At 38.2% G+C, this 144179-nt stretch overlaps 1 long non-coding RNA gene across 1 annotated transcript; it reads left to right on the top strand.

The window, feature by feature from the left end:
• The first annotated feature begins 74008 nt into the window (after positions 1–74008).
• Positions 74009–74727, top strand: LOC149201112 (uncharacterized). The gene is made up of 2 exons (XR_016253857.1): positions 74009–74395; positions 74500–74727. It is a non-coding gene; the product is annotated as an uncharacterized LOC149201112 (long non-coding RNA).
• The last annotated feature ends 69452 nt before the right edge of the window (positions 74728–144179 follow it).

Raw genomic sequence — 144179 nt, 5'->3', positions numbered from 1 at the left:
TCTGGAGAGAAGACCATGTTGTGGCATCAAAGGCTTGGACATATTGGAGAGAAGGGCCTTCGAATACTTCATGGTAAAGGTATGGTAGAAGGTATGAATGATAGCTCTCTGGATTTCGATTTCTGTGAAAATTGTGTGTATGGGAAGCAGAATCGAGTGAGTTTCCCCTCTGGTGGTAAGAGGACGAAACAGATATTAGAGCTTGTGCACAGTGATGTGTTTGGACCTGTGAAGGTTCCATCACTGGGTAAGTCTGTGTACTATGTATCATTCATAGATGACTTCTCAAGGAATACATGGATATATTTCCTTAAGAAGAAATCTGAAGTCTTTGACAGGTTTAAAGAATTTAAGGCTCTGGTGGAAAATCAGACAGAGAAGAAGATAAAGGTGCTGAGGACAGATAATGGTGGAGAATTTTGCAGCAAGGAATTTGAAGAATTTTGTAATAAGTGTGGTATAGCACGGCAGAAGACTACTCCATATACACCTCAGCAAAATGGAGTCACAGAAAGAATGAACAAGACGTTGATGGAAAGGGCAAGAAGCATGCTCAGTGGTGCCGGGTTAGGACATGAATTCTGGGTAGAGGCGGTGGATACTGCACGTTACCTGATCAACAGATCATCCTCATCAGCGTTGGAGGATAAGACTCCACAAGAAGTATGGACTGGTAAGAAACCCTCTCTTTCACATCTGAGGGTATTTGGATGTGATGCATATGTACATGTTCCAAAGGAGAAATGAACCAAGTTGGATAGTAAATCTGAAAAGTGCATCTTTATTGGGTATAAGGATGGTTTAAAGGGTTATAAGCTTTGGAACCCAGTCACACGGAAGGTTGTGTACAGCCGAGATGTGGTGTTCAGAGAGGTAAAAGATGTTATTCAATCTGAAGTCCAACCAAAGGAACCTGAGAAGATAGAGTTTGAGCCAAAGGAGGAAGAATCAGACTCTGCAGCAGAGGAGGAATCAGAAGATGAAGAGCCACAAACTCCGGTTGTGAGAAGACCAGGTCGAGAAAGAAGGCAGCCAGAAAGGTATAGTCCATCTGCTTTCAGTTCAAATTTTGCTTTGTCTGTTACAGATGATGATCCCAGAACTGTGAAGGAAGCAGTGGATTCAGAGGATGGAAAACTCTGGAAAGAGGCCATGGTTGATGAAATGGCATATTTGCACAAAAATGAGGCTTGGGATCTGGTAGAGTTGCCGGCTGGAAGGAAACCCATTGGCAGCAAATGGGTGTTCAAGAAGAAGACTAATGCAGAAGGAAAGGTGGAGAAATACAAAGCTCGGTTGGTAGCAAAAGGTTATTCCCAGGTGCCGGGAATTGATTTTGGTGATATTTTTTCTCCTGTTGCCAAGGTCGCTTCTATTAGATTACTTTTATTTGTTGCTGCTGCTTTTGATTTTGAGGTAGAACAGATGGATGTGAAGACAACATTTCTTCACGGGGATTTGGAAGAGGAAATCTACATGAGGCAACCTGAAGGCTTTGCAGTGAAGGGTAAGAAAGAACTGGTATGCAAGTTAAAGAAGTCTCTGTATGGGTTAAAACAGTCACCAAGGATGTGGTATCAGAAATTTGATACATTTATACGGGGACTTAGCTTCACCAGAAGCAAAGCAGATCATTGTGTGTATTTTAAATTAATTGGTGACCGTGTTATTTATCTGGTCTTGTATGTGGATGATATGTTGCTGGTTGGAAATGACAAAGAAATTATCCAGGATTTGAAGACCCAATTGTCCTCCAAATTTGACATGAAAGATCTTGGTGCTGCAAACTATATTTTGGGCATGGAAATTAAAAGAGATCGGGCAAAGAGGAAGCTCTGGTTAAACCAGAGGAAGTATGTCGAGACAATACTGCAGAGGTTTAATATGAAGGATAGTAAACCGGTGAAGGTTCCTATTCCTGTAGGTGTGAGGTTATCTGCTGAACAGTGTCCCAAGACACAAGAAGAGGAAGAGGACATGTCCCGTGTTCCATATGCAAGTGCAGTCGGTAGCCTGATGTATGCAATGGTCTGTACTAGACCAGACATTGCACATGCAGTGGGAGTATTGAGCAGGTTTATGTCAAAACCTGGGAAGGAGCACTGGACAGCAGTGAAGCGGGTTTTCAGGTATTTGCGTGGCACTAGTGATTATGGTTTGTGCTACCAAGGAAGACCAGGATTGGACAGAGTGTTGGATATTCATGGTTTTGTTGATGCAGACTGGGCTGGAGATCTGGATCAGAGAAGATATACAAGTGGGTATGTGTTTAACCTATTTGGAGGTGCAGTCAGTTGGATGAGTAAGAAACAATCTGTAGTGGCACTATCAACTACAGAGGCAGAATACATGGCAGCCACTCATGCAAGCAAGGAAGCAGTTTGGTTGCAAAGATTGTGTTCAAGTATGGGGTTAGTACAGGGAGCTATAAGAATAGATTGTGACAGCCAAAGTGCAATTTTCTTGGCAAAGAACCCTGCTTATCATTCAAAGACAAAGCACATTGATGTTCAGTATCACTTTGTGAGGGATATGATAGAAGACAAAAAGGTGTTGCTGGTAAAGGTGGACACTTTGAAGAATACTGCAGATGCGTTGACAAAATCTGTGAGCTCTGAGAAGTTCTCTTGGTGTAGAGAAACAATGGGTGTTTCAGGGCTGGAAAAATGACTAAGCTCCCCTGTGGCCCCCTGTGGAAAGAAAACAACAAGTGGGAGATTGTTGGGTTGTGTGGAAAGAAAACAACAAGTGGGAGATTGTTGGGCGAACCTACCTATGGTTTTGTGCATGATTTTGGCACATGGTATTGGACGCGATGGTTTTTCGGTCCATGGTATTGGATTCTTCGGCATGTATAAATATGTATTGTAACATTGAAAGGAACATAATGAAAAATCAAGTTGGTAGTCCCGGTTTTGGGATCCAGGGAAAAATCTCTGTGCATATGTGTTTTATGGGTTATGCTCTCGCATTGTTTATTTTCTTTGTTTAAGAATTCGTATGCAGGTAATTTCTGTACAGGGTTAAAACCTACAAAAGTAAAGAAGGATAAGCCTCAACTTTGGGATCTAACAAAAGAAAAGGAATGAACCAATTACATTACAAGAACATTTACCTCTAAAACTCCAGTATGTTAATCAAATATCCCTCCCCCCTCCCCACCCGATGTTAAAAAGATTCTTTGATAATGATAATAGATTTTGGAAGGATGTCATATAATAAAACAACACAAAAATGGAAGGAATGATATTTTGTACCAACAATACCATACCCCATAATTTTCATGTTTGCTAGGACCTACTACTTCTTCCTTGCTTGGTGGAAACTTGACAACATGGTTGTAGATGTAAAAATAATGGAAATAAAAAAGTTCCTCCTTCAAGAACAATTCTTATAACAACTAAAGAATAAATTACAACAAAGAATGAACTTCAAATACACACACATATAATAGAGTAACCTAATAACAACCAATATATATTCAAAATATTACAAAACTATACAGAGAAGTCAAAATCAATTGATCATAAATTCCATGGAAAATTTTAGGGGCTAATCTTCGCCCAGTGGGCTAATTTTCCATGATTTTTCCAAAAAAATATTCGCCAATTTCCAATTTTTATAAAAGACGATTCGCCCAAATTTTAGAATATAAAATTATTTTACCTAAAAAATCGCCAACATTATATAGAGACTATATATAAATCATTAAAAATTTGAATAATTTTACAAATATATCAATTAACATTTTATAATTTGTATATTAGGATTAGTGAGATTCGCCAATGTTTTTAAACTTCAATAAAATTTTCCATCCTTAAAATTTTCCTTGATAAATTCCACAAAAAAATCGTACTTAGTTAACAAAAGATTTAGAAAGCAAGGATTAAATACTTCATTGATTCACAAATGGAGTATCAGGAATACTATTTATGGGTAAACCATTTTCTCCCAACCATAGGCTATTCCTCTATGGAATGTCATTCCCATGCTAGGCTATAAGACCACCAAGGTGAAGGAAAATACTGTTGCAAAACTCTTAGGTTAGTCTCTCCATCCTAAAAGGTAATAAAAGATCGACCAAGAAACCAATTGTTGAGTTCTTTAATTAGACCAACATTCACCCTCACACAAAACAACAAGGATATTACCTTTTCTACTCAACAGTTCCTCAAAATTTATTCACTCTAGTGTCATTTAGTTTGTGCATTAGAATTTCTCTTAGCTCTTGGGAAATTCCAAGATCAACTTTCTTCATGGATTCTAGGAGTGTCTCTCTACTCAATTTAGTTTATATTATTGCGCATCAAACCCTTCCTCTTTCTCCATGTGGCCGCTTCTTCCTTCTCCTATTCTTTAATATCTCTCTTGGCTTCCTTTTATTGGCTATTTAGTACCATATAATGGAAATTACCTTTCTCCGAGTCAAGACCCCCTTTTCTCTTCTCTAAATATTATATAAATAACCTCCTCTCTTCCAATTCCAAATTTTCCCTATTAGCATGAATGAAAGGTGGCAAGGGAATCTTAATTCAACTTCTCTTAGTTCCAATGATGTGAGGGACAAATTCCTTGAATGTAGGAGGTGATTTCCTACATCTATGAGATGGTTAGGTGCGCTTATTCTATCTCAAATTAGACTATAGGTTAGGTTCAAATCAATAATTTAAAATATATGAATGGTTATATTAATAACAAGTGGGTTAGACACTTAGGTATAAGGGACATAGCTAAAGAGGCATTCAGTAATTATGTTAGATCCCCTTATCTTTCTTATCTAGTAGAATCATAACCCCATCATTCTTTTGATCCCAATTAGCCTTAGAAATTTTCTTATTCATTTCCAAATAATCATGTTTTAAATTTACAAAATTGCCATGGTAAATCTACCTAATTGTACTGCGCAAACATAATAATGATTACAACATATATAAATTCAAATTTAGGATCTCCAAAGTGTCAAAATCAAGACATTACATCCCTTCTCCCTCGGAATAACACCATCCTTAGTGTTCTCTTCTCTTTAGAAATACTGCATGTCTTAATTCTTCAATTCTACTTGTAAAGTCATCATTTTCATTGTCTTGGTACACTTCCAAACTTGTAATATTCCAACATATGCCTACAACAATCCTCAAAGTAAACATGCATATAATCACCATTTCTACGCATGAAATATTTCATTTACATAAATTAAAATCTATGAATTCCAAATTCACAACTAAAGCATACATATTCATAACACAAGATAAAATGTGTAATTCTCCCAATACTTAATTGTATGTATATGTATATACTCTATATCGTTGCCATGTATAAGACTCAACTCACTATTTTCTTAATTGTATGTATATGTATATACTCTAGCTTGCTTGTAACATGAAACTCTCATAATAGATTCATTCAAGTTGCCTCTTGCCTGCAATCACTCAATATCTATGTTCAAGCATCCCTTTCTCCACTAAATAGTCCCTTGGGTGATCTATCATTTTTGAAGTCTCTCTTACACAAAAGAATGTAGACTTATAGAGTCTTAATGCTGGGGTGTACCACTATCTTGCTATAATAAGTATAGCTTAGGGTGATTATAGCAATTCATAAGGTTCTACTACAATCAAAATAGAATTGCTCCCATGTTTTCTAGCTTATATTACTCGTCACCCATCCTTACTAGATAGGTCCATCATCTCACTTGTATCATATATCAAATATTCCATTAAGGTATTCATAAGAAGACACAAAATGAGCTTAGAATTATAGCACATTACTAATTAAATTGTTGGATTCACACTTATACTAAGATGGGGTGGGGGGGCGGGGGGGGGTGAATCAATATAAGACAATTTTTAGTTATTTAAATAATCCAGAATCATAATAAAATATTATTATAAGCAACTCACGAAATACAAGATATATGTGGAAAATGTTTTGGGAAAATTTTTTAGATAATAATTATTTGTAGGCACCACCCTATAGGAGATATTGATCTCCTTAGTGTCAATAATTTGTAGGCACCAACTTATAGGAGATACTAATCCCTTCTGTTGCTTTGTATTCACCAACCTACAATAGACATTGAATCACCTCTATTGATTTGTAGGAAGCAACCTACAAGAGAGACAAATCCCATTTGTTGTTTTGTATGCACCAACCTACATGACACATCCTTCCTCTTTGTTACTTTGTAGGCGCCAACCTACAAGAGACACCAATTCTTTGTTATCTATATCTACTCAACAATTCATTCTGCAATTCTCCACTTTACTTCTCTAGATTCTGCTATATTTTATCTCTTTGTAAATTCACTTTCTATTGTGTTAGGTGCTTCCTTCAACCCATATACTCTATAATATGTTATATTAGTGTAACAATTTTAAGATTTAGCACTTACAAACATTCAAATTTGCACTTTACTAACATTTCCCATTCATTGAATTATGATAACTAGGCACTTCCTTCCGTACCAAATTATGAACTTACACACTCACATAATACTACAATATAACTGGTTGCTTCCTTCAATCCACTCTTCAAATTTGACACTCACAGTTCCAAGCACTTATATTACCTATAGTATTCAATCGTAGCAACACTACATTTCTTAGGCTAAACTCATACTCCACATATAGCTCTGCGCTATGCTTGAGCGCTTACAACACCAACGTGGCACCTTTATCATGCTTTGATAAATATATATGCTCCCTTCAACCCAACTTTCAAAGATTAGTTGATATTTTCCTTAACACTATAAATATGCCTATATAACATGTCCAAACATTATTATATCGCTAAATGTATTGGTATGATAACGCTGATACAAGAAAAAACTCTAGTATGGTGGGATTTCAGTTTAAAAACTTAAATTAATGCCAAATCCTGGTCAATGAGGGAAGAACCTCAATTTTTGCCTTTTTTATATTGAAATATCATAAAATAGCCTAAATTTATTAACATTGAAAATTGTTGCAAAACTAATACTTTTGAGTACAAAAGATGGCAATTATGTTTGTATGATGTTGGCAATACTTATGTCAGTTGACAGAGCTCAGATACCAATATATTAAGATATCAACAAATTTCACTATGTGAGATTTATTAATTCTCCCAATGGTTGATATGTTAAGGACTTGAGTCCCTAATAACTAAAAAACGTTCTTCTGCAATGAAGAACTCAATACTAAAAATTGAGCCAATTATCCATAGTAGTTCGCCGTTCTTTCGACGAAGTTTCATTACTATAATAACAAAAAGGAGGTCTCACTAAATGTTTTTCCTAATACATTTTGTACTATCAAATTTTGTATAATCGTAGCATAAACGCTTGTTGGAGTTTCAACGCCATTAATCATCAGTTCATATTGTCACAATACCTGTGGAAGGACGGTTTCTTGGCATCATAAGATCAACGAAAGTTGGCTTCGGTCAATTGAAGATGGGAGATATCCTTTGACAAATTTTCCATACCTGCAACACTTTTTGTTCGATGACTGAAGGGTTGCATGTCGTCGTAAGTCTGTTGAGCATCGACGTCGGAAGATTGACAGAATATATATGTTCAGTATGTTTCATCAATTTTTTTGACATACTTGTAGTTATTAAAAAAAATTAAGAGCTCATCCTAAGCTCCTTTAGGACTATAACTTTCATTGTTAAATTAAGAGTGTCCTTATTTGTCTTGTACTCTCATTTACCCTCATTCTTCCTTTCTATTATTTATCCAACATACACTTAAATCTTAATATACCCTTGAAATGAACCACATGAATACCCAAATGGTTATTGTTAAAAGAATCAATAATTGCTTGAGCCTTGCAATTTGCTTACAATACATAGAGAGGGTGGGGCTCATCCCTAGCTCCTAATGCACCAAGAGATATTAACAAGCTTTGTTTTGTTTAGATGAAAGTAGTAAGGGGATTGATTGTAATGGGTTTAATCAATGGTCCATATAACTTTTCTTTTGCACCAACCTATAACATTGAGGCTTATTATTGCTTAATGGGCTATGTGAAACCAATAACTTAGGTGTGCCTTTTGTTATGACCAGATAGACCATGATGTTTGAAAATTCATATGAAATAACAATTCAAAGTTTCCAAACCACAATGAGAACGTGGGTGCCTTACAAATACAAATAAAGCATTAAACATGTCATCATATGTGATGCACAGTCTAACAATAAAAGAGCTACAACATGCCATTTCATGCAATTTACAATCCAACAATGAAGGAACTACAACATGTCATCTTATGTCATGCACATTACAACAATTAAAGAGCTACAAAATAAAGTCCCAAAGAAGCCAAATAGAAAAATCAAACTGAACTTACCTCTCCTAATGTGGCATCTTTCTTTCGACGTTGAAAAAACTTAATTGTTGAACATAACACTATTTACACAATAATTAATTCAATGTCACATTCCTTTGCAATTTAATATTCATATTGATACACATGAATATATATGTTTAAGATTTGAATATTTATGTGTTTTTGGTTACCTGTTTTTTGGTCTATCTTTATACTGGTTCTAGTTCGGTTTTGATCAATTCCTAGTTTAGGGGGTCTATTGGTTCCGTCAATGTTTCAATTCTGATAACATTGATGCCATATATATGTCTCATTGCCTACATTATCATTATGTTCAACCTTGATAGAATGCAACCATGCTACATATTTCAACTCATTGATTGGACTTGGAGGAGATATTGAAAAATATCAACTAGGTTATGCTAGAAAATTGTTTAAAAAATTAAAAATTAGATGAATAGATCATGAGGTTGGTGTTCTATATTGTTTTCTATTTAGTATCTTCAACATATTAATCAATCTCATTTTCAAATGTAATATAATTTTATTATCCTTTAGTTGGACAGGTATCATGAGAGCTAGATAAGCCATCTAATTCTAATATCCTATCTTTTGTATTCTTCTTGTTGACATATTTCTCACATCTGTAGTTTTCTAAGCTAGGTCATCTATAGTATCCTTGCACCTTCTTATGCATTTGTAGATAGACTTGGCATGGGATATTATCTTGAAAATTGTAACATTATTAGTTCCAGTTCCCGAATAGCTAGGCATTAGAATGTAAACCATAGAATAGAAGCATTCCACTGCATTGTTTTTAAATAATAGTAATGATTTTTATTCTTGACTAATCCTTTATTTATCATTGCTTTGTTGCATGGAGATGATGCGGATTGGGGTATCCTTTTCATAACTCCAATACTTGAGGCTCTATGCCTTCCTTTTCCTAATGGGTTTCTAGATCAAATAGGGATTTAATTTGATTTGAGTTAGAGTTGACCTTAACCACTTCTTGACTTTATGGTTGATTTTTTGCTTATCATAGGACTAAACTATTTTTTATCACTATATATGGAGTCCACTACTCTGTCAGAGGTTCTTTCAAACAACCCCTTTTAAAGTGTCCATATTCATGGCACATAATGCATTTGAAAGGAATATTTTTCATTATGTGGATCTTGATGAAACATTCATCCATCCAATGGGAGTAGAAAGGCCTCTAGAAGACATTTGTCCAATGCCACTTCTATGTAAATGTGTATGTAAGAATATTAAAATTACTTTTGGTTTTGTTGCTTCAATGAACTTTACCAAGCTACCAACTATGGATTTCAAATTGTATTTGTCCTAGAATATCAAAGGAAGGAGGGGGAAGTAGATCTGGATAGGTATATATGTGATTTCTTTTGTTGGTTTGAAATCTAAGGACCGATGATTCAAAGACATTCCTTTCACACCCATGAAATATGGCCTAAACCGAAAGATAATACCTATCTTTTACACATTTAAACAAAAAACATAGTAAGTCTTCTGCAAGCAAATAATGAGGTTTTTTAAACTTCTGGAATCCATTGCTCCAAAGAGATGGGGTCTGGACATAAAACATTGAACTCACCTATGAGCTTGCATTGGTCAGGATTCTTGAGTAAAATGTCCAATATTGGTTTGAAGTCCTTTTACTTCACAAATCAACATGTAGAAGAATGGCCCAGTGTTGCTTGGCTACACATTCTGATGGATCTGCCACTCTGTAACCCTTAGGCACTATAGACATGGAATACTTGTTGTTTTTATTGGATTTTTTGCTCTATGACCCTTTGGTGATTATGTTTGTCATGGATATGTTAACTTTTAAATATGATTTCAGCACTTCCATGAAGTTTTAATTTCAAATTGAATGATAAATCTTTAAACTATTAGCCATGTATTAATTTTAACCTACTCAAAATGCTAATACTTATTGAGAAAAATCATAGGGTGTTGGGAGAACCTACCTTATCCTAGGTGGTTGTATGTTTTCTAAATACATGATCGATTACCTGATTGCCACTCTAAATATGACGTGGATAATACAAAAAGTTCACATATTTTCCTCTAAAGCCCTATTTTAACATTCAATAGAGACAAAACCTTTATCTAGTCCTATTGAATGAAAACCTTATTTTTTGTATTTTGTGTAGCAGTTTCACTTAAGTCCATTGTAAGCCAAGCAAAATATTTCTTGGATTTTAATTCATGTCAATATCTTACTATAAATTCCTAACTAAACAATTAGTATTTTTGTGCATTTTGTAATTTGGCTCTATGTAATGAACTAGAATTAAGAAAATTATTTTTTAATAACTCACATTTAATGTGATAGTTTCTCAAGTTTATGGAACCATTTGAGTTTTTCTGGAGTTTTCTGGAACCATTGGTGCTAAAACTTTGTATAAGAAATGCAATGAAGTGTTAGATTTAACAGGTGAAGAGTAGATCAATTTAGATAGAGACATTTCATGGGGTTGACTTGCAAAAATATCCAAGTTCACAACTAAAATATGGAAGAATTAGCAAAATGAAATAGGCCAATTGATGATGGGATTGACCTATTTTGATCAGTTTGTACTAGTTTGGTACAAAACTAGTACACTAGTCTGGGTTACTCCTTGGCCTTAAAAAAGATTATTAGTTTGATTGGTTCTGATTCAAACTAGGCTGGTTTTTAAAACCATGAAATGTATTCTCTTGAATATATGTCACATTCCAAGTACAAAGAAATGTAAGATGTGAGATAAATACATAATAACATGACGGCAAATAATGCCGAGAAATTATAATTTTCATTATTAAAAAAGGTAAACAATAATTATGTAAATTCTCGCCTTATTGAAATTTCACATATTGTAGTATAACCTTATTCATCATCTCTTCATTCAAGAATTAGTGCATTGATAGTAGGAACTTTGAAGTCAACTGACAACTATCAAGCTATCAACTAACTACCATTCAATTGAACCCCTTTATAATAAAATATTAGGGTATAAATAACATAAATATAGTGAAAATGAATCATTTCACATCTCATCTATTGAAATCTAAAATACACTAATGTACACGTGTTGAGGAGATAAAGAGATAGAGAGAAAGGGAACAACAATTTGTTATGAATGTTGATCCTCCACTCATAATTCTTTGTTGAGTGTCAATCCACAACACTTTGATGTGCACCTCATTATCACATGTGCAACTCTTTTAGTAATGCTTGAACTTAAGACTCATATACTTTTTTAATGCGTGCTTGGACTTATGAACATTTGGCATGTGCTTGTGCTTACTTTCTTCATCATGCACCTTTCTTACTAAGTTTCAAACTCTTTGTTTGGGAGGGTTGTTACTGATTTATGTAGGATTGGATATATGCTTTTAAAGTTTGGATAACATGCATAAGATTCTCTAAAAGCACTAAAGCCAAATTGTTGAAATTGTGCAAGCATTGTCAATCCCATTGAAATTTGTAACCTTATTTGTGCTTACTTTTCGATACTTAATCACAATTTTGAATTGTTAGAAATTTATTATACACTTCATGTGGCATGTATTCTTGGTCTTTGTGTTATATAAAGTGGAGAGGTTCATCATCACACAAAATACTCAAAATATCTTGAATATAAAGGAATCCACGTGGACAATATATAAATAGTATATAAGTAATTGATAGTAGAAAATACGATGATGAGAGTATAGTTGGGGTCCCATTATATGCCCAAGTGGGAGTGCTCATTCATAAAGAGTCATGTCCTTTAGGACATGTCCTATCATAATTATTAATTATATTAATTATTGTTGAACAATGGATGAGTAGGATCATTGTTATCATTGTTATCCATCAACCATGCATCTATGTGGAAAGTGTCATCATTACATGGAGAAGCATCGCTAGGTTGGACATTTGGCATAACAGTAACCTCATTTGAAAAGGCTTAGAAATCCAACTAGGAGAGAGGATGGAGTAGAGGAGGAAGGGTCCCAAGCATATTGTACCACAACTATAGATGAAGTACTTGAAGTAGTGCATATAGGTGGAAAAGTTGTTGGAAAGATGAAGATGGCTCATAAGTCTCAAGTATTTAGAATTGGCTTAACCTAGATGAAATTGCCACATTTTGTATTGGCTAGCATTGCAATGAATTCGTTCAATGTTGGGGGATTTTCCCAACTTTTACATAATTTTAGATTCATCACAAAATTCAAAAGCAATAAATTTGAGCCTATTATTTCTGTCTTTAATAACCCATTTGTTTAGTTAAAATTCCTCCTTTTTATTGGTGTGTGCAATGTGATAAATACATAGAGAACAAGGAGAACATCCCCATGTATACCAATGTTAATTACAAGGGCGCCACATCATAAATTGGGAGACTTGAGTCATCATCGATATTTAAATTCCCACCTTTATGTTAATCATCCATTCAGAGAAGGTGCTCGTGCTTCATCATATGTCTAGTTTCCCCATAATTTGCAATCCATTCCTTTGAATAATTTGAATACCATGAAGTAGAGTCCATAGCTAAATGTCCAGTACTAGAGGTATGACACTTGTCTTAAAAGAGGTCCTCCGTGTATTTTTTTTGCTTAGAAATATATTCAATATTTTGAAAACAAGGGAGGCGATTTTTGAAGGAATGCCCCTACTTATGGCAATAAGAGCATGATGTCCTCTTTTTCTTGAAGGATTTGTGAGTTTCCTTTCTAGATTCATGCATACAGGAGGACGAGATAATCATAAAATGGGCTTGATCACAGGGGGTAGGTCTCCCAAATTTTGCAAGTTGACTTGATGCTAGATAAGGTTTGAGAACATAAAGAGGCATAAGTAGGTGCCTTGGTAGTGCAAGCAATGCTGTAAGAAATGATAGCAAAAATTTTGAGTGTAGCAGGAATATTATTTAGAACAATACTTATGTATTTTGAATTGGATTTTTTTGTGACGTTGGATGTGATAATGCCATCTTTTAGGTTGGTTCTTGAACCTTGTCGTATACTCTTGAACTTTAACAAAGTTATCCATCTTGAGATTAGAGATCTCCATTTCTATTATATTTACTCAAATAATGTTAATTTCTCCACTAAGGTGTGAAAAGGTGGTGAAAAGTATCCCAACCCTACATTGCACCATCACTTTTCTTGGGGTGATGAACAAGGTTTGGCTTCACATGGGGAGCAATCAATCCATAGCCTTCATCACCCTCTTCATCAAGAGTAGGAAGGGATTCTTCCAAATACATCCATCAACATCGCAGTGAAGAAGGGTTGTCATTTGATTGGCCCAAATATAGTAGTTGGCCCCTTTAATACAAGGAAGAAGCCATTTTACATCTATAAATGCACGAGATACAGGCAAAATGTTGAATAAGTTGGAGTATTTTGGTTTAAAAGAGAGAAAGAGGAGGGTGTTGATTGGGAAAAGGGAACAAAGTTTCCAAAATTCCCTCCTAATTACATTGAAAGGACCAAAAGTTGCCAAAGGAGGAATATCAAATTCTAGTGTGAAATTAGGAGGACAGTGGATGTAAACTACTTATGTATCGTTGAATTAGTTTCATGGGAATTAACTATTAAATACATTATTATACTATCTTATCACATTTCAATATTACCTCAGTGATGAGCCTCATCATTAGGTAATTATATGGGCCTTAATTCACCTCCTAGCTTAGTCAAACCAACTATTCTCACAACTTATTGCATACTTTTGATTATATTTTGTTTATGAGATGATTTAGAGTTGCATATTTTGCTTTGTGGTCTAATGTGCATTTAACGTAGGATTAAAGGATAAAAGAAAGGAATTTTGGCAAAGACCTTGGTCAAAAAATGAATGGGACAAGGGAGAGGAATTATAGGATGGAAATCCTCCTCATTTACTACCCCTCCATTTGAATATTCCTCCTTCAGCTCGGAGTGCAAACAACCAAATCATGAGGACTAGAAGGCAACCGAGCAAGTGAAAGTCAAAGCACCAGTTTATCTCGAGAGTGGGAGACGAGCCTCCCTAATTTTAAGGAAGTCATTGGAGACTTCAAACGTATAAGTAGAGAGGCCTAGGACCTCAGTAAGATTCAGACTTTTGATTGTAAAACTTTACTCTATTTTTGAGCTGCAAGACTTGTGACAATTTTATATGTAATCCATTGTTTTGATAATAAGAATGAGTTTTTTTTTGAGCCAGCACTGAGTTAACTCAGAGGGCTAAAGTTGTTGGGTTAGGGTCCAACCCTAGCAGCTAAGGCTCCTCTTTATTGTACATGTATGCTAGCATAGCTTCATGGTTTAATCATTCATTTGCTTAAGTAGCTTCATTTCCATTATAGTAGTGTAGCATAGATTGGTTATGTTTCAGTTTTCTTCCATTTGCGCCTTCTTTTAATTCGCAAGTTAGCAAGGAGAAAAAGGTCCCCATAAGGTTTTCAGTAGGTGTCTCAGCCTTACCTCCTCCCTCTAGGACCATGACTTGAGGAAGAGACCCTTAAACAACCCCAAAAACATAGATTTCTAGTTCTCGCATGAGCTTTGGAGTTTGTCGTCTTGATTCAGTACTTGGTTCATTTCATCGTTATCTTTTTGTAATAAGATCTCACTCATATTCTCATTTCCTTTAGCACTTTCTTCATGCATAATATATACAGAATTCAATAAATCACGTCTTAATCAGATTATACCCGTAGATCTCCTTACCGTCCGATCCATAACAAACCTGACCAATCGCTGTTAACTGCGTGTCGCATATTCATTTCAACGTTTGACTTTAGGCACTCCAAATTTCCACCGTCGATCTATTTTGCTTGATCCAACAGCTATCTTGTCACCCACTCGCCAACTATCTTTACCGATCTCCACTATTGATCAATCCCACACGATCCAACGGCTATCGCGCGAATTCTTGCACGACCGATATCCGATCTAGAGCATGAGAGAAAAGTGGTTTTCTCGTGCTACGTGTCACTCACTTAGGCTAATCGCACAAAATTTAGGAATTCCACTTACAAATTTGAGGGCGCGCGAGAAACTACTTACCACCTATGAAGACCACTCCATCATTTCACACGTTTTTTTCCTGTTGTCGCCACATGACTTAATGTGATCCATCCATATATTCACTTAATCCCCTACGATAATATCTCCACCATTCATCTCCTGTTAATCCTGTTCATCCATCAATTCACTTAAACTCCGAGATAAGATCTTTGTCGCTTAATCCTGTTCAACCATCTATTAACTCAATCTCCTGCCATAAGATCTACGCCACTCATCTTACATTAATCTTGTTCATCCATCTATTCATGTAATATACTATGATAAGGTTTGTGTCTCTCATCTTCCCATGCGCTGCTGCTTCATTACGTCTTCCTTTCGCTAATTTCAATCTTCGATTGCTTTTCCGCTTGACTCCTTCCCAAACTATAATCTACGTATTATTTAAATGCTGCCACTCCATAGACCTTCTAGCCATCCTCAACCACCTTCCATCCGCCTGTCATGTCTACAAGAACATGTAAATTGCATGCTTGATTTTACCAAAAAAAATAAAAAATGAGAAAATAGATTTAGTTCAGTTTCCTTGCTTACACATTACTTTTGTTTGATGCTTTTTACTTCTATAACTTAGATAACAACATTAGGATAGTTTTGATTTAGCAATTATTCTTAGCATAGCTGTTTAAATGGTTAATTAGGATATGGCGTGATTTAGCATTACATGTTTTTTTCTTCATTACTACAGTAGAGTAGCTCTCTTAGAATAGATTTTCTCTTCTTCCATCAAAGAATCAAGCTTCTTCTGACCCTATAGAAGTCTAGCTTGGAACCCCTAGGGTCTATCGCCAGATGAACAGTAACAACAGGCAGGACCTTCACTTCTACTTGTGCATATAGCACTGTCACCTCCAAGTTTGTATGAACCTCGGGTTGATAAGTAAAGCTGGTAACCCAGGAGTTGTAGCATCCTTGCTGCAATACTGGCGCTCATCACTTTTTGGCACCATTGTCGGGGAGGTGTCTGAGTAGAATGTGAGTACTGCTTTCTTTTCTTTTATTTCTAGTCTCCAATTTTCTGCCATTAGTTTATTTCTACAAAAGCAATCTAGTAGCTTCCTTTCTTTCAGTTGTCATTATCTGCTTTCCTTTCCATTCTGCAAGTAGAATTTCAATTCAGCAAGTAGTTTCTTTCTGTCAGTATTTTTTATTCAATCAGCATTTTCATTTCTGCAAATTACTTTCTTGCTAAAAAAATCTTCCAAAAACCAACCCAAAAACATTTCCTTTCATGCCTTGTAGGATTAGGGACAATTTAGGAAAATTCTTGCCAAATACCGCAATTGCATCCAACAGCCAACCTTCTCTCTTCTTCGGTGGCTGTGAATTGGAGGAACCCTTAGTTGAGCAACCTGACATATTTGAAGAACCTATATGGGAAGAAGAAGAAGAGGAACCCATTCCTACTGAACCATTGGTTGAAAACCGAAATGACAGAGGAATTAGAGAGAGAATTGAGGGTGTCTTCCCCATCAGGGAACCAATGGGGACACTAAGATGAAGAATATAAGCCCCTTTGCTCTACCTCATTTCCATGGCCTGACCACAGAGGACCCTGACACTTTCCTATTTGATTTTGCGGTTATATGCCGAACCTATGACTATACAGATGATGAGAAAAAGTTAAAATTGTTTCCATCTACCCTCAAGGATGTAGCATTGCGCTGGTTCATGGGTTTACCTGGAGATAACATCAAAACCTGGGCTCAGATGCAGCAAGCTTTTAACAACAAACATAGGGACTATTGTAGGTCAAAGGATACTAAAGAAGATATTTTCAGGATGACCATGGGCCAGGATGAATCCTTAGAAGACTATGAAGAAAGATTCCAGCTCAATTACAAAAGGGCCAGGTGCACACTTGACCCCGAGTCACTAAAGCTGGTCTTACTCAGAGGAGTAAGGAAATATCTTTTGGATACCTTACATTTGTTTGCAGGAGGGGATATCTACCAATTACCCTATGAGGATATCAAGACTGTCTTTAGAAACCATTCCAAGGTAACCAGGAAAAAGGGTAGGGGTAGTCAACCTATGGCCAGTACATCATCTTCCAACTCATCCATCAAGGGTGAAATTGGAAATATGCTGGAAGAATTCAAAAGTGAGATGCTACAAACCCTTGCTTGCAATTGGATACCATTAACATCAAAAGGAAGCAAGAGGAAGCAAAGAGAGCCTTGACCATCTTTTGTGATAGATGCACCAGGAGGCATCCTAGGACCGAATGTCCATTGAATTGCATTGAGATTTGCTCGGTCTATGAAACCACTCCACAGACAAGTGAACTTCTTTACCCGAACCCAAAGTTGTATATCAAGGAGCTGAAGGGGTCACTAAGCAGCTTTGTTACATCAACCAAAGGAGATCTCCTGGGCCTAGACCATACCAACAGGGTATGCAAGGGTCATCCCATGCATATTACAACCCCAACCAAACCACATCTATAACTTCTTGGGGACCCCCTGCTTATCCTTCCTAGTCTACACCCCCTCCTTGGTCCTATGCATCTCAGTATCATTCCCAGCCAGCCAGCCAATCATTTTAACCTTATGTTCTGCCACAACCTCAGTGGAATACCCAACAACAGGGGTGGAGGCCCCAATACAACAATGCTCTAGCTCTATTGCCTCCACCACCTACCCAACCACAACTCCTACACTCTGCTCCACCCAAGCAACCCCAGATGCCTACCCAACCAAATCCAAACCCGAAAAATAGGTAAGCTCAACAAGCATACAGTGGAGAGACATCATACCCATCTTATACTGTAGAAATCCAGGAGATCAACCTAAGATCTAGGAGAATTCTCTTGGATAACCAACCTCCCTCTCCACATAGGGAGATTGAGGAAGAAAGAGAGGAAAACAACTTTAAAGTAAATCCACCCTTTCTTGAGAGATTAGCCCAACCACTCTAGCCTACCCCAGAAGAAACTAAACCTCTGGGAGAATTGAAATATCTATGTGTAAAGATCCCCCTTCTCCAAGAAATAAAAGATGTTCCCATTTGCAATAAGTTGATTAAGGAGAAATGCTTCAATCATCCAAGAAGAAGAAAAAGGGATGCCCCTACCATTAATGTCATTGAGCAGTTGTCCGACTTAATGCTGGGGTAGTTAATATGTCCGAAATATTTGGACCCTGGAAGCCCTGTAGTAGATGTGCACATCAATGGAACCATTGTCCCACACACTTTGATTGACTTGGGGGCTGCCATTAATGTGATGACCAAGGACACTATGCTCAAGCTCAACCTCCAAGGGTAATTAAGGAAGACCACAACGATTCTGCAACTTGCAGACCATTCCACAGTCAACCCTGAGGGAATTGTGGAGGATGTGATGGTCTCCATTGAATCCTGGGAGTACCCTACAGATTTTCTAGTTCTCCATACTAAGGCTAAGCTTACTGGTTACCCTCTCATCCTTGGGAGGCCATGGTTGGCCACATCCGATGCTTACATTAGCTACAAAGCTGGGAATATGACCATCAATAATGGGCATATGTCCAAATAGTTAGTCCTATACCCTCTTGCTCAACCTTCTCTAGAGCATGATTTAACTCTATGGTTGGAGGAGGAGGAAGAAGATGAGGTTTATTCCACCCAACTTTATGCTTTGGAAGCAACCATAGGAGGAGGACAACAAGATGAGGATGACTTAATTGAAAACCTACTCCAAAGTCCAACTCCTAGTTCGTTACCATTAGAAAAAGAAGTAAGGGAAACCCAAAAAAATCATCCAATTGACTTATGCTTGACCAATTCCAACGCACTCCAAGTCAAAACCATAGAATTCGGCCCAAAGAAAACTTTGAAAATTAATCCATCTCTTTTTGCTCTCAAAGAGGAAAAGTTATGCAACATGTTGAGAGAAAACCTAGAAGCCTTCGCTTGGAGTTACAAGGAAATGAAGGGAATACACCCCTCAGTGTGCACTCACCACATATACATCAAAGAACGTTGCAAGCCGGTCCGACAACCACAAAGGATGATGAATCAAGATCTTAAAGATATAGTCAAATAAGAAATGCAAAAACCTATAGATGTAGGATTCATTTACCCTATCTCCGACAGTGAGTGGGTCTCCCCTTTAGTGTTAGTTCCCAAGAAAAATGGTAAGTGGAGGATTTGAGTCGATTATAGGGAGTTGAACAAAGCCACAAAGAAGGTTCATTTTCCCCTGTTAGAGTCGGTCTGGTCAGTCCTCCATCAGAGATCAAAACTCTTTATGCATTTCATTTTTAGGAGTCCCGCTCCATTTACCCAGCTGCATTCCACTAGGAGCATGCCATAATCTGACGGAAAAGGTCATGCTAGTCATTTCCCCTCATGTCTGGCTCCTGCTGGCTTAGGTCTTTTGTCAATGATCACTAAAGTCCATGACAGTCAAGGTCTGGTCCTTTAATGGAAAAAAGTCATTTTTGATAATTAGGTCTAGGGATTAATCAATTTGGTCTTCAACCATGTCCAATAAAGCCATGCAGGCCAGAGTGGGGCCCTTACAAAGTTATGATTCAGAGAGTTTCATCGTCATGTGGACAAATTTCGACTGTTCTTCAAAACTCTGTTTTGAAGAAAAAGTCAAACAGTGTGTCATTTGTGATAAATTTTTCAAGAGGTCACCAATTGATTTCTTCATATGCAGTCATGGTTTCCGTGGCCAAATGCCTTGTCATGCAACCCCTACAAAAAGTGCCGAAAATTTCATCATTCTAGCTAAAAATTCAAAGGGAAGAAAGAAATTCAGTGTTGCTTTAAGTCAGTGAAAAGTGTCAAAAGGAAACATTAGCAAAGTGGGTTTTTGAAGAAGCAAAAATTTAACCCATGACTTCAAAGTCTTTATATAAGAATTTCCACAAGGAAACAAGGTCATTGTGCAAATCAAGGTTATTGAGAAACATAGAAAAGTGTTTGAGAGTGCAAAGCACGTGTTTGGAGGGAGTTGGAGTCGGTTTCAGGAGCGCGGTGCACACACAGAGGGGCGCGGCACACATAGGGAGCGCGACGCACATAGGGAGTGCGGCGCACAGAGCACGACCCCGCAGTGTAAAATTACAACGGGTGCAACGCATATACCGAGCACGGCGCACTAGGTTTAGTGTGCGGCGCACACCCACAGAGGCCCGAAATCGTGCCAAATTGCCTCAAGTTGCCTTTGAAACCCCTCAAATCGATAGGTAGGCTCTAAATCTCGATGGCTCATGTATTTTTGTGAAGGTTATGGTGGTTCATGGCTAGTTATAGTGGAAACTAAAATTCATAAAACCAACCACTAGAAAACACCAAAGCCATTGTTGCTAGGGTTGCAAAATTGTGGTGTTGATGCCAAGGCTCCTCTTTCACCTCTCATCTTTTCCCTCCTCTCCATTTTTCCCTTCCCCCCTATCTCATTTTTCCCTATTACCCCTACCCTAAAATATTACCAAACTCCATTCCCTATCCCCTCCTCTTATTTGTCAACATAACACCCCAAAACCCTACCTTATTAAAACCCTACCTTATCAAAACCCCAAAATCCCTACCTTATCAAATCCCCAAACCCCCCTACATATCCCTAAACAAAACTTCTCCCCATAACCCCTATTCCCATCATATTATTCCCCTCCTAATACTCCCTTTTTTCATTGTTCCCCTTGGTGGCAGATATCACAACAACACCTAGTTTCACACCATCATCAAAGGGCAGCCCAAGTACAGTACACACAACAGTCATGGCATCTGAGCATTCATCAGAGTATGAGATGGAGACACAAAGTGATTCATCCTCGAAAGAACAGGCTCCCAGGAGACATCACAAGAGTGGCAAACATGTTAGGGATGAGCCAACCACCCTCACTGAATTGCAGGCCTGCCCTCTTGCCATGTCATGCTTCCAGCATCTATCATGTTTTGAATTTTGTCAAAGAGTGGCTAATGTTCGAGTTCATCATGAGTTGGCCCGTCTTTTTGTGCTTCACCTACATGGAGATCACTCTATCTTGGTCGGGGTCACCTTCACACTGACACCCGAAACTGTCTCATTAGCAACCGGTATACCGAATGTTGGAGAACCATGGCACAAGAAACAGAAAGTTGATCGGCAGCATTATGAGCCTTACATTAAGGCCAGTTGCTTACATTAAGGCCAGTTGCTTGAGGCAGCTCATAAGAGTCTTTCCATTTAGATATTTGAAAGATGAATATGCTCCACTCATGAAGTTGATCATGAAGTACTTCAGCTGTGAGGGGAGGTTCTCTCGTCTATATGCCTATCACATCAGGTTGCTCATGCACTTTACTAGGGTACGGATGATGAACATCCCATTTTTCATTTGCAGGAACATAGAGAGGATGAACACCTTCATGCAGCACAAGACCCCTCAACAGCAACTTAACAGTGTTTATCACTTTGCTCTTATTAAGATTTTGGTGGTTCATCAGCTGGGATTGCAAGGCAGTACTTGGGATGATTTCATCTCCCGTGACCTCTTCAGCACTTCACAGGTATTATCAGAGGTTAAGCTTGAGGGTGAACCTTCTCGTCGGTATGAGCGCCATGAGACTGCTAGTGTGTCGATTTTCATCACATATCAGAGGGGTGCTAGACATTTTTTTGTAGCAGCAAAGCGAGTGTTATCTCCACCCAGGGTGGAAGGGGCCTCGCTTCCAACATCAGCACTACAGGTACAGGACAGAGGTAAGGAGCCAATGCATGATGAGGGGCCTTCAAGTGAGCCATCAGGTGAATGAGAGACCAAATTCGTTCTCCTTCATGATGATGATACAGATATAGAACCAACAAGTGCACAGCTCAAAGAGATCATCCAGGAGCAACAATCAGAGATCGAAGCCTTATCCCTTGACTTGGAGAGGGCTAAGTGGAACATGAAATATCTAGAGCAGAGGAACAAACAACTTGAGGATCAGCAAGCGATCATGGAGCTACAAAACATTTGTGAGCATCGCCAAGCTACACAAAGGAGAAGAGTTGAGCTCACATCATTGGAGCAAGAGATTAATGAGGATCAGGAGGCCAACCTCGAGAGAGTTAACATGCACTTAGAGAGGCTACTAGACAAGGCTGACAAGGACCATGCATTTCTGAGACACATGGCTTTCCACTACATGGCGCGAAACAAAGTGTGCAAGGCCCGAATCAGGAATTTGAAGGCGAAATTGAGGAAGGCAATCAAGAACCAAAAGAGGCAAAGGGAGCTCGATCGACTTCAGATATTGGCCGAAGCCTCTTTGGCCCAGCATAACACTTGATAAGGAAGCTCGAGCCCAAATTTCAAGAAATTTTGGGCAATTTTGGTCACATGGCAAATTTTTTGTCACAACACAGGTTTTTTCTCCCTGTGCGCCGCGCCACTGGCGCGATGCTTAGGATTGGGAGCTCCAAATCACAAATGGCTTGCATTTTTGGATTCAGCATGAAAAATCATGCATGTTGGTGCATGGATAAGAAATTTAGGCATGATTTGAGTCCCCAGGAGGTCAAAAACACTAAAAAAATGACCTCTCTGCCCCTATTTTGACACACAGGAAGCAGTCTTGGGAGAATGAAGTTTTGGAGGGGCAAATGAGCACCAAATTCAGAAATTCCACTTGGGTTGGAAAGTAGATAGGCCAGGATTTCCAACAAGCACACTTGGGCACATTTTGGACTCCTACAGGTGCCTCAAAACAGCCTCCAAAGTGGCACGACGCATATAGAGAAAAAGGCCAAAATCGCGCCCGCTTCGCGAAATTTCGATTCGCGACTTTCTCCAAGTGGGCCCGCTCATTTACACTATATTTTTCTCAGCAACTAAGGCAATGTTTAAAAATAATTTTCACTAAAGGTGGGCTCCTATCCAAGTGGCAAAGGAAGGCGAGCAGTCACCCAAGCCATTTGTCATTTTTGTAACACTGCACCTGTAACTAATGGTTGGCTTTCCACTTCCACTTTGTAATGATTCAAAAAACTCCCCAAATCTTGGTCGTTCTATTTCCTCACGGCATAGTCTATTTATTGTATGCAAACCATTTGCAAAGGGTTGATTGGCTTGTAATTTCTAGGAGGTTGTGGGAGAGAAACTCAGTTCTTCATTGTATATTTTGACAGAGGATTAATGAAAGGCAGCAACTCTGTTTCATGAGATTCATGTGGTTGTGAGTGTAGCAAATGTGTCTCTTATGTTTCATATGCATTTCGTAATGTTTCACAGTTCATTTCATATTCATTTCCAGTGAAATTTTCTAAGTTAAATAAGGTAGAACTCATTTTTATTGCTCTGCATGTGGGAAAATTTCATGTCCAGTGTTCTTCTTCTGTTGAAAAGGATTCATGTACTTATGCCCTTTTCACCCTCCTAAGAAATTCCTCCATTCCACGTTATTTCAAACTAAATTGCTAGACTTTCCGCCTGTCTTGCCTCACGAAGTAATATGTGCCTTTGTATTAAATTCTCTGCTCATTGTTGTCCGTTGGTCCCATACCATCCCAGAAACTCAGTCATTCATAAAAAATTGCTTCTTGTATCCATATTTACTTACTAGCCTAAGATCAATATTTCACTGTTAGTCATCTTAGACCATTTCATTTACTTATTCACTAAGCGTGACTCGAAGAGAGCCCTCTCCTGTTCTGGTAGGGCTAGCTACCAGACTGAGCGTGGTTTGTGGTTACCCTGAATTTTGCCTTCCTTCAGCCTAAGGCAGATTTAGGTGCTAACATCCCCTACCCTTCATTGACCAAGTGCTAGATGGCCTGGCAGGGAAGAAGTTTTTTCTTTCCTAGATGGATTCAGTGGGTACAAAAAAATCCAAATCTGCCTAGAAGACCAGGATAAGACCACATTCACTTGTCCTTGGGGTACTTTTGCCTATTGGGTCCTTCCTTCTGGCCTATGCAATGCTCCTGCCACTTTCCAGAGAGTAGTCTTGAGTATTTTTGTTGAATTAGTACATGATGCGGTGGTAATTTATATGGATGATTTTACACCTTATGGTTGTAATTTTCAAGAAGCCCTGACTAACTTAGGCAAAGTATTGCACAAATACACTGAAATGAACATGTCTCTAAGTCCAGAAAAATGTGAATTCTTAATGACTTAAGGGACTGTGCTAGGCCATTCAATATCTCAGCAAGGAATGCTGGTGGACTCGAACAAAATAGAAATCATCCAAAGGGTCCCACCTCCACAAAAGCAAAGGGATTTCAGGAGTTTCTTGGGGTTAGCTTGATACTACCGAAGGTTCATAAAGGACTTCATCAAGTTAGCCTCTCCCTTATTTGGGTTTTTGGCCAAAGATTCTGAGTTTATATGGTCAAAAAGCTGTTAAGAGGCCTTAGACATTTTAAAGGGTAAGTTAACCATTGCACCAATTCTTCAAGGCCCAAACTGGGCCCTTCCTTTTCATATTCATGATGATGCCTCACACAAAGCCATAGGAGCAACCTTAGGTCAAGTAGAGGAGAAATTTCTCTATGCAATCTATTTTATCAGTAAGAACCTGTCAAAGGCTGAGCTAAATTATACTATGACCGAAAAGGAACTCATGGTTGTTGTGCATTCAATAAACAAATTTAGGCATTACATTACAGGCTACCAAACATTTGTGCATATTGACCATGTTGCAATCAAATATTTAATGAACAAACCAGATGTGAATGCTAGAATTATAAGATGGTTACTTTTATTACAGCAATTTGATCTAACTATTGTTGATAAGCCTAATAAGGAAAATGTTGTTGCAGAATTTATATCTAGGATGAATCTGCCTACAGGTGAAGAAGGAATGGTGGATGACCAGTTACCAGACGAGAATTTGTTTGCTATTTCAGTTCTCTCCCCATGGTTTGCTGATATAGAAAACTATTTGGTATCAACACAGTTCCCACCAAACTTTCCCTCCAAAGAAAAGAGCAAGATAGTCAGGAAAAGTGCCCCCTTCACCTAGATTGGGGGCAATCTTTTCAAACTTGGCCCATATCAAATCTTGAGAAGGTGTGTAAGGGAAGAGGAAGTTTTTGACATCCTTCTGACCTGTCATGATGGGCCTTGTGGAGGTCACTTTGCAGTAAAGAGGACAACATTCAAAGTGTTACAAGCAGGCTATTATTGGCCCACTCTTCATCAAGATGTGAAGAAGTACATTAGTCAGTGTGATCGGTGCTAGAGGATGGGAAAGCCTACTCCAAGAGATGAAATGCCCCTACAACCTCAAGTGACTTTCGATCCATTTGACAAGTGGGGCATGGACTTCATTGGGCCTATCAACCCTCCTTCAAAGCAAAAACAATACATTATTGTGTGCACTGATTATTTGACTAAGTGGGTTGAAACCAAGGTGATTAAGGAAACAACAGAAGAGAAGGTGGCTGAGTTCCTAAGGGAGAATGTATTCTACAAATTTGGGTACCCTAGAGAGCTAGTCACAGACCAAGGCAGCCATTTTACCTCCAACATGATTGAAGAACTGCTCAGCCATCACAAAATCAAGCATAGGACCTCCACTCCTTATCATCCACAAGCTAATGGGCAAGTGGAGGTGACCAACAGGGCACTGGAGAGCATCTTAACCAAGGTAGTAAGCAGCAGCAGGAAGGATTGGGCAGAGAGACTAGTTGAGGCCACCTGGGCCTATAATACAACATGGAAGACCACCACTAGATTTACACCCTATGAGATGGTCTATGGGAAAAAGGCTTTGTTGTCCATTGAGTTTGAATATAACACATTGAGGATGGCAGCACAACTAGATTTGGATCTCAGTCATGCACAAAAAGAAAGATTGTTCCATTTGAATGGCTTGGATGAATTCAGAATGCAGGCCCTCCTACATACAGAGATAGTTCAGCTTCAGAGGAAGATCTGGCATGATAGACATATTAAGGAGAAGCAATTTCAAGAGGGCGATTGGGCATTGTTATATGATTCTAGGTATAAAGACTTCAAGGGAAAGCTAAGGACAATATGGCTCTTATGTGGTGGAAAGATGCCATGATAATGGTTCAATGCAAATCAAAACTATAGATGAAGAAGCCATTCCATTGCTTGTTAATGGACACCAATTGAAAATGTACAAGAGGCCTTTATCAAAACAAGAGTTCATTGACAATATCAATAAGACAGTGATGATGGTGGAGCAAGTTCCAGCTTCTTCCTCATTAGGTCATTGAAAAAAGAAAAAAAGAAAAAGGAGAAAAAAAGAATAAGGACTCACGTGAAAACCTCCATGAGGCGCCTGAGTCCCATCTTTGGGTTGAAAACCTCATAAGGCAACCCAATGATGAAAAAAATGAAAAAAAAGAAGAGAATAAGAAGATCCCTGGGTGAAAACCTTCCTTGAGGCACCTAGGCAAATCATCTAGGGTGAAAACCTCTCTGAGGCAGCGTAGGTGTTTTTCAAAACAAACAAAAAAAGAGAAAAAGACATAATTGTTATTTGCAGGTGGGCGAGAAAGACAATCAAGGAGAAAAGAGAGGATCTAAAGGGAACCCTGCCTCACATATATTCATCTCATCCACTCCTTACCATGCATCTCTCCATCAATGCCATTGTTTTTTCACTTCATTGGTTCTATTTAGGCGAAGGCTGTGTTTTCTACAGGATCCCCTGTATTCCTATAGGATCCCCCGAAATCCTACAAGGAGCAATCTAAGGGTGAATGGTAGGTTGGTTAGGTCCTGTAGCAGCCTATCCCACAGAATATCAATCATTAGCTACATGTCTTCACTAGGATGATCCAAGAGCTCTAGACAACAGACAGCAAAGGAGGAAGAAGAATGACCATGCAACAAATAAACAACGCAGCACCTCTGATCTTCGACAACTGCAGCATGGCATCGAGACCACAGGTAAGTATCCCACTCACTCACTCATATGCATCATTTGATCAAAAGTTGTAAGGGTTACGAGGTAGTTGGTTTATAAGTGAAAAGGTGGCCAGTTAACTTGGCCACCTTCGACAAAGCAGACAGTCAGGTGGCAAAAAGGAAATTCTTTTTAAAATCAAAAGAGAATGCAAGAGTCTGAAAACAATGATTTATTTTTGATGGCATTCAAATCCGATGTAAGGTGGGGCCCCGACCCATATTAAAGTTTGAGCGATAGCACAAGATTTAAGTGTGGGTTTGAGAGGCAGATAAAGTGCTCTGTGGGGGAGCAACGAGCATGAGTTATAACTCAGGCTCAACCCCCGTAGTTTACCATGACGTCAAGGTGTTTGACTAATATCTACGGCTTGAGATTACTACGGGGGGGTTCAAGCCTGATGAACATCCCGTACACTCCCTACCCCCGCAACAAGCCACCCCAATCCCTCCACTCCATCTCATCTCCTCCACGTCATCTGCCACCCTCATTCATTACCATCCACCTCATTCACCATACCTCGTCACTTCATCTACCATTCCATAGATACAATTCTGTTTATTGCTACCACTTTAGGATGCTTGAAGAATTAAGATTTGGGGTAGAAACACCAGTTCACCAAAGACTCAAAATACCCTATTTCTTAATGCAACCACTCATAGACTCCAGTGACCAAGTAAAGGAAGGGAATTCCCAACAATTGGCTCACCATGGGTTGATCAGGATCCTCATTAAGGATGCCCTCCAAAACCTTCGGATCCCTATAACATGGTCAGTCTTCAAAGACTTACCAGTAGAGGATGACATCAAAACCCTCACCTATGATGTTAGTCCTTCTGTCAGTGAGGAGGAGGCAAAACAAAAAGAAGAAGATACAGAGCTAGATGGGGATGAGATGGATGAAGAAGAAACTAATACAGAGGAACATGATGAAGGAGAAGAGAAGGAGGATGATGTTGAAACAAAGGAGGAAACGAAGGAAGAAACTGATGGAGATGAGAAAGAACAACAAGAGGAAGAAGATAAGAAAAACAAAGAGCTAAGTGGCTTAAGGGACAGAGAAGCAATAATGAGAGATCAACTTGAGAGGGAAAATGCATGGCTGAGAGGACAGCTGCAGGAAAGGGAAAACCAACTAGCATGTATGGCTAGCCTCTCCTTGGAGGCCATCCAGTGTAGGATGTCAGCTAAATCCTATGCTCTTTACCTCAGAGAACAATGGTTGCAATTTCAGATTAAAACACTAGCACAAAGGGGCACCATGCCATTTCAGGACTACAGGAAGTTTATTGATCTTTGTGATCAAATTACACTAGAGGATAGGGCCAAAATGGATGAGTTTTACTTGCACAACATGGCCCTCACAAACATGAATGTTTGGGATCCTAATGCCAAGCTAGGACATCTGCAATTAATGACTTTGGCATCATGGATGAACCATGAGGAGTCAAGGGCTGCAGAGATGAAAAGAATATTGGTTAGAGAGTATAATGACCTCTTTTCATCAGAGTTGAAGAATCAAATCCCAAGGCCCTAATCGACACCCATAATCTAATTTCAAATGATCCTCAGCTGGCACCTAGATATCTTGCTGCCCAGGAGCAAGCAATTTCACATTTTGAGGATATGTTTAGGCTGCTAGAAGATGATAATATACATGCCTACTTTAGGAGATGGAACACACTACCACACAACTTGAAGATCAGAGAATATCACTCCCCTCAAAGGTTGAGAGAGGCACTAAACAAGACACCTATGTATAAGCAATCAATGCAAAGGTTGAAGGTCAATTGGATAGGCCTAAAACTCAGTCCACCACTACTCCTGGGGATGCTAGAAGGGAGAAAAGAAGAAGAGGGAAAGAGGAAGTGGGAAGAAGTAGAAAGGAAAGCAAGCTTCTATGAACAAGAAGAAGGGACCACAATAGAGGCATGGGATGTCAGAGAGGCTACCAGAGCCATGAAGGACATGGACATTGAATAAGTTTCTCAGAGGATGAGCAACACTTTCAGTAGGAGTTGATGATGAGCCTCATCATTGGGTAATTATATGGGCCTTAATTCACCTCCTAGCTTCGTCAAACCAGCTATTCTCACAAATTATTGCATGCTTTTGATTATATTTTGTTTATAAGATGAGTTAGAGTTGGATATTTTGCTTTGTGGTATAATGTGCATTTAACGCGGGATTAAAGGATAAAAGGAAGGAATTTTGGCAAAGACCTTGGTCAAAACTTGAATGGGACAAAGGAGAGGAATTATAGGAGGGAAATCCTCCTCATTTACTACCCCTCCATTCGAATATTCCTCCATCAGCTCGAAGTGCAAACAACCAAATCATGAGGACTAGAAGGTAGTCGAGCAAGTGAAAGTCAAAGCACCAGTTTATCTCGAGAGTGGGAGTCGAGCCTCCCTAATTTTAAGGAAGCTGTTGGAGACTTCAGACATATAAGTAGAGAGGCCTAGGACCTCAGTAGGATTCAAACTTTTGATTGTAAAACTTTACTCTATTTTCAAGCTGCAAGACTTGTGACAGTTTTTGATGTAATCCATTGTTTTCATAATAAGAATGAGTTTTGTTTTGAGCCAGCACTAAGTTAACTGAAAGGGCTGAAGCTGTTGGGTTAGGGCCCAACCCTAGCAGCTAAGTCTCCTCTTTATTGTACATGTATGCTAGCGTAGATTCATGGTTTAATCATTCATTTTCTTAAGTAGATGCATTTTCATTACAACAGTGTAGCGTTGATTGGTTATGTTTTAGTTTGCTTCCATTTGCACCTTCTTTCAATTAGCAGGTTAGCAAGGAGAAAAAGATCCCCATAAGGTTGTAAGCAGGTGTCTTAGCCTCACCTCCTCCCTCTGGGACCATGACTTGACAAAGAGACCCTTCAACAACCCCAAAAACATAGATTTCTAGTTCTCGCATGAGCTTTGGAGTTTGTTGTCTTGATTCAGTACTTGGTTCATTTCATCGTTATCTTTCTGTAATAAGATCTCACTCATATTCTCATTTCCTTCAGCACTTTCTTCATGCATAATATATGCGGAAGCCAATAAATCACGTCTTAATCAGATTATACCCGTAGATCTCCTTACCATTCGATCCATAACAAACCTGACCAATCACCGTTAACCGTGTGTTGCATATTCATTTCAACATTTGACTTTAGGCGCTCCAAATCTCCACCGTCAATTTGTTTTTCTTGATTAAATGACTATTGTGTCACTTGCTCGCCAACTAGCTTGGCCGATCTCCACCATTGATCAACCCTGCACGATCCAACGGATATCACACAATCTCACGAGAATTCTTGCACGGTCGATATCCGATCGAGAGCAGGTGAGAAAAGTGGTTTTCTCGTGATACATGTCACTCAGTTAGGCTAATTGCGCAAAATTTAGGAATTCCACTTACAGCTTTGAGGGCGCATGAGAAACTGCTTACCACCTACGAAGACTGCTCCATCATTCCGCACATTTTTTCCTTCTGTTGCCACGTGACTTAATGTGATCCATCCATCTATTCACTTAATCTCCGCGATAAAATCTCTGCCGCTCATCTTTCGTTAATCTTATTCATTGATCAATCCATCCATATATTCACTTAATCCCATACGATAAGATCTCCGCCATTCATCTCCTGTTAATCTTGTTCGTCCATCGATTCACTTAAACTCTGCGATAAGATCTTTGCCGCTCATCTTCCATTAATCCTATTCAACCATCTATTAACTCAATCTCCTACGATAAGATCTTCGCCGCTCATCTTTCGTTAATCTTGTTCGTCCATCTATTCACATAATCTCCTGCGATAAGGTCTCTGTTGCTCATCTTCCTATGCACTGCTGCTTCATTACATTTTCTTTTCGTTGATTTCAATCTTCGATTGCTTTTCCGCTTGACTCCTTCCCGAACTCTGTTCTGTGTATTATTTAAATGTTGCCACTCCATAGACCTTCTAGCCATCCTCAACCACCTTCCATCCGCCTGTCACGTCTACAAGAACACGTAAATTGCATGCTTGATTTTACCAAAAAAACCAAAAACGCGAACATAGATCTAGTTTAGTTTCCTTGCTTACACATTACTTTTGTTTGATGCTCTTTACTTCTGTAACTTAGATAACAACATTAGGATAGTGTTGATTTAGAAATTCTGCTTAGCATAGCTGTTTAAATGGTTAATTAGGATATGGTGTGATTTAGCATTACATGTTGTTTTCTTCATTACTGCATTAGAGTAGCTCTCTTAGAATAGATTTTCTCTTCTTCCATCAAAGAATCAAGCTTCTTCTGACCCTATAGAAGTCTGGCTTGGAACCCCTAGGCTCTCTCGCCAGATGAATAGTGACAACAGGAAAGACCTTCACTTCTACTTGTGCATATAGCACTGTCACCTCCAAGTTTGTATGAACCCTGGGTTGATAATTAAAGCCGGTAGCCCAGGAGTTGCAGCATCCTTGCTGCAATACTGACGCTTATCACTGAGATTGCCAAATTTAAGTATATTGTTGTGCTAGTTAAAATACTAAACTTGTGAGATGCTCTTTTCGAACCCTAAGGGTAATTTTACCCTAAGGGATATTTCAAAATCCCAAATTTGATTAAGTACATAGGTTAATTTATTAAGAAGTTAAAACTTTTCAACATAAATCTTGCATACAAAAGGAAACAGACCTAAAACTCTAGGGGTAAAGCTCTTTCTGCATTATGAAGTGATGTCCCATCATGTGACATCTTGCAACAACATTTGACATCATCTACTCCTATTTTTTTACCTTTTTCACACTTGCACAAAAATTTGAAGACTTTGACAAGCATAATCAAGTTTAGCGTGTTGGGATAATAATAAAAATCAGCAAACAAATGTGTATTTAATGTTTAAGGTTTATGACATGAGACCAAATTTAAATAAATAAATAAATGTATGGTAGATTTTGTGTGATAAAGTTACACATAGGCATGCAAGGTATGACCTAAAATAGGACATGAATATTCATAAGGGATATAAATAGTCATATTGTTATATCTAGTTGTACCCCTTTGGGGAATTTGAATCACTACATTTAATGTGGATTTCTATTTTTTCTTCCTGCAACTCTATCTCTAAATTTTACATGGTATGGGAGCAATATTGTATCTGATGTTTGTAACAATGAAGCCTAGCAATGTAGTGACTATTTGTTCGCTTGAAGATGTTAAAGAACATGCTTGAGGACTATGTTGAAAAACAATATAGAGGAGGCAAGTGGATCAACCTATGATGAAGGGAGGTTAAAAAGAGAAACTAAATCTATTTTTTCAATAATTTTTAATAGGACCTCAAAATAATTTATTTTTATCCAATTTTTAATTCATCAAAGTGCAACTTTATAAGCCATGGAAGTGGAGTTTCATAGAATTCAAAGAAATAAGCAATAACACCCAACAAGCCATGATGGAGGGCATTACATACCCTTGTTCAGATGCCCATACCCATGATAGAAAAGATTATATAAAAGAAAATTAATTCTACTGGAATAACAATATGATTAAAGGAACACCAACAATACCTAGAACAATTTGAATGTTGTGGATGTTCAAATAGGGAAAGAAGATATATGTTACAATCATCTTGCCCATGAAAACACAGACATTAAGTCATGTAGAAAATAGAAAAATTCAATCATCAGAGGTTGTCATTTACATATTGAGATATCTTGTAAATTTTTAAGGGTAGTGATCAACAAGTGAATAATGAGTGATTTTTACTGGTCTTGTATATTCGAAGAAAACTGCATGTATTTACAAGTGTTTCAGAGTCACCTAAAGAGATATAAAACTTAGAAGGCCATGCCACAATCCCTTAAAAGGTGATGAAATTATGTGAAGCACCAACATTAAGTCGCCTTGTAGAATACATTTTCACTTTGGCATAGGCATGCAACCAAGCAGGAATAATAGAAGATTTGATAGAAAACTTTGTTCTATGACATCGATAGTGAGTATTGAAAACATGAAAACCATGGTGCAAACAAAAATATGGTGTGATCACACAACTAAGGAATCAAAATAAATAAGTTTACATGGTGAATTGACAGGTTGGATATTAATAATACAATGTTATCAAAATAAAATCCATGAACTAAGATGATAACTTGATAAAATCAAAATCTAGGATCAGGTAAAGATTTCTTGAAATTAGATATAAAGGGCATGTAAAATATTGGTCACAACATTATTCCCATTCTTCATCAACATGATTGAAAATGCACTGATAAAGAATTTTTTATATGCCATAAAAAAGGAACAACTAAAAAAATAAGAAAAATATATGTTTGAAGTTTGTTGTTGGGCTTAGCTAGTCAAATGCCACATATTATAGGTGCTAGGTATTTTAATTTGTAAGATGAAGGGGATAATGTTAAAACAGTGGGGTGAAGCTACCACTTTAGATTTGGTATTCTTCCATAATAAGAGATACATGCAAAGAAGCAACATCTAGTCAATCGTATTAGACATGATCCTAACCTAATCATATTATTGTTGGGCATTAGAAATATATTTTCACACCTCTTCAAACAATTCACTGATTTAATTATATATTGTCAAAATAATGAGATGGGGAGAAACAATGAAAGTGAGTGAAAGAAACTATGTAACTTTCTCTACTTGTCGATGGGACGAAAACAAACTAAAATATAAGTGGATTCACATGCTAATACCAAAAGAAAATAAGAGAACATAACTTTGATTTCATTGTACATTAAATAGTTTCTAAATGGAGCACATATATCTATTTCAACAATAGAAGGAACTAGGAAAATATGGGAGAGAGAAAGGTATGAAAATCAGTTTCATATAAACAAAGTGGGCTTGGTCTAGGATTTTCATAGTTAATTTTTCCTCGACATGTTTAATTTAAAATTCCAACAACATCACTACAGAAGTGAAAATGAGGGGATACTTCAATGCAAAGGTCCAAACCATAATCTAGGTAAAGCATTTGAGATTTTTAGAGAACCGGATTAAGAGAAACAACATGAGGATCCACATACTTGCGGAGAGTCGGTGCCATCTTATTTGTAATAGTTTCTGTAATGATCGTAGAATACCTTGGACTAGACCTTAAAATTATTCCGAACCTGTCTAAATCATAACGAGCTACACCAATGTGCATCATCTCCATAACACAACATGCAAGTCCAAATGCATCCTTTCCTCGCCCAATTCACAAGGGCATTGAGCTTCGATATCACGTACTCTACTAGCTCTGAAATCCTTATGGGAGAAGGGTTGTATGGAGTCAACACAAACATTGAGGATGAAATTGCCACTTCGACCATAGTCAGTGTCAATTTTAGAAAATATTTACAAGATTACACGGGTTATAATATATTTTTCTCTAAAGAAATTTATACATAGGCATTGGATATGAATTCAAGGGATATTTAGACTCAGAGAGACTAAAATCCTTGAAAGAATTTAATTATGAGGAAAATATTTGTGCCTATGTATGTATGCGTGTGTTTTAGTTCGTGTGGGTATTTGTGGTGATGTTATGGAAACATGCTGAAGAATGCTCACATGTGCATTTGAGAAGTATCTATATAACATTTTTATGGTGATGAACCTACAGAGGAGGAGAAATTATCAATATGGGTAACATATATTCCGATATATAAATGGTGAGACGAAATAAATTTTTTCAGAGGCTAGGGAAGGAGATAGATGTGGCAATGTGTTTCACCGAAGTCCAATTATTGTCAATATTGCGACAAACATGAAAATCTCCATAAGAATGAAAAATTAGAGATAGTTCATCATAATACTGAAGAACACGAGTAGATTAAAAAATAAATAAATGACAATATTCTTGTAATTTTCAACAGTATGACCGATTTTAGTCGTACTATCGAACTATTTCGTCAAAATTTATTCCTATATGTAGTAGTGATTGAGTTTGGGCACTATACCATATATTGGTGAAATTTGGTCGTTGAAAAGTCATTATGGCAATATGCTGAGGGCAGTTAGCCCTGAGGCACTAAACGTAAGCACCCATGGCTAAGTCCTATGAATAGAGGCTTTTCGAGTATTAGAATATCGACACATTTTTGAATCTTTGTAATGTGCCTATATGCCAAAGGCACTTAGAATTTAGGTTATTTTCCTTATTGCCTTGTGATTAGGGGTTGTGACCAAGATATGTGTGTGTGTGTGTGTGTGCAAACTCCAATATGTTGAGGACTTTAGGCTTCAATGCTACACTCAAGCACCTCCTTAACTAGGGGCATGACTATGGGCTACTTACACTAGGATATGGGTGAATCTATAAAACAAGCCCTTTATAGAAGTCTCAATATGCTAAAATTCCATTAGATGGATCATTTATTTTCAATATATTTTTTTCTCATGTTATTAGATGGAGTGACTTTGGAAAAACTTGATTTTTTTTTTATATATGTTTCCACGTTAAAATAATTTATTTATTTTTTTATTTTTTTAATGTTTCCACGTTAAAATAAATTTTGAATTTCTTCAATTATTTTCGTTATATTTAAACCTCTGATATCTTTCGTGTCTCAAGCCCCTTTTCATAATTTAGGCCTCTTCCTCACACCATTGATTTTCCTCTAATTTTCTTTGTCATCTATCCTCATATTATTAGTCCTTGCTTCAGCTACATAATACTTATATTGCCTTTGCCACCATTTTTGAGCCTCAAACCTCGATATACTTTGTTCAGGCACTTATTATTGGCCCAAAGATCACACTAAGAGGAGGGGGGTTAATTTGTGTGAGAGAAATTTTATCAATTCATAACTTTTTATAATCAATCAATCAATCATGTAGCCTGGAATCATAACCATAATCATCAGAAAGAGTAATGGATCATAAAACTACCATCACATCAATAACACATCATCACATCACAATAGACACAATATTTTTACGTGGAAACCCATACGGGAGGAACCAAAAATCCTTCATCTTCTTTATCTTCAATCCATTACATAAATTTGAAAGCTACGACCTGCTACAGGGAACTACCCCCAAGAAATGCAAGTTGCCACTTACGACATGCTACAACTTGATGGAGGCATCAACCTTAAAAGAATGCAAGCAATTTCTCACTGTAGGCTACAATTTATTGAGGCTCCAACCTTGATGATGAGCAGGCTCCAACCTGATTGAGGCTCTAACCTTGAAAATGAATAGGCTCCAACCTGCTCTAGGATCCAACCTGATTGAGGCTTCGAACTTAATGGAGGCACCGACCTCCTTCTTCAACTTCCTTTTGGAACTCTATTTCATATCATTTTCAAACTAGATCCATTGTCATCATATATCACTAAATCATAAGTAATGTCACAATCTGCAACCTATAATATTTGTCACTGCATATTCCACGATCACTGCCAGAACCTACAACCAATTACCTTGCAATAACCTGTCACCATTGTTACGGTAACCATTGTAACCTACAACCATTTTAATTGCAACCAATGTCATAAATATTTCCTCAAACACTCATATAAACAACTTTCACTAGCTGTCATCTTGCTACCATACTCTTCTTCTATCAATTTGGTCACTCAATCCCCTTCTTAGAACCTGTTTTCACAATGCATCCAAAACCACTACACCCTCCTCATAGCCCCTCAAAACACACAAAATAGATTCTAATCATCGAATAAGTGTCAAAAGGGAATCACACACCTTTGGTTAGATTATCTACAAGCCTCTAATTACCCAAATTCTTCCAGAACTCAATTTGGATAAATAATGGCCTCAAAAACCCAAAGTAACCATATAAAAACTCTATATTAAATTAAATGTGCTATAGTTTGCCCCTTTCCATGCGTGCTAGACAGAATCCCCAATTTTGGTGCTAGTGCTACAACTTGTACACTGTCGATGTGTTATCCATGCAACAAAATAACAAACATATTTTAAAAATAAAATTTGAATTGAATTGTCACCTTGTAGTGGTCAAACCTGTGACCTTGGGTGTATATTGCACACACCTAACCAATTCATTTGCCTTGGTGTCACTTGTAATGTTATGTTTTTCCAATCATTTTTTTATGAGAGCACTACCTCTGAACTATGCGAGACTGTTACCGCTTCAATTTTTTCCCACAAGTTCCATGTCAATTCATATGGCAACTTTCTATGAAAACTATCCTCTATGGCTCATTGTGATTAGGTCAACATCTCCCAGACATATATGAGAATAAACATAGCCGTTGTGGATTTTCTGGAAACCTTCTACTCAAACAACCCTCCATGGCTCATTGTAACAGGGTCAACATTTCCCGAATATATTAGTGTGGATCAAGACCGTGTCATTGTGGCCAATGTTACGAGTATAGGTTCTGGCAACGAAATATAGTCATCACCTGCAACCCGACCTTCACTAGACTTTGAACTTTCAACCTCGTGGAACCATAACCATGACTAATAACCAAAACAAACTCCTTCACAATGAAACTATCAGACTCTTCTGTAGAATTGATCTTTGTGTGTTCTAGTTCAAATTTCTGTGTGTCTTCTTGAGAGATGGATGAACCCCCATATTTATACTAACTGATTGGTCTCAAGGGTTGGGTTAAGTCGACCATGGGCTATGTCATTTTAGGATTACAAGCCGAAAGTTTACCTATTGTAAAATGTACAACGCCAACCATGTGACCCTTCTCAATTTTACATATGAATAAGAATTGGACCAACATTAACACCTTTTGATTTTGGCCCCATATGGCCATGTGATTACCCCATGTGACCTGGGGTTCACTGGTCATCCGCATTATGACATTGTCATGAAAAATGGTAGCCCATGAGGGGTGTCATGTGTCACCTCTTTTTTGCACTTTCCACTAATCAAAGTGCAGCAAATCTCCCTTCCATGTGGCATCCCAAGGTGGCACATCTCACTATGATGACCTCATTCGCTGATGTGTCTTGTTGATTGTGCAAAAGTGCCAAGTGTCATTCATCCAATAGGTCCACATCATCATCAAATGAGATGTTGCCATGTGTCATCATTGGGTTTGGCCAATAAAGTTGGTTAAACATTGTGTATCTTTAATATTTCCCATCCATTAAGGTGTTATGGATGTCATTGATTAGCTCGAGAGTTGCACACCACTTAATGCCATTAAAAGTGTGCAAGTTTGCATGTCTAAGGTCATGGATTTCTCTTTCAACATTCGATCCACCTTGAACATGTGCATTTTTTAACACATTTGATATTTGGGGTTTTTCCCTAAAGCTTTTGTCCCTTAATTGATATTGAAACTTCAATTGGCGATAACTTCTCATTCATGAGGAGTTTTATGAGTAGGATGTGCCGTTGGAAAGTTATCGATGAGACCTACACAACAACCATACTATTTGTGTGATATTTTGAACATAATAACTTCATCAAAAACTTCAAACTCCTTTTTGCTTGAATTGGTGCGAGTATACATGATCTTCAACTCTCATACTGCTTCTTAGGATTCATGAGTGATACAACTATTGTCTTGGACATTCCCTTTGAAATCAATGATATCTTGTTGTCATCAATGATAACATAATGTGCAACAATCTTCCCCATTGCCATTGATGGCAACACCACTAAAAATTGATGGTCATTTGATGTTAAACAGGCAACACAAGATCTTCCCTTGTAAAGATGCTCCATCTGTTAATACTTGCATTCTTTCCTTTATATCAATGTATATGCAAACTCTCCCCCTTTGACATTGATGGCGAAGGGTCGCGTATATCTATTGAAACTTCCATGTTGATGATCATGCATAAGTATTTGTTAAAGATACTATAACCTATTCTTGGATGATCTTGTGGACCTGAGTAAATCATGTTGTCTTCCTTCTGCTATGTTGTCATTATAATAGAGTCTCCTATTGAGACCATTCTTCCACTATTGCTCATAATTGTTCTTATACCCCCCCAAGACTATGCTTCCTCTTATGAACTTGATTTATGTCTCCTGCCGCTCATGATTGTTCTTCAAAAATATCCCCCTAAGACCATGCTTTCTTCATCTATAAGCACATGTCATCTCTACATTCTCTGGTTCCTGTTCCCAAGATATCATCATCAAGTCATGTAAGAGTTATTATCCAAGAGATCTGTAAATCAAACATACCTGCTACCAACCTCACTTATCATCATCATGTCATGCTAACCAATGTAAGAGTCATAGCCCACATACTTCCCTCATATATGTAATTTCTTCTTCAAATTTTGATTTAACAAATGTTGATCTTGAAGAAGCTTTCTCCAAGGGATTATATTTGAGGAGTTAGACCCGATCAAGGTCCTCTTTGACCTCTTTTCCATCAACAAATTTACCAACTTTACGGGAATTGTACTGAGTTCTCATTTTTTTAGAGGTCACAAAAAATCATGTGATTTTCAAAGTGTTGATGCAGAATCAACCTTTTTTTTTTAGCATATTTTTTACACTTTAAATGTTCTTATGTATTAAGTATGTACATTTTTTTTAAATGTTAGTGATTTTCATGCTAATTTTGAAAAGTGTTGATGCAACATTAACCCCCTTTTTTGGGCTTATTTTTGTGAATTTAAATTTTTGATATATTAAGTGTGGAATTTTTTTTAGTTTTTCTTTGCAATGTTTTTTATAATGAATTTTTGTTATATTTTTTTGCAAAGTCTAAAATAAATAATATAATTAATGTTTTGAAGTTCGGATTTTATATATATTTATGTATCCTTAATTAATACTTTAATACACATAAAATACTTGTCACTAAAAAATAATAATTTTAAATATTTGAAAAAAAATACACATTAAATGAATATAGATATAATTAAAAAGATACGAGACCTTTTCGCTAAAAATGACATGTTAAATAAATGATTTTTATGAAAAAATTGAAAAAAATAGTTGAAAAGTAACAAATTTTATGCAGTTTTTTATGAATTTTATGTCCAAAGTTAATAATGTTTTTTTCCCCTCCAAAAATAATGATTCACATAAAATTGTAAGTAAAATTGTCAAAAATAAAATAAAAGAGTTTAACAAAAAAAACAAAATTAAAAAAAAAAAGTTATTGTTAAAAAAACAATACAAGCGAAAATTTCTTAAAAAAAAAGAAAAAGAAATAAAAAAACATTTAAAACAAAAATGGAGAAAAAAATAAAATATTACTAAAAAATTAAAAATAACACTATAATTAAAAAAACAAAAACAAAAAACATACAATTAAAAAAAAGTTAATATTTTTTTTTACAAAAGTTAAAAAAATAACACACACACACACACACACACACACACACACACACACACATATATATATATTTCTTTAAAAAAAAAGGAAAAAGAAATAAAAAAACATTTAAAATAAAAATGGAGAAAAAAAAAATATATTACTAAAAATTTAAAAATAACACTATAATTAAAAAAAACAAAAACAAAAAACATACAATTAAAAAAAAGTTAATATATTTTTTTTGACAAAAGTTAAAAAAATAACATATATACATATATATAGATTTTTTTTTAAACACACACACACACATATATATATAGGGGTTTAAAATAAAAATAAAAATAAACATTTAAAAAATAAATAATAAAAAAACTCACAAGGGTGGTTGTGTCCTATGCTAGGGGGAGGAGACATGCCTCAGGGCTTGGCATTAGTGTAGTTTGATGCAAGAAGGAAGGCCCATTGCATTTGAAAGTAGTGAACTTAAATGAAAGAACTTACTTATACCCATCTATGAAAATTAATTATTTTCCCTACTACATGTAGTTAAGAAATGACGTTTATATTGAATAAGAATACACTTCAAAGTAAAAACAAATCCCAATAGTTTGAAGTGTTTCTTGGAACATAGAATATCATCAAAATATAAACAAAAACGAGTAACAAAGATGCTAGGTTATGAATTTGAAATTATCTACAAATGCAAAATATTGTGGTAGATGCACTCTCAAGGAAATAGGAAGACATGGAGGGTTTACTATGTGCTATTTCCATTCCATAATCTAACTAGGTGAAAGAAGCAAGGACATAACGAAAGCAATATGAGAAGATGTGCAAGATCATTCTACAACTTTAGGAGGACCCCGATATAGTAGAAATATTTATGTGGAAGAATGGTTTGTTGTGGTATCAAGGTTGTTTATACCTATGTAAGAATCTCAACTCAAACAGAAGGTCCTTTTGAAATTATACACTTCTATTATAGGAGGACATTCAAGCTTGTTTAAAATATACCATGGGATCAAGAAATAATATTGGGGAAGATGTTAAAGCACATGTGCAAAATTTATGGTTGAACGTGTGGTATGCCAACAAAATAAGGGAGAGATAATCAAGACCCTGAGGCTCCTACAACTATTAGCCATACCAAGCCTCATGTAGGTTCTAACCTTGTACAACTAATTGCTATAAATAGATTACTAATAAAACAAAACAAATTCAATGGAAAACATGCACATTAACACAAATATTTTACCTTGGAAACCCAAAACCAATAATAAAAAAAAACTAAATTCATTTTTCGATAAATATTCTTTTGTAAATTACAGTACCCCCCTACAAACACACACACACACACACACATCTTGTGTCATCCATAAACTACCAATACATTTACCATGGATTAGAATACAACCATGGTTACTTAACCTTGTGATGCCCTCGCTGCACCCGATGCAACGTATAATGTGTGAAGGTAGTTGTGCAAAGAATATAACACATGCTCAACATTATCCCACTTGGTTTTTTCTTTTCACATAGGGGGTTGCAAGAGTACATGATTGATAATCTAGGGCAGTAATGCCCATTGTTTCTCTACATCATGAGAACTTCTCAGTGCTCACATATTTTATTAATGAATTTGCAACATTCTTCAAAGTGCTCACCTTCACCAACAATGCCTTCTTTTCTTCAACCATATCTCACAAAGTGATACTAAACATCAACATGATTTGTCTTAGAATGATTGCATGAGATATCGTCATATATCCAAGTTCTATAGTTGAGAGTACCACTACATCCCATCTCTTGCTCATCCAACTGATTGCTCCTCTAAATAGGTTAAACACATACCCACTTGTAAGTTTTATATGATCCAAATCTCCAACCTAGTTTGCATCAACAAATCCATGCATGTCCAATACTATATCAAACCTTGGTCTTCCATGGTAACACAATCTATAGCTAGTGGTGCCACACAAATACCTGAAAACTCTATTTATTATTGTCCAATGCTCCTTTCCTAGTGTTGACATATACCTAATTAACCCTCCCACTACATGTGCAATGTCTTGTCTAGTACAAACCATTGCATGCATCAAATTTCCAATCACACTAACATATGGAACACGAGAAATTTCCTCTTCCTCTTCTCATGTCTTGGGACACCATTCTACATATAAATTTACACTTACTGGAATAGGGACCATTACACGTTTACATTTTTGAATATTAAACCTTTGTAAAATTGCCTCAACGCATTTCCTCCGATTTAACTAGAGTTGCTTGTTTGCTCAGTGTCTTTTAATTTCCATACCCAAAATGAAATTTGCAGCACCAAGATCCTTCTTATCAAATTTGGAGGATAACCGAGTTTTCATTTATTGGATTATTTACTTGTCATTTCCAATCAACAACATATCATCCACATACAACCAAATAAATAAGGTGATCACCAACTAATTTGAAATAAACACAGTGATCAAATTTTCTCCTTGTGAAGGCAAGTCCCAAAACATAAGTATCAATATTTTGATACCACATCCTTGGTGATTTCTTTAACCCATACAAGGACATTTTCAGACTGCATAAATCTTTTTTCCCTTTAACAACAAAACCTTCTAGCTACTTCACGTAGATTTCTTCTTCTAGGTCCTCATGTAGAAATGTTGTCTTCATATCCATATGTTTTACTTCAAAGTAAAAAGCAACAACAACAGATAAAATAAATCTAATATAAGTTAACTTGTCAATACGAGAAAAATTCTCACCAAAGTCAATTCCCTTTACTTAGGTATAACCTTCTGCTACTAACCGAGCTTTATATTTCTCCACTTTTCCTTCTACGTCAACTTCTTCTTAATATCCATTTGTTTCCAATGGGATTTATTCCAACCGAAAACTCCACTATATCCCAAGACTCATTTTTGTCTAAGACTACCATTTCTTCAACCATTGCCCTTTTCCAGGGTTTTCCATACTCTGAATCCACTGACTCCCTAACATTTCTAGGATCATCATCAATAATAAACAAGGAAAAATTTAAACAAAAATAAGGTGGAGTATACCTTTTTGATTGCCTTCTTCCCCAAAAAAATCTCCTCAACATCAGAGTAAATGGTTCTTATTCTCCTTATTCTTGTTATTCTACAGAATCTAATTCATCATCTTTCAATCCAAACTCTACATAAAATTTCATTCATTTGCATTTAGATGTTAAGCCATTTTGGCAAAGATAAATTCATGTAAGCCCTTGACTTCGAGCCATAATAAAAAAATAACTACAAAAATTACTCTAATAAGTTATCACATTTCCAAGAATCTATTGCTCATAGGTTTACAATTTCTAAGAATCTATTACTCGTAGGTTTACAATTTAGTCATTGTTTAAAAAGGACTTGAGAAATTAGGTGATGTAATGAATTTAAGAATATTTATCAAGCACATGCCAAAGATGATTAACCCCTTCCTAAAATGAATTGACTTTTACAACAAGTGTCACGGCTTGTTAAGATATTGAAGAGGGTTATTACCGAAAATCAAAGAAACTAGTAGCTGGAGCTACCCCATGCTTTGTGGTGATGTGGAGTACATTTGAGCCTAACATTGTTACCTCTTCATTTTCATTGACATATAGTAAGGATGAAATAATTTTAATTCATTTAGATATCAAAGCCTTATCTCTTACAATAAATGACATTGGATATGAAGATTGTATAGAAACTAGATGGAAATATTATCAATGTTTTCAAATGGAAAAACAACATGTTAAGGCTATACAAATGATGCATACTCTCACCTAGTTGAACCTATCAAGCATGGTGGTGATGGTCCTTTCAAAGAAAAATAATGGGCACATTTGAGGGAAAACTTTCCCTTAGGGTGTCAATTTTCACTTTGAATTGTTTGAGTAATCCCAAATCCACTTGAAATGTTAAGGGTCCTTGGTTGATTAAGTTTTGGCTCCAAAATCCATAGAATAAATCACAAATAAATGCACCATTGACTAAAGGAATTGTTGAATATAGTGAAGGAGAATGCGGGACACCGTATACAAAGAAATTTCCTTCATATATGAGACCAATGTTACCAAAACTAGAAAAACAGTGGGTTCAACTAGTTTCACGATTGTATTAATTTGGTTGAAGAATGGAACTAGGAATGCCTAGTTTCGTACCAAACTAATTGGTTTTGTATCCAAACTGATTAATTCTATACTAAACTAGCCATAACTTTTCAAACTAGTTGATTCCATATGGAATTATACAACGATAATGAGAACCACACAAATTAATTTAAAAAATAATAATAAAAGAGTGATTACACCAACCTAACTTTAGGTCCATACTAATGCCATTTAAAGAGGCCCTCACTCTCCATTTCACTCACACAGTTCATTTGAGCAACTTGAACTTATTTTTCAACTCTAAAGGCCATTTAGAGCCTCTTTGATGATATATTTTAGTTCAGATATGGAGTGCACTCGATACTATTTTGGTTTTATGCACCCTTGATTGCTACATACATGAGAAATTGTACATATTTGTGTGCAATGGTTTGGATTCAAATGGATGCACACACACACATACACACATTTCAAAATTTGATTTTTTTTTTTTTTTGGGTCAACTAGTTTTGTTTCCAATTTTGTTCGATTTTAGTTTATGGAGTTGATTGGCTTGATGATTGGCCTAATTTTGATAACATTACTCTATATGATAGTAGCTACATATGTGTATTTTCTTGTTGGACAATGTTGAGCATTTCCTTTTCCCTATTTAAACTCGAATTTACAAGGGGTAGCGATAGCCTTCGACTAAGCGTGATCTTGAAAGGGTAATTCACCCATGTTCCTCAAAGTCGTTGATGTTGGATCGGATTAGAGAAAACATACTTAATGGAAGAAGTGATAAAATCCTTGATAAATAAAGGAACACTATAAAATACGACAATGAAAAACTTGAATGTAGTAGATAAATGATTCATAATGATACTTACATATTCCAAATTTGATTTTGCCTTTCCTCTTGATGTTACAATGTGAAACTTTAGGTTTTTAAACATTGGAATATACTCCTCAACAATGTTGAAGTCACATATCTTGACATTTGAAAGTTCAATTTCGAGTACATTGACTTAAGTGGTATTGATAGTTCTAAAGAGTCTCTTAAAGACATTCCAAATTCCTTTTTCATCTTTGTTGCTCCTTCTATGATGAATATGATCTAGCTCAACATATAGAGTAATAAACCTAAAATATATATCCTCTTCTGATATGAATTGGAGTAGATTAGTAATTATGTGCTAATTCCCCATTCAGAAATAAATCCAAGATGAATATCATTTGCTTTTTCAAGTGCTTAAGGATTCAAAACTTTTGCATAATTAACAAATTCCCATGAGAGTTTCTTATGTAAATGTTATAAAAAGTTTAACATAAAAACATATGTTGAACAACAGCAATATAACAACAAAGAACATCAAAATATAACACACAACAAGCACATGATAAAGGATTTCACCCCTCCTGGGCTACGTCTCCTTGGTCTAGCTTCCAATGGCTTGGGCCTCTCTATTATGCTCAAATTACATCAAAAGTGTGTTTACAATGCTCAGATGCCTCTGAAACCTGTCTCAATGAGTTCAGAATACTCAAAAATGGCTATCTAGCCTCTTTTTGCATCCAATTTGGATAAGAACTGAAGAAGTTATGACTTCTCCCAGTTCCTCCACTAATTGTTCCACAAATTGCTCTAAAACTGACAAAAAACTACATTTCTACTCCAAAATTCGCTAAGGAAGCGAAAATTTCGTTGCACTGTGGGCCATATCCTGTCGGCCGTATCACAATCGGCTAAGCTACGGGCTCTTAACACTGCAAAATGTTGCGATGCAGGTTACGAACCTGACGGGATATTAAACCAGAAATTATAAAACTCCTACATCTGGAATCCTCCCGTTCATCGCAATCGACAATTCAACGGCGAAGGTTTTGCTACACGGAAACATTGTGATTGCGGACCCGCAGAGACTTTAAACTACAACATAAACATTCATCGTGTTCGGGGTCTATCGCCTTCAGAACTCACCCATGTCGGGGTTGATTCCTGTTGCTAATGCAATTGCGATATGGGATTGCATTACATCACAACTCCAACCTTGTCGGGAGCCGATTTGTAACCCGAACCTCCTACCGCTGTGATATGAGATACGCAAGGGCCAATGGCGGGCTTCCACTTGGCATCTCCTCATTCGTTGAAGACCTTGCCACATCACCCCACTTATGCCATGTAGGCAAGTCAAACTTGGACTTTGAATTGCTCTAACTTTTGCATACAAACTTGGAGTTGAGTGTCATTTGCACCATTGGATTTAGATTGACAAGCTCTTCAATATGAAGCTGAGTTTGACAAGATTCTGACACTTTGATTTTTGAGCATAATTCTAAGCACTTGATCACTCCTCCCCACTATAAGCCTTTTGGACCCCAAAAGGATCACTTTTAGTTATTTAACAGATGAGGGTATTGTTCCCTCACCTTCCCCACTTCAATCCATTTGGCCTTTGATGGATGTGTACCTTTGAGACCCCACCGAAGATAATCAATATTCCCCTTTTAGTTGTCCTTGTCCTTCTGCCAAGTATAGTGTCTTGTTGAATCACATCAAGGTGTCTTGTTGAAGCACATCAAGGAATTTTGGAGAAAAGTCTTCAATAGATGGAATTTAAACATTCTCTCCTTGATATTCAATCACAGGAGGTTCATATAATCTCAAATTTTCAACATTAACAACGAAATAGATTTTCATATATGAAGGAAAATCAAGCTTGAAAGCATTATTACCAATCTTTTCCAGAATTTTAAATGGACCATAACGAATTGGTTTCATCTTTTTAACTTCACCTTGAAGCCTTTCCTTGCTAATGTAAAGCAAAACTTCATCACCTACTTGAAATTGATGATTCACATGATGCTTATCATGCCTTGCCTTGTACTTGCCTTGACTCTTTTCTAGTTGTTCTTGAATTTTTTGGTGAATCAACTGAATTTGCTCAATGAATTTCTTCGCTCTGTCTAGTTCACTATGTCCATCTACAGCTACATCTTTATCAAAGATAAAATCCAAAGGCAATTTAGGAAAATAACCAAGACATGCCTCAAAAGGCGAAGTTAGAGTAGAAGAGTGTTTTACTTGGTTGTAAGCATGCTGAATATAATGCAATTGTTCATCCCACAACTTAGGATGTTTGTTGAAATATCCTCTTAGCAAATGAATCACTGTCTTGTTAACCACTTCAATTTGATCATCTGTTTGCGGATGAAAGGTTGTACTTTTCTTCAACTTGGTGTCCAACAAGTTCCATAAACTTGACCAAAAATTCCCAACAAATCGAGAATCACGACCACTTACAATAGAAGTAGGCAATCCAAAATGAACCTATACATTTTGAAAGAAAAGTTGAGTTGTTTTTTTAGCTGTAATTTGCTTTTAAAAGGCATTACTATGCACATCTTGGTGAACTTGTCCAGAACTACATACAAATAATCATGACCTTTCCTTGATAAAGGAAGACCTACTACAAAATCCATATAAACACTTTCCCATGGTCATGAATGATTTAGGTGGATATTGGTGGCCACCTGCCTATTTCACATGGACCCCCACCATAGTTTCTTTCATTTTTTCAGTTTTCTTAATTGTAGCACAATTTACTATTTTTGGCAGTTTTTCAGGTCATGAACTTCTGGAGCCATTTTCAGGCCCTAAACGACATTTTTTTGGCAATTTTCCTCTTAGTGATTTCTTTGAAATCACATATTTAGTTGTAGTCCTAAGGGAGATATTTCCAACGAGGTATCATGCACGTCAAACAAAGATAATATGACCAAGTTATGACCCCGAGAAGTTGGCTACCCAACTAACCCCAATGGGGCCCATAAACTCTTGGTGTTACATCTCCTCGGTTTAGGGTTTTCTCTTATTGTTCAATAATAAAAAGGCCCTTGAGCCTCATTGTAACTTAGTTCAGAGGCATGTAGCCACCACATTTCTTCTTAGAGATAAGCTACCATCGCCTGAGCTAGTCTCATTTTCATTATGTTTGTAAGCATATTTCATTATTTAATATTAATGAAAGATAGTGTTATTTTTGCTGCATCTCTGTATTTATGGTTATATCTGTAATTTTTTGTGTTCCTGTTTAAATTCGGATCAGTGAAGGCACTAGAAATGGTGTGTACAATCCTAGTTTCCTATTATTAGGCTTACTGACTACACACAATGAACAACCTCTGATAAAATGTGACACACTTTCAAGCATACAAGGCCAGTAAACATACCTATGAAGACTTGCCATTCTTTAACTTACACCGAAATGTCTAGCAATAAGAGAAGTGTGCGCTTCCCTTGTGACATTTACTCTGTCTCCATGTGGAACACAAATTTTTCCCAAATGATACAACAAATTATCATGTACATGGTAGTCTAATTCCTCAACTTGGTGGCCTTGGCTCAAGTTTAAATACACCTCTTGAAAGTCAGCATCTTGTGCGTATTGTTCAACATAACTTTCAGACAAAACAAAATTATTCTTAAGTAAAATGGCTACATTTACAACCGGTCTAGAAAGCATATCAACAAATCTATTATAAATGCATTTCTCGTACTTGATTACCAAGTGTAATTGTTGTAAAAATCCCATTCGTCAAAAGTTCCTTGATTGCTGCAATTTGGCTTGAGATTGTAGATATTGCAGAGGTTGATGATCGGTGTGAATAATGGTTTCTTTTCCCATCAAATAATGCTTCCATTTCTTCAAACTTTGTACCAATGAATAAAGCTCTTTATCATACATAGGATCATTAATAACAACGCCATTAAAAATTTCCAAATGAAATGAAATGGGCTTACCATGTTGTAAAGAATTGCACCCATGGCATAGTCACTTGCATCTGTTTGTATTTCAAATGGTTGTTTCAAATATGGCAATGCTAAAACTGGGGCTGAACTGATATTTTGTTTCAAAGCATCAAATGTTTTTTGTTGTTTTCCTCCCCACTAGAAGACAACCTTCACGCTGGTCAATGCATGTAGTGGAGCTGCTATGGAGGAGAAATTGGAAATGAACTTCCTCTAGTACTGCATTGCTCCTAAAAAACTCCTTACTTCTGTAACTGATTTGGGTATTGGCCAATTCACAATGACCGAAACTTTAGAGGGGTCAATCTTCAACTCACCTCCTCCAACTATGTGGCCCAAATACACTAAGGAAGTTTTCCCGAATTCACATTTAGACATCTTCAGAAATAATTGTTCTTTCCTCAAGACATCCAACACTTTCCTAACATGCTTGACATGCTCTTCTCATGATTTGTTGAATATCAAAATATCATCTAAATATACAATTACAAATTCATCAAGAAACGATCTTAAAACATCATTAATAACCCTCATGAATGTAGTTGGAGAATTGCAAAGACTGAAAGGCATAACCAGCCACTCAAACGATCCCTGTTTGGTTTTAAAAGTAGTCTTCCTAATCCGGGTCCGGGTGTGACAAAGTACCCTTCCAAGACCTTTTACTTTCGTGATGTGTTAAATTGCATTAAAAAAAAACATAAATGAATACATCTGCATGTTTTAAAGAAGAAGGAACATGACAATCGTCAGCAACATAAAACTCAAGACGTTGATAATGGAGTTCGTCTAGGAGGGACTACGTCTCCGGGCCACAGTGTCAAGATGGTGTAGGATGCTGCATTAAGTGTTGTCAATAATGATGATGTACATAGGTGGTGACGTCACTGTCATATAAGGAAAATTCCCTCACGCAGGAGTGGCTCTAGGAGATGTTTCGCTTCAGGAACTCTTAGTCAAAAGGACTCCTATCAGTATGACACAAACTCATGCATGATGATAATGAACATCCCGCCAACATGGCATAAAAGGTATTTCAATGCAATCATAAATGGAGACACATGAGTATCCCATCAACATAACAACAAATAGATCTCAAACAAAAACATGACGAATCATGACAAGAAGTACATCCCACAAATGATTCTGCATCACATCAAGCAGGAATCATGAAGCAAGTAAGAAAACAAGATCCCACATCAAACATCAAACAGGGATCTGTGCAGCACAATGCATCTCGAAAATAAGTACATGAACACACTGCATATACCTCACATCCTGGGGCCATCTAAAGAAAAGGATGTCAAACTGCTGAAGTTGGTCATACCATCAATCTCACAGCATCGAATCTCATGGAAATGGCTACTTGCACATGAATGCTAACACCTGCACTCCACTTAGAAAAGTGGCTGAAAAATGAAATGATCAAATGGGAAATCTGAACACACCATCAGATTTGTGGCGTTGAATAGTACAAAATCGATTGTCAAATTTCTGAATTATGAGAAAGTGAAAATCTGGGGCTTAAGGAATCTTTTAGATTCCCCCTAGATTCCTCAAAGATTCCCTCCTCCGGGTCCTCTGCAAATCGGCTGCTCAGATCAGGAAACTGACTACACCATCGGGTTCGTGTCATTGAGAGGTGTAGGATCAACATAAAGTTTGTCCAATTTGGACACTGCAAAAATTTCACCCTCTTGAGAATTTTGCCCAATCATGGTTCCACCTGCAATAAATTAATTAAAAAATTATAGTCTCGGTTTCCGTGCCCACTCCTGGTTCCTCCATGCCTGGGCACATTGATGAAATGAAGGTTTATATAAATTTTCGATGGAGATTTCCAAAGAAGTCGTTGGCGCGTTGGTAAGTTTAGGAATTCGTTGAGGAGGGGTCGGGGGGTCAAATCCCGCCCCTCTCGAATTAACCCACAAATAATCTTTTTTTTGTTTAAGTTTGGGGTGGTGGGTCTGTTGTTTTGGGCGGTCCGCCCCCATTTCCATGTTGTTTAAACATTGAATGGGCGCATGGTTTGTTGGTATATGTTTTAGTGGCCGCATTAAATGGGTGGTAGATGGTTTGGTTGCCACCACATGGGGCCGCCCAGTGGGCGCTGGCCCACGTGGGTTGGGCGGGTTCAATCCCTACCGGCCCTGCCTTAATACTTGCACACATGTTGTTTGGTTTGGGGGGTGTGGGTCGGGTCCACCGGAGGTGGCCCGCCCATCCCATATAACAATATGGTTTAATGTATAAGGGTAACATGAGTGGTTGGAGGGCTCGACGGGGTAATGGCCACCAAGCCACATTAAATTTAACTTTTGTTGTTAAGTGGTTAAGGGAGGGCCGATGGGGGTCATGGCCCATCGGCCTATAATTAAAATTTTGTTTTGTAATGTGATGTGGTTTGGGGTGGCGGGGGTGGTGGCCCACCACCTCACACACACACACACACACACACACACACACACACACACACATATATATAAACAACTAGTCATTTTTGAAAATTCGAAAAAATGACTGAAGGAGACAAATTAATCAGGCCACAAATTCGCCCGGAATCTAGCCCAGGTTGGCCAAAATCTGGTGGTCGGATTTGTCCAAATTGCCGCCTCCTTAAGCCTGCCCAGTCACCCAAGTCAACTTGAACTTTGACTGCTCCTAACTTTCGCATACGAACTTGGTTTGACGAACCATTCACACCTCTGTGATCAGGACAACGAGATCTATGCTCTGGTCCTAGTTCGAAATCATTTTGATCACTTTGATTTATGAGCTTCCATAAGCCCTCTTTGTCCTATGTGTATCCCTGGAGCCACCTGGATCAATCCTCCCCCCTGAAGAGCTTTTGGTCCTCCAAAAGCATGAAAAAAAATCTGGAACTTCTCTATACCTTCTCTGCATCACAAGTGTCCAGAAATGGTCTTGCTTCCGTCTCCTTCACCTTTGTTCTTCGGAGCCTTAAGCAATGAGTCGTCACTTGCAACCTCTACAACCTGTAATACCATTCTGCAAATTACATGTTTGACTTTCATGACCAACTAATGACCCAAGCATCCCATACTTGCCATGAGTTTATAACACATACTCGGTGGTCAAGTTTACATCAAGATGGACATAATACCCCAGCTATGAAAACAAGGCCAACATATCATTGTTGCTTCAACAAGTGATGGGAAACACATCATTACTACAACACATGATTTACAACAATAAGGCCAAACACTATTTTGCTTTGACAAGTGGTGGAAACACGACATCACTTTCATCGTTTATCATGCAACTCAAAATAAGACCAGACATCATTGTTTCTTAACAAGTGATGGAAACACATCATCACTTTTACATCTTAAAATGCAACAAATGATTTACAAAAGCACGACCATGACAAGATAACATATCTAGAAACCATTTTTCACTTATCAAGGTGAATGGATCATTCCCCTGTGGTGGTTTTGCTTGTCGAATAATTGCTTCACCTGGTTCATGCATCGACACTTTGTCTTTAAGGCGCTGCTCTGGATGGAGCCTCCAACAAGTGGCTCTTTGATGGCCACTTCTGTCGCAATGACTGCAATAGGTCTTCTTCCTCCATATTTGCTTAGCATGTTTCTTTACCTGTTGTTGAGAGGGTCTTTCATGCCTCCTCCTTTTGTGTGCTGCTATTCTTTTCCAACACTTAGAAAATATATGGTTATCTAATCCACAAAAGGTACATGTTTTTCGATGCCACGTTTTACGATCATCATTAAAAACATGATTATAATCGAAATGAACATTTGAATTTCGAGAGTGGTTATACCTTTCCTTTCTGTCTCTGGTGTAAGTATGGCGATGCGAGCTTACCTCAGCTCTTTCCCTGCAATGGGCATTGCCATGGAATGATTGGGATGTGTTCCCATCATTCTCTTTCCTTAACGATTTTGACAATGTCTTGAAAGAATCTGACACCTTCGAGCATTCTCCTTTGGTGTATCCCACACCTGCAAATTGAGGTCTCTGCACAACCTCCAATGGTTGAGTTATGCCTTGGTTATTAACACCAAGTTTTTCTTCCTCCTCATGCGTCGTCCTTGTAAGGAGCCTCATTTTTGTCTCTGTAATTGGGATCTCCAAATCTCCAACAGAAATCATACTATGTGAAGATGAAACCGAAAGGAAATCAACATCTTTTGCCTCCTCCGTTGATTTGGAAAGCACTGCTGAGGGCTTCTCATCATCTATTGTTGGTGGTTCACTAGTGGTCTTGGCACATTCCCCAACTTCCTTTCTGACATACCCAAGTCCTACCTAACAGGGTAATTCTTCTACTTTGATGTGGTTGACAATGCCTTGGCCATTAATGCCCAAGCCTTTTCCTTCATACCCCATTTTCTTCAACAATTTGGAGCCAAATCCTGTGGTATGATTTTCAAAAACAACGAAGTGATCATCAGGAAACATACATGAAGATGGAGAACTGCTTTTTACCTCACATGGGTCACATTGTAGCTTTTCCAAGGCCTCGTACTTAGCTCGCAGTTGAAGTAGCAAACTCTGTTTCTCCTCTTTCTCTTCATGTAGAATCATATTCAATCTAGTGTTATCTGTTTGAAGACTTTGGTTGTTGTGCTTCAGTTCTTTCAGGGCCTCTTCCGTGGCTTGCAATTGAAGCTGCAATCGCACCTTTTCCTTTCTCTCTTTTTGTAGAGCTTCATACATTATGGGAAATTTTTAGCATGGTCTCGTACATCGCTTTTTAATCCTCTGTGGCTGCATGTTCCATTGTTCACGCTTGCAATTCACATCCACTCAAAGACCGCTCCGATACCACTTGATCCGGGTCCGGGTGTGACAAAGGACCCTTCCAAGACCTTTTACTTCCTTGATGTGTTAAATTTCATTTAAAAAAACATAAATGAATACATCTACATGCTGTAAAGAATAAGGAACATGACAATCATCAACAACATAAAACTCAAGACGTTGATAACGAAGTTCGTCTAGGAGGGACTATGTCTCCGGGCCTCGGTGTCAAGATGGTGTAGGCTGTTGCATTAAGTGCTATCAATAATGACGATATACATAGGTGGTGACGTTGCTATCATACAAGGAAAATGCCCTCACGTAGGAGTGGCTCCAAGAGATCCGCTTCAGGAACTCTCAGTCAAAAGGACTCCTATCAATATGACACAAACTCATGCATGATGATAATGAACATCCCGCCAACATGGCATAAAAGGGATTTCAATGCAATCATACATGGAGACACATGAGTATCCCATCAACATAACAACAAAGGGATCTCAAACGAAAACACGATGAATCATGACAACAAGTACATCCCACAAATGATTCTGCATCACATCAAGCAGGAATCATGAAGCAAGTAAGAAAACAAGATCCCACATCAAACATCAAGCATGGATCTGTGCAGCACAATGCATCTCAAAAAGAAGTACATGAACACACTTGATATACCTCACATCCTGGGACCATCTAAAGAAAAGGATGTCAAACTGCTGAAGATGGTCGTACCATCAATCTCACGACGTTGAATCTCATGGAAATGGATGCTCGCACATGAACATTGACACCTGCACTCCACTTAGAAAAGTGGCCGAAAAATGAAATGATCAAATGGGAAATCTGAACACGTCATTAGATTTGTGGCGTTGAATAGTGCAAAATTGACTGTCAAATTTCTGAATTCTGAGAAAGTGAAAATCTGGGGCTTAAGGAATCTTTGAGATTCCCCCTAGATTCCTCAAAGATTCCCTCCTTTGGGTCCTCTGCAAATCTGCTGCCCATATCAAGAAATGATTGTGCCATCGATTTTGTGTCACTAAGAGGTGTAGGATTGACATAAAGTTTGTCCAATTTGGACACTGCAAAAATTTCACCCTCCTAAGAATTTCACCCAATCATGGTTCCACCTGCAATAAATTAATTAAAAATTAGAGTCTCGATTTCCGTGCCCACTCATGGTGCCTCCATGCCTAGGTGCAATGATGAAATGAAGGTTTATATAAATTTTCAGCGGAGATTTCCAAAGAAGCCGTTGGCGCGTTGGTAAGTTTAGGAATTTGTTGAGGAGGGGTTGGGAGGTCAAATCCCGCCCCTCCCGAATTAGCCCACGAATAATCTTTTTTTGTTTAAGTCTGGGGTAGCGGGTCCACTGTTTTGGGTGGTTCGCCCCCATTTATGTGTTGTTTAAACATTGAATGGGCGCATGGTTTGTTGGTATATGTTTTAGTGGGCACATTAAATGGGTGGTACATGGTTTGGTTGCCACCACATGGGGCCGTCGGGTGGGGGCCGACCCATGTGGGCCGGGCAGGTTCGATCCCCGTCGGCCTCGCCTTAATACTTGCACACATGTTGTTTGGTTTGGGGAGTGTGGGCCGGGTCCACCGGAGGTGGCCCGCCCACCCCATATAACAATATGGTTTAATGTATAAGGGTAACGAGAGTGGTTGGAGGGCTCGATGGGGTAATCACTGCCGAGCCACATTAATTTAACTTTTGTTGTTAAATGGTTGAGGGAGGGCCAGCGGGGGTCATGGCCCGTTGGCCTATAATTAAAATTTTGTTTTGTAATGTGATGTGGTTTGGGGTGGTGGGGGTGGTGGCTCGCCACCTCACACACACACACACAGATATATATATATATATATATATATATATATATATATATATATATATATATATATATATATATATATATATATATATATATATATATATATATATATATATATATATATGTTATTTAAAAACAATTAGCCATTTTTGAAAATTTGAAAAATGACCGAAGGAGACAAATTAATCAGGCCACAAATTCGCCCAGAATCTGGCCCAGGTTGGCCAGAATTCGGTGGCCAGATTTGTCCAAATTGTTGTCTCCTTAAGCCTGCCCAGTCACCCAAGTCAACTTGAACTTTGACTGCTCCTAACTTTCGCATACGGCCTCGTTTTGACGAACCGTTCACACCACCGTGAATAAGACGACGAGATCTACACTCTAGTCCTGGTTCGAAATCATTCTGATCACTTTGATTTTTGAGCTTCCATAAGCCCTCTTTGTCCTATGCATGTCCCTGGAGCCACCCGAATCACTTCCAAATGTCCTCCTCAGCTATTCTTACTTGATGGTATCCACTTCTCAAGTCTAATTTAGTGAAATACTTTACATTTTTCAACTGGTCTAGCAAATCATCTATTTTGGGCAATGGGTATCAATTCTTTATTGTAATCTTATTTAAAGCTCAATAATATACACACATGTGCTAGGTTCCATCTTTATTGCGTACCAATACAATTGATGAAACACATGGTGAAGTAGAGGGATGAACTACTCCTTTATCTAACAATTCCTAGACTTGTTTCTTAATTTCTAAGCTTTCCAGAATTGACATTCGATACAACCTATATTTGGGAGTGGACAGTTCTGATGTAGCTGAATTTCATGCTGAATTCCTCTTTTTGGTGGCAATCATTTTGGTTCTTGAAACATGTATCCATATCGATTGACCACATCAACCAATTCAACTTTCAGCTTCACATCACAACCTGCAAAGGATTCTTGCTCTGAGTCATTCTTCTGCTTGATCATAAGAAGCATGAGACTCTTGCTGGAATTGACCAATCACTTCATTTCACCTGTGCTTGCCAAAGACATACTAAGCTTTCTGTGATGGGCTCTCACAATGTACTCCACTCCATTTTTGAACAAATGATATTTGTTCTCAAATCTGTGGAAAATGACTTTTTTGTCATACAGTTACGATCTTCCCAATACAATCCTTGAGATATCCAATGGCACAACATCTAATTCAACTTCATCATTGAAATTGGCAGTGATTGCAAACCTGAAAACACATTTCCATGTGACCTACAAATTAGCATCCTTGGTTATCCAACCTAATGGATACGGTTTATGATGAGGCATAGTTTCTAGATTCATTTTCTTAACCAAATCCACAAAAATTAAGTTGGCCTGAGATCCACTGTCAAACAACATATCAATCTTTGTATGTTTGGAAATAACTCAGATATGGAACAACTCGATTCAGTTTTCCTCATTTGAAACGCTATGGGAATTATTTGTTGCGTTGGTGCTTGCCACAACTATCTCTTTGCTTGCTTTTGCCATGGATTTCCCTTTGGTGACTATGGTTGCGATCTTGGTTTCATCTCCTAAGTCAGAACCCAAGTCTTGTTGTGCAACAACGTTGGTCTTCTGTTTCCCTTTATTGTTAAATTTCTTCGGTCGTAATTCTGGATGAAGCTTCCAGCAATGAGCTTCATCATGTCCCTCCTTGGAACAATTCTTGCTCATGACTTCTCCTGTTATGAAACCAACTCAAGAAAAGATAGAAAAGATATATCAACGCCTTAGAATTCAGCCTCTTCGAGGGGGCAACCTCCTTTACATTACATAAATGAACAATATTTGGATGATACAAATGAAAAGACCTCCTTTCTATATATAGGAGTCTAAGGGGTCATAACATAATCAGAGCCGACATAACAATAATAATGTAAGGGCACAATAATAACAATAGTGGGCTTCTTTGGGGCACAATAGTAACAATATGGGCACTACATGGGTACATCAATACAATAAGTGGGTTATACTAATAACAATAAGGGGTTACACTAGTAGTATAGGGGCCTAACATGCCCCTCTCCTTCAAAAAGCGTTGTCCTCAATGCTTGAGTAGTTCTTGATGCTTCTGTACAAAATTCTTGTCCTCCCGTGTGGAATATTCAGCGGGTAAGTTCTTCCACTTGATGAGATACTCTGAAATTGATCGATTTCGTAGTTGTCGGGTTCTTGTTTCTGTGACTGCTCCAGGTTCCAATATGATTTTTCCTTCCTCTTCAATTTCTGGCAATATTGTTTGAATTGGGATCTTTTGCAACTTTTGAATAAGTGGCCATACTTCTTTGTCCTTCTTCCATTCATCCCTTGCTTCGTTTATCCAATCTGGTTGGATAATATAAATAGCACAAAACAATGCTTCCACATCCTCATCCTTGAAGAGTCTTCCCATTCGGTACGGTTGCCATTTTTTAAGTGCATGTAGTATTGCCAACATTTCCTTCTCATAAATAGCTTGCTTGAGATGTAGTAGTAAAAATACCCAATCACCTACATCAAAACAATTTTCACTACGATGTTGATCTACCTGTTGTTTCGTTTGATTTTGCACCGAAGTGGCATTATCCTTTAAAAGTTGGAGAACTTGTTGTTGATGCTCGATGTGATCTTTCACTACTTGAACCTTTTTCTTCTTGATATTTCGTTCTATCTCTAGAGTTTGAGGAGTGGTAATTTCTTCCAATCCTTTACAAGATATGGTCGGATTCATTTCTTGATGCTTGATGTGATCTTTCACTTCTTGAACATTTTTCTTCTTTATATGTCCTTCTATCTTGATAGTTTGAGGAGTGGTAATTTCGAACAATGAATTACAAGATATGGTTGGATTCATTTCTTCTTTCTCGATGTGATCTTTCACTTCTTGCACCTTTTTCTTCTTGATATGTCCTTCTATCTTGAGAGTTTGAGGAGTGGTAATTCTTGCCAATGCTTTACAAGATATGGTCTGATTCATTTCTTCTTTATTTAGGATGGGGTCCTGGCGTATATCTTCTTCTTTTGATGTTTCTTGATCCTTTTCTTCCTCCTCTTCATATTCTATGTAAAATAATTTCTTCTCAGCACACTTATGACCTTTAGTGCATTTGTTATCACAATTGTAACAAAGCCCTTTTTCTCTTTTTTCTTCCAATTGTTGTGGTGTAACCCTTGTAGGTTGTGGAAGGCTAGGAGAAACAACACTTCCATCTTTATAGTTGTGAGGGGTACGCTTCCTGGTTTCCATAATTTTGCTTTCCACTATGTCACAAAGCCCTTTTACTCTTTCCAATTGTTGTGGTGTTGCTCTAAAGAAGGTGTTGCCCTTTGTATCCTCATAATGTGCTATCATTTCCTCCGTGAAAATTGACCACGTAACAAGTTTTTTACGAGAACAAAGCTCCTCATACCATAAAAATTGATCTGGTTCTAAATATGAAGATGGAATACATACCTTTTGTAACAGTTGCACCTCATGTAGATCGAAATATTTCTCCATCTGTAGTATCCAATTTACCGGATCCTTGCCATCAAACTTCCTCATCTCGCTTTTTCTTGATTTTAGGAGCTCGATCTTGAAACGACTATAACTTTGTACTTTCAGATCTTTAAGTTCTGAAATTGTGGCTTGTAGTAGCCCTCTGTGTCCTCTTTCCAATGCCACAAGTTTGACCCAATTTGGATTCTCCAAGGAAGAGTTATGCGAAATCTCCCACAATGACTTGATTATAGACTAGTTCAGTAGAGCGAACTTGTACGACGTGCCACGAGTCACTATTTCGACATTTGGATCTGAAAATGCATACAAGAAACTACAGTCCATCCTCTTTGTGTACCTTTTTATGAAATTTCAATCTGATCCCCAGAGAGAAAGTTATGACGATTTTCCCCAGGTCACCTGTTTTGAATGTAATTCAGGAGTCTGCAAAAAGACCAACTTCCTCAGATCATATCTCCGCAAATATCGCGCGAAAAGCTCTGAAATTTGGACCCAAGGTTCAACGTGATTTCTTCTCAAATGGGTTTTTTTTGCGACTTCTGAAACATCACAGAAAAAAAAGTTATAGCGAAAATGCCACGATGACCTGTTTGGAGCAGCGAAACCCTAGAATCCAAAGCTTTGATACCAAATGTTATGAAACCAGCTCAAGAAAAGATAGAAAAGATAGATCAACGCCTTAGAATTCAGCCTCTTCGAGGGGGAAACCTCCTTTACATTACATAAATGAACAATTCTTGGATGATACAAATGAAAAGACCTCCTTTCTATATATAGGAGTCTAAGGGGTCATAACATAATCAGAGCCGACATAACAATAATAATGTAAGGGCACAATAATAACAATAGTGGGCTTCTATGGGGCACACTAGTAACAATATGGGCACTACATGGGTACATCAATATAATAAGTGGGTTATACTAATAACAATAAGGGGTTACACTAGTAGTATAGGGGCCTAACATCTCCCCTTCTTGATTAACAGAAGTAGTTTTCTTCTGCTTTCCTTGAAACTTATTCCTTTTTTCACCACTATGAAATGGCTTCTTCTTACCTTCTTCATATATATTTTTCCCTCTTGCTTCAAGGTGTGTAGCTTGAACACAAACCTCATCAAGATTCGTGGGACTAAACATAAGAGTGGTATGTCGAAGATAGTTATGCAACCCTCCTATGTATTTCATAAAGGTATCATGTGACTGTAAGCCTACTCCTAGCATAAGAGCTCTTTTCCTAAACTCTTGAGTATACTATTGCACATTTTGACCTTTCAACTGTCTGAAATTTTGCCAATTCATGATAGTTTTTTGCATATGAGCTAAAGGGTAGAACTATCTTTTTATAGCAACAGTGAAATCAGACCAAATAATAGAGATCTTACCATGTTTTTTGATCTCATCTTGAGTCCTTGCTTCCCACCATACAAGTGCTTCACCCTCCATTCTCAATGAAGCCAACTCAATTTTGATATCATCCTCTTGAAGATTTTGAATTCTACAATACACCTCCAACTAACGAATCTAGTTATCCATCTTCTCTGCATTAACTTCACCATTGTATATAGGTAACTCGAATTTAACATCAAGCTTCAGAAAAGGTGATTTACCAACCCCTTTTGAAGAATGATGATGAGTATGAGTAACAGTGGTATTTGTGGAAGAGTGTGAAGATGCTTTCAAAGAAGAAGATGAAGAAGATGGTGGATATGATGGAGGTTTTCCTCCATTCCCATTACCTCCTTTTCCTTTATCTTCTTTTCCATTATCTCCTCCTAAAGAGCCTTCTCCATTGGGAGGCTTGGAACTTTCTCCTGGAAATTTATTGTTCCTCTCTATATAGAGGACCTTAACCATCTCTGTCATATCAAATAAAGCCTTTCTGAAGGTTTTCTAATCTTCTGTCATGATAGGTTCTCCTTCATGAGACATAATCTTTAGAGACTCATCTGCAACTTTTGCAACTTGAGGATGTACTGGTGTAGAAGAATTTGGCAACCTTGCTCTTCTCCCACTTGATCCAATCTCAGGGCTTTCAACTAGCTTTCCTTCACCTTTTTTGAGCTTTAACCTTGTAAGCATGACATAAACTTACAAACAATTAAATCCTTCTTTCACTAAGCAAATCTAGTAAGTAAAACTAGTGCTCTGATACCAACTTGATATGAATTGGAGTAGATTAGTAATGTTGTGTTGATTCCCCATTTAGAAATAAACCCAAGATGCTTATCATTTGCTTTTTCAAGTGCTTAAGGATTCAAAACTTTTTCATAATTAACAGATTCCCATGAGAGTTTCTTATGTAAATGTTATAAATAGTTTAACATAAAAACATATGCTGAACAACAACAATATAACAACAAAGAACATAAAAATATAGCACACAACAAGCACATGATAAAGGAGTTCACCCCTCCTGGGCTACGTCTCCTTGGTCCAACTTCCAATGGCTTGGGCCTCTCTATTATGCTCAAATTACAACAAAAGTGTGTTTAAAATGCTCAAATGCCTCTGAAACCTGTCTCAATGAGTTCAGAATTACTCAAAAATGGCTATCTAGCCTCTTTTTACATCCAATTTGGATAAGAACTGAAGAAGTTATGACTTCTCCCAGTTCCTCCACTAATTGTTCCACAAATTGCTCTAAAGCTGGCAGAAAGCTACATTTCCGCTCCAAAATTTGCAAAGGAAGTGAAAATTTTGCCGCACTGCGGGCCATATCCCGTCGGCTCGCAATTGCAATTGTCTAAGTTGTGGGCTCTTAACACTGCAAAATGCTACGATGCGGGGTTACGGACCCGACGGGATATTAAGCCGAAACTTATAAAACTCCTGCGTTCAGAATCTTCCCGCTCATCGCAATTGGTAGTTCAATGACGAAGGTCTTGTTACACAGAAACATTGTGATTGCGGACCCGCTGGGACTTTAAACTACATCATAAACATTCATCGCGTCCAGGGTCTATCGCCTTCAGAACTCACCCACGCAGGGGTCGATTCTTGTTGTCGATGCGATTGTGATATGCGATTACATTGCATCGCAACTCCAACCTTGGCGGGAGATGATTTGTAACCTAGACCTCCTACCACTGCGATATGCGGTTTGTGAGGGCCAATGGCGGGCTACCACTTGGCACCTCCTCATTCGTTGAAGACCTTGCCACATCACCCCAATTTTACCATGCAGGTAAGTCAAACTTGAGTTTTGACTTGCTCTAACTTTTGCATACAAACTTGGATTTGAGTGTCGTTCACACCGTTAGATTCAGAATGATGGGATCTTGAATATAAATCTGAGTTTGACAAGATTCTGACACTTTGTTTTTTGGGCATAATTCTGAGCATGTGATTATCTTCAAACATGAAACCATAATTGTCATGTCAACAACATGAAGGGGCTTCACCAAACACATCCTCAAAGAGGGGTAGTCATTTCTGTAATATCCCTAAGGAAAATTTACAATGATAAACAAAGCATACATAGCAAAAATATCCACACAAATTAGACACCATGAAATAAGCCATAAATTGCGCTGATTTGAGCCATTTTATTATACCGTATGGGGTACAATAGAAGTTGGAATATGTGCACATGGGCTTGCCCCAAGGCAAGATAGCAAAGCCTAAGTGATGAAATCAACTGCCCCAACTACTGAATGGTTGACCCCTCAATAGCTCTACGTTGATCCCCAGAAAACTTCGCTGCTGGATGGAAAGAATGATTAGTTTGACCCTTGTCTGGTACTTAGAAAATTATGGGAAATTAACCTCGTTCTCTCCTCTAATAACCCACAAAAACCCAGAAAGGGTTTGGCCAAATGTTGACCCTAGAATTTCAGCCCAATTTCTCCTAGCTCCTCTAGCTGCTGGGTATTTTGACCCACCTATAGATGTCCCTGTTGATGGTCCCCAAAATGGCTGAAATATTCAGAAAATTCTCTTCCGGAATTCCCCCCAAAATCCTCAGCCGCAAAATACTCTTTCTCCCTATGCTCCACATGTGGCACGAAATACTACTACGCAGGTCGACACAGTCCTTGCTGATGAATGCTCTGCCCAAGCAACTCTCTCCAAAATGGAGCTATGGAAAACTCCAAATCTTCAGCAGATGATGGCCCTTGGATTGCTCCAAAAACCTCAACAAATCACAACCCCACAACTAACCCCTCCAATGATTGTGTATTTCCCTTCTGCGTCTCACCTTCTCTCCAACTCCACGAATTCACTTGGAAAACCCCCTGGTTAGACCTGAAATGATGCAAGAAACCTCCTTGGGCTAACACTCGAAGTCCACCAAAGATAAGGTGAGATCCTCGCTCCAGAATTTCATGTGCTCAACAACACATGCAGACTTGGCTCTCAGCTCAAGCGTGCTAGTCAAGAGTGAATGTTCAAATGATCAAAGATACAAAAAATGAGTGCTCCCTCCTCTTTTGTCATTGTGCTTCCAATTTCCCCATGTGGGGCCCATCCTTCGATTTTCCCACTCTTTTTCCCTCCAATATTGCATACTACCAAGAGGGGGGCACCTTCCTTCCTTGGGGTGGCCCCCACCATCCACTAACCATTCAATTTCCTCTTTTCTCTTATGTTGGGCCCTTACTTTAGCTCAAAACTTTAAGAGGGGTCCCACAACCCACTTTTCTTAAATAGTAATCCAAAATTTAACAAAAATGATATTTCCCTTAGCAAAATTGCCAAGTGGGAATATCAAAAAATTGCCCCATTAAACTAGGGAATGACCCACTTTAAATCCATTAGACTTAGTAGCAACAAAGTAAAAGCTTACATATGGAAGAATGAATCCTCACGAGTTTTCCATCTATAGTAATAAAGGGAAAAAACCATAAGTAACCTTAGGAAAGGAGGCATTATCCTTGAAGAAGAGTGTCAAGACCTTGGGATTACCTAAGTAAACCTTTTAAGAGTAAGAGATTCCCTAGCCTTAGAGAGGGTTTAAACTTAGAAACTCTAAAAAAACCCAAAAAGGAGACGAGGAAATAAAACCCTAATTCTATAGTAACAAGAGAACTTGAGTGATCTCACTAGCTAATGGTTTTTGGATCAAATGTAAAATTGAGAGAGTAAAGTTCACAACTTTTTCGATGCCATGTTAATATAGTGAAAATAGGAGAATAAAATGTAACCAAATATGAACCCAATTTCTATAATAACTTGGTCACAATCTTAGAGAGAGAAAACCCTATTATGTTCAAGAGAGAGAAAAATACCTAAGCACAAGTAGATGCACAAGTGCTTGCTAAATAAATAAATGCTAATCACGAGTAACTCCAGAGGTAGAGGTTCCCTTAGGCATAAAACATTTTATAAGAGAGATAAAAAAAAATCATAAGATGATAATGTACAAATGAGAGATGTGGTTTATTTATATACAACTCATGTAGGGCTCCACCCTCAAGAAGGGTTAATGAGCTTACACATATAACTTTGAATAAGTCGGCCACAACCACTCCCTAGTATGACAATAAATCATAATAGATTATCAAATGATGGCCTTTGCCATAATTATAAGTACAATAATAATACATATGAGTGTTTTGCAACCATAAATGAATATTGAAATTAATAATTCCAATATTTCCATTCCTTAGTTCAAGGAATCTACTTTAAATAAGTTACTTATGAGCAAGTTCTCCACAATAGTTCTAATTCCCATCTAAACCTTTTCCTAGAGATGAAGAAGCAAGTAAACAAAGGGATCAATGTTTTTGTTGACAACTAATACAACACGGCGAGATATAGACTAGAAAGTAAGGTGGTTTCCTTTTTAAACTTCTTAGTATTTAATGTTATTTCATATTCTAAAAGATCCAATTGGATTTGATCCATTTGATGAGAGTTGTATATGATTGTGATTGATGAATCTACACATCAAATCCTTTTTTCAATAGTTGTGAATGACATTGTTGGTCTCCTATAGAGGAATGCATAATACAAGATTGCTTTTTTCTTTTTCCACCACAAAAGTGTCTATAATGTTTTCCTTTTTCCTAAGAGGGAGAAACTTTGTTTTGGATTTCATCATTTAGAGAACAAGGATTCATAAATCAAGGAGAGAGTTTATCCTTCTTATCCATTGATGAAGCTTTCTTATATGATTCTCTAGTAAAAGGTTGATCCAAGTAACTATTAGAGAAACTTAGAGTTAAGACAAAATCACAAGAGTAGGCTTTAAGATCCAAAATCTTAACTAGATGACACTAAGTAACTAGAGAACATGATATTCCATTGTTATTGAAGTTGTTCATGTTAGCTAACACTTATATCACATACACAAAGTTGTACCAATAATTGCTATAGTTGAAAATTATAAACCAATTTCTTATACATGAAACATAACTTGACATTCTAGAGGGATTTCAAATGACATTTAATAATTCAAACATCTGATCCAAAAACCATATTTAAAAAATCTATAATATAGATATATAAACGTTTTTTTTCTTAAATTTGTTTTTTTATAAATATATGTAAAACTATAAATATTAATATTACTGTTAATATTTTTATAATTTTAAACATAAAATTTTATACCTAAAACGTTTAACAATATATTATTGCTCATTGTTAAAGATGCCCAACTTAACATATTGAATTGAAATGTTACAAAAGAGGAATAACAAATTGATAAATCATAAACTCAAAATCATTGATAGAGAAATAGGCACATAGGATGCAAATATTAATCAAATACATAATTAATATGTGTAATAAACAATAAATTAATAAATCAAAATCATGGAATTTAAATATCATATAAATGTAAAATTAATATGTATAATATGTAATATTTTTTTTGTATTCAAGCTTCTGTGATCCATAATGAATTAAACAAAGTTTTTTGGTAGAAATCACACGAGAGAATTTTTGGGGCGACGCATTTCAAGTAACGGCTATATATGAACAATAATGTTTAAATTATAATATTAATTTATTAATATATTAAAAAAAGTATTATTAAGTAACAACGATATTAAACAGCTAGTTTTTGAAAAAATATTCAAATAATGATATTATTTCATTAATTTATTAATAAGTAACAGCTATATTAAACGACTAGTTTTTGAAAAATAATATTTGAATTAATTTATTAAAACCAAATATTACCAGTTCTTGAAAAATAATATTTAAATAATGATATTAGTTTATTAATTTATTAAAATATTAATATGTAACGGCTATATTAAATGGCTAGTTTTTTTCATATTAATATTTTAATAGATGAATAAACTAATATCATTATTTAAATATTATTTTTCAAGAACTAGTAATATTTGTTGAATTGAGACTTCTGTGATCCATATAGTTTATGAGAGATTTTTTGGCGTAAATCACATGATATTTCATTTGTCGACACGTTTCGAACCAACCAATGTGGTTCATCGTCAGGACAAGTTGAAGAAACAGATCTAGATTGCACGTTAAATATTCAAAGTAGAACCTCCAACGACTGTAATTTTTGACCAGGCAACGACTATATTGACTACCTAACGGCTATAATAGACTAGGAAATTGCTAGTTGGACCGGACCCAGAGAAAAGGGGGCAAAACTATATATATATAAAATTAAAGTTATGGATTTAAATAATTATTAAAATAATAGCTAGTTATACTATTATTAAATTAAAAATAAATGGGACTTATGAATTTACATAAAAGTATTAACTATATTTATTTTAATTTTTAATATATATATATATATATATATTTAAGTATTAAATAGTAAGAATAAATCTTTAATATTTTAAATTTTAAAAATATTTAATTGTTTATTTCCCGGCTCAGATGTTGGGTGTTCTCAACACCCTCGCTACTCGTGCCCTAAGGATCTCTGATGTAAAGAGCTTCAAGAAAGAGAAATCCGATCTCTTTAATGTCTTTGTTGAAAATGGTTATAGTAGATACTTAGGTCAGAAAGCTTTCCTCAAAGCTGCCAAAAATATGTGAAAAGAGGAGTTAGGTCTCTTCTTCGATCATCTCAACAGTCAATCCTCGGCCATTAAGTTCACCATGGAACATGAAGTCGATGGTTGTCTCCCTTTCCTTGATATTCTTATTTCTAAGATTAGTGACGGTTCCCTATCCCACCAAGTGTTTCAAAAGAAAACACATACGGACCAGTATCTTCATGCCAGTTTCCACCATTTCTCGTTTCAGAATTTGGGTGTTCTCAACACCCTCGCTACTCGTGCCCTAAGGATCTCTGATGAAAAGAGCTTCGAGAAGGAGAAATCCCATCTCTTTAAAATCTTTGTTGAAAATGTTTATAGTAGATACCTGGGTCAGAAAGCTTTCCTCAAAGCTGCCAAAAATACGTGCCAAGAGGAGTTAGGTCTCTTCTTCGATCATCTCAACAATCAATCCTCGACCATTAAGTTCACCATGGAATAGGAAGTCGATGGTTGTCTCCCTTTCCTCGATATTCTTTTTTCTAAGAATAATGACGGTTCCTATCCCAGCAAGTATTTCGAAAGAAAACACATACGGAGCAGTATCTTCATGCCAATTCCCACTATTTCCTAGCTCAAAAGTTGGGGGTTCTCAACACCCTCGCTACTTGTGCCCTAAGGATCTCTGATGAAAAGAGCTTCGAGAAAGAGAAATCCCATCTCCTTAATGTCTTTGTTGAAAATGGTTATAGTAGATACCTGGGTTAGAAAGCTTTCCTCAAAGCTGCCAAAAATACGTGCCAAGAGGAGTTAGGTCTCTTCTTCGATCATCTCAACAGTCAATTCTCGACCATTAAGTTCACCATGGAACATGAATTTGATGGTTGTCTCCCTTTTCTTGATATTCTTATTTCTAAGAATAGTGATGGTTCCCTATCCCACCAAGTGTTTCGAAGGAAAACACATACGGAGGAGTATCTTCATGCCAGTTCCCACCATTTCCCGGCTCAGAAGTTGGGTGTTCTCAACACCCTTGCTACTCGTGCCCTAAGGATATCTGATGAAAAGAGCTTCGAGAAAGAGAAATCCCATCTCCTTAATGTCTTTGTTGAAAATGGTTATAGTAGATACCTGGGTCAGAAAGCTTTCCTCAAAGTTGCTAAAAATACGTGCCAAGAGGAGTTAGGTCTTTTCTTCAATCATCTCAACAGTCAATCCTCGGCCATTAAGTTCACCATGGAACAGGAAGTCGATGGTTGTCTCCCTTTCCTTGATATTCTTATTTCTAAGAATAGTGACGATTCCCTATCCCACCAAGTGTTTCGAAAGAAAACACATACGAAGCAGTATCTTCATGCCAGTTCCCACCATTTCTTGGCTCAGAAGTTGGGTGTTCTGAACACCCTCGCTACTCGTGCCCTAAGGATCTCTGATGAAAAGAGCTTTGAGAAAGAGAAATCCCATCTCCTTAATGTCTTTGTTGAAAATGGTTATAGTAGATACCTGGGTCAGAAAGCTTTCCTCAAAGCTGCCAAAAATACGTTAACTAAAAGAGAACCGAAAGAGTGGGTCCTAGGTGTCCATCTTCCATTTGTGCAGGGGACCACTGATAAGATTGCAAGGATTCTTAAGAAATATAATGTCCCCTCGTCCTTTAGACCCCTTAACACCATTCGTAAGTCCCTTAGATCAGTGAAGGATCCTATCGACCCTAAGGACATGAAGGGGGTTTATATTATTCCTTGTTCCTGTGGAACCCCCCATATTGGTGAGACTGGACGCTCCATTAATCAAAGGATTAGTGAGCACGTAGCTGACCTTAAACATAGGAAAACCAAGTCTTCTGCTTTAGTAGAGCATGCGGAGAAAACCAAATGTCATGTTTGTATCGAGGAGGCCAGTGTTATTGCTAGAGTTTCACAGTTCCATCACCGTAAATTTAGGGAAACCCTTGAGATTGAAAAAAGGCCGAGCAATCTCAATAGAGAAGACAACTAGAAGATCAGTAGTTGCTGGGTCCCAGCCCTCACTTCCTAGTCGTTCTTCACTTCCTCCCCTCCCTCTTTTTATAGCTTGTTCTAATTTTCTTATTAGTTAGTTTCCCCTTGTTATCCCCTCTCTCTTTTACCTTTGTTTTTTGATAGGTTGATTATATAAATATTTTAATAGCATTTAGTTCATGCTATATACTAATAATTCAACTTAATTAATATAAGAAAAATAATTTCTTTAATATTGAAATCGTTCTATGAGAATATGTTTTATTGGTTTATTATTAAAATAATTTAACAATTTAACAATTAAATAAACAATTAAATATTGTTGAAATTTAAAATATTAAAGATTTATTCTTACTATTTAATACTTAAATTAATTTATTTTAATATATATATATATATATATATAAAATAAAAATAAAAATAAATATAGAATAGTTAATACCTTTTATGTAATTTCACAAGTCCCATTTACTTTTAATTTAATAATAGTATAATTAACTATTATTTTAATAATTATTTAAATCCATAACTTTAACTTAATTATATATATATTTCCCCATTTTTCTTGACTCTGTCCAACCAGCGATTTCTTAGTCTGATATAGCCATTATTTAGTCAATATAGCCGCTGCCTAGTTAAAAATTATAGCCGTTGGAGGTTCTGCTCTGACTATTTAACATGCAATATAGATCTGTTTCTTCAACTTGTCCTAACGATGAACCACATTGGTTGGTTCGAAACGCGTCGACAAATGAAATAGTAATATTTCGTTTTAATAAATTAATTTAAATATTATTTTTCAAAAACTAGCCATTTAATATAGCCGTTACCTATTAATATTTTTAATAAATTAATGAAATATTATCATTATTTAAATCTTTTTTTCAAAAACTAGCCGTTACTTAATAATATTTGTTTTTAATATATTAATAAATTAATATTATAATTTAAACATCATTGTTCAAATATAGCCGTTACTTGAAATTATGTCTCTACATTGCTCTCTATTTAAGCCTTTGCCATGGTCTGCCTCTTCATCTGGTCCTGATGATGAACCACTTTTTGGTTCGAAATGCGTCGGCCAAAAAATTCTCTCATGTGATTTCTATCGAAAGACTTTGTTTAATGCAACATTATTGTTTAATACTCGATTTCTTATGCAAAAAATAATTGATAATTTTAAATAATAATGAATATACACACACATATATATATTAATTTATTTTTAAATTAATATAATATTAACAATTTAATATAATAAGAGCTTAATAAACTTCATAAAATTTATTTAAATATTTCAAAACTAATTGAAAATCATTTTTTTGGCCAAAATAAAAAACAATACAACATGACTTCCACAAGTATAAAATGTCATAAAATAAAATAAAAATAAAATATTTTGATTTTGAAATGAGTTTTGGTTTTGGGGTAAGTGGTATTGATAAGCCATGGTGCTAGCTCATAGTATTATAACAAAATCTATTTACAAGTTAATAATATCTATGGTAAAATAAGGTAAATATCCATGATTAAGAATCTTGTTATATTGTAAACCGATTTCCTATACATAAAACATAACTTGAGATTCTAAAAAAATTTCAAATGACAATTAATAATTCAAACATCTCACCCAAAAACCACATTTAAAAAATCTATAAACTTTATATATATTTCTTCTTCTTAAATTTGTTTTTCTTAAATGAATATATGTAAAAACTATAAATCTTATTAGTAATATAGCATATTTATAAATTTAAACATAAAATTTTAAACCCAAAACATTTAACAAGATATCACTCCCTATTGTTCAGGATGCCCAACTTAACATATTGAATTGAAATGTCAAAATGTCAAAATCATTAATACGGAAATAGGCACAACTTAACATATTGAATTGAAATGTTACCACAAAAGCAATAAATAAATAAATCAAAATCTCAAAATCATTAACATGGAAATAGACACATGGATGAAATACATCAAGTGCATAAATTATATGTGTAATAAACAATAAACTAATAAATTAAAATTTGTTTTTTAATGAATATATGTAATAATAAATATATGTAAAACTATAAATCTTATTAGTAATATAATATATTTATAAATTTAAACCTAAAACATTTAACAAGATATCATTGCCTATTGTTCAAAATGCCCAACTTAACATATTGAATTGAAATGTTACCACAAAAGCAATAAATAAATCAAAATCAATAATATGGGAATAGGCACATAGATGAAATACATCAAGTGCATAATTAATATGTGTAATAAATTAATAAATTAGAAATCTCAAAATCATTAATATGGAAATAGGCACATAGATGAAATACATCAAGTGCATAATTAATATGCATAATAAATTAATAAATTTTAAATTATGAGAGGTAAATATTACATAAATGTAAAATTAATATGTATAATATACAATTTTGCTATCAATATTAGCATTTTATGTAAAAACTAATTAATAATTTTAAAATTAACATATATAATATGCAATTTTGCTATTTAGGATTTTTTTTTAATGCAAAAACTAATTAATAATTTTAAATAATAATGATTATATAAATAATTTTAAATTAATATAATATAATAAAAGGTTAATAAATTTCATAAAATCTATTTAAATTTTTCAAAACTAACTAAAAGTCACTTTTTTTTGTCAAAATAAAAAGCAATATACATTTCACATGTATAAAAATAAAATTAAAATAGAATACTTTGATTTTGATTTTGAAACGAATTATGGTTTTTGGGCAAGTGGTATTGATAAGCCATGATGCTAGCTCATAGTATTGTAACCAAGCCTATTTACACGTTAATAATATCTATAATATCTATGAGTTATAATATAAATGGGGTAAATATCCTTGTTACATTGTAAATATTAAATTTTAATTGAAAAAATGTTATAAAATTAAATTAAAATAAAATATTTATAAAATATTTTGATTTTGAAATGAGTTATGGTTTTTGGGCATGTGGTATTGATAAGCCATGGTATTGGCCCATAGTATTGTAACAAAACCTAAATTATTATTACACTTGCTATATATCCATATATATATATATTTAATATAATTTTTATATTTGACAATTTGATTTAAAACCACATAAAAATAGTCGTCTATAATAGTGGGCCCAATGGTTAAGAGCATGTGCTTCCTCCTTAGAGGCCACAGGTTTAAAACCAGAGGGGGTAGAGTATGTATGCTTTCGTAGACTTAGTAGTCAAATCATTGCGTGGAGGTGGGTCCCTTGTCCCACAAACAAGGGGTCTCATACACCAATTTGGTGTTTGGTTTGGCTGTGACCTTAAAATTGGATAATAATAATAATAATAAAATAATTTACATTTTTTTTTTTTATTATTTTAATTTTCAAAATAAATAGTGTTTTTTGGGAAAGAAAAAACAACAACTTTCTTTAACATAAAAATATTTTTATATAATCTTGCATATAACATATGTGCTAGAATAATCCCCATATTACATATGATTGAAATCAAGATATAGGGTGCACAGACCCCTCAAAGATACCCAACCTTGCAGAGAACACTAGGTATAGCCCAAACAAAAACCGAAAGGGCTAGCTTGAAAAACTGACTCCGGGAACCACAAATAGAAAACCCAATCCCGACTGCCAACAATTAAAAATCCTACGATCCACAAAAGAACATAGACCCCATGTTACAAAGTAAGAAAAAGCAGGTCTAAAAACGTTCTTAAAATAAAAGGCATAAAGACCCACTAACAATACCCAGGAATAGGGCTACAATGCCTTGAAGGAAACAATGACGACCCCCAAACCAATGCTAGCGAGACCGACTCAGTGATGTAAGAAACTACGACCTGCAATAAAACCCTGAAATTAGCCACAAAATGTAGGGTCGAACAACCCAAAAGCAACAAAAGCACCAAACCGAGGAACAAAGAAAAAATCGGGCTACAAAGCCCAGAATGACCAATGTTGTCCACCAAGCCGAATAAACCCCTACACACCAACAAAAAGCCAAAGTCGAAGATAGTGAAAGAAACTGACCAACAATACAAGGAACCCCGAGCAGAAGACCTTGAAACAAGGCGCCCATGGCAAAGAAAGAATCCCAAAAATTCGCATAGACTCCACAACTCTGCGGAACAAGGCGCCCATGGCAAAGAAAAATCCAAAAAATTCGCATAGACTCCACAACTCCCCGAAAGACTACGACTCTAATATAAAAAAAACGCCACAACAAAAAAAGAAAATGAAACTTGAAATTAGAAGCAGAGATGACTCAATAAACCATTTATTCGGTGTAATATTTTTTTTTTTTCAAACTTTTAATAAATTTAAAAAATTAATTGAAAATAAAAAAACTAATTGAAAATATTTTCAAAATTTTAATAAACTTAAAAAACTAATTGAAAGTAAAAACTTTTTAACCAAAATAAAAAACAATATAAAATCCATTTTGCAATTATAATAAATCAAAACCTCAAAATCATTAACATGGAAATGACCACATGAATGCAAGTGCGTTAAATTAATAAATTAGAAAGCTCAAAATAGAAAAGCGTTTCATGAAAAAATGTCCATTGCGAAATCGATATTTGAAATTGCAAATCAGTGAAGAATAGTATTGAATATATAAACGGCCAAGTATAGACCACATTTTACTGATGTGGCTAATCAGAAATTGAATGAAATTTTATGGTCGAGAACATTACAGCACTATGCAGTGCAGCAATAAAATGAAGGGGAAGTCTTTCACAATTTCAAATGGGAGGCGAAGATGGAGCATAAAATCTCAAACCCTCTGATTTCTGCCATTGATTTCGAAAACAGCTCAAAAAGTCGTTTAAGGTTTAGAAAGAAGTCTTTGCTAGGCACATGCCCACCAACCAGAAAAGTGTTCACAGCCAGAGCTTCAATAGTGAATGAAGCAGTGTCAGTGGCTGAACCCATCTCCTCAGAGCTTTCATGGCAGATCACTGTTGGTGCAATAGGTAATATTTCTTTCTACGCTTTTACAAAAATCTGAAAACTGCATAAGCAGTGCACTGCTTATTACGGTTTCTCTGATTACAATTTGGTTTTACATGTGTGCCAGTTAGCCAATCCTCGCACTTCTCATTGGATTTCTCAGTATAGTTCGCGTTCAATATGGCCTAACCATAATTTCTGAGGCAATTTGCCCTTCTTGGTCCTCATCATGAAGTAACACGGGTTCCTGGGCTGCATTACACTTTAGCCATGGTTCCTTGGGCACATCTCGGTTTAACAAAGGTTCATAGCCGAGAAGATCAAACGCTGTAGAAATCACATGGGAATTTACGGTATTTACTTGTAACACATGCAATTCGCAATCTTACCACCCACTGAGTCCTGACTAACCCGATTCATCTTTTCAACCAACATTAATAAATCACTTGGTGTTAGGCTCAAGGCAATAGGATTAACTACTGACTAGAAATCTCAAAGCATTTCTTCGTCCTATGATCTTCGTTTTTGAACTATTGAAGTTCGTAGATATGTACAGGCAGGGCATCATTAAAGAAAAAATGGTGGCCACAAGGTTGGCCAACACAAGCGTCGATAATATGGCTCAAATGCTACATGAACTAGTAAAATTACCTTTGATCATCAATCTAAGCGTGGAAATTTCATGCACCAAAATTAATGCAAAGCTGAAATTTCGCTTTCTTCCTAGAAGGTTTCCCAGATTTTAGCCCTAGATTTTGAGCGTTTAGGACGGCTGTAAATTAGGTTATACAACAGCAGTAGAACTAGCACAATAATTCACTTCAAACAACTGCAAACTTCTTGGTGATTCAAGGAGAAAAAATACCAAACAAAGAGATAAGTTTTAGCTCCTTTTAGGACAACTTATCAACCAATAATCAGATCTAAAAATGCACTTCTACAGCGGTATAACAAATGTAGAATCAACCCCTTATATTCTTCTTTAGATGTCAAATCACGTAACAATCTGTCTTTTTGTTTATGTCCAATCAGCAAGACATAAATGACTGTAAATAGCAAAGCATAAAGAACATGTATAGCTGAAATTCAAATTTGAAAACGACACAAGTTGTTCACAGTTGAAAACTTCATATATAAGCTCAAGATGAAGTGCAAGTACATGTCATAATCTTCTCTCAATGCTAGTACAAAAACTCCAACTATCCAAAAAGCCCTAGCTATGGTAAATCAACAAACCCTAGCTCAACCAAGAAAATCGAAGTGCAGGAATCTCTCCAACACAACCTTCGATGCAAGGTGTCCTCTTCTCTTCTTCTTCACAAATCCACCTTAGGGTTTTCTCGTAAAACTCTTATCTCCAATCTCCAAAGGATAAACCCTAGCCCTAGAACTTTGAGATGCTCCAAGAAACTCAAAGAAGACCAAGAAATCCTAGCGCATCAAGAGAAAGAGAAAATACATGTACAAGTGAAGAGAGAGGGAGAGAGAGAGAGCAAGAGAGTGCTTTCTTATCTTAGTCATAATGTGAGTGAATGAATATGTTATGGAAAAACTATCTCCTTTCTATATTTATGTGAAAGGTAAGGGGGGGGCAACAATACTATGTGGGCCTAATTATTGACGGCTCTGCTCCTTGCTGCGCGCGCTCGCTCGGCTCTGTTTCCTGCGAGATCCGCACCCCGCAAAATTTGAAGGCTGCGCGCGCGCCCGCTATCTGCATTCTCCGATCCTTGCGGGTGGTTCCGTCGAGGGCTCAATCTACTGGCTACAGTCGGCTAGGGTTTGATCTGCTGGCCCTCCATGGAGGAGCCGGCTCCCCCCAGGGGTCTTCCTCCCCTTCTCCGCCTTCCGCCGTTGAGGCCTTCAGATCCTTGCTGGCCTCTCTGCCCAAGAAGAAAGTTGTGGAAGCTGCCAAGTTCATGAAAAGACTAGAAGATATCCCCGAGATCGCCCTTCCTCCTGAAGGCCCAATTCAAGTAGCATTATCTCTGGCGGATCGTGCACTGGTAGGTCAGTTTACAGGTCTCTGGCCCTCCCCGAAATCAACAGAGAACTGGGTTGCTAGAAACTGGGCTCCGCTGATCAAGGACAAGGTAACATCTTACTTCCTCGGAAGAGGATACTTCCTATTTGAATTCTCAGAAAAAGAGGACAAGGATCTCATTTTCAGAAATGGGCCCTACTTCATGGGTCCTCAAGGGCTGTACTTAAATAAATGGACGCTAGACTTCGATCCGGCGGTGGATGTGCCCTTTGCGGTCCCGGTATGGGTAAGGCTCCCCAATCTCCCCGTTCACTGTTGGAACTGGGACTCTCTGAAGCAATATCGGAAACACTCTTGGGAAATTCATAGACAAGGCCAATAGCAAGGATCAGTACGATTGCGCCAGAATTTGTGTGGAGGTAGATCTGGAGGTCGGATTACCAGAAGCCATCAAAATAAGGGTAGGTCCTTGGACGCCTGTTCAGAAGCTGGACTATGAACAACTGCCGTTCAAATGCCGGAAGTGTCAAGTCTACGGGCACTTTGCTAGAGATTGCCCGTCCAAAGGGGTAGAGGAAAAAGGGAAGGAAGAAGGATGGAATCAGGCAAAAAGACCCAAAACGTCTTTCAGGAAGAATGCAAATGTTAATGCTAGAGCCCCCCAAACGGGCCTTGCTCAGCATCCGCCCATGGAAAGCCAAGGGAACAAATTTGAGATCCTTGGATCTGAAATCATGAATACGCAGGAGATAGAAATTCCGAAAGAAGTCTCTCCTCCTAAATCCAAAAGCGTACCATAGGGACCCAAAGGGAAGATGTCAGAACAAGAGGAGGAAACCCAAGAGTCCGAGGAATCGGAGGAAGAAGGGGAAATAGGGGATTCGCAGTCTACCCCCAGAAGATCCACAAGAGGACGAATGTCAACAAAGTAAAAAAGAGATCAAGAAACATACAAAGACAAGCTTCAGGGCAGCTAGCCAACGCTAGAGAAACTCCTAGCAAAAATCCCGAAGATGAAGAGGATCCAAACCCAGAGCTCCAAAGGAGCTCATCACAACAAAAGTAAATGATGAAGATAGTCTCCTGGAATTGTAGGGGAATGGGCTCCAAAGCCAAGGAAGAAGCAATGAATAGTCTAATAAGACTGGAAGCCCCGGACATTCTTCTCATCTAGGAGACTAAATTGGAGGATTCAGCCTTCCTCCAAGCAAACATAAAGTTTTGGAAAAAAGACGGAGCGCATGCAACCTCTGCCCGTGGAGCATCGGGAGGACTTGGGTCGCTCTGGAATCCAAATAAGTTCTCTCTAATCTCTGTGTCCCTGAACACTCATTGGATTTTGTTAAAATTGCAGCACTTAGAATCTAAGGAAACTATTAGTTTGGTCAATGTATATGCTCCTAACAATGCAGGTGAAAAGAAACTATGTTGGGACTCCATCAACAACTTGGCAGATCTGGAAAATTTGGAGAACATTATCATAGCCGGAGACCTCAACCTCACCCTCCTCTCGTCAGAAAAAAGAGGAGGCAGTATTGTCAGAGATCCGGCAAGAGAATCAGTGGAAGATCTCATGCAGGATTGGGATCTGATAGACATTAAGCCGACTACTGGCAAGTACACGTGTTCAAACAAGAGGGTTGGCCCGGGTCACATAGCTGCAAGACTGGACAGATTTTTGGTGGAAAGTTCCTTCCTGCTTCTAGGATTAGAAGCTAGATCGCACATCCTTCACAGCAGCATATCAGATCACAAGCCTATTAGCTTGGAACTGCTGACCCCCAAGGATCTAGGGCCTATTCCATTCAGGTTCAGCTCTCTCAGGATCAAAGAGGCAGACTTTATGGCCAAGGTTAGAGACTACTGGAAGGACCCAGTCAAGGGATCCGCCTTCTTTGTGTGGGAGGAAAAACTCAAAAGAGTTAAAGTCATGCTAAAAAATTGGGCTAAGACCCTGCCCAACCCTGCTGCGGAAAGGAAAAAATCTCAAATCGATCTAGAAAGCCAGCATCTCCATCTTGAAACGGCTGAAATCACTAAAGAGGAATTGGAAAAGGAGGCCAAGCTTCAGAAAAATTTCCATAAGGCATGCCTGGCAGAAGAGGAGTACTGGAGGCTCAACTCTAGAAGTCTTTGGCTCAAATCTGGCGATAGAAACTCCTCTTTCTTTCATAAACAAGCACAAGCTAGGAAAGGACGAAACTCCATCATCGAAATAAAAGAAGGAAACTACGTTCTGAAGGACTTTGCAAGCATAAAAAAGGCAGCCTCAGATCATTTTGAGAAGCTGTACAAGGAAAAAGAGGAGCTAAGCAAAATGATAGCTTGCTGGACGCTGTCCCTAGCCTCATCACTCCCAAGATGAATAAGGTCCTAGAAAGCAAAATCACGCATAAGGAAATCAAGGAGGCCCTCTTCGCAATGGATCTCGATAAAGCTTCGGGACCGGACGGTTTCACGCCAAGATTTTTACAAACCTGTTGGCAGATAGTTGAGAAGGAATTCCTCAAAATGATTCAGAAATCCTAGGACTGTCAGAAGATTGGGGGCTGCACAAATTTGGCATTTCTCACCCTCATCCCCAAGGAAAAAGGTGCAAACTCTTTCAATAGATTTCACCCAATTTCATTATATAATATTGGGTACAAAGTGATCACCAAAGTGATAGCAAACAAGCTGAAAAGATTTCTCCCTAAAATCATTCCGGACAATCAAGGTGGATTCATTCAGGGCAGGCAGCTGGTGGACAACTTCGTGCTGGTGCAAGAGGCAATCCATTCCAGCCAACACCGAAAGGAAAAAGGTATGGTTATTAAATTAGATCTAGCTAATGCCTTTGACCGTGTTAGACATAGGTTTTTGTTTGATGTAATGTATAAATTGGGATTCGGGCAAAGCCTCATAAAGTGGATAAAAGCTTGCATATCGGAGCCTTGGATTGCCCCTCTGGTGAATGGAAGGGCCGCTGAATTCTTCAAAGCCTCTAGAGGGCTGAGGCAGGGGTGTCCTCTTTCACCTCCCCTATTCGTCATGTTCTCAGTTTCTATCTGAATAAAAAGCAGCAAGAACAGGACATTGTTGGCCTGTGCATTGCAAGAGGGGTGAAACGCATCAATCATGCCCTCTTTGCCGATGATACTCTACTGCTAGGAGCTGCTACACCGCATTCAGCTATTAAATCCAAAGTAGTTCTGGACGACTTCTGTAAGGTCTTAGGCAGTGTGTTAAACAAGGGTAAATGTCAGATATACTGTTGGAACATCCCTGCTTCTACTGCAAACTCCATAGCCAGATGCCTTGGATTTGCAGCCTCCACTACTTGGTCCTCATTCAAATATCTTAGTCTGCCAATCTTCAACAAGAGGGCATCAAGCAAAGACTGGTAACTTCAGTTAGACAAATTCAAAGCAAAGATGCAAGCCTGGGTATCCTCTTGGCTCAACATCGTAGGCAAAGCAGTGCTCATCAAGGCAGTTCTCAGTAGTCTTCCGATTTTCAAATTCTCTGTCCTCCTGGCACCTGTGGGAATCATCAAAAAGATGGAGGAACTAATCAGGCAATTCTTCTGGAAAGGAGGCAAACAAAACGACAAGAGATTTTCCCTAATCAATTGGGAAATTTCACCAAACCAAATTTTGAAGGGGGATTGAATTTTAAAGACCTCAGAGCTCAAAATCTAGCCATGGGAGCCAAATTAATTTGGAAAATCATTGCTCCTAATCCAAACTGGGCACAGATTGCATTGTGGAGAAAATATTTCAGAGGAATGAGGCTCAGATGTTTGGATTAGCCTAAAAACCAACTCAGAACTCCTTTCAGCACGTTCATTAACAGAATTGGTCCGATGATAAAAAACTACTCTCACTGGATTCCTGGAAATGGCAAACGAATTCAGCTGTGGAGTGACAAAATTCTGGATCGACCTCCGCTGGAAGAATTGAGAGATTTTACAAAGTTAAAGAACTGGCTAGTTGCAGCAAACGTCCACACCCTGTGGGACCTATCGATATGGACGGAGGATACCTGGGCGAGATGGAAACACCTCCCTGTGCCCATCGCCTTGCAACCTGAGTTGGCATCGCTCAGCAACCTCTTACATGGGCTGGCCCCTATCCACGCGCGCAGGCAGGACGTGAGAGGTTGGGGAAAAAACCGGGCAGGATATACAGTCTCTCAGGGATACTCTAAGTGTCTTGAACGTCCCCACGTGCCTCCCACCCCTGCCCCTTTGGTAGGCATATGGAATTTCCCCTCAATTCCTAAAATAGATCATTTCTGTTGGATTCTCGCCACCAAAAAATCTTCACTGAGGACAGACTCCAGAAAAGAGGCATCAATAGGCCTTCCAGATGCATTCTTTGCAAGGAGAACTCAGAAATTGCCCTCCATCTCATGATCGAATGCAAATTATCAATCTCTATTTGGCAGGAGCTGCTGGATCCTTGGAATTATGATTTCATTTTTCCTACTTCTGTTCAGGATTTGTTCAGGGGTTGGATGGCCAGATATCCAGGCGCACAACCAAAAAACAAAACGGTCAGAACAACTAGGAGTGCACTGCCAAAATTCATCAGTTGGCATGTTTGGTTGGAAAGGAACATAGAGATATTCCAGAGCAAGGATCAAGACCATAGAATAGTAGCCAACTCAGTGAAATGCCAGCGAACCGAGTGGCTGGAAGACAAAGGAGATGACTCAAATCTCAGCCAACAAGATAGAGACCTGGGATCTGTCCTTAAGTTTAATTTTCACAAGCCAAGAAGCTCTCCTCCGATTCTCGAAGATTGGCAAATTAGGAAAAATGAAGAAGATTTTCAGGAATGGCTGTCCAATCAACCAATTCCCTCCCTATTCTTTGATGGGGCAGCAAAAGGGAATCCAGGAAAGGCCGGTGCTGGTGGACACATTAATATGCCAGACAACACATCTCCACACAATTTCGCTTGGGGATTAGGCCATTCCTCTAGCATACAAGCTGAGGCGTTGGCCCTCTTCCAAGGTGTAAACTTCCTCAAAGAGCTGGGAATTTGGGAGGCAAATGTCTTTGGAGACTCCCAAGTAATCATAAGAGCAGTGGCGACCAACTCCAACCCAGCAGATCTGCAGCTAGCAAGATTAATTACAAAGATCAAAAGCATGTCAAAGTCCCTACATCTGAATTATTTTCATGTATTGAGAACAAATAATAAAGCAGCAGACATTGAGGCAAACAAAGCAGTACACTTAGAGGCTGGAACTATTCTCAAAAATAAGGAAATTCTATGGGCACCTATCCCGTAAAGAGCCATGTTTTACTGCTTTCTTTTACATCAGTTCGTTTGTATCTTTCAGCTCGGACAATTAGCAACAAAAGTGCACTTTAACAATTGTAAAAAGAGGAAGCTGATAAGAGCAAGCGCCATTTCCCTCTTGGTAGAAAGGCATGTTGAAAATTGCTCCTCCTTTTGTAACTGAATGGGTGGCCTTTAGCCAAGCAGTTAATGAAATCCTATAACCGTTCTTGTAAAAAAAAAAAAAATACTATGTGGGCCTAAGCCCTTACAAGCAACCTACATGAGCCCTTACATGCCACACAAGTGAGAAGTCCACTCTAGAGTACAAGTTGAGGAAATGGGTAACTCATGCCTCCACGATTGCTCCCTCCTTACATCTATACACTCAAGATATTTGTACCACCATTAGCTAGTCACTTGGATATGGCACCCTTCCCTGAAGTCATTCCCACTCCATTGCCACCATTTTATACACACCTATGGATTGATGGGCTAACTTGAGACCTGTCACTTCCCCTTTCGGGCTGGAAACATCTAATAGGGGTTATCCATCTAACCATCCCTAACATAATGACATAAATTGTTTATGAGACTCAATCTAGTTAGATACTTGAAGGTGAGCTTTGTGTGAAGTATTATTGTGCCCTCAACATTAGGTATGGTCCACTATAATGCATCTATGGTTATTGTACCTAACGATTGTTGATTTTCACTTGATCTTAAGAGGGTTTTGTCAGGTGGTTTTCATCACAAAAACAAAGGCCTCTTGAGATGATTGCCCTACTTTCTCATCAACATTGCAGAGGTCGTTTTATCCATTCTAGACTCTAGAGAGTATGACCTTGTTGCTGCAACATTGCGTATCTAGAGCAGAGCATTGGGCTACTTGATGACCCCACATGATGCTTGACACTCCAAGGTACCCCCAAATGCTGAAATGTTGAGCCCATGAAGCTTGGTGTTGGAGATATTGATGATGTGCCTAGTGGACCTAGGATGCCCTTGGGATGGCCTTGACACTGTTTGATGGGCATCATTTGTTCCAGAGCCTAGATGATGATGGTCATACTTGTGATGACAAGGGAGGGCTTACACATCACCTTTAAGCCCCAATGCTTGTGTGAGAGAGTGCCAAGTCACCTCTCTCGCCCTTTGGAGGGTGACGTTGGACACCATGGCTATGATGTCTTGGTATGGAGGCACTTTAGAGGCATGCCCATGATCTAGGAGCTACATCTTGGAGTATGGAGCACTCATTAGCCTACATGACACTTACGTGTGACATTTAGAGCTAGGTCATATTCTATTCATCATTTTGATAAAATTGGTATCTTTCCGTATAGAACGTAATTCACTTATCGATTATACTTACTGGAAAAATATATGAAAGATCATTGGGCCAAGCGGGCTCTCCATAATAATTATGTCCCATACCTTTAGCTAATTTAGCCCTTAATACAGGATGCCCCTGAACTCACCAGTTGGTCTGTGGGTGAAAAGATCAGTGGTGGAAGCGATATCCCGGGTACTATGACTGCAAATCCTACATCAAATGAAAATGAAACATATAAAAATTTAGCACCAATCACGAGAAGCATCAAACCAAATCAGCTACACGCCAAAAGAAAAAGCATTAGAGGATGACTCATGCTTGAGGATGTCTTTCTCCCACACGTGTGGGCATTTATGGCATCTTTTGTTAGTTTTTGAGCTACGAGGTTGGCTTATAACCTCTATCTTGTGGAACACTTAAACTTGTAATCAAGGCTTCTTTACTCTTTTCATTTTATCATCATCACACATTGAATTCTTTTCCGCTATAAGAGAGTGTGAGCTAGTCTTGTTGCTACACAAACTAGTAGGCCTTGTGAAGAGGCAAAAGCTAGAGGGCACAACAAAACATGGGACAAAGGCCCACTGTCACCACAACCTACGTCCCCAACTCTTCTCAGATTTTCACTGACGGGAGGAATCCAAGTGTTCCTCACTTGTGATAGATGGTCATACTTGTGATGACAAGGGAGGGCTTGCACATCACCTTTAAGCTCCAATGCTTGCGTGAGTGAGTGCAAAGTCACCTCTCTCGCCCTTTGGAGGGTGACGTTGGACACCATGGCTATGATGTCTTGGTATGGAGGCATGCCCATGATCTAGGAGCTACATCTTGGTGTATGGAGCACTCATTAGCCTACATGACACTTGTGGCATTTAGAGCTCATTTAGAGGATGACATCATGCTTGAGGACGTCTTTCTCCCACATGTGTGGGCATTTATGGCATCTTTTGTTAGGTTTTTGAGCTACGAGGTTGGCTTGTAACCTCTATCTTGTGGAACACTTAAACTTGTAATCAGGGCTTCTTTACTCTTTTCATTTTATCATCATCACACATTGAATTCTTTTCCGCTATAAGAGAGTGTGAGCTAGTCTTGTTGCTGCATAAACTAGTAGGCCTTGTGAAGAGGCAAAAGCTAGAGGGCACAACAACACATGCGACAAAGACCCACTATCACCACAACCTAAGTCCCCAACTCTTCTCATATTTTCACTGATGGGAGGAATCCTAGTATTACTCACATGTGATAGATATTTCTATGATAGGTTTGAGTGAGGCAAGGTAGCTCATTCAATGGAAATTTCAACCAATGACGCGAGCCTTGGGAAAGGGACTAGTAAGACCTTCCAGAAAAAACCCCTTGGAAAAGAAGCTAGTATATCATAAGAGATTGCCTTCAAAGAATCTCCAAGTTTTTGTACATGTCTTTATATATATATATTAACCAACATGGGTTGGTTCATTCATCTAAAGGCATAAGCCATGCATTTCTGGTACTTCACATATACAACTCACAAAAATATATGTATAAATTAGTGGAGGCCGAGTAGTTCAAGGACCTACAGTTTAATAAGCTTTGGCAGAGCAATGAGAGAAGATAAGGAGATAGAATAACTCATCACATAGAGCTTGAAGCGTCAAGAATTCTACACTCATCACATAGAGCTTGAAGGATCAAGAATTCTACACTTATCTAAGTTACAGGCAGACAATGGATGAAAGAGGATTGGGTGCGATGATTCATGGAGCACAATTTTAAAGATATAATCTCAAAGATCCATACAGGCACATGCATTAACAAGTCAATACAAATGAATCTGTAAGAATGTATGAAACATTTCTAGCAGCTACGATTACCTGAAATCAGAGAGGAAACATGAACATAATGGAATTTAACAGAGGGGTAACATACTGTAGTACTCGAAGGAGGAATCACCACCATTTCCTTAATATTCTGAAAGATGCATATCATAAAGCCATACAGTCTCGAAAATAACATGTAGTTCTTTCTTTAGGATCCTGAACCTTTGTGAAGTATTGCTTCCCACTATTTATCTGGAGAGGGGAGCATTGAACAGTAATTACAACAAAATATCTCAGGCGAGCCTCAACTGTCAGATCGACTAACTGTCTCGGCCTCGGATGGCCCTGTGGCCCAAAAAACGATTAAAACAGATTAATTGCCTCATTAAATGGCGACACATTATAGGATAACAGAACAAGTCAACAATCATATGAAAATGCCAACAAAATATCTCCATGCCCATCCCTGTGATCACCTTTGCTTCAGGTTGTTGCTTGCCTTTACTGCTCGAATCATTCATTCTTCAAAGCTGGGAGTGGTCAACTATCGGTTTCATGCCATAGTACAGAAGCAAAGGTCACCTGAGGCGGTACTTCGTCTTCCCCCTGCATGGAGCACCATGCTGGATCATCAAGTCCTCCCAAGTTTCCATGTCTTCATTTACTCTGTTAGTGTCGACCCCGGTTTCATGTCACAAGGGGCCTTACAGGGTCATCCCATGCCGATTTTTTGAATGCTCCATCTCCTCTCTTAAATGCCTCAGCTGCCGACCCACCACGCCTTTAAAGTCCTGCATTACCTTGTCGCGGAGCTATCGCATCAGGATTTCCCATTAAAAGTCCATACGGGATGGGGAATTTCGATCCACCTCAGCCCCTTTTGCTTCATGTGACCGGGGGCTATGACCAGGTGCTTAGTCCTCGGGCGCTAGGGCCTCTGGACCCCCCTTTGGGGGTCTTTTTTCCTTTGTTACATAGAATCCCACATACCGGGGGTTTCTAATGCTCGTCTTTGGTGCCTACTCCCCAACATTGTGGTCTTTGATGTGCGATGCGGTTTGGACCACCCGGGATATTGCAATCAACAATTTCATAATATCGCATTTGTTTGCTCCTTTTGACACTTGCGATCGCCGAACGCCAATTAGGCCCACCCGAGATATCGCAATCAGAAATCTCATAATATCGTCTCTGTTTGTACCTTTTGATACTTGCGATCGCCGATATGCGGGATTGTTTGTCCTGCTTAGCTCTTGGTTCTTCGCTCTTCCCTATGACCATTGGCTAGCCCCCTTATCGGAGCCCTTCAATCGGAGTTTTTAAATCGAAGGTTTAAACTTGATATAATGATTTTCCTCATCCTCTGACTGTTGATCTGCAAGATGACGTCATCCTTTGCCACGTGTCACCTTGTGAGTGGTGACACATGTCACCTGGATATACCCCCATAGGACCCCTGAAAATGCCAGATCAACATGCCATGTGTCCTCCATATTGCCATGTCATGATGACATCAGCTACCCTGTGTCTTTATCGGATCTAATAGTGTTCTGCCATGTGCCGCCCTGAAGGAGAGAGAAAAAGCTTGTTGATACTTGGTTTTTCACGAAAATCCTTTGTTAAAATGTTTTTGGCCCTCTTGGTGATTTTACACCATATCAGAACTTCTCCATTGCGCAACATTTTTAGAGTTGTTACCTTGCCGGCGCGCCAATTCGTTGATTGCTGATATGCGGGATTGTTGGAACCTCCGATCTCCGATATCGGTGAGCGGTGACACCACTAGTTTTCTCTTTGCTCCGCTTGCCTCATTGCTGCCAGGGACCTTCGATATGCGATTTGCGATATGCTCCCGGACCTCCGATCATCGATAAGCCGATGCGCCCCAGATCTCCGATCGCCGATTGTTGATTTCTGATTGCCAATGCGCTCCTCTGCTTCTGCTTTAGAAAACTTCGATTTGTGAGATCCAAGATTAAACTTAAACATTTTCCTTTGCTTTTTGGTTTTCAAGGGTAACTTTCAAGCTGCTCCAACTTTTGATTCTGGAGTCCATTTGGGGAGTTCCATATGTCGTTGGAAAGCTAGTTCTGAGCACTGTCCATTGGATGGTGTCTGATTTGGCTTTGAGTGTTTCTATGGATTGGAGGCTAGCTCCAAACATCTCTATTCTTTTGCCCTCTTGGCACAACTGGAACTCTCTTTTGAGAAGGTGACAACAGGATCAATCTCTGATGCATGCATGATATTTACACTCCAGTAAATAATACCCCTGACAGTACACTGCCCTTGCACTCTAGTCTCAACTGGGTCTTTCTTTGAATTGATATCCATGGGGATAAGAATGTTACCTCATTCGACAACTTGTGATTTCTATGCAAGATAGAAGAAGACAAGTTGAGGGCAAAAGTATTGAAGGTTAAGGACTCAAACATTTGCTGGAAGGAAAGGAAGTTTGGAAAATTCTGAGCCTTAGAAAAGAAAGAAGAGCATCGCTGAGATTCATTGCTATGGATGTAAAGACTATGGACATTACAAAAAAGATTGTCTTAAAGGGACAATATTAGGAGAAGAGAAGAAGCCCATATCGCCGAAGAAGTGGAGGAAGCTGAAAAGAAGAAGTCCAAGAAAAAAGGAAGTAAGAAATCTCTGCTATGTCTGAGATAGTCTCCCTCTCAAAGGGGCTTGACATAACTTCTAAATCTTATTTATGGGATATGGCTATAATAAATAATAAGATGCATTGTGGCATCATGGAAGCATTAGAAACAAGGGCTCATGACATCATTATAGGAAACATGAAGTTGTCTGATAGTCAACTTTGAAGGATATAACTCTTGGTGACCACATTGAAAGATCGAAGGAAGAAGTCATCCAGGTCAAGTCTCATCATACATCAGTTTAAAAGGGAAACATCTGCTGAATAAGAATATGCGAGATGGAATCCTCATTGAAGGATTCACCAATCTAGAAGGAAGCAAGTGTTTCATCAGAAACTCCAACTTGTGGAGTTCATGGGATGTTGATATGATGATATGAGAGATGAAGCAGATCAAGGGGTTGAAGATCTTTTCAATCAAGGAAGCTGCTGAAAGAAGCCTAGATGACCTAAAGATAAATAAGGTATGTATGCTTGTATTTAATATTATAAAGTCATTTTGTATGGTTGTAGGTAACAGGGATCACTACTTCTATTTTTAGAAGCATGATCAAAGGATATGAATCTCGTCTTATGAAAGAATGTCATAAGGCATGAGTCACACTAGATAAAATCAACATAATATGTCCTCCTATGAAGTATTAGGTGGTTGACTACGATTGAGGAACTCTGATTGGAAGCCCCTGGGAATGAAGTGTGTGAAAAGATAAGAAGGGATCATGATAATATGCAATGAAGGTAGAAGACATTCAACATCCGAAGTCCAAGAAGATTTGACTAGAAGATCTTTTGGAAGGATGTGAAGACTTTGATGGAAGTCGGAAAAAGATAGAGACCCTTGACACTGAATATCTATGGGAGATGTGTCAATCTGCATGCAGGATGCTAATACTTACAGGAAGATGTCATGGTGAAAGATCATCACAAAGGTAATTCTAATTTGAATTGTTCATTGATTTTTTTGGAACTAACATTTGGTTGGGCTTATGTAGGACTGTCAAAGGGAAGATCTGTGAATGACCTCCAAACATACCATATAGAAGGATGTAATGTCCCTCTGAGCATATGGCATGAAAGCAGAATGACATAATTCAAATCTAGATGGAAAATCTGATGGATCACTTTTTGATGAGTTGAAGACATGACTAACTCATGAATAAAGTGATGGATGATCTGTGCCCTATATAGAAGTTCCCAAAGATGAAGACTCCTTGACGAAAAAGAAATTTATGACATCGAAGAAAGGATCTCTTCATGCAGCTGATTGTTTTAGGATCTCCACATGAAGAGCTGCGATAGGTCCCTGGTTAAGAGGGAGCCTGAGAAGAAGTTTCTTACTTGGAAGAAACTTGGAAATTCCTAAGCTGGAAGCTTAGGTACATTCCTCTGTGATAGGAATGAGTACATTCCTTTAATGGAATAAAACGTCCTGGTATAAAAAGGAGTGATAGACATGTTGTTCTGATCTTCACTTGGGAAGACAAAATGGAGGATTGTGTAATCATTTGGCATCCGATGCTCTTAGGGGATGAGATAGGGCATCCCATGAAAGAGTAGTCATGGAGGACCGATATTCTTTTGGGACTGGGGAGTCCAAGAAAGGAATAGTCCTTATGGAGCATATCCTGAGTGAAACCGGGTGGGGTATGTTCCTAGAGAGATAATGATGAGTATGTCTATAAATCATTGTTCTCGCTAGCATTGTGCTCTGATCTTGTGAAGAGATAGAGTTGTTAGTCAAGGCCTTGCTATATAACAATGTTGGTTGATATGATGCTGTACAAATGAGTTACAAATCCAAATTCTTCATATGAGAAATTCTTCAGATTGATAATGACCAAGTACCATTATGAATACCTCCCTAGTTAAGAGGGAGTGTTGAAAAGTGTAACTAGGTTCGGTCTTCATAATGACATGTAATTGTGATTTTTGTAAATGATGTAATAAAGGAAATAAAATTCTTTTTGTAAGCCTTGCTTAATGGGTTTCATGAGCAAGTGATTTTATTTTAGATGGCTCCTGTTGTTGCGCAGATTGACACGACAACGCTCAGACCGGGGGCTGTCACTCTGATCCCCGGTCTCTCCGTTTAAGCCTGTCTCCCGCGGCTAAGGGGGGTAGACTCTGTAAGGTGATGGAGGCCAACTGCTAAACAATTGGGCTGGGAGACGAGATGCACGATTTAGATAAGCACTAAAATGATTTGATGAATTGAGCAGACCAGTGCCTTATAAGATCTAAATGATTACTAGCTAGTTGATCTAAGAACATGAGCCACGGACAGCAATCATTTATTATCAGACAAAGAGAGTGATGCTTTAAATATCCAGTAAACCACAAAGCTCTTCAAATAACGATATCCAGCAAACTAAGAGAAATAAATTGCTTTAAATAACAGTGAATCCAGATATCTATTTTGTGTTCAGATCTCAGCGTGGAAGATATTGCAGTGATAAGCAACTGAAGGTGGTAAAAGTAACTCTCCACAAAAAGGAAACTTTTTATGCTTTTTCAAATTTTTTTTTTTTTTTTTTTTTTTTAAATGAAAACTTAAATAAAAATATAAAAAATTAAATCTAAAATTTTAAAATCTCTAAAACCTAAGTCTAAGAAAAAAAAATTAAAATCTAAATTTAAGAGCTAATCAAAATAATTTTTTATTTTTTTTATTTTTTATTTTATTTTTATTTTTTTATACTAAGCAAAATCTAAAAAAAATAAAATAAAAAAGAGATCTAAGTGAATATATCTAGAACTAAACTATTTCTTTGTTATTTTTCCCTTTTTTTTATTTTTTATTTTTTATATTATATTTAAAAAAAAAAATCTAAGATCTAAAACTTTTAAAAATCCTAAACATTAACCAAATGAAAATAATAAATAAAAAAAAAGAAACTACAACAATATATAAACTATGAAGATTTTAAAACAAATATGAAAATTTAAATAAAATAAACCCTAACAAATCTAAACTAAAACAAAGGAATTAATTAAAGTCAACCTATGCTAACCCTACGACTACGCTAATGGCAGCAGATCGAACGTATTCGAAACCACAACCAAGACTTGGAACCGAATATTAAGCCTGACGGAGAATACGCAGACGGGTTTATTGCAATTTCTAATACCAGAGAGAGAATTGAGACACGTTTCTTTCAGCAAACGGGGTCGAATGGAAACACGGGACGTAGTTGAACTTACCTGATCACATTTGCCATGGTGCACCCGGCGACTGACCTCAATCCATACGCTGAGCTGAGAGAAAAACCGATTTAGACGTGATGATAGCCTATGGCAATGACCGAGTCTGATTAACGAGCTGCAACTTTGAAGCCGCTGTTTGCTTTCGTGAAAGGAGACTGGGCACGGTCTTGTTGTTTGCTGCCCTGATGCCAAACGCAGATAGCTATACCAGAACTGTGACAGTATATAAGTGGACAGAGAAACTTTCAAACGGATCAAACGTAACCCTTTTCTATTTTGCTTTACGTAGTGGGTGCATAGGAATGGCCATGACAGTCAGACCAGTCACAGATTCAACAAATATACTCGAAACTGGAAAAGCTAATGGCGGCAGCAGAAACGATTTAAAAAATACCTGGAGATAGTGATACGCAGAGATTACCTGGTCACTGAAAGATTGAACTGCAACCTCACCTGATGATAGATATCCTGTGTCTTTTAAATACTTATGAATATTAAATCAATCTGCTTGATCTCTGTTCCGGAACAACGTTTCCTCCGAAGCTTAGTAAAAACCCCTTAACTGGACTATGTTCCTTTCAGTGCATGGTTTGTGGGACTCAATCCCTCAAAAGCCAGCCCAGCAGATGGGCAGACAATCAACACAATACCAGAGAAAACCCTTTTCACGATTTTGTCTTAGTAATCCTGCAGGAAAAGCAATCTGGCAGATATACACAAAATTTTGCAATAAACCTTTCAAAAATTACCCAAAGTCGCAAAAATTTATAGCTCTGGTACAACCAAATTTAACAATGATTGCAGTAATATTTTTCGAATTTTAGAAACTTTGAACTTTGCCGTAAGCAGAAAGAAAATTTTCTCATGTAAAACAGGAAATAAAACTCTTAATGATTAACCCAGGGCCAAAACCAGCTAGGCTCTGCAAAGAAAAGCCTGTGGGAGTCAGCTGGTTCAGCCCAGAACTTCCCCAAACGCCCACAAATACCCTTCACCTAAAGATCTCCTGCACACCTCAAGCAAACATCAGTAAAGAGGGCAAGAAATGCTGCTAGATTTCAAGAAATAATGGAGATACCTGCCATTATTCCAGAAACCCTACAACATTCAAACCCTAGCACATGAGCAAGATACCTGTACTCACAATACTCTGAAAACCAGCTATTATTAACTGCTGAAAACCGAAATATGCAGAAAAACAAACATCTCACAGCAATTCCAGAGAGTAACACCAGCACAATTTGGACCCCAAAGTCTTCTTTTATTAACCAGAAATCAGATTACAAGAGAGCTTTTCAGTACAGACTCACAGATCAGATAAAAATGTAAAATGACCCCCTAAGACCCTATATAAAGGAAATGATCCCAACGGCTAGTTTTGGGTGATCCATGTTGAAGCGATCTCGACCGTCGATGAGGGTTAAGACATCCCTTAATCTCATTCGTCGATTTTATTTAAAAAAGCTATTTTGCATGCATTCACAAAAATATTATTATTTTATTGCTTAGGATTTTTGCTTTATGTTTTTTTTTTTTAATTTATTATTATTATTATTATTATTTTTAATTTTTTTATTTATTTTTTAATTTTTTAATTTTTATTCATTTTTTAAATTTTTAATTCATTTTAAGATGGATCATCAAACTAAGCCGTCGGAAACATCACCTAGGACCTAGGACCTAGGACTCATGAGGGGATTTACAACATTTTCAACCCTCAAGACACATTTCATCATGATTTTTTACAATTTACATCTCAAAGGGATGAACCCACTTAATACAGACCCTCATAGAACACCCAGTTCTGCGACACAACTATAATCTAGCAGATTAACATATAAGACTCTCCTAAAGTTCTGATGACGAAATCCATCCCGGCTTTGGGGTCAGGTTTGAAGGAAAACTCTGCCGATCGTAGATCGGTGAGACGAAAAACCTCCCGGGACGCAGATCATCATTAGAAAGTTAGGTCCACCTAGGCAACTTTACATACATGACTCTGATCTGCTTAGATTATTTACAACTTATACATGCAGACTGGGTTTACAACAAAAATGATCAAGCTGTCGATGACTGTAGGCTGGCACGGACATGTCGCTCAGGAGCTACCCCTCTCTGCCAACAGAAAGGAGGTGTACTGCATGGGCAGTTGACCAGTAGTGGTCAACATCTGGCTCTACTTGGGGACACGTTGCTGCACTGGTAGGAATGTGAGAATCCAAAATCTACATCCATACAACACACAAATGAAAATCAGTAGCGTCCATTCCAAAATCATCATATACATTAAGTACAGGAAAGATAAAAGCTCTTCATTTATTGACTATCTAATAACATGAAAAGTAAATCTAATCCAAAAAACAGAAATGAAATGCTGAAAAGACAAGGAGTAGGGATAGAAATACAATACAAAAGATGCCCCATGGCATCAGATATCATCTCTGAAGAACAACTTGAGCATTTGGCCGTTCACTGGTAGATCAAGTGGTTCGCCATCCAATCTGCTCAAGTAGAATGAGTTTGGCCCAGCTATATCTCTAATGATGTATGGTCCCAGCCACAAGCTGTCAAACTTCTTATGCTTTCCCGGTTTTTCATTTTTGCGATCCCAAAGTAAAACCATATCTCCAACCTGCAAAGATCTAGATCGAGAGCATTTATCAAAGCTTTTCTTGATATTAGATTGATTTTTATATATAGTTTCAAAAGCTGTCCGACGAGCCTCATCTAATTCCACAATCTGATCTATCCTATTCTGAACAACATCTTTATCAGTGGAAAAATTTTGGAGAAGCTGATAGGCTGGCAATTTTAGGTGCACAGGTAAGGTAACATCCAAGCCATAAACCAATTCAAAGGGAGATTTACCAGTAGATTTCTTCTTAGTAATTTTGTCTGCCCACAAAGCATACTTGATTTTGCTGTCCCAAGACTTCTTGTTATCTCCTACTATTTTCTTGATAATGGTTATGAGATTTTTATTACTTGATTCAGCCAAACCATTACCTTGAGGATAGTAATTTGACGAATGAGATAAGACAATGCCATATTTGAAACAGAAAGATGTAAACTCTGAAGAACTAAAAGCCTTGGCATTGTCCGTAGTGATCTTAGCGGGGACACCAAATCTAGTAATGATATTATTCTCAATGAAATCCATAATCACCTTTTCAGTGGCATTCTTAGCAGGAATGGCTTTGACCCATTTAGTGAAATAATCAGTAGCAGTCAAAATCCAAGAGTAGCCATTGCTAGAGTTTTCATGGAACTTCCCTATGAAGTCCAGACCCCAATGCTGAAAAGGAGCCTCTACAATAACAGGTTGTAGAGGGAGGGCAGCAAGCTTCTGTTTCCCAGTGAACAGTTGACAAGCTTGACACGTTCTAACAAACTTGTGCACATCAGAAAAAATCGAAGGCCAATAATAGCCGGCTCTCAGGATTTTGTGGGCGGTAGTTCTAGCGGCATAATGACCACCACAAAATCCTGAATGAAATTCGAAGATTAATCTTTTGGACTCAACATCGTCGACACACCTAAGCACTATGCCCTCAGGATTTCTCCACCCAAGGCCATCCTTCATAAGGCAATACTTAGTGGCCTTTAGTCTAAGAGCCCTTCTCTTATGAGCGACTAAATAGTTAGGACATGAAAGATTTGTCAAGTAGTAAACTATGTCCTTATACCATTCATGCTCTGCTAATCTTCTTAAATTCTGGTGAAGAAAGATCATCAAGGCAGAACAAACCAAGAGTCTTTTCATTACTTTCAGTTAACATTTGAGCTAAACCTTGGCCTTTGATCAGCTTGGTGGGTCTAATTTCTAAATCATACTCCTGTGTCTTAGTAACCCACCTAGCACGAGTCCCTAAGCAATTAGTTTGAGTTAATATGTCCTTAACAGCAGAATGTGGGACGAAAGCAATGATCTTAGAATAACCCACATAAGTTTTAAAATGCTTAAGAGACTTGACCAGGGCATAAGCCTGCTTTTCCATGGTATTGTACTTCAATTCGGAGTTTTGAAGTGCTCTACTCATGAAAGCGATAGGCTGCTCATGACCATCTTTATTCTTTTGAAGCAAGACACCGGCAATGGTATCTTCAGAAGCGAAAGAAAAAATCATGAAATCTTTGGAGTAATCAGGACTAACAAGGACAGGAGCTTTCGCGATAGCAGACTTGATTTCCTGGAAAGCCCTTTTGCCCTCTTCTTGCCAGACAAATTTCACATCTTTCTTCAGGAGACTTTGAATGGGCTTAGCTATTTCCGCATAGTTTGGGATGAATCTTCTAATAAAATTTATCTTTCCCAGGAAAGACTGAAGGGACTTGAGGTTATGCGGGAGAGGAATCTTTTGAATTGCTTCGACTCGTTCGGGATCGACCTTGACTCCTTCCTTAGAAATGATATGACCCAGTAATTTCCCTTCTGTTACCCCAAAGACAGATTTAGCCGGATTCAAAGAAATTCCATATTCTCTGCATCTATCGAAAACTTTCCTAAGATGATCTATATGACTGATACCATCTTTAGAGAAAACAGTAAGATCGTCTTGGTAAATTTCGATAATTTTCCCGATTAATCCTTTGAAGGCATAATCCATGGCCCTCTGGAAAGTAGCCCCAGCATTTGTTAACCCAAATGGCATTCTGATGTATTCAAAAGTGCCCCATGGTGTTGTGAATGTGGTCTTGTGTTGATCTTCCTTTTTAACCCAAACTTGATTATACCCAGAAAAACCGTCTAGCAATGACATCATCCCAGACCCAGTTACTCTTTGCAACAAAGTTTCCATTTTTGGCAAAGGGTAATTATCCTTTTTGCACGCTAGATTAAGGTTTCTAAAATCGACACAAAGTCTTATTGTACCATTCTTTTTCCTGACAATCACTAAATTCGAACACCATGTCGAATGCCTAGTTTGAGTGATGATCCCTGCTGTAAGCATTTTCGTAAGCTCTTTCTGGACCAGGGGGGCTAACTTAGGATTAATCTGCCTAAGCTTCTGCCGGAAGGGTCTAGCATTTTCGTCCTTTAATGGAATAGTATGCTCCATAATATCCTCCCTATAGCCCTTCAATTCATCATAGGAAAAAGCTAAAACATCTCGATATTCGCGAAGTAAATCGGTTAACTTTTTTCTTTCCTCCAAACTAGTACCTTTACCGATTTTAACTATTTTCGGATTTTCAGAAGTGCCAATGTTGACTTCAAGGTACTCACCTGGGTCCATCTTGTTTTCTTCTCTCAGCTTCGTGGCATCATGCCGATCAAAATGTTGCTCTAAGGCAACCACATTTCTGGGAGTGGGATTTATGATATGTCTATGATCTAAAGACCCATCCTCGTCAGAAACTAACTGGAAATCCTCAAACTCGTCTAGACTATTGAGAAAACGAACGACTTGCTTTTCATCATTAAAAACTTGCCAATGCTCTGAGTTGTTTGGAACAGATGGTCTGAATATTACTTCTATTTTAATCTTATCGTTAATTAACTCATCAGACAACTGGAAAGTGGTAGCAGCTACGGCAAGTTCATCTGCCGAACTATTCAGCTCTCTAGGAATTGCCTCAAGGTTAAGGGCATCGAAGTGCTCCATAGTATCCCACACAACATTTCGATAGTTTCTTAATCTCTGATTTCTACATGTGAATTTGTTCTTAAGCTGCATGATAACCAGATCGGAATCCCCCTTTATGCTAAGCAACTTAATCTTCAAGGCTTTGGCCAATTCAAGGCCCAACAATATGGCTTCATACTCAGTGACATTGTTGGTTGCTTCAAATTCTAGACGATAGGCAAACTTGAATACGTGACCAAGGGGAGACTTAAGCACAATTCCAGCACCCTTACCATGACTAGAGAAAGCACCATCGAAATACATATACCAGACTTCATCTTTAAGATTTTTGACCTTTTCGTCGGGAGGAGTTATGAAGTTAGACAAGATAGCATAGTTCCCAATTTCAGATTGCTCTCTAATTATTTCGTTATGAGACTTTTTAGGATTTTCAACATGAAATTTCCTCTCAGGCTCTCTATTTAGTCTAACGAAACCGTCACCGCTAGGAGAAGGAATCATAGCGTATGACCAATTCATCTGAATGCTTCCCCCTAGATCAGAGGCCCACTTTCTAGATAACAGCATACCCCAAGCATCAGGTACATCAACGACAACAATATCCATAACCACCATGATGTCTGGGTAGACCGAAAGATGAACTTGCAAATCCTTGATTAAACCATGTACTTCTATCTTCTTAGAATCCATGGCGCATATATTATAGTAGGGTCTGGAAACTCTTAAGTTAAGCTGTTCCATGACCCTTTTAGTCATAACACAAGCAGATGCACCTGAATCCAACATGCAGTTATTCAATTTATACCCATTGACTAATAAGGTGATAAAGAAGGGTTGATGATCCTTGTTATCAGCATCTACGCTTTGCAGATAAATAGGAGCATCATGATAGTCAACCTCACGAATCTTCTGTTGAGAAGCGTTGACTTGAGGACCCTGAATTGCTTTTAGTAACTTGTCTCTTTGGGAAGGGATCTTAGCGATCTCAGACACGGGAACCCAAATTTTAGCATTATTAAACCAACTCCCCAAATCGACATCTATTCCAGAGTTTATACCAGGGTTTAAAGTTCGAGGAGGAATTTGATTCCCGCTCTGATCTTTATCCCTTCTCTGGTATGTTAAACCCTTATCTCTAGCAATTTCCAGAATTTTCTCAGGAGAGGGTTTCTCACCATATAACCTAGCCAAAATGTCATCTTCGTCTTCAAGGTTATTTATACTAAAAGCAGATTGAGGATTCCCAACATCATAGCTTCTTTCCTTAACATCTATCCAATCATTCATAGGCAAAGGAAACTTGCCCCCTACTACGTTTATTTGCTCACCTGTCCCAAACATTCCATTGTCTAGGAGCCTTCTGATGATGGGACAAGAGGACTCTTCGTGAAAAGCATCGCAAGCACGACAATAAGGAGGAGCATTATCAACCAGATTAGTAAGCGGATTAGGAGGCCTCTGCTCACTGGATTGACCCTTTCTTTGCCAGTTACTATTTCTGTTATTATTATTTCGAGGTTGAAAATTTTGCGATTGCGCTCTTTCCATTTGAATTAACCTATTCTGCAAAGTGTTTATCTCCTTATTATGATTGATTTCCATAGTTTCAATTTTTTGAAGCAATTTAAGAACAAGCTCACTTTCTGGCTCCTGGGCTGCTTTTCCCTTAGGTTCCTTTAGTTTCGTAGCAGCCCTATCAAAGCCTGGGATCTCAGACTTCCCAGAAGCTGCCTTGTCCTTTTCAAGTTCTACAGCTAAGGCTTGGCAATCTCGATAATCAGTAAGCTTAGCACGCCTTAACTCATAAGATGGTTCAGGACCAAAGGCGTCAATATAAAAATCTTGGAGAGTTTTATCTGAAGGTTTATAGTCTTGAGGTAATTCTCTAATAATACCATTAAACCTTCTATTAAATTCTTCAACAGTTTCGTCTTCTCTCTTTTTCATCAGAGTAAGAGCTCTTACAAGATGTCTTCCCTCTCTCTTATCTCCATATTTTTCTCTAAATGAATTAATGATTGATTGTAAAGAGTCAAAAGAATTAGGAGGTTTTTCTGTAAACCAGTCATGAGCATCACCTCCTAGAGTCAGGATAAAAAGGGTCATCCTGACATCTTCATGATCAAAATCAGGATATCTAGCATACTTAGCCATCCATATGTTGAAATCTCGCAAATGGGAATTAACCGTGATGGCATTATCTCCATGAAAGCTAGGCAATTTGTCTATCCCAACAGATGGAATATCATTGGGGGCTCCAGGAATGTTAGAAAAATCACAAGGGCCCAACAGACTCATGGTGCTACGCCTAACTCGACCCCTAAAGAGCAAATGAATGTCAGAAAGGGCTTCTTGTCCAAGATTTGTAAGGAGTGTACGAGAAGCGAGTTTGTGTGATCGCACCCTGTAAACCTTTTCAGGATCAGGAGTGGGGTTGCACAGACTGCCTGGATGTCTCCTAGTGTACACTCTTGCAGATAATATGGGAAGTGGAGTCGCCACTTGAACAAGAAGTTAAGCACAGACAAGCTTGAAATGAAAAACCCAAGGACAGAAAAACTCTATCCCCGGCAACGGCGCCAAAAAATGTTGTCGCGCAGATTGACACGACAACGCTCAGACCGGGGGCTGTCACTCTGATCCCCGGTCTCTCCGTTTAAGCCTGTCTCCCGCGGCTAAGGGGGGTAGACCCTGTAAGGTGATGGAGGCCAACTGCTAAACAGTTGGGCTGGGAGACGAGATGCACGATTTAGATAAGCACTAAAATGATTTGATGAATTGAGCAGACCAGTGCCTTATAAGATCTAAATGATTACTAGCTAGTTGATCTAAGAACATGAGCCACGGACAGCAATCATTTATTATCAGACAAAGAGAGCGATGCTTTAAATATCCAGTAAACCACAAAGCTCTTCAAATCACTGTTGATAATATCGGCGATATTCGAAAATATCGCGATATTTTCTGCAAAACGATATATCGCCGAGAAAATATCGCGATATTTTCTATTTTGATAATATCGCGATATTTTCAAAATATCGGCAAATATCGGAAAATATCGGCAAAATATCGCAATATTTTGAAAATATCGGCAAAATATCGGCTATATTTAAAAATTTGGAAAAAATATTTTTTATGCTTGCCGATATTTGCCGATATTGCCGATAAGATATTTTCTGGACCCTTGCCGATATTTTCCCGATACCGATATTATCAACATTGCTTCAAATAACGATATCCAGCAAACTAAGAGAAATAAATTGCTTTAAATAACAGTGAATCCAGATATCTATTTTGTGTTCAGCTCTCAGCGTGGAAGATATTGCAGTGATAAGCAACTGAAGGTGGTAAAAGTAACTTTCCACAAAAAGGAAACTTTTTATGCTTTTTCAATTTTTGTTGTTTTTTAAACAAAAACTTAAATAAAAATATAAAAAATTAAATCTAAAATTTCAAAATCTCTAAAACCTAAGTCTAAGAAAAAAAAATTAAAATCTAAATTTAAGAGCTAATCAAAATAATATATATATATATATATTTTTTTTTTTTATACTAAGCAAAATCTAAAAAAAATAAAATAAAAAAGAGATCTAAGTGAATAAATCTAGAACTAAACTATTTCTTTGTTATTTTTTCCCTTTTTTTTATTTTTTATTTTTTATTTATATTATATTTAAAAAAAAAAATCTAAGATCTAAAACTTTTAAAAATCCTAAACATTAACCAAATGAAAATAATAAATAAAAAAAAAGAAACTACAACAATATATAAACTATGAAGATTTTAAAACAAATATGAAAATTTAAATAAAATAAACCCCAACAAATCTAAACTAAAACAAGGAATTAATTAAAGTCAACCTATGCTAACCCTACGACTACGCTAATGGCAGCAGATCGAACGTATTCGAAACCACAACCAAGACTTGGAACCGAATATTAAGCCTGACGGAGAATACGCAGACGGGTTTAGTGCATTTTCTAATACCAGAGAGAGAATTGAGACACGTTTCTTTCAGCAAACGGGGTCGAATGGAAACACGGGAAGTAGCTGAACTTACCTGATCACATTTGCCATGGTGCACCCGGCGACTGACCTCAATCCATACGCTGAGTTGAGAGAAAAACTGATTTAGACGTGCTGACAGCTTATGGCAATGACCGAGTCTGATTAACGAGCTGCAACTTTGAAGCCGCTGTTTGCTTTCGTGAAAGGAGACTGGGCACGGTCTTGTTGTTTGCTGCCCTGATGCCAAACGCAGATAGCTATACCAGAACTGTGACAATATATAAGTGGACAGAGAAACTTTCAAACGGATCAAACGTAACCCTTTTCTATTTTGCTTTACGTTGTGGGTGCATACGAATGGCCATTACAGTCAGACCAGTCACGGATTCAACAAATATGCTCAAACTGGAAAAGCTAAAGGCGGCAGCAACGATTTAAAAAAAAAGAAGAAATATCTGGAGATAGTGATACGCAGAGATTACCTGGTCACTGAAAGATTGAACTGCAACCTCACCTGATGACAGATATCCTGTGTCTTTTAAATGCTTGCGAATATTAAATCAGTCTGCTTGATCTCTGTTCCGGAACAGCGTTTCCTCCGAAGCTTAGTAAAAACCCCTTAACTGGACTATGTTCCTTTCAGTGCATGGTTTGTGGGACTCAATCCCTCAAAACCCAGCCCAGCAGATGGGCAGACAATCAACACAATACCAGAGAAAACCCTTTTCACGATTTTGTCTTAGTAATCCTGCAGGAAAAGCAATCTGGCAGATATACACAAAATTTTGCAGTAAACCTTTCAAAAATTACCCAAAGTCGCAAAAATTTATAGCTCTGGTACAGCCAAATTTAACAATGATTGCAGTAATATTTTTCGAATTTTAGAAACTTTGAACTTTGCTGTAAGCAGAAAGAAAATTTTCTCATGTAAAACAGGAAATAAAACTCTTAATGATTAACCCAGGGCCAAAACCAGCTAGGCTCTGCAAAGAAAAGCCTGTGGGAGTCGGCTGGTTCAGCCCAGAACTTCCCCAAACGCCCACAAATACCCTTCACCTAAAGATCTCCTGCACACCTCAAGCAAACATCAGTAAAGAGGGCAAGAAATGCTGCTAGATTTCAAGAAATAATGGAGATACCTGCCATTATTCCAGAAACCCTACAACATTCAAACCCTAGCACATGAGCAAGATACCTGTACTCACAATACTCTGAAAACCAGCTATTATTAACTGCTGAAAACTGAAATATGCAGAAAAACAAACATCTCACAGCAATTCCAGAGAGTAACACCAGCACAATTTGGACCCCAAAGTCTTCTTTTATTAACCAGAAATCAGATTACAAGAGAGCTTTTCAGTACAGACTCACAGATCAGATAAAAATGTAAAATGACCCCCTAAGACCCTATATAAAGGAAATGATCCCAACGGCTAGTTTTGGGTGATCCATGTTGAAGCGATCTCGACCGTCGATGAGGGTTAAGACATCCCTTAATCTCATCCGTCGATTTTATTTAAAAAAGCTATTTTGCATGCATTCACAAAAATATTATTATTTTATTGCTTAGGGTTTTTGCTTTATGTTTTTTTTTTTTTAATTTTATTATTTTTATTCATTTTTTAAATTTTTAATTCATTTTAAGATGGATCATCAAACTAAGCCGTTGGAAACATCACCTAGAACCTAGGACCTAGGACTCATGAGGGGATTTACAACATTTTCAACCCTCAAGACACATTTCATCATGATTTTTTACAATTTACATCTCAAAGGGATGAACCCACTTAATACAGACCCTCATAGAACACCCAGTTCTGCGACACAACTATAATCTAGCAGATTAACATATAAGACTCTCCTAAAGTTCTGATGACGAAATCCATCCCGGCTTTGGGGTCAGGTTTGAAGGAAAACTCTGCCGATCGTAGATCGGTGAGACGAAAAACCTCCCGGGACGCAGATCATCATTAGAAAGTTAGGTCCACCTAGGCAACTTTACATACATGACTCTGATCTGCTTAGATTATTTACAACTTATACATGCAGACTGGGTTTACAACAAAAATGATCAAGCTGTCGATGACTGTAGGCTGGCACGGACATGTCGCTCAGGAGCTACCCCTCTCTGCCAACAGAAAGGAGGTGTACTGCATGGGCAGTTGACCAGTAGTGGTCAACAGCTCCCATTGAGAGCCTTAGGATTTGTCATTAAGGTCAAAGAATTAATGTCAAATATGAAGAGCTCTTCTTGAGCGTATGTAAAATGTATATGAGTCAATATAGCGCCTAGAAAGCTCTCCAAAAGACAAGCACAATCCTCGTGAATTGATGTCGTCTTGCAGTCTGAAGAAAATAACTTGTGTCGGCTTAATATATGGTCGAACAACTATATATAGGAGGCTAGGCTCCTCATATAAACAAACTGAACAGACTTCGCATCACTCTGAGATTTCGGTGAACAAAGTTAATATAAAAGTTTGGATTCCTTGTTTTGGTGATCCATTACTATGGAGAAGTTCGGATGTCAAGTCATTGTTCAAAATTCGGACAAGTAACGACAATAAGGTATATCACTGTGGTTTCAGATAGGTAACAACAGAGGAAAGTTCGTGTCTATATCTTTGAAGGTTTCGGGTATCAAAGGCTACAGGTGTTCGGATGCAAAGATCAGTTCGGATTAGTCTAAGGACTAATCTCAGGGATAGAAATTTTGAAGGAGAGTTTCGGTGCTATAATAAGGAGATCACAGATTGATAAATACCACAGTTATGACCTCGGTATAATGTCTGTCTTAGAGAAAAAGCACTCGTTTCTATCTCAGGAAAATAATCACTGGTATGTGACAAGATCTCAATTCTATCACATGATGGAAGATCTAGATGCAAAGAAGATCGAATTGGAAGAGAATCGAAGAAGAAGACTGACAATGAAGAGGACGCGTGTCTTGTTCTTGGAGAAGCTACTAGGTCAAGGGTCTTGGTCTTGGTATTCGTCAATTGAATTTCTAGAAGAAGAATTTGTTCGGGTTTTCTTCTCAAAGAGAGAGAGGTTTTGACTCGCCTACATGTTGTGTCTCTTGTTTATTTATGGTCATGCATTGGTTACTGTTTGATGAAGAAGAACACTAATAAGAAAATCCTAACCTAAAGAAGTAATAAGCATTCACAAGCAGTCACTAATGAAAGAGAAATCATCTAATACTAATGCCCTAGATTTCTCAACAGGCAGACCCCATCATGATCCACTCTAATCTCAGGCATTCCAGAAACCATCTTTCTCACATGAGGAAATGCTTTATAGTGCAAATGAGCGAACCTTCGGTGCCAAAATTCACATTGATGATTGCTGTCACGAAACAACACATGGATTGGTCTTCCATTGACTTTATAAAGACCTTCAAATCTTGATCCTAGAGTGAAGGTTTCTCTCATGCTAGATTTCATTGGCCAAGTGAGAACTTTTCTATTTATGAAAACAACTTTCATTCCTTTGTCTTCTAAGGCAGATATAAATACAAGATTCTTTTTCAAACCAGGTACATACAAAACTTCTTGAAGAGATATAGTTTTACCTTGATTATGATGAAAAGAAACAATACCAGATCCCTTTATAGGATATGTAGAGTTATCTCCAAGAATAATTTTTAGATCTGTCTCCCACTCAACCAGATTTGAGAAAAATTTATAGCCAATAAAGTGCCTTGAAGCACCACTAACAACCAACCATCACAAGAATATGCAGGAGAGGAACTAGAAAGAGCAGAAACGAGAAAGTACTCTGATTGTGTTTCAACTACATTATTATCATACCTTTGGTTCCTTGAACCCTTGGAAGAATGGTAGCTTTCTTAATCAACAACAAGAGCTTCTCTTCTTCTATAATAAGATTTGAAACTGTTGCTGTTGTGGTTGGATCTTGGTGCACTTCTATTTTCTGGAAAATCACGGGCAGAGTGGCCATGCTTATGGCAATTGTAGCATTGAACATTTGATAAGTCCTTGTTCCATTTATAGGAACTGTTAGATCTGAGTGTAGGGTTTTTTGAAAAGTGATGACCTCTTTTTCTTTTCTGCTTCTTTCCTTGGACAACAAAGGCAGTAGGTTCTCCCTCTTCATGCTCGGGAATTCTTCCTCTGGAAATCATTTTGGCCTCTTCTTGACTGCACTTTTCTAGGAATTCATCAAATGTGGGAAACTTATCATTGTTGTTGATGGTAGTAATAAAAGTTTCCCAAGTTGGAGAAAAACCTCCTAGCGTAATCAACACCCGCTCTTTATCAGATACAATTTCACCAATAGTTGACAACTGATCCTTGATTTTTGATATACTCATAAAGTATGCTTGAATGATTTCTCTTCTGTTTATCTTAATGTCCTTGATTTGATCCTTTAAAGCAAGGATTTGACTCAAGTTGTTTACTTGATACGTTCTAATCATCTTGTCATACATTTCCTTAGATTTCTTCAACTTGGAGACATAGGTGATGAGATGGTCTCCAAGAGAATCAAGGATAATCTTCTTAGCCTTAACTTCTCCCTTCTTGTATCTTCTTTCACAACAACATTCAAATTTTCTGGTGGTTATGCTACCTTGCCTTCCACATATTCGAATACATCATGTTCTTTAAGAGTAATATCCAATCTTGCCTTCCATGGACCAAAATTCGAAGCATCATTTAACTTCTCTTCATTCTTGAAGTAAGAAGAAGACATCTCAATCAAGTCAAAAATTTTTCAGTAGCAAGTAAGATCTTCAAAGTAGCAGCAAGATTTCAACAACAAGTAAGATCTCTTTGAAGTAAAATTTCTGCAAAGGAGTGATAGCTCTTATCTTCTTGGGCAACAAATTTTAGCAGCAAGTAAGATCTCTTTGAATTAAAATTTCTGCAAAGGAGTGATAGCTCTTATCTTCTTGGGCTTGTCTTCACCAAAGCTCTGATACCATGTTAAAATTTGATGTTCTATGCTGTAACTATCACTTATTACAAAACTTCTTTATGTTGCAATATTAGCTAAGCAATTGTAGATAGAACATAAATCAAATACATAATGGAAGACAACCAAGAACAAAATGAGACATAGAGAATTTAGGTCCAATGACAAGGGCAAAACCCAAAAAGGGAGAACCCAACCAAATTCTTCTTCTATTAGATATCAATTGTTCAACAAAGATACAAAGTACAATGAGAGATGAAGAGAATGAGTAAGTTCACCCAAATCTAAACAAGTTGTAGCATGAAGATCACTGATAGCAGCAACTGATGCAAACATTGAATCATCCTTCAAGTTCTACTCTTACTCTCCAAGCCTCTCTTCCTCACAATCTTCTTCAAGTCTCTCCAACTCTCTCTCTCAATTTCAAATCCTTCTTTCACAATGCACAAGTAGTGAGGCGAGAAGATATGAGGCACATATATATAGGAGGAGAAACAAATTCATGCCATAAAGGAGGAGCATGCCTTAGAGTAACTCGTATGCCAAATAGGGTTGAGTAACTTAAGCCATTACAGAGAGAGGCAACACATACCTTTAATGGAGGAATCTTGCATGCCTTGATGAGTGTAACTCATGCCCTTTTAGGAAGAGTAACTCATGCCATTAAGGAGAGAAACACATGCCTTAGTAACTTATGCCATTAAGGAGAGGCACACATGCTTTAGCAAGTTATGCCATTAAGAAGAGGTACACATGCCTTAGTAACTTATGCCATTAAGAAGAGGTACACATGCCTTAGTAACTTATGCATTTAAGAGAGTGTAACATATGCTTTAAAGAGTGTGTAAGAGGAATCTTTTATGACATGCCTTCAATGAGTGTGTAAGAGGAATATGCCAAGTCTTTAATGAGAGAGTAAAAGAGAGTGTAACGTAGAGTCATGAGAGACATTAGGGAGAGAGGGGGGCAAAGTATGAAGGTAAGGTGACTTGAATTTCTTTTTGATAATAATATCATAGTATCATAAGGATAATGATAGTAGTAATGATAATATTGATAATTAAGTAAAAAATGGAACTATTAGGATCGATTAATGATAAGTTGAGCGATTTTCCATCAACTATACTTGATTACCAATTGATACAAGGTGATTTACTATTTTTGGAAAGCTATACTTGAGATGCTAGATATGACTTTCTATTTTTAGAAAGTCAGTCCAGAATTGTCATAAATGAAATTTTATTTAAGGAAATACATCCTTGAGCTGCCAATTTTCAACCGTGTTTATGTAATTCCATGTTCCTGTGGGAGTCCCTACATTGGAAAAACTGACCGTTGAGCATGCAGCCGACATCAAACATTGCAGGACTTGCTCCTCAACTTCGGCGGAACATGCTGAGAAGACCAAACACCACATCTGTATAGAAGAGTCCCAGGTCATTGCCAGGATTGATCATTTCCATCACCAAAAGTTTAGGAAGGCCATTGAAATTGAGAGAAGGATAAGTACTCTAAATAGAGACGATGGATAGAAAATTAGGAGTTGTTGGATTGCTGCCCTTTCTTCTTAAGGGTCCTTTTTGTTTTTGTTTCCCCCTCCTTTCTGTTCCCTTCTTTTTGTTTGTTTTTTTATTTTCACTTTGCTTTATCCTGCTTCCTGATTATACATTTTTTTTCACATTTCTTATAAATTACATTTTTTTTCACATTTCTTATAAATTCCTAATTAAATGACTTAATACTATTCTTGCATACTATATAAAAAGATAAAAACAATACTAATTGATAATAGCGCTTTTCCATTTTTATGTTCTTATTGTTTATATATATATATATATATATATATATATTTAATTCTTAGTACTTAGTATCATAGTATATATTGTTCTTGACTCATATTTCATTGATTGTGTTTCTTTTTGACTATTTGTAATTTCTTCTATCTTGTTTTATTGGTCCTTTCCTTATCCTTTATTTGTAGAAATTTTGAATAATTTAACACATATTCAACAGAGATTATCCTGATCATGTACTATTGCGGAATACATACACAATACATAAGCTCCTCTACGTTGATCATCAATTTACAAAAGCAGAAACATTCACAGGCGCACATAGAAGATCAATCAAATTCATTAACACAATATGTATCCCGGGAAAAGCATCTCACTAAAAACCCCAACTATCTGTATATTGTATTGATTGAATCATGTAACATCACAAAGTACAATGCTTATCACAAGCAATCCAGTACCAGCTCCACCTGTTACACACAATACAACTCAGATCTGATCTCCAAATCTATTCCACTGCTTGCCTGTCTCTCCAGCTCAATACCTGCTCAAGAACTAATGAGAATGGCTTACCAAACTCGTATTTGACCTGCAAATAATCACTCACACTCTGTTGGACGTGAGCACAAGCTACAATTCTTGGTATTGGCCAATTCATTGGCATACTCAATCCCTCTGATTGTGCAAATCATCATGCACAACTATAGTCACAACTGATAGCAATCTGATCCTCTAACACCTGTCCCTGCTGAACTGAACATGCACTGAAATGCAACTGAGTTAACTGATGTATTCTATAGTTGCATTATGATTTAATAACTTGTGAATTAATTAATAACTAATTCACCCAACTCATCTCTAGTCTATTGATCAGTTAGACTAAATACAACCACTTTAACAAAGCTAAACTGAACACAACTCCATCAACTGCACCTCTAGTCCACTAAACTCAACTCACTTGAGTTCTAACTGAAGTCCTACATGCAAATATTAGTCATCCCATAGGTAACCACGTATTTCCCTCTGGGATCTGCATGTACCACATCCGTAGCTCATCCTGAAGTGCTCCAAGAGAATAAGATCAAGTTTATAGTCCAAATATTATTATGAGACAATAATATTTGACTTTTCTATTTTTGACAACCAGTTTAAAAATAGACTTTGATCACTCACACTGTGGTCACCCACACTGTGATCAAAAATAGAACTTGCGCCATAATTTACCTGCGGGCCCACTTAGTGAAGGCGACTCTTTTCACTAAGCTCCATCATCTTGTTGCATTCTCAACAAGCATTTCTTGTTGCACACTTTTCAACATTATTAATTTTTACTTTCCATTTTTTTATCATATATAATCCTTTTATTATTATTTCTCAAGTAAAACTCTTTAATTTCTATAAAATGATTTAATAATTAATAGGTTCCTAGTCGTTACATTAATTTTTTTTAAATAAAAATTGAAATATTATTAATACATTTTATTGTTGTTATGATTTAACTACTGTTCTTGACTCATATTTCATTGATTGTGTTTCTTGACTTTTTGTAATTTCTTCTATCTTGTTTTATTTTTTTCTTTTAACAAGAATGGGGAACTTTTTTATTAAAATGTGAAGGGTGGCAGTTTTTGGCCGCCAACCCAAGAAGTACATTACACCATTTTAGTTCTGCAACATGAGCTCTATGCTATGGGAATACAGGCTGCAATTATGCATGACATAGTTACATAGTTCTTTTTCCTCTATACCTAGTTTTATGCATTCAAAAAGATCAAAAACTATTTTCAGAACAAAATAGTTGAGACCCATAGGGTCCTCAGACAAAGTTCCGCTAACCTCAAAACTTGGATTTGCCATATCCTAAATTCCCCAGTGATCTGAGGCCAAAAATTCCCCTTCCATTTGTGCTTGGTCCTCTGGATTAATTAACCAGACTCCTTCCTGATCGACTGCAGATGCTCCAGGTTGTCATGAAGTTGAATCCTGGCTACCGCTGCCTCCAACTGTTCCACCTTTGCATTCAACTCCGAATTTATTTCCGTCTCTAGTTTTAGCAAGTCCTTGAGCTCTCTCATTCTACGTTTCAGACTGCGAACCTCCTCCTTCCCCTTTCAACCCTCTCGACTACAGAGGCGACCGTTCCTCCAAATATGGAGCCATGTCGATTCCTCTCCTTGGAGCAAGTCTTCCACCTTATTCTCTAAACGACGTAGCCCATGCTTGATACAACAATCATTGTGCCTGTCCGCCATCTTTCTTGTCACCTTTGATAATACAAATATCCTTTCTATGAGAAATATATAGAAAATCCTCCCAGGACAGATCCATAATGGATCAGATAGGGTAGATACAGATCCATTTAATTTCATCATCATTGCCAAAAGCGACCATTCAACCCGGTAGTTGTTGGGACATCTTTTCCATGCTATACCAAATCTTCCATAGATTGTTACTGTAAGCTCCCCACCTTATTTTAATGATACAACTGTACAGAACATTAAAAATGCCATCATATTGCGTTACATCCGTACCTCTAAATGATGCTTGATTTCCGCTCTCTCCTCGAGATCAAAAACGATCACCTACCCTGATTAGAGGGATTGAAGAAAGGCATTATCTTGCATTCGCCACGTGCCAACTCAGTTCCTATGTTTTCCTATTCGTCTGCTACCTCATTCAAGTTTCTTGTGATGTGGAACCAGTGGACTCCGTTGAATTTCAAGCTCATACTTCTGGCCTTTTCGAGGAGGTAGTCGAGTTTGGCGTTGAGGAAAGAGGAGCCTTTCCTTCGTTTGTCAATGATCACTTGCGAGTCCCCTATGATCCTGACTTCCTCTTTAGTTTTTTTTTTTTTTTGTTGTTGTTCCGCCAGAAGGCTCAAGCCTTCACAGAGCCTTAAGAGTTCAGCTTCATTATTCGTAGCTTCCCCTAAACCTACTGCAAAAGCGAGGATGATCGCTCCACCCAAGTCCCAAATTGTTCCTCTAGCTCCCGCTTTTCCCGTATTTTCTTTGGTAGCTTCGTCGAAGGAAAGCAATATCCTAAATTTTTTTCGTCAATCTTCATATTCTTCTTTGCTTGACCTGATATGCCAACTTTCCTGAATCGACGTTGCTTTTGACTTGGTAGTTTGCCATCCTTTAAAATAGCGGAGCCATTCTTTTTCTCTTTGCTCCAGGGTATTTTCATCTTGGTCGGGTCCTTCTCTATTCCATACTACCTCTCGTAGGAGCCCTATTGCTTTGGCTGCAATGACTTCTGACGACCATATTTCATTTCTGAAAATTGCAGCATTCTGTGCTAGCCAAATTTTCCAAACCAGGTATTTTGGAAGACTTTTCCAAATTCTTTTTGTAATTGGTTTACTTTTTAAAGAGCTGAAGTATTTTTTTCTTTGTCGAGAAATAGATTTTTTATATTTTCGGGTAGGTCACTGCTTTTCCTTACTCCTTCCACCCTTGACTAGACTTGAGAGGCAATCTTGCATTGAATGAATAGATGGGGGATTGTTTCTTCAACTTCTTTGCAGAGTGGGCATCTAGTAGGTCCCTGGATTCCTCTTTTTTTTTTCTAAGATTGTCTCCTGTAAGAATTTTCTCATGACAAAGAGCCCAACAGAAGAAATTTACTTTGGGCAAATCTTCCTTATTCCATATTCCTATCCAGATTTTTTCTTCAACTTCTGGTTTTGTAGTCAGAAATTCATATCCTTGTTTCACCATGTAATACCCTTTAGCGCCCCATCCTCTTTTGTCTCTAATTTTCCTGCTGATTGGGGTTCTGTTTCTGAGAATGTCTTTTAGTCTGCGCCAGGCCAGTTGAAGGTCTTCAGGGAAGGTTAATTCTTTTTAGCCTTTCTAAACTAGGTCTAGATCTTGATCCCAATCGCCCATATCTCTCAATTTTACAATGCGTAGGTTATCGAGGTAGAGCTTTAACTGTTGCAGTTCTTCCAAGCTTTTCAGGGGAGTTAAATCCATAATTTTGTCTTGCCATATTCTAAAACACCCTCCATTTCCTGGAATCCAAAAGAGGGAGTCTCAGATGAGGCCATGGGCCTTCTTACAGTTTTCGCATATCTTGGTTCCTTTGGCACATAGCGCAAGCTTGTCTATGCTTCTGAGCTTGCTTTTTCCCATATATTTTTTTACAATTGCTTCTTTCCACCATGCCAATTGGCCTTCTATAATTCTCCACAAGGGTTTTCCTCCCAAGGTTTTATTGGATAGAGATAAATTGCGGATGTTAAGGCCTCCCTGAGAGATTGGTGCCTTTAGTTTTTCCCATCTTACCAAGTGGAATTTCCCTTGGCTATATTTTCCTCCCTGCCACAAAAATTGACTAATTTGTCTTTCCAATTTCTTAATCACACTAGCTGGAGCTAGAATAGTCGAGAGGAGAAATATTGGGAGGGCGGACATAACAACTTGGATGAGGATGCAATTTATTGCAAGATTAAGCCATCTTGCCCCCCATTTCGAGACCTTATTTTCTATTTGTTGCCCTATCTTGCTCCAATCTTCTTTCTTTTGGTTTTTGGCTTTTATGGGAATACCAAGATAGGTGAAGGAATCCCAATCAAAGACCGGTTTAAACCCTAGTTTGTCTGCTATTTAGGCCAATCTTCTATTGTCTGCTTTCCAACTGTATATCGTGCTTTTCTCCTCACTTTTTAGACTCCTCGAGGCTTTACAGTATTTGTCTAACACCTTTTTGAAACGCACTACCATTGGGGCAAAAGCTCCTCCCAACAATAAGGTGTCATCTGCAAATTGTGCATGGTTTATTGCTTTTACTCCATGAATGATTTCTAATCTCAGAATATTCCCACTTATTCTTTCCTTTCCAAGCTTCTGCTCAAAGTGTCTTCCGTGAATGATCATTGCATAGATCGAAGGGGACAATGGGCACCCTTACCTTAGACCTCTAGAGAGCTCGAAGAAAGCACTAGGCCTCCCATTTACCAGAGACGCTATCCAAGGCTTACTAATATAGGCTTGAATCCAGTGGACAAAATCCTTCAAGAATCCAAACTTTAATAGAACTTTGAATAGAAAACTATGTCTTACCCGGTCAAAAGCATTTTCCATGTCTAATTTGAGAATCATCCCCTATTCTCCCCGATTCTTACTGGAATGGATTGCCTCCTGTACTAGGATGATGTTATCGAGAATTTTCCTGCCTTGGATGAAACCTCCCTGATTTTCCGAAACATAGCTCCCAAGTACTTTTCTAATCCTTTTGTAATTATCTTTGTAGGAAGTGTTGCAAAGGGAGATAGGCTTGAATCTCTTGAATGAAGAGGGGTTTTTGTCTTTCGGGATCAGAGCAAGGACAGAGGAATTGGTTGCTCCTCTGATTCTTTTATTTCGTAGTACATCGTTTACCATTCTCCACACGTCTTCTTTGATGATTTCCTAGTAGGACCTATAAAAATTTATAGTGAATCCATCAATCCCAATAGCCTTATCCATCCGAAGGCCAGAGATTGCTTCCTAAATTTCTTTGTTTGTTGTTTTTTTAGAAGCATCTTGTTTTCTTGATTTGATATTACTAAGGGGATTCCTTTTATCATATCCCGGGTAGCTTCTTCTAGAGTATCATTTCCGTCATTCTCCCTTTCCTTGTAAAGATCTGCAAAATACCTTGTTGCCTCTTGCTTAAGCTCCTCTTGTCCCTCTCTTTTTTGACCATCCTGTCCTTGTATCTCTGTGATTCTATTGACCGCTTCACGAGCTTTTGCTTGTTTATAAAAGTAAGATGTGTTCCTATCCCCCGCAGTAAGCCAAACGCTTCTTGATTTTTCTCTCCGTTCTTCCTCTTCTGCCTTGCATGCTTTGTAGTATTCTGCTGCCATCTCTACTTTTGTAATCATCAATTCTTGTCTTACCTCCTTTTTTTCTATTTCCCCTTGAATTTCCTCCATTTTTTTTGAAGGTGTACTTTCCTTTCTCCTGGATTTTTAAGGGCCACCTTGACCCAAATTTTCAGGCTTTTTTTCACATTTCTAAGTTTTTCTTCCTAGACAAAAGAGGGAGATCCCTGAACCTGAATTGACCAGCCTGCTTAACCACATCATGAAATCCCTCTTGCTTGATTCAAATAGGGTTAAAGCGGAAGGGGATAGGGCCTCCCCTGTCAATGGGTTCAATCAAAAGGCTGATTGGCTTATGATCTGAGATAGCTATTGCTAAATTTTTTGAATCCACCATCCATTGCCCCAGAGAGATTGAACTTTGGATCAACAATCTATCTAGTCTTGCAGCCACATAATTTGATCCTTCCCTCCTGTTAGTCCAAGTAAATTGACCCTTTTTTTGGCTTGACATCGATCTAATCCCATCTAGCCATTAACCCTTCTATGTAGAGTTTAATGGGATCTCTAGAGATCACGCCTCCCCTTTTTTCCGAGAGTGAGAGGGTAGTATTCATATCTCCTCCCATTATTAGGTTCATGCAGATATTTGATTCCAAGTACTCACTAAGGGAGTCCCAACACTCCTTTTTAGCCCAATAATTTACTGGGATATACATATTTACAATTGACATTGTTAAGTTGAGATTTCTTACCATCATTACTGTGAGGATCCAATGCATCGCACCTCTACTTTCTACAACTCTATTTCTTGAGAAATCAATGCTAGTATATATGAGGATTTGATTCCTCTTTCTTGATAATTACTTGTGAATTATGTTGGCCTATTTTACTTCTTTATTAGATTATCTTTCATCAAGCAATTACCAAATTATGTATGTGTAAAGATCACAAGAACAAGAGACACAAGATGTAGGCAAATAGTGAGGGAAAAACCCCTATAAGGGGAAAACCCAATCAAGAACTCTTCCTTTAGTAATTCAATTCAAGATGAGACACTTCCAAACTTCTTAGACCTAGACAAAGACCTCCTCCAACCACCAAGTCAACCCTTCCTCCTTGTAGATGTCCTTTTCTCAGCCTTCCAAGTGTCAACGCTTCAAGGTGCTGCTTCAGATCAGATTTTCGGCCCCCAACTTCAGAACTTCGACCCTGCAACAAAGACAAAATTTCGGCCCCAACTTTAGTTCAGTATCTTCGCATGTGTGAGAGAAAGGTAACCCAAAAACTTGATTTTCCTCTTCCCAACTTCTCTTCTTCTCCTGCAACTTCTCACTCTTTTCCAGCTACTGCTTAGAGATTGAACTTGTTGATCATGCTCTCCAAATGAAGTCGAACTGCTCAATATATGGGCTTCTTGTGGGGTCGAATTGCCCTAATCCAGCCGACTTGTTGAGGGCAAGGCCGACTTGGTGGGGAGGTGACAAATTACTTGTTTGACTTAAAAATAATTCTTTTTACATGATACAAAAACGGAAGAAGGGTCTAATAATAATGACAATGACTCTAATGACTCAAGACAAAATCTAGAAGTCCTCAATGGGGACTTTGACCTAGAAAACATTGACCCAACCATGAAACCCATGCTTTAATAAGTCATTTTCTTTAATAATAAAATTTTCTTTTGACAAGTACAATTATGAAGACCGAAGCTAGTTACATTCTTCAACACTCCCTCTTAACTAGGGAGGTATTCATAATTACATTTTACACATAGATACAAGTACATGGAAGGTTTCAAAATGACATGAACTACGAAGAGTTCTAGCACACTCAGTGCTACGGACTAGATTCCTGACCAGGGTAATCTATCCGGGTGGGACTAAGATGGACTAAAGCTTTCAGCCAGTCTAGGTACCATTAGGTTTACTAACTAACCATCAACCTAGGGATCTAGGTGTGTATCCAAGATCAGAGCTCCAAGACCAACGCCACCCTCCCTCTTCAGGATCTAGACATCAACATACAGACCAGTCAGATCTCCTCCCAAGCATCTGCCATTAGATGCTTCATCTCTCCCTATCAACTAAATCTGTAATATCGACCAACCCAAGCATGCTTCTAAAATATTCAAACTTCTTATTTGGAAGAGACTTCGTCAGTACATCAACTACCTGTTCATCTGTCGGAATATATTGTAGCTTTATGACCCCATCTTGTACCAAGCTCCTAATGTAGTGGTACTTGTTGTTGATATGCTTTGTCCTTGCATGGAATACGAGATCTTCAGACATCTTGATGCTGCTTTGATTATCACAATTTATCATAGTAGGATCCAGAGGCTTCCCAAACAAATCTGACAAAAGTTTTCTTAACCACACAACTTCCTTTCCTACTTCACATGCAACAACGTATTCTGCTTCAGCACTACTTAATGCAACAGGATCTTGTTTTCTACTCATCCACGAAATCATAGCAGATCCCAAGCTAAAACATCCACCTGTAGTGCTTCTTCCATCAGTCTCACTGCCACCCCAATCAGAATCGATAAAACTTGTTAACTTGACTTCCTTTCCATCATACTTTAGGCAGTGATGTATAGTGCCATGTAGATATCTCAAAATATGCTTGGCAGCTATCCAATGGTCATGACGAGGCTCCAATTGAAATTGACTAAGAACATTCATGACAAAACATATATCAGGTCTTGTATTTACCAGGTACATTAGAGAACCCACCAACTTACGATAGCTAGTAGGATCGATGAGACTAGAGTCGAAGCTTCTCAACTTCTTGAGATTAGTGATCATGGGAGTAGTCATAGGTTTGGAATCCATCATATCGAATCTCTGCAATATCTCGATTATGTATTTGACCCAGATATATTTCTCCAGGTTTCTGCCAGACTTCCAAACCCAAGTAATAATGCATGAGTCCCAGATCTTTCATTTCAAATTCGGCTGTCAACATCTTCTTGCATTCTTGTATTCTGTGCTCCACACCTATAATGAACAAATCATCCACATATAGTAGAATAATGACTGGTTCATTGTTCACCACCTTGATGTAGAGGTTTGGATCTGCAGAACTTTTGACGAACCCAATTCTTAAGAGATACGCATCCATTCTTGCATACCATGCCCTGTTGGAATTTCTAAGTCTAACCTGTTAGAAACCCTTCATGTACATTTTGATTTATTTTTGCCTACTTGTTCTGTTTAATTAACAAGTTATTTACTATGTAAATACTGAAAATAAATACAAGTACATACTCAACACATTACAGATCATCAACTGGAGGAAACAAAACAAGCAAACAAGTGACACTGTTGTTTTTGGACCAACATCCTCGGAAAAACCCAATGCGGGAAAACCGGTGCAGCTATCTGAGGGCTTTATTATTATGTAGTTTCTGAATACAATCTGGGTGCCAAAACCAGCTCACGTAACAGAGAATAATCTCGGCAGTATTACCTCTCTACTCGAAAGGAGATATTCCAGCTGAAACCCTGGATAAAACACTCCGACGGCTTCCAGCTCTAGTTTGCCCCACGAAAGCCCCAACATCAGCCTCTAGGGACTACGTCAACCCTTTCTGGCCCAGCTTCTGCCCAACATCACCCTGGCTTGCCCTACGTCAGCCTCTGGAGGCCATGCGTCAGTCCTTAGAGCCTCTGCGTCACCCACGCTGGCTCTCTGAGGCACTGCGCAACTCCTGGCTGCCTCTATGTGAGCCCTGGCTGGCTCTGCGTGAACCTTTGGCTGGCTCTGCATCCCTCTCTCCCGGCTGCTGCGCTGATCCTCCCGGTACTATCTTTGCCTCTCTGCTTCTGTATTCACTGCCCCTCAGCTGTAACTCTGATCACTCCTTCGATTTCCTCAACAAACCCTGCCCCAGAAAATTGAATTCTTGATCAACTCGTGTTCTTCAAGTGACCCTCAAGCCTCCTCTTATACTTTCTCGTTGACAAATCAACGATCGAGATTAAGTCCCTAATCAACGACCAAGATTAACTCTGGCTTGATCCATGACTTTTGAACCTTTCTAACACAGTTTTATATCAATTCACATTAATATTTTATTTTCCCTAAGTTTATACTTAGGGACTCCATTACAAATATTAATTATTTTAATATCTCCCAAACTGTTTAGAATATGCCCAAATCATTTATGGGTATTGGAGATCTCATGTGCTTTAGCCTCTCCACCAATTTTCGTGGCTAAGCACATCCAATGCTACCCCAAATCAACACTCCCTCTTAGCGAGGAATGTGCTCTAGTAATACTCTTCATTGAGCATCACCTTGATCATTTGGCATCGGTCCCTATGCTGATGCTAGGCTTGCTGCCCAACATCCTCTGCATTGTTGCATCATGTATTGCTACCCATGGCCCCGCCATTGCCACTGCTGCATCTGTACGACAACTCCCTCTGCATTCGTGTTGCTGCCCATGGCCCTGCCACTACCACTGCTGCATCTGCACTGCAACCCCTCTCATCATGCTGGATCGTGCTGCCCATAGCACTGCCACTGCTGCATCTGCACTACAACCCCTCTCATCATGTTGCGTCGTGTTGCCCATAGCACTACCACTACTAACTGTTGCACTGCAACTCTGTTACTGAGAAGTAAGTAACTGATCTCCCAACTCTGACATCTCCGTCAAGCTAAAAACACTCTCGATGCTGAAGCTCCCTCTGTCACTGACAAGTGCTCCCTCTCTGACCTCTGCACTGCTTCTGCAACTCTGTGCATCTCGCACTGTTGCCTCACGCTGTCCCGGGACTCCTGCACTTTAGCTCCCTCTCTTACTTCATCCGCATCTGTCTCTATCGACATCCGCCAGTCCTGCTGCTCCTCTTCGGGGTTCCCGTAGCAAGGTATAATCCAAGAGGTTGGGTACCTTGAGGATCCTGCCCCTCATCGCCTGTAGTCCGTCTGACTACAGCTCGATGTCTCCCCACTTCTGCTCAAGTGGCGTGTGAGCACTCATGGCATAGTCATCATCTGTCTCCAATTCCTTCTCCGCCCTTGCTGGCGCAGCCTTGGTCTTGGAAGCCTCTCCCTTGCTCTTCTTCCTCAGACACTGGCTCGCATAGTGACCCAGTTCCCCACAGTTGAAGCATTTGACCTTGGAGAGGTCCTTCTTTTTCTGTTTCTCCTGCTTTCCCTCAGATGCTAGGGCAGCATCCTCCTCTTTCTCCTTCTTGATTCTAATCCCCTTTTTGCTGCTTCCCGCCTTGCTTAGCCTTCTGATCTCTTCTTGGCGAAGAGCCGCCCACATTTCCTCCCAATCTGGAAGGGTCGCCTTGCCTAGTATGCTCTGGACAAACACCTCCCAGTCTTCTAAGACCGCATTCAGGGCTGTTCTCACCATCAATTCTTGATTCGGCGTGGCTCCTATGGAAGTCAGCTGATTTCGGATCTCCTTCAATCGACCGAGGAAGGGGTCGATTTGTTCTCCCTTCTGCATCTGTAATGACTGCAGCTGATTTTCTAGGAGAATCTTCCTTTGCACGGAAGTATGCTGATACAACTTCTTTAGGGCCTCCCACATCTCATTTGTCGTATTCTTCTCGACAATGTGTGGTACTACATGGTCCTTGACCCCGTCAAGGATGATGCTCTTGGCCCTCGCCATTGCATCCTCGTACTTATCATTATCAGCCGGGTCAACTGGGACCGCTATTGTCCTCAAGCCGAATTTCTTGAGACGGTTCCTGTCTAGAACGGATAAGATTCTGGCCTTCCAGACTACGGATTTTGAGGCTTCGTCTAGTCTGTCCTGGTCTCTTACCCCGTTCACTGCTATCTCGCTGCTCTTCTACTTCCCTTCTGGAAGTTCTCGGTGTGACTCCCTCTGAGCCTCGTTTCCCTCCTGGAAACCCCTATGCCAATGTTGAGATGCCCCCACTTCGATCCTTAGCGCAGCTGCACCACTGATCCCGATTTCTTGGCTAGAAATCCTCAGCAGCAACTCCCTCCTCCTTGGTCTTGCCCTGTTAGGTACTGTTCTGACTACAGTACCCCACCAACTTTACTCTGCAACTTACCCATAGCCTCCCAAGCCCCAACACACTGAAGGTTAGATCTTCTAGGCTCTGCGCAATCCTGGCACCAGCAAAATCTGCACCTCCTGGCCACGAACGTCAATCCTTCCTGACTAAGAAAGATGACCAGGCACTGCGTAGGTTGAGTCTGCTCCCCTCTGCCACTGCGCTGATCCTCTTCCCGACTCAAACTTGACGATGCAGGCACTGCATCACCCCTTCCTTTGCTGCTTCTCTGCTAGGAACAACTTCTGTCACTCAGGACAACTGTTTTTCTGCTGCTTCTGCTCTGCTTGGCTGATGTCCTTACTTCTCCTGTGATCTGCAACCATGCTCTGATACCATGTTGGAATTTCTAAATCTAACCTGTTAGAAACCCTTTATGTACTTTCTGATTTGTTTCTGCCTACTTGTTCTATTTAATTAACAAGTTATTTACCATGTAAATACTGAAAATAAATACAAGCATATGCTCAACACATTATAGATCATCAACTAAAGGAAGCAAAACAATCACACAAGTGACACCGTTGTTTTTGGATCAATGTCCCCGGAAAAACCTAATGCAGGAAAACCGGTGCAACTATCTGAGGGTTTTATTATTATGCAGTTTTTGAATACAATCTGGGTGCCAAAACCGGCTCACCCAACAAAGAATAATCTTGGCAGTAGTACCTCACTACTCGGAAGCAGATATTCCAGCTGAAACCTTGGATAAAACACTCTGACGGCTTCTAGCTCCAATTTGCCCCACGAAAACCCCAGCGTCAGCCTCTAGGGACTGCATTAGCCCTTTCTGGCCCAACGTCTACCCAACGTCACCTTGGCTTGCCCTACGTCAGCCTCTGGAGGCCTGTGTCAGCCCTTAGAACCTCTGCGTCACCCACGCTGGCTCTCTGAGGCACTGCGCAATGCCTGGCTGCCTCTGTGTGAGCCCTGGCTAGCTCTGCGTGAACCTCTGGCTGGTTCTGCGTCCCTCTCTCCCGACTTCTGCGCTGATCCTCCCGGTACCATCTCTGCCTCTCTGCTTCTGTATTCACTGCCCCTCAGCTGCAACTCTGATCACTCCTTCCATTTCCTTAGCAAACCCTGCCCCAGAAAATCGAATTCTTGATCAACTCGGTGTGTTCTCCAAGTGACCCTCAAGCCTCCTCTTATACTTTTCTCGTTGACAAATCAACGACGAGATTAAGTCCCTAATCAACGGCTAAGATTAACTTTGGCTTGATCCATGACTTTTGGACCCTTCTAACACAATTTTATATTAATTCACATTAATATTTTATCTTCCCTAAGTTTATACTTAGGGACTCCATTAAAAATATTAATTATTTTAATATCTCCCAAACTGTTTAGAGTCTGCCCAAACCATTTCTGGGTATTGGGGATCTCATGTGCTTTAGCCTCTCCACCAATTTTCGTGGCTAGAGCACATCCGATGCTACTCCAAATTCACATGCCCTAGGAGCTTGCTTCAGGCCATATAGGGATTTCTTGAGTCTGCAAACATGTGTGTCCTTACTATTTATCTCAAAGCCTTTCGGTTGTTCAATGTATACTTCTTCATCGATGGTTCCATTCATAAATGTTGTTTTTACGTCCATTTGATGAATATTCCATCCCATTGTAGCAGCTAACAAAACCAAAGATCTTATAGTAGTATATCTTGTAGTAGGTGCAAAGGTTTCTTCATAGTCTATACCTTCCTTTTGAGAAAAACCCCTTGCAACGAATCTAGCTTTGTATTTGTCAATACTTCCATCAATAGCATGTTTGATTTTGTAAATCCATTTTGAAGTGACAACCGATTTGTCACTAGGTCTAGGAACGATTTCCCAAACCCCATTCTTCATGATGGATTGATATTCTTCTTGCATCGCCTTCTTCCATTCTTCTTGATGAGCAACTTCTTCAAATGTAGTTGGTTCAACTTCTATTAATTTTGTCATATATGCTGCATATCCTGAATATCTCTTTGGTCTTTTGCTTTCTCTAAAAGTTCCTTTAGTAGCTCCATGTCCTTCGACATCTTCAAGAGTAGCTTTTAACCAATTTGGCCTCTTCCTTGTTTCGGGTATGATCACGGGTTGAATAGGCTCACTTGGTCCTTCTACTTCTTCTTGGTTTGTAGTTGTCTTATCATGATGCTCTTCTTCTTCAAATAGTGGTGTATCTTCGTCATCAAAATCTATTGGAATATCCTTGGATCTTTTGTAGGCATGATTCTCATCGAATATAACATCCTTGCTTACTTCAATTTGTCTTCCTTCTTTGATGTAGATTCTATATGCTTTTCAAGAGAGACTGTAGCCAACAAAGATTCCTTTAATGCTTGTAGAATATAATTTCTCTCGCTTGTCTTTTGGAACATGGATGTATGCGGGACACCCAAAGATGCGTAGATGGTCCACACATGGCTTCTTTCTTGTGAAGGTGTTGAAGAATCTAGAGCAATGAGGTATAGTAGGATTCTTCTAGACTTGATAACAATTTGTGAAGCTCTTTTACAATTTATCTTGTTAGCTTAATCTTCTTCACTTCTTATTAATGCATGTGTGTTTACTTCGTCAAACCGCTACCAAAAACATAAGAACAAGAACACAAGATGTTGGTTTTCTGCTAGGGCAAAACCTCTCTCTCTTAGAGAGGAAAACCCTTTCGTAAATTTCTCTTATTGAAGCTTCTTATTGATCAATGCCAAACACTAGACCCTTGACAAGAATATCCTCCAAGCACAAGCAAGTCCTTCCTTTTTCCTGCACTTTATTTCCCGACACTTTGTCCTCCTTCTTCTGGCGCTTCATTCCCCGACACATTTTCCTCCTTACTTCTTCGACTGGAGATAGACCTTGTTTATGTGAGCTCTAGAAGAGATACTTATGTTTTCTTAGTGAGATCCTTCACCTATGGATACACCTTCCTTTTGTTGACCAACTGAGTTTCTTCTTGATGTGTAGTTGAAGGCTTGATGTGACAACACAACCGCCCAAGTTTCTTGCACATGTGGGTGGTTTCCTTGAATATTAGGCTACTTTGACCTTTGCTTGGGAGAGCCTCTCCTTCGCTTGAGTAGGAGGCCTTATAGGCTTAACTTTCTAGCCCAAATGATAAGATATATATGACTGTGATCTTGTTGCTGATGTAACCGCACACCTCTATTTCTCGCATGTGTGACTGTTTTTCACCCTAAAAAAAACCCCTTCAACTTCGGTTTTGACTTCTCCTTCTTCGCTACACTAGAGGCTCCTTAAACTCGACTTTTCTTCACCTTTTCTTGGCTATCTTTCTTCGCTGATTTCAAAGGTGCGTTGGCTTGTCGTTGGAAGAGTGGACAACCTCTATATATAGAGGACTGTCCCTCCTTTAGGCCGACTTCATTTTTCTTCTTTGTTTTTGCTCCTTTAAGATGTTGTTGCATGGAGAGGACTTGTCTTTGCTTGGATGGATATTCTTTGACTCTTATACAAATATATATACATGGTGTAACATGCCCTTAAGGGTCTTCAACATTTTCTTTTGACTCTTTGACTCACCTATAGCACTTTGACATGTGCTAGACCTATTTCAATGAGCAAGAAACTCATTGATAAATATAACAAAAATAATATTTCTTTTCTTGAATAAATACAAATATTGAAAGTACATTTATGAAGACCGAACCTAGATACAATTTCTTCAACAAAAGGCTTCTTTAGTTGTCATATTCTCTAGGATTCTATGAGGACTTCTATGTTGTATATATACTCCTGCGATTGCTGCTTCACCCCATAGAAACTTTGGTAGATCTTGATCAAATATCATAGTTCTTATACATTCTTCAATTGTTCTATTTTTCCTTTCTGCAACTCCATTTTGCTCGGGATTGTAGGGAACAATGAGCTTCCTCTTAATGCCTGCTCCTTTACAATATGCAACTATTTCTTTTGAATTCTATTCCCCACCATTGTTGGATCTCAAAGTTTTTATCTTTCTTTCGGTTAAGGTTTCCACTTCAGATCTAAACTCCTTGAACTTTTCAAATACTTCGTCCTTTGTCTTGAGAAGGTAGAGCCATGTATTTCTAGAGTGATCATCAATGAAGGTCACATAATAAAGATGGTCTCCAAGAGATTTGTTAGACATAGGCCCACACACATCAAAATGAATGAGGTCTAATATTTCCTTAGACCTTGTATCACTGCTTGTAAAAGGCTTCCTTGTATTCTTTCCCAAAGCACATCCCTTACATACTCCTTCACAATCTTCCTTGATGTTGGGGATGCCATTTACCATTTGATTAAGAGAGGGAATGATCTTGTAATGTATATGCCCATATATTCTATGCCATAGTTCGATAGGATTGATCTCCATGTGAACTAGGGCTTGAGGAGATGGAGTTATGACTCTATATAACCTTCCTTCACGTACTCCAATAACTTTTGCCTTATCAATGCTTGAATCCTTTCCCCAAACCAAAACTTTTCCATCTACAAAGGCAACCCTATCTCCTTTATCTTCTAAACAAGAAATTGAAAGTAAATTCTTTTTCAAACCTAGAACATAGAGTATATTGTTGAGATGTAGCTTTGCTCCATTTTCCAGCTTTAATGATGTAGATCCCAGGCCCTTAACCACATAACTGTTGTTGTCTCCTAGCTCCACTGCATGAGATGATGATTCCTTTGATAGAGAATGAAGTTGTCCACTTCTTCTTGTCATGTGTCTTGATGCTCCACTATCAATGATGCGCGCATTGTCATCATCGTTAGTACCTATGAGAGCAACCAAGAACCCTTCGCTTTTGACTTTATTAGATAAGTTGTAGATGATCCTTCCAATCCAGCTTCCTGCAATTCTTATAATATTGAATCCCATCTTCAAGTAACTTGTCATAGAGGGAGTAACCTTTCTTTCAAGCCAACAAAGTGATCTCCAACCTTCTTCGACCTTAGCTCTAATACCATGTTTATAAATCAATGCTAGTAGATATTAGGGTTTGATTCCTCTTTCTTGATAATTTCTTGTGAACTATGTTGGCCTCTTTTACTTCTTTATTAGATTATCTTTCATAAAGCAATTACCAAATTCTGTGTGAAGATCACAAGAAGAAGAGACAAGATGTAGGCACACATCGAAGGAAAAACCCCTATAAGGGGAAAACCCAGTCAAGAACTCTTGCTTCAGTAATTCAATTCAAGATGAGACACTTCCAGACTTCTTAGACCTAGAGAAAGACCTCCTCTAACCACCAAGCCATCCCTTCCTCCTTGTAGATGTCCTTTTCTCAGCGTTCCAAGTGTCAATGCTTCAAGGTGCAGCTTCAAATCAAAATTTCGGCCCCAGTAGCAGATATTTGACCCCCAACTTCAGAACTTCGACCTTGCATCAAAGACAAAATTTCGACTCCAGCTTCAGTTCAATATCTTTGCACGTGTGAGAGAAAGGTAGCCTAAAAACTTGATTTTCACCTTTCCAACTTCTCTCCTTCTCCTGCAACTTCACACTCTTTTTCAACTACTACTTCTTAGAGTTCAAACTTGTTGATGATGCTCTCCAAAAGAAGTCGAACTGCTCAATATATAGGCTTCTTGTGAGGTCGAATTGCCCTAATCTAGGCTGACTTGTTGAGGGCAGGGCCGATTTGGTGGGGAGGTGACAAATTACCTTTTTGACTTAAAAATAATTCTTTTTACATGATGCAAAAGCCGAAGAAGGGTCTTATAATAATGACAATGATTCTAGTGACTTAAGACAAAACCTAGAAGTCCTCAATGGGGACTTTGACCTAGAAAACATTGACCCAAGTTGAAACCCATGCTTTAATAAGTCATTTTCTTTGATAATAAAATTTTCTTTTGACAAGTACAATTATGAATACCGAAGCTAGTTACATTCTTCAACACTATTCTCCTTGGATCCTAGATGGTCATTATCCCCCCCTGAAGCTCCTCTTGCACTTGATGCCATTCCTTTACTTAACTGCTAGTTTCTTTTGCCAACTTTTTGTGCCCCTACTGCCTCCAATTTAGTTTCCTGCAACATCACTACACAAGGGTTTTCTGTTCTAATCAGGTCTCTTAACACTTCTTCTTTCTGCCTTTGTGCCAACCCTCAACTATTCCAAGAGAGCAACTTCATTTATTACTTGTATCATATTTTGTCAGGCATTTGCCCAGGTCCACATGTCCAGATTTAGGTGGGATTTTTGGCTTGGAGAGGCAAACTGTCACATCTAAGGTTGGCTGTGTTCCATTTGCCTTCTCCCTTTGAGTTTCCATGTCTCTAATTTCCGCATTTGTTTTTCTTCCTCGTTTAACTATACTTGTTTGATCGAGGCCTTCCAATTCCAAAGAGTCTAAAGACTTCGATTTTCGAATTTGAATTTCTAGAGCTTCTTAGGTCCCAAAAAAGATCCTAAATTTGTTGGCTTTTCTTGGGAATTCCTTCCTTGGTTCAGAGGTTTTTTAGGGGCTATTGTCCCGCTCGACAAAGTTTTCCGCGATTCCTAATGTGGATGGGTTGCTTCATTCCTATTAGTTTCTTGGCTTGATTCTTCATCCATATTTTCTCCACCTTCCTGTAGGGCTTCTAATATCTTGAATTTATTTCCATCCTGTTTTTGTTTTGCTAAACTTTCCTTTGATTGATTCTCCTTGCCCCTTTCTTGTTCCGATTTTTATGTTTCCCTTCCTTTTGACTTGTTGCCAATTGTCTGCTTCTTTTGCTACCTCTAGTTCCAGTTGTCTCTTTTTACATTTCTCACATAGTGACCATATTCATGGCAGAACCTACATTTAAACGGGAGATGATCATAATCCAGGTCCTGAATATGAGTCTAGCCATTTAGGGTAAGTCTAATCTGGTCTAGAAGCCCTTTTCTAGACCTACTTAGACGCAGATCCTTGCACAAGAATAGTTTCCTTTTGGATCTGCAAGATCCAAAGACTTTCCCAGAGGATTCCCAATTGCTGTGAATGCGTCCCTGTTCCAAAAATACATTGGCAGATGAGGGAGTTGCAGTCGGGATGCCTTGATTAGGGTTAAAATCAGGACTCCATTTTTTTAAATACAGACCCCTTGGCCCCATAAAATATGGGCCATTTTTGAAAATAAGATCCTTATCATCCTTGGATTCAAAGTAGAAAGCAAAGTAACCCTTACCATAGAAGAAGGTGTCAATTCACTACGAGCAGAGGGGTTTCCTGTTCTGATGAACCTAGGCTTCGACTGCTTTTGGAGCCAGCCAAATTCCAGTAAGCTATCCAATAAGATTGCGCCCCGAGAGAGCTAAGGTTTTTAATGTTGAGGTTGTCGCTGGGATAGAGACTTTGGGAATTTCTTCTTACTTAACTAATTTTTCTGAACCATGCCAAGTCTTGGGATGACTCTTGCTGATCATTCAACGAAATTATTCTACGACTTCTGTTACTCTTCCCCTTAATTCATCTGCCATTTCTAAAATTCCTATTTTTCTTTTAAACAAAATGAAAGAAAAGGAGAAAGGCTAAAAAGCCCTTACCTGATCCGAAACTCTCTCAGCTGCAGAATCAATCCTTCGAAGGGCCTTTGGATACAGTCGATTTTAAATATTAGATAAACCTCATTATTCACATCAAGTTTTTAATCTTGTTTTATTGTTATTATTCCTTATTTTATTTATTTTTCGTCCTTTCCTATTTTTCATTTTTATTATATATAATCCTTTTAATATTATTTCTTAATTAAAACTCTTTAATTTCTTTAAAATAATTTAATAATTAATAGATTCATAGCATTACATTAAAAAACTTTTAATAAAAATTGAAATATTATTAATACTTTTTATTACCGTTACGATTTAACCATTGGAAATTATTTTTCTTTACATCTCTATATTATTTAATTGCAGGCTTGGATGAGACTGTGCATCTTAGTCCTGATGATGAACCACATTGGGTGGTTCGAAAAGCCTCAACCAAATATTTGTGAATGTGATTTCACTAAATTTTCTTTCTTGAAACAAAATGTATTTTCTGTCAATGTCAAATGAATGAAGGAAGTTGAAAGATGATGCCGCACAATTACAATGATGAGCAAGTCACAATCATCGATGCAATAAGGTAGGCTGTATGTGACTATGTGCATTGTTGATGTGTTCTTGGTGAGCCATTGCATTCTTGGAGATTGAGTCCCTTGACAATCACAAAGTCCGAGACCACGAGTTGTAGTCCTTACCTTGATGAGGTGTTATCATGATTCACTGATGTGTTGTCAGTGAGATCTAGGTCTAGATCTATAAGATCTTGAATGGTCATTGATGTATTATAAATTCAGACCTTGAGATCAATACAATGCAATACAAGGGCTTTAAGTCATTTCCACCCATTTGCTTGTCTTGTTTCGTTCATGCCAATCAATTATCCCCACAAGGGAAGCTTCCCTATAAAAGATTAACAAGATATTCAACTAAGTAGGGGTCAATGGCGATGCAAGGTCTAATAATTGAAGGCAATATATCAATCAAACTTGAAAGGTTGAGGTAAGAGATACCTAGAGTTCAAGTACACTTTTTCAAAGCCTTTATAATTTAGGAATTTGCTATAAGTTAGAGTTTTTATGATATGTAGATTTAGGGCATACAATGGGATATAATGTTGATTTGGGGTAGCATCGGATGTGCTCTAAGCCTCAAATTTTGCAGGGAGGCTTGGCCACAGGTATTCCAAAGAACCTAGAAAGCGTTTAGGGAAATTCCACCCATAAGTGATTTTATTAAAATAATTAATATTTTTAATGGGGTTCCTAAGTCTAAACTTAGGAAAATTAAAATATTAATGGGTATTAATCTAATCAAGGGTGAAACTTCTAGAAAAAGCCACGGATCAAGCCAAAACAATCTGAGCCTTTGATTAAGATGTAATCTAGGTCGTTGGTTGTCCGACAAGAAGATATAAAAAGGGGCTTGAGGGTCATTTGGAAAATACACAGTGAGATTGAGGAAATCAATTTTTTGAAGTGAGTTCTCAGGAGGAAAATCGATTGAGGAGATCTTGTAGCAGAGGGGCAGTGAGAATTCGGGAGAAGGAATTTTTGGAGAGTATGAGGCAGAGGGAGAACATAAAAACGTCCAGAGGAAGGCTGACACTGGCCCACGCAGACGCTGCGCAATCCTTGAGGGGAAGTCGAGTTCCTGCTGAGGGAAGTCGAAATTCAGTTGCCGAAAACCAGGGTGTGAGTCTGGAAGGCAGAAGGTCGATTTTGCAGCCAGCAGAGGATCCAGAGGAGAGGCAACGTAATACCCAGGAGGGGTGACACAGAAATTGCTTACGGTGACACAGTTTTGTGCAGAGGCCACACAGAGGGTGACACAGTTCTACGCAGAGGCCACACAGAGGGTGACGCAGAGCCTCTAGAGCAGTAAGATCAGTCACTGATTCTCCAGTGACAGGGTCAGATCATTTCACTAATCTTTTTTTCAGTATTCTCTCTATATCAGATTGCTAGTTGAACATCCTAGAATTGTACTCATAATTTCTCCTGCGTTATAATAAAACCCTCAGAGTTGTTGGAAAGGTTTTCTCGCATTGCGTTTTGTCGGGGACTTCTTGTCCAAAAATCACTGTGTCCTATGTGTTTATATTTTCCTTGCTCAGTTCCTATGTTTTAGAATCATATTTAATTGGTGTAGGCTGCTTCAGTACTTTGCTTCGATATTTCATGAAGAAATATGAAATAAGTTTGTAACTTAATTTACAATGTAGGAGAAGTAGATTCAGCTGGTCGTAGTAGGATTCCTGAGATTGTTAGATCTAGGAATTTTCACATGGTATCAGAGGGGTTGATGTGAAACAGGAAGAGCAGATCTAGCATTGAAGCAAAGGCCAACTAGCTGTAGCAGGCAACAATTCGAATCCCCTAAGGGATAGTGCAGTTCTGGCCAGGAGGGCTATATTTTTCGTGGGTGTCTCTCTGTGAGTGGGTCGACAGAGAGGTAAGACTGCTAGATCAAAAAAATTGCCAAGGCAGAGGGAGCTACCCAGAGCCACGCAGAGCTAGAGGGACGCAATTTTCTGCTAGCTGAGTGTTGGGCAGAAAAGCCGTCAGAAGGAAAAAGCAGATCACATAGTGAGGAATACTTCCTCGTGATTTTGTGCCAAGGAAATCAACATTTCTCATTTGCTGAGTAGTAGAGGAGCAACAACTTACCAACTCCATCAAGGAGTGTGTAAGGTAGCTTAGGAGCTACGCAGTAGGGAGAAAGAGGGAGCTGTTCGAAAATTTTTAGAGGATATGGCAACCATTGGCTTGAGGGATCAGGACAGGTTGGACAGGGCTTCCAACTATGCCATCTGGAAGGCTAGGATGGCATTCTTTCTAGATGAGCATGCCCTCAAGATGTATGTTGATTATGTGGTAGTTGTCCCGGTGGATGCAGATCTACTGAAGAAGTACAAAGTTGAGATGGCTAAGGCGAAGAGGATGATCTTGGATGGAGTCAAGGATCACGTGGTGTGGCATGTTGCTAGCAAAGGGATTGCTAAGGAAATGTGGGATGCCTTGGCCACATTGTATCAGGGATCTTTCGAGTAGCGAAAGATGTACTTAGAGCAGAAGCTGAGATTTGCTCAAATGCAGAAGGGAGAACGTGTGGATTCGTGCCTCACGAAATTGAAGGAGACCCGTGATGAGCTGTCAGCTGTGGGACATACACCTCAGGATTCAGAGTTAGTGAGACTGACTCTAAATTTTGTCTCGGATGAGTGGCAAATATTTGTCTAGAGTATCTTGGGTAGAGCAACATTGCCAAATTGGGACGAGATGTGGGCAACTCTGAAACAAGAAGAGCTGAGGAGAGACCTGCTCAAGGTAAAACTTGACAGGAGTAGTGGGTCGAAGCCCAAAGTAGAGGAGGAGGATAATGCAGTGTTTGCATCAAAGGGACAACAGGGGCAACAAAGACTAAAGAAGGACGTCTCCAAGGTGAAATTCTTCAGATGTGGCGAGACGGGCCACTATGCATCATAATGGTTTTTGAAGGAAAAGGACAAGGATGAGAAGCACTATCCCAAGGTTGCAGCCGAGAAGATTGATGAGGAGGAGTTCGCCATGACAGCCGAGATACCTCCAGGAGGGAGGTGGGCTGATTTGGCGCTGTAGTCAGGAGGACTACAGATGGGCAAGATCCTTGAGGAGCCCACCTCTTGGATCATCACCTTGCTACGAGAGCCCATGATCAGTAGTAGCAGGATGGTGGAGTTTCAATTGATGTCATGGAGTGTTGATTCGATAGATGCAGTGGTTAGTAGTGCTAGAATGTGAGCAACACAGAGCAAAGAGGCAGTGGTGCAAGGAGGCACAATGTAGAGCTTCAACAGTGCAGTGGCTTCAAAAGAGAGCGTGTGACTAGCAACAGTCAGGATTTCAACACTGAGGTATATCCACTGGATACTTGTCCAGTTTTGGGTGTTTTCAGTTTCTTCTCTCAGCGATTGAGTTGCAGTGTTGGGTAGCAGGACCAACAACAACATGGATGCAGAGGGAGTTGTAGTACGGATGCAGTGCTGACAGAGGTAATGTTGGAAGCAGTACAGTTGCAGTAGCAGCACAGTTGTTGATGGACAACATGTTAGGCATCATCAGCGCAGGGGCGATGCTTCAGAGTCAGAGCAGTATGTAGTAGCAGTGTATTGCTAGAGCACATTCCTCACTAAGAGGGAGTGTTGATTTGGGGTAGCATTAGATGTGCTCTAAGCCTCAAATTTTGCACGGAGGCTTGGGCATAGGTATTCCAAAGAACCCAGAAAGCGTTTTGGGAAATTCCACCTAGTAGTGATTTTATTAAAATAATTAATATTTTTAATGGGGTTCCTAAGTTTAAACTTAGGAAAATTAAAATATTAATGGGTATTAATCTAATCAGGGGCGAAACTTCTAGAAAAAGTCACTGATCAAGCCAAAACAATCTGAGCCTTTGATTAAGATGTAATCTAGGCCGTTGGTTCTCCAACAGGAAGATATAAAAAGGGGCTTGAGGGTCATTTGGAAAATACACAGTGAGATTGAGGAAATCAATTTTTTGAAGTGAGAAGTTCTCAGGAGGAAAATCGATTGAGGAGATCTTGCAGCAGAGAGGCAGTGAGAATTCGGGAGAAGGAATTTCCGGAGAGTACGAGGCAGAGGGAGAACAGAAAGACGTCCAGAGGAAGGTTGACGCTGGCCCACGCAGAAGCAACGCAGTCCTTGAGGGGAAGTCGAGTTCCTGCTGAGGGAAGTCAAAATTCAGTTGCTGGAAGCTAGGGTGTGACGCAGTTCTGCACAGAGGCCACACAGAGGGTGACACAGAGCCTCTAGAGTAGCAGGATCAGTCACTGATTCTCCAGTGACAGGGTGAGATCATTTCACCAGTCCTTTATTCAATATTCTCTCTATATCATATTGCTAGTTGAGCATCCTAGAATTGTACTCGGAATTTCCCTGCATAATAATAAAACCCTCAGAGTTGTTGCATCGGTTTCCCACATTGGGTTTTTCTGGGGACTTTTTGTCCAAAAATAACTGTGTCCTATGTGTTTCTATTTTTCTTTCTCAGTTCCTATGTTTCAGAATCATGTTTAATTGGTGTAGGCTACTTCAGTGATTTGCTTCGATATTTCATGAAGAAATTTGACATAAGTTTGTAACTTAATTTACAATCTAGGAGAAGTAGATTCAATTGGCCGCAGTAGGATTCCTGAGATTGTTAGATCTAGGAATTTTCACATATAACAGCTTGAGAAAATAACCTATGAATGATAGGATCAACAAAGGAGCGGAGAGTATGAAGGAGGAAAAATAGGGTTAAGTAAACAATGGTTTTAAATGACTGAAATGCATATGTCAACAATTAAAATTGTGACATCGGTTTTAATTTTGGGTGATAACATGCATATTTATCAGATACAATCTGTTTCAATAAGACAATAACAAATGGAAAATAAATTGCTATTAAATGCAAATATAAGGTAACCCTAACCCTAGTTACCCTAAATTAAAGAGAAAAAGGAGAAATTAAAATGACCACCACAAACTATTCTAGTGCTTTGTCTCATTTGGGCAATGGAGTCAATGATGGCAAGGTAGAAGAGGAACTTGGATGAGGTGGGTGGAGGACGAAGAAGCCTCTCGTAGAAACCTAATGACTTCCTTTAAGTGGAGGTTTAAGATCAAAGGAGGCATACACAAATTTCCTTTGTTGGATTCTTGAAAGACTATTTTTGCAAAGCATAATGAAACAAGATTTCATAAAAGATATTGCACTTTTTAATATGCACAAAGAAACCCTAATTTCAAATATTTGCATGTAAAATCGAAGAAAATCAACAGTAAACTTATACCATTTGATTGAGAACCACTTCATCAATCCAAGAAAGGTCCCCTCATGCACAAATCCTCCTCCCAAGGCAAATCGTTCCACTAAGATCACATTGCATCCAAGAGAAAAGAACAAGAGAACTAGTGCGCATTTCTTAGGAGAGAAAGAAGTGATGTGAAGTGTGATGATTCAAAATGAAAGTGACTTCCCTCTATTTATATGAGGGTAACCAAGTCACTTTTTATTAATATACAAGTAAAATCCCTAAAATTTCACTTGAGTGTTCAACTAGGCACAAAAGGTCACAAGCCAACCTTAAGATAACTTCAAAACATGATAAATACATCAAAATTTCTCACATGTGTGGGAGTAGAAGTTCTCCATGATGATGCCATCCTCTCAAATTGGTCAATCAACAAGTGACAAAGAGGCTCATGGGTGCTCCTCATTCTAAGAAATCATCAAAATGCATGGGTATATCTCCAAATAACTATATTTTCCTTGAATGCCATAAAAGACCTTTCTAGAGAGTTTTCTTTTGCTTATTTTCTCCTCTCATAATATGATAGCTTGGGTTTGCTAGTGAAAACTAGGGTTTTCCCTCTTACTCCATGCATAGATTTGATATCTCTTAAATCTAGCCCTTAAGACTCCATCACCCAATTAAGGAAAGGCATTGGGAATCCTTGTGGTGGTCAAAATGCTAGTTTATGGTAGTAGTGGATAGGTGTTTTAATCTTTATGATGTCTAAGAGGCTAAGGAACATGAGATCTCCAAAACGTAGAAAAGGTTTTGTGAGATAAGACTCAAAAATACCTTAATTAAATTAATTAGCCAATAATTTAATTATTTCCTAAGTTTAACTCAGGGAAGTTGGTTAATTAAATTTAATTAATTAAGGTAATTCGATTTTGCTCCAAAGACTTCTATTGATGGAGTCAAAGTGATCTAAGCCATTGATCGAGATTAGAACTTAGGCATTGGTTGCAAAATAGAATATTATAAGAGCAAGTTGAGGATTTGGAGAAGAGGCATCAGAGAAGATCGAGTGAGTTTGAGCAATTTGACTTACCCAGTTTGCAACATTCAGTAAGGCACAATTGAAGCTAGGGAAAGCATTGAAGAGCAGGAGCAACAGAGATTTCAAAGGAAGATTTCCTCAGTATTTCCAGTGTCCGGGAGACAAAAAAGGAGGCCGAATTATGTTTGCAGAGGAAGTGATATAGAGCAGTGCAAATAGCTGGAAGCTTCAGTGCGAGTTGCCGGAAGAGACTTGTTTTAGTTGCTAGTTGCCAGATTAGGGTCCCGGAGGTGGAGCGAGTTAGTTCCAGAGCAAGAGGGAGGATAGACGTCTCACATGGAGGTAGATTCAGGGGTGTATGGATTTATCTCGAGCAATAGTGCACATTTCCCAAAGGCAGTGCGAATAGCTTGGGAGAGGGCGAGTTGCCGAGACAAGGAGAGATAGAGTGATCTTGGATCTCTAGTTTATTTTGCCAGTTGTGATCAATATTTTCTGGAGGCTAAGTCACAAGACACGTCCCACAGGGTCACGTGTTCGTATTTCACGTGTCGGACACGAAATACGACCTAAAACGTGTCCAAAACGTTTTTTATCATGCCCTCCAATCGTGACACACATTTTCGACGTGGCAACAATGTGCCCTAATGTTTTTGCCCCTTAGGACATGTGTCCCACAAAAAGTCACTCATAAAGCTCGTACATGGTTCATTTTTATGGTTTTTCTGGTCATTTTTCGTCGTCGAAGCTCGTTGGAGTTGTTACTGTGTTGGAACTTGGTCATTGTTTGCTCGTTGGAGTCATTGTTGTGTTGTGTTGGAAGTTCCTTTCGCGATTCCCAACTGTCAACTTCACATCGACCTGGGTCCTGGATAATAGCGTTCATGGTTTGGAGCTCATGGTCCGGGGCTTAAATTTCTTGTTTTTGAGTGTGTGGGGGCCAAGTCAGCGTCTTCTTGTATTCCATATGCCCATTCCTATATAATTTGTATCAATGTATTCAAGAGCCTTTTTAGGTGTCAGTTGCCATTCACAATTTTTAACTTTTGAAATAACTTTCTTCATGGTCTCTATAGCTCGATCCATCTTCTTGTTCTCTAAATATCCATCCACAAACATTTCCCATGTTTCCACAAACATTTCCCATGTTTTGAAATTTAGTTTTCCTCCTTTTTCTAAAACATGTTCAAGAAAGACTCAGCGGCCTGCCTTTTCAATCATTCCTTTTGTGATATAGGCATAATTAGTACATTGGGCACTCTAATATCATAACTTAGGCCATCAAATTCCCACTCTTCAAAACATTTTTCGACTCCCTGCGTATCTCCAAGTTTGACCATTGAAGAAAGCATGCATATATAGCGATTGTATTGTTTTAATTGCAAATTTCAATGGCTACAGAGAGTTGAGTTAAATATATAGGGCTCTACCTAGTTGAGTTTGTCTTGCAATTGCCCACATTTTCCAGGATGTGCAACTTGAGTAAGTCATGTTCATATACTAGTTAACAAGAGAGCTAGAACTGCCGAGAAAGAAAATATCAGTGTCTGATGTCATATGTGCAATACGCAGAATGCCTTTGTTGAGATCCTCGATTTGGTTCTTAATCTGTTTAATAAGTTAATAACATGAAAATTCAAGAATGAACATTGAACTGTGAGCAATGATATCATTGATGTAGTAAATTAATAAACTAATACTATATTTCAGTAACTTAATATGGATCAGTAGGAACTGTATTTCAGTATTTTATATATATATAACGTGTCCCTCGTGTCCTGTTTCCGGGGTCGCTGTGTCTCGTGTCGAATACTTGTATTTACATGTCCTCGTGTCATGTGACTTAGTCCGAAGGATTTCTAGTAAAATCCATCCAGTTGATTGTACTATCAAATTGCTGCATAATAATAAAACCCTCATTTGCTGCACTGGTTTCGCCTTTGGGGTTTTTCCAGGGACAATTGTCCAAAAACAATGGTGTTAATTTTTGTGTTTCTGCGGCTATTTCTTAGTTCCGTATTTTTATTTCTGCAACGTTTTTTATTGTGAAGAATGCATCAGTGATTTAATCGTTATTTGTCGAATAATAATTGAGAGGAAAAATAAAATGCTAACAATTATGAGATTAAATCCCGGTTGTTGCATTCGAGGAATTTTCATATGGTATCAGAGCAACAAAGATCAGTGCAGAGGTTCTAGGTGAAAGGAAACGAGATTGTGTAGTTTCATAGGGAGATTTGAAGAACTTTTTCTAGATCTGCGCCAGCCAGCCAGGTAGTGCGAGCTGCTGGGAGACAAAGATCGATTTCTAGTTTAGTGTGGAGGAAAAGTTCGATTGGTCTCAAGAGCAATAGCAATAGGTAGTAGGATTACCGGGAAGAGTTTTCGGTGAGTAAGTCAGTTAATTCACAGAGCAGTGATTTGGTGCAAGGGTTTTGCAGTAGCAGATTAGCGCAGGGTAGGGAGATAAAAGCACACAGAGGGAATTTCGAGTAAAATTCTCAGAGGGTTTCCAGTTTTTCATTTGCAAGATAGGAGGTTGTAATTTTCAGCAGAAGAAGGCTGCAGGCAAAGCGATTTACCAATGCAAGCTTGCTAGTCCAGCGAATGGATATTTTAGGGTCAGTAGTGTGTGCGCCAGTATTGGAGAAGGACATCCAGAGTTAGAGCGAGTTACCCAGGAGGGAAGAACCAAGTAGTGCGAATTTCAGGAGGACACCAGAGGCAAGTACAAATTACCCAGGAGCAGATCTACGTATTCCAGAGAGGAGTGCGAGTGTAGGAGGGAGGCTAAATTATCTGCAGAGGAGGCCGTACAAAGCAGTGTGAGTTGCCAGGACAGGGCTAGATTGAGTTGCAGAGGGAGATCTTGGATCTCTAGTTTATTTTGATAGCTGTGATCAATATTTGCCGGAGGATTGACAATAAAAGGCATCTAGTTGATTGTACTCTCAAATTGCTGCATAATAATAAAACCCTCATCTGCTGCACTAGTTTTCCCTTCGCGGTTTTTCCAGGGACGATTGTTTAAAAACAATAGTGTTAATTTTTGTGTGTGCGCATCTATTTCTCAGTTTCGTATTTCTATTTTCACAACGCTTTTTAATTGTGAAGAATGCATCAATGATTTAATCATTATTTGTCAAATAATAATTCATAGGACAAATAAACTGCTAACAGTTAGAAGATTAAATTCCAGTTGTTGCATTCAAGGAATTTTCACATGGTACCAGAGCAGGCTTGGAGAAGAGGCATCACAGAAGATAGAGTGAGTTTGAGCAGTTCGACTTACCCAGTTTGCAACATTCAACAAGGGTGCAATTGAAGCTAGGGAAAGCATCGAAGAGAGGGAGCAATAGAGATTTGGGAGCAGAGATTATAGAGGAAGATTTTCTTAGTGTTTCATAGTGTCCGAAAGACAGGAAAGTGGGAGGCCGAATTATTTGTAGAGGCCGTACAGAGCAGTGTGAATAGCCAAAAACCCTAATGCGAGTTGTCAAAAGAGACTTGTTTCACTTGCTAGTTGCCAGATTAGGGTCCCAGAGGAAGAGCAAGTTAGTTCTGAAGGCAGAGGGAGGCTATATGTCTCACCTGGAGGTAGATTCAGGGTTGTACGAATTTATCTTAAGAAACAATGCACCTTTCCCAGAGGCAGTGTGAATAGCCTAGAAGAGTGCAAGTTATCGGGGTAGGGCCAAATTGAGTTGTAGAGGGAGATCTTAGATCTCCAATTTATTTTACCAGTTGTGCTCAGTGTTTGCCGGATGATTGCCAGTAAAAGGCATCCAGTTGATTGTACTTTCAAATTATTGCATAATAATAAAACCCTCATCTACTGCGCTAGTTTTCCCTTCGGGTTTTCTCTAGGGACAATTGTCCAAAAACAACGGTGTTAATTTTTGTGTGTGTGCATCTAGTTCTTAGTTTCGCATTTTTGTTTCCACAACGTTTTTTTATTGTGAAGAGTGCATTACTGATTTGATCGTTATTTGCCAAATAATAATTCAGAAGACAAATAAATTGCTACTAGCTCGAAGATTAAATTCTATTTGTTATATTCAAGGAATTTTCACACAAAACTCATAATATCTTTTACCTTTTTCTTCCTTTCTATCTTCCTAATCCCTTTAAGGCAAGTTGCTAGGGCTAAGGCATAGGGTTGAATTTAACTAGGGCCTTTTAAAGGATGATGTTGAAGCTCTTGTACCTTGTTTTCACCTTGATTATTCTTTAAACTCAAAATCTAGCTCTAATAGGGTTGACATCATCAATCCTAGGCAATTTGTGCCCTACAAAACCCTAATCCAATTAAGGCTTCAACTTAGGGCTTATCTTGAAGGTTTGCCATCCCTGTTGTTGATTTCATCATTAAGCAAACCTTTTCTTCATTGCTTGCATGCCTAGATACTCCTTTGTTGAACTACACCTTGAAACCCTAGGTATCAAGTATCCTTTAAAGGCTTTGTTTGCGGTACATTGTTTCTATACATAGAGAATTGTGCCTTTTGTCCATTCAAGAAGTACCTTGCTTAGCCTTTCTTTATATCACCTTGAACCAATTGACTTATAACATCTTATAGGTGAAGACTGGGAAGCCTCCCATGTGGTGAAATTCCACTAAAGAGGAGGAGGAGGATTGTTGAGGTGACAATGGCAATCCACCTCATTGTCACATCTTGGTCTGGCTCGTCCTTTGAGGCCTCTCTTAAGGTTTTTTATATTTTGAGGCAACAATTCCAATAATCAAAGTTTACAAGGTAACTCCACAGTCTGTTGTAATGTAGCAATTGTACGGTAAACAAAACACTACAAAAAAAGAAGTATAGCCTGCTGAAATAGAAGTATGGCTTTCCTGAGTAAAGAAGGGAGCAACTACTGCTATACAACTATGCAATGCTATTGTTGTATGTATTCCCTTTTGCTGTTTGCAACAACGGATCTACACATTTTCTTCTCAGATGCACTCTCCTTCTTATCTTGGTCTCTACCTATCTCAAGTGTTTTCTTTTGTGTTTCAACTTCTCCCATCTTGTCCTATTTATGATTTGAGCAAGATAACTCAATCCTAACAACTAATTTTCCATATCTTAGCAATTAATCTCTTTAATCCTAGCAACCATGTTATCTCAATAATGAGGTGTATGGCTAAGATTAGAACAAATCTAACTCACTAATTTCTAGAATATTTCATTTAGATTTCTAGGACTAGGGGAACATATAAAATTTGACTTTCACTTTTATTTATTTAAGTGAAATTACAAGATGGTATTATTTCCCACTTTTAAAGTGGTCAGTGGTCACTAGAAGTTGTCTCAAACTACTTACTGTTGAAAATAATACTGAGAGGGGGGTGAATTAGTATTATCAGATCAATGATTTTATTTCCCAAATAGATTTATATACGCTACTTCAGTGAAGTGAACTAGCATGTACACGCGGCTGTGCTTAAAGAAACCAGCGTATATGTAGAGAACTTGTGATTTAAACAGTTTGTCATGTGTTGAGATTAAACCAGTATATCAGAGATTTATTAGACAGTGCAGTAAAAGCAGAATAAAGCATCACACATAAGCAACACACATGAACACCAAGATTTAAGGTGGAAACCCAATGTGGGTAAAAGCCACCTACTGTTGTCGTCTTTGCATTTTTTTAATAATAAGAAAATCTGTTTACAATCTTGTACTGGTGCAGATTCATACCAGTACACAGGCTTCTACCTGCAGAAGGTTACAACCTTCTCTCGTTTTTCAGCTTCTACTAGAAGGGAGCTACAACCCCCTAGCTCTTGTACTAGCTAATATGTTTACTAGTACATAGGTGCTAGCCTACGAAAAACTCCACTCTTCCACCAGGGACCATGTTTCATGAATTTTCAGACTCGATACTCTTGGATCACAACTCCACAAGATGAAGGCCATGTTTCATCAAATTTTCACATTGGACCCATCAAAGCCTTTTAAACTTAAACTGCATCAACCAATATTCAGTTAATCTGAACAATCAGATCATTGACAGCAGAAAATTGTGCTGAACCGAGAACCCTGCATCATCATCCAGAACCAACTGTAACCTCAAAAATCATGCATTAGAGTGTATACGTTACTTGGTTGAACTCAACCTGCTTGTATACAGTACTTCCTTTAACCCAACTTGCATATATCTCTAAAGATACTAAATCATACACTTTTGAACCATAGACTGTACCAATCAGTGACATTCTGAAGATCTATTGTCATATTACAAAGTTCAAAAACAGATAACAGCAAGGATCACCCTTCCTTCTCAATCAATCAATCAATCAGACTCAATTTCTTTATAAAACAGTTCTACGTTAAGATCTAAGAGGACTTCATTGACAGACAGTAGTAAAACAACAGTATTTGATGAGATAGATTAGTCACATCTGACCAGAAGCTTTTCTTCTTGTATACGTTACTTGGAAGAGTCGAACTTGCGTGTACACGCGCTTTGGCCGAGACGAACCTGCGTACAGATCTGCAAATTTTGATTCAGAACTTTGCTGCAATTCTAGACTTCAGACAAACCCAAATCATGATGGATAACAAATGGAACAGGCGCAAAACATCATATCTGGTCACAACCAATATTGGATCATTCAAGAATAAGTCATTTCAAGTCTCATGATTCCTGATCCAATGTTGAACTCAAGGTGCACATGAATATTTCAGGTCCAATCCCAAACATAACCCTACAACATAATATATACTTCAAATAGAAGTATTCCTTAGAATCTCATTGCTTGTACACTTTGGCCTAATGATCTTCTCCTTATATACTCTTAGGCCTTTCCCAATACCTTGGACCAAAACCAATTAAGACCAATACCTAGGGTCATTACTTGGACCAAATACCTCGGACCAATTACCTTGGACCAAAATACCTTGGATCAAATACCTTGGACCAAAAACTTGGTTTTCCAACATGTACGCGCTTTTCCTTTTGTGAAAGTGCGTGTATACGTTATATGCCACTTTTGTTCTGTTAAACCGTGTCTATACGCGCCTTGGACAAAGTGAACCAGTGTATACCTCTCTTTCTTCATTCTTTGGAGTCTGATCTGTAATCCTTTGCTATTGACTTGCTGCACTGTGAACTTTCATTAGAGTGAGTTGCCATCAAGGACAATACCTGTATCATAATGCCAACATTCTCCCCCTTTGGACTTGATGGCAACAACAACACCAAGACACTCTCCCCCTTTGACATCAAGGGCAAAGGGCGAACCAAGATATTCTCTCCCTTATGCTGTTCATGCTCCCCTGGAGTACATGCTGAATTTGTTGATTGAACTCCTCTTTGTACATGCTGAGATGCACTGAAACCATCCATGCTCCTCCTGAGCACAAGTAGAGTCTGCAAAAATACTCTAAAAGAATAACATGAATCTATAACTCATCTATGTGAGTATGACCTTCCTATCACCAATGGTGCATACATACATCCATCTCCCAACCAAGTGGGGATATACCAAATTTGACTCATCCACCCAACCAAGTGGGGATATACCAATTGTTTATACATGACAGAAATATAATTACATCATCTATCCCATGCAAAATGGGGATACAAATTACATCATTTGTCTAATAGGACTCATTTGAATGTATGAGAAGACATATCACACCCTAGATTTTTACATGACTTAAGCAACAAAAAGTATAAATATTTGAAGCTATAGCTGGACTCAGCAACCATAATGCCAACAATGTAGAATGCGAGTGAAGGTTAATGCTCCCCCTCAACCTGTGCTACCTGTGCATTGTTAACAAGTCAATGATCAAGGCATCTTTTTCAATTAGATAAAAATTAATGAACAGAGCATATCAATAGAATGTAATCATCAACATCAGACAAAGAACCCATATCAGAGCCTACCCCACTGTTTTTCTTGTTTGAAAAACATATACGCTCCTTGACCCACAGAAACCCACGTGTGTACGCGACTATACTTGATGAAACACGCGTATAATAACCTTTCTCTGAAAAATTAGATTTAATGGTAGGATGATGCAACAACTACTCCCAACTTTTGTTTGAGATATTCAAATGTTTCTCTGGGCAATGGTTTAGTGAATATATCAACAACTTGTTCTTTGGAGGAACATACTCCAATTTGACCTTTTGTTCAAGCATTTGTTCACGTAGAAAATGGTATTTGATAGGTATGTACTTGGTCTTGGAGTGCATGACTAGATTCTTTGAAATACTGATGGCACTTGTATTATCACATAGAATGGATATGGGTGGAGTATATGTGATCTGAATGTCTTGCAAGGTTTGCATTATCCAAAGTAGTTGTGTGCAGCAAGATGCAATAGCCACATATTCTGCTTCAACTATGGATAAAACAATTGAACATTGTTTCTTGCTGAACCAAGACACTAACCTAGAACCCATATAGAATGCACCACCACTAGTGCTTTTTCTATCATCAACACTTTCTGCCCAATCTGCATTTGTATATGCATGAAAAGTAAGATCTGCATCCCTAGGATACCATAAACCAAAGTCCTGAGTTCCTTGAAGATATTTGAAAATTCTTTTGACTGCCTGAAGGTGTGATTCTTTTGGATTTGCTTGGAATCTTCCAACTATTCCTACTGCATGCATGATGTCAGGTCGGTTACCTGTTAGATAAAGCAGACTGCCAATCATGGATCTGTAGGTTGGTTGATGTACTGCTGCTGATTCATCATTTGAGTTGAGACTGCATCCTGTTACCATTGGGTACATACAGGTTTAGAATCTTCCATTCCATACCTTTTCAAGCTCTGTTTGAGATATTTGGTTTGTGAAAGAAAAATACCATCTTTATTTTGTTGAACTTGTAGACTGAGAAAATAGGTAAGTTCACCAAGCAAGGACATTTCAAATTCTTGTTGCATTACTGAAGCAAAATTTTGACTCGTGGATTCTTCACTGCTACCAAAAATGATATCATCAACATAAACAATAATAATTAGCAATTTATCAGTTTCAATCTTTGTATAAAGATTGCTATCTGCTGAACCTTTTGTAAAACCTTGTTGGTGTAGATATTTGTCAAGGCGGTAATACTAGGCCCTTGGAGCCTGTTTCAGACCATAGAGGGCCTTTTTGAGTCTACATACAAGTTTTGCATCATTTCCAAGAATGAATCCTTTTGGTTGTTCAATATAAACTTCTTCTTCTAAATCTCCATTTAGGAACGCTGATTTTACATCCATTTGGTATACTTTGAATTTTTGAAAGTTAGAAAGAGCAAGAAACATCCTTATGGCTTCAAGTCTGGCAATAGGTGCAAAGGTTTCTTCAAAATCTATACCTTCTTGTTGAGCATACCCTTTACAAACAAGTCTGGCCTTGTTTCTAATGACTTCTCCATTTTCATTTAGCTTGTTTTTGAATATCCATTTAGTTCTTATAATATTTTTATCATGAGGTCTAGGAAATAATTCCCAAGTATCATTTTTTTCAATTTTCTCAAGTTCTTCATCCATGGCCTTGACCCAACATTCATCTTTGCATGCTTCTTTTACATTTTGAGGTTCGATGGAGGATAGTAATGCTAGATAGCTTGAGGTCCCTGTAATAGTTCTTCTTGTCTGTACACCTGCCTTTTTTTCCCCTAAAATTTAAGTTTCTGAATGATTTTTCTGAACATACCTGGACGAAGTCTTTTCTTCTACCATTATCTCTTCTTCTGGTGCTTCATTGGTTTCTTCTTCAATGTGATTTTGATTTGATGTGGGAAAATAATCCCCATCTTCTTCATTGTCATAATCTTCTGTTGATTTTATTTGTTTTGGATTTTTGCATGCTTCATCAATTACAACATCAATGCTTTCAACAATTTTTCCAAGTCTTTTATTATAACATTTATATCCTTTACTTCTGGAAGAATAACCAAGAAGAATACCTTCATCTGCTCTGGGTTCAAACTTACCAAGTTTTTCATCAGTCCTTTTGATATAACATTGCTTCCAAAAACTTTAAAGTATTTTATAGTAGGAGTCTTACCATACCAAAGTTCATGTGGAGTTTGAGTGTTGTTTACCCGAACATTTGCTTGGTTGAGAATAGTTGTGGCAGCGAATGCAACTTCACCCCAAAAGGTTGCAGGAGTTCCAGATTCATCTAGCATAGCTTGAGCCATTTGTTGAACTGTTCTGTTCATTCTTTCTACCACACCATTTTGCTGAGGAGTCCTTGTGGTGGAGAATTGCCTTTTTATTCCATGTTGTTCACAAAAGTCGAAGAATTCATCCGAGGTAAATTCTTCTCTTCGATCAGATCTGAGGGATTTGATTTTTCGATCTGATTCATTTTCAACCAAAGCTTTGAAGGCTTGGAACTTTTCAAAAGCTTCATCTTTATGCTTTAGAAGACCTATCCAACACATTCTGGAAAAATCATCAATGAACAAAATAAAGTATTCTTCTCCACGAGGTGACTTTTTCCTTGATGGTCCACATAAATCAGTATGGACAAGTTCAAGAGGCTTACTAGCTGACCCTTCTTTTTCCATGAAGTGAACTTTGGTTTGCTTGCCGATTTGACATGGTTTGCATATTGTATTTTTTGGGATGCTGATATCTGGAAGATCACGAACAACCTTGAATCTGCATGCTTTTCTTATTTGAGAAAAGCTTAGATGTCCCAATCTTCTATGCCACAGTCAGTTTTCATCATTTTTGCTTAGATAACACTGTTGTTGTCCTCCCTTGAGTATGTATAAGTTGTTTGGAGTTCTTGTCCTTTTGATCACGGTCTCTCCTGTATCAAGTTCACGAACAACACATCCATTTGATCGAAACACCACTTCATTTCCTTGATCACACATTTGACTGACACTCAACAGGTTATGCTTTAAACCGTCTACATACATAACATTTCCAACTTTAACCTTTTCTTTCAAGAAAACAAAGCCTTTACCTTTTATGATATCAGGAGTGTCATTTCCAAATAAGACATTCTTTTCCTTTTCTAAGGCATTATATGAGTGAAGTTTTTCTTTGTC

This window comes from Pinus tabuliformis, chromosome 2_1, assembly GCF_031772625.1.
Source record: "Pinus tabuliformis cultivar Carrire ecotype Pingquan chromosome 2_1, CPIR1, whole genome shotgun sequence".
NCBI lineage: Eukaryota > Viridiplantae > Streptophyta > Pinopsida > Pinales > Pinaceae > Pinus > Pinus tabuliformis.
This window is presented reverse-complemented; position numbering and strand designations above follow the sequence as displayed.